This window comes from Chiloscyllium plagiosum, unplaced genomic scaffold (genome assembly GCF_037043375.1).
Source record: "Chiloscyllium plagiosum isolate Xiang-an unplaced genomic scaffold, Cpla_swu_hap1 HiC_scaffold_49, whole genome shotgun sequence".
Taxonomy (NCBI): Eukaryota; Metazoa; Chordata; class Chondrichthyes; order Orectolobiformes; family Hemiscylliidae; genus Chiloscyllium; species Chiloscyllium plagiosum.
Genome location: NW_028270187.1, coordinates 19253856 through 19395738, shown reverse-complemented (window position 1 = coordinate 19395738; position 141883 = coordinate 19253856). Strand labels below are relative to the sequence as shown.

The window sequence follows — 141883 nt, the reverse complement described above, 5'->3', positions numbered from 1 at the left end:
ATTAACGGAAGACTTCACTACCGATGAGGTGCTGTTTATCACCCAGAAAACCCGACGTAATCCTGGGGAGCCGTTAGAGCTATGGCTAATTCGGCTCCTCGAGGAAGGGGGGCAACAAGTGCAGGTAGACTATCAGGATGCTCCCAAGTTTGGTGGATTAGCAAAGGATGCTGCCATAGACCTGGGGTACCGCAACCAAGCCAAGGATATGGTAATAGATCGCAGTATGGGGACCCTATTTGGGATGTATGCCAGGGCAGTGGCCGAACAGTATCCCTTCCCGTCCGATTGGCCCCCCTTGGAAGGAACTTGGACAACGATTAAGGAAGGGGTTCAGAGGCTAACCCGTTTGTGTGTGCGGGATGCCCTGTTGCTGGGAGTGCTGGACGAGGTAGATAACACAAATGTTAGTAGACAGACTAGAGACCATCTAGTGAAGACTGCCCCCCCCCATTATAAACCACTGTTATTAACCATAATGTTGAGTGGACGGGGAGAAACCCTAGGAGATGCCCGTAGTATGATGAGGGAGATGGGTGGTTTGGGGGATTGGGGACCCACAACCCGTGCTTCTCAGGGGGGCACGGAGGGGCGTCGCCCTAAGGCTCGAGCAGGGGGAAAAGTAAACCCTAATCAAGGAAGTAACCAAAGCCCCTCACGGCGTGCTTTGTGGCAAGCTTTGATACGGGCGCAGGTCCCAGCATCGGAGATTGATGGCCTACCTACACCGGAATTAAAAGACTTATGCAGACGAAAGGGACTGAAGGTGTCCCGGGTAGAGACGGAGTCCCGACCCACTATGGAAGACCTAGTGGAATTACTAACACAAAAATGTCAGACACGGGGTCCGGTTGTTAATGAGCCTCGAAGGGGTAGAACTTCCACTTCCCAGCGGTGGGAATCCTCGGAGGACGAGGAGGAGGAGGAGGTACGGCCTCCCCTCCGAGAGTGTTATAAAGTGGATAGGCGTGGCCGGAAACCTAGTAAGAAAGGCAAGAACAAAGAAGGGCGAGGCAAACGTCTTTACCCAGTGCTGTCTGGGGAAGATGAATGGGAGGAACAATAGGAATCGGGCCAAGCCCCAAGGGTTTGCCCACGAACGAGCCAATGGTCAGCAGACGACATTCGACCTCATGTATCATTGACTATCTATTGGCGCAAATCCGTCCAAACCGTTATGGCTCTAGTGGACACAGGGGCGGAGGCCACCTTAATCTATGGGACGCCCCATAAGTTTAAAGGAACCCCAGTCACGCTGGTTGGGCTGGGAGGTAATCTGATTGAAGGAAGAACAGTACAATTGCCCCTAAAGATAGGTACAATGCCCATTAAAACTTATTCAATTATCATTACACCGGTTAGAGAATGGATCCTGGGAATGGACATTCTGGCCGGTTTAACACTTCACCTCCAACAGGGGAAGTTTGAATTTGGAATCACGAAAATGGCTTTGCGCTGTAGGACGGTGTTAGTGGGAAAGGTTAAGATGGACCCCTTCCCCATCCCGATCGCCGATCGCGTAATAAGCCTTAGACAGTATAGGATTCCCGGCGGACATAAAGAAATATCCGCCACAATTAAGGATTATTTGGAAGCGGGAGTGCTTAGGACATGCACCACGGCGTGGAATAACCCCTTATGGCCCGTACATAAAGCCGATGGGTCATGGCGGATGACGGTAGATTATCGGCAACTAAACCGTCACACTCCGGCCTTGACGGCAGCGGTCCCGGATGCCGTCACTATTATAGGACGAATCCAACATCATCCAGGGGTGTGGTACGGAGTAATTGATTTGGCCAATGCCTTCTTCACAATTCCTATTCCCGAAGATAGGCAGGAACAGTTCGCATTCACTTGGGAGGGTAGACAATTCACGTTCACACGACTGCCCCAAGGATATCTGCATAGCCCTACTATCTGCCACCGGATAGTTGCAGAACACTTGGCTGCCTTTAAAGTGCCTGACGAAGTGATGATCTCGCACTATATTGACGATATGATGATACAGGGGACAAGTCAGAAGCAGGTTCAGGAATTGCTGGACCAACTGGTTCAACATATGCGAGGATATGGGTGGGAGATCAACCCAGCCAAAATCCAGGGTCCCTCACAAACGGTAAAATTCTTAGGAATCGTGTGGAACAAGGGGGAAAGGGAAATCACTGCGAAAGCTAAAAATAAGATTCAGGTCTTTGCCGTCCCTCACACCCAGAAGGACGTGCAGCAATTTATTGGGTTATTCGGATTCTGGAGACAGCATATTCCCCATTTAGGACAAATTTTAAAACCTTTGTATCGAGTTACGAGGAAAAAGGCAGCGTTCGAATGGACGGAGGTCCATCAAACTGCATTTGAAATGGCCAAGCAAGCGATACAGCAAGCTGTATCCTTGGGAAAGATACAGTCAGGACCTGTAGAACTGCAAGTCTCAGCACAGGGGGATTATGCCAATTGGAGCTTATGGCAAAAACAGGAAAGGACCCGTAAGCCACTGGGATTTTGGTCCCGAAAATTACCCCCGGCAGGGGAACGGTATACCCCCTTTGAGAAACAGTTATTAGCATGCTACTGGGGCTTGGTGGAAACCGAAGCCCTGACCATTGGACATGAAGTGATCATGAGAACAGCTATCCCTATTCTTCCGTGGGTACTTAGTGACCCCACTACCCACCGAATAGGAACTGCCCAAGAGAGCAGCATCATTAAATGGAAATGGTATGTGTCGGAGAGAGTGCGGACTGGACAGAAAGGAGTGTCAGTCCTACATGAGCAAGTGGCGGAGGCCCCTGAGGAAGGGGAAAAGCGGTTTGAGGCGATTGAATACAAGGAATCACCCGTTAAGATGGGAAAACGGTATGATGAACTGACCCCGGATGAACAAGCCACGGCTTGGTTCGTAGATGGGTCAGCCCAATGGAAAGCGGGACAGCGTAGATGGAAAGCTGCCGCCTTTAACCCAAAACAAGGCACTACCCTAGAAGAATTAGGGGAGGGAAAAAGTAGTCAGTGGGCAGAATTAAAGGCAGTGCATATGGTAGTCATGCAAGCAGGGGTCATGGGAGTTTGTTTGTTCTCTGACTCGTGGTCAGTGGTTAACGGCATGACACAATGGATGCCAACTTGGCAGGCCAATCAGTGGATGATCCAGAATAGGGAAGTGTGGGGTAAACAGTTATGGGAGGATATATGGGAGAAAGCTCAATACCTGGTCATATACATCACCCACGTAGATGCCCATACCTCTCGAAATGATGTGGAAGCTCTACATAACCGATATGTGGATGGTATCGTCCGAACCATGATGGTGCAAAGGGGCACCTCAGTGGACCTAGCTAGATGGGCACACCTTAAGGCTGGGCACTGGGGAGTGCAAGGAACCTTGCACTGGGCTCGAGACCGAGGAATAGATCTTATGGTAGATGATGTTAAGACTGCAGTAAACCAGTGTGAGCAGTGTCAACATCAGCGGCAGGGAGTGCCCCAACACATGATGGGACATATCCATCGGGGGGATGGTCCGGGACAGAGCTGGCAAATGGACTTTGTGGGTCCCTTACCCTCCTCACAAGGATGTAACCACATATGTACAGCTGTGGACACTATGTCTGGGGTTTTGGTAGCCCATCCCTGTCGTCACAACAATCAACAGGCTACCTTGCGATGTTTAGATTTGATTGAACAATTCTATGGATTGCCCATACAGGTCCAGAGTGACAATGGCTCCCATTTCACAGGAAGGGCAGTAAAGCAGTGGTGTCACGATAACCACGTGGAATGGGTTTATCATGTACCCTATCACCCACAAGCTGCGGGACTTATAGAACGAATGAATGGGCTTCTGAAGTCCTCACTACGAAAAGCAGGAGGTTGCAATGACTTAACGGGTTGGAGGAAGCAACTAATTCGGGTGGTGAAACAAATTAATAACCGCCCATTAGGAAATGGGGTAACACCCTTGAATAGGATGATACGAGTATGTGATACCCCAAAGACTCAGCCTATTAAAATGTGGAAGTTCGCTGAGGAAGCTGATATTCCCGTAAGGGCCACGCCGGCTTCGGCTGGACTGGACCTACGAGCACTAACTGCCCAGACTTTGATCCAACAGAAACCTACGGTGATTAAGACCGGGTTAGGGTTGATTTGTCCCCCTGGAACCTATGGGCATATCCTCCCGCGGTCGGGACTGTCACTAAAGGGGATTGATGTGATGGCAGGCGTAATTGACGCAGACTACCAAGGGGAGTTGGGGGTGATCCTGGTCAACATCACCGCTGAACCTTACGTGATACAGAAGGGGGACAGAATAGCGCAATTGGTCATTAAGCCATGTAACCTTACAACGGTGGAAGAGATGGGAGCTCCGGTTACGGTTACTGAGCGTAGGACGGGGGGATTTGGGTCTACTGACACTAAGGGGGCCAAGGTATGGGTGCGCCAGACGACCGGCCCCCCCAGGCCGGCCGAAATCATAGCACAGGGGAAGGACAGTCTGGTCACCATTATGTACCCCGGAGACCCGACCTGGGCAAACGTCCCGGCGAACCAGTGCTACTTACGTGAGACCTAAATAATGTTGTAATTGCTATGCACCCGCAGGCTGGCCCTCCGCCTTGAACATGGGGTGGTCATGGGGATTGCGACTCCTATTGGCGATGTTCGCGATCGGATGGCCACTCCAGGGCATCGGTATCACGGCCTGGACGCTGGTACCGGTCGCCCGCCATGAGGTGCGGTGGGAGGCCAGTAGCCAGCGACGGACGCAGGACGACTTTACATGTGAACCCGGTCAGCAGTGCGTTGTTCTGACTCTCACCAGCGACTGTCAATTGTACACGTGTGCACAGTGCTACATGCGCCGGGATGGGGAAAAATATGACATATCGTTCATACCGCCTAATTGCACCCTGGTGGTGAATGCCCAAGTCAAGACGTGTTTGTGGGACCGACGCACCCAGACATGCGGGACAACGGGGACTCATTGGAGCGTCACAGCTCGGGGGGAAGATCTGTGGCTGCGCAATGCCACCGATATTCGGAATCGTCATCGATTCATGTGGTTAATAATGGTACTGCCCTCGACGAACGCCCCGTCTGAGGCGTTATTAAACCCCATGCGGGGCGGGCCAGCACCGAAGAGGGGTGCCACGGGGGGCGTGCGGTCGCATCGAACACAGTTGGCCCCTATTATGTCAACTTGTCAACAGATGGCCCGGGCGGTACTGCACACTGATGTTCATTGGCGGGTACAGTTGCCCCTCATACCCGAGTGTCATACCAAGAGGCGGCGACGAGCGTGGTACGACACCCTGCTGGGAGGCGCAGGAACTGTTATGGGTATCTCGAATGCCATTGACTCTGAGGTAACCCGTACTAAATTATCTAACACGGGACAGGCCACCTCACAAGGACTACATACTATTGGAAGGTGGATGCCATCCGTAATGATGACTCAAGGAGAGACAGCTGAAATAATGATACGATCTCTGCAATGGGAACTGGATGTCTGGGGCGCCACTCAGGAACTGTTTGAGAACATTACGGCTCAGTTAAATTGGACTGCCTGTCATATTCAAATGTTGCATGCTCAAATACAGAAAGAACGCTTTTTGCGTGTGGTAACATCCCCCAATGTACAGGCGTGGAGGGGACTATGGAATGTATCTGAGAAATTGTGGATGATAACCCATCCAGAGCGAACATGGTGTAACGCAACTATGTGTAACGGATACTGTGTTACCATGAATGTAACCCACACTGTTACGGTCTGTCGATATTATGTATTACCAGTGATTACATCTTCTGGATATTATTTTCTGAAGACAAGGGGACAGTGGTTTAGCCCAGATACCAATATTACCTATGATCTGTCCGCTTGTGAACAGACTGATCAGGGGAAAACTTGCCTACTGATGGACAGGTATCGGGACCCTTGCTTGACTAAGGGAACGGCCCTGTGCGAATGGACTGTTGAGACTCCAAGGGACATGATGTGGCAGATTGGGCCACACACGCTCTGTGTGGCTACCAATAATCCACATCCTATGCTTCCCTCAGCACCGTTCTCGGGATGCCTCTCAAATGTCTATCAGTGGCACTGGCAGAATCACACCTATTTGTTGACCACTTATAGCAGTGCTCGCCACTTTACCAAGGTGCAGTGGAAAGTGCTGAGGAATCCCTGGAACATTTCCCTGGATCGGTTTAAGCGGGCATTGGACCGATCCGAGGAGCTTAAGCAGATATTACGAAAGCATCAAACCAATGTCACCAAGGTTACGGTGTCTACCTTTATACATGGACAGGAGGTAGTACATGCTGCCCGTGTAGTGGACGTGGAGTCAGCTCATCATTGGTGGGACATATTGAGTGGTATGTCCTCCACTGCGGGGACATTCCTGTTCCCACCCTTGTCGATCCTGGTAGCGGTCCTGGTGATTTTAACATGCTGTAATGTCCTGACTTGCTTGTATATTTGGCGTGTACGTAGGCGCTTGTTAGAAAGAATACATATGGGCATAATGTAACACATGTATTGGGTCAAGCAGTGGAATGTGGTGTAAAATTATGTCCCAATACATGTGTGAATCATTATGCAACACATGTATTGGGCCAAGCAGTGGAATGTGGTGAAAGGGTTAAAATTGTGTCCCAATACATGTGTGAATCTAACCGAAAATGGAAGGTGTCGCTTAGTCCCGTGTGAATCTTGTTATACACCTTCCCGTGTGAATCTTCTTATCTGTATGTAACCAGAATGGAATGTGTTTTTTAGCCTTGCTCTGCTGTTCACATGAATGTTTATATCTGGAAAAGGGTATATCAGCTGGAGAAGTCTCCAGTTCGGTAGAGTCTGCTCCGGGGTTACGTTTAACCGCCGAGCGTGGGTTGTTGGCAACCGCTCTACGAGAACTGACGGCTCCCAGTTTTGGTAACATGTAGAGTGAGTATAAGCCAGACCCGTTGTAAGTACGAGACTGGTTGTGGGGACACTGCGGGGAATAAAACTATATTCTAGCAGACTCGCCTCTTGGCTGTTTGTTCTGTGTCAGACTACTTTCCTGCGAGCCTGGTCCTTGACCTTGAGAATTTTTTAAAACACCATCTCACTCTCTCACCCCACTCTCTTTCTCTTAGCCCACGTCTCTCTCTCACTCACCCCTTTTCCCACATCTCTTTCAACCCCTGTCTCTCACCCCCTCTCTCTTTCAACTCCCTCTCTCAACCTCTCTCTCTCAACATCTCTCTCTCACCCCCCTCTCTCTCCCACCCCCCTCTCTCTCCCACCCCCCTCCCTCTCACACCCCTCTCTCTCACACCCCTCTCTCTCACCCCCCTCTCTCTCCCACCCCCCTTCTCTCTCACCCCCCTCTCTCTCACCCCCTCTCTCTCTCCCTCGCTCTCTCACCCCCTCTCTCTCACCCACTCTCTCTCTCACACCCTCTCCTTCTCACTCCACTCTCTCTGCCAACCCCTCCCCACTTTCTCTCTCACAATCACCCCTTGTCTCTCACCCCCTCTCTCTCCCACCTCCCTCTCTCTCAACTCTCTCTCTCTCTCACCCCTCTCTCTCAACCCCCCCCTCTCTCTCTCCCCCCCTCTCTCAACCCTTCTCCCTAACCCCTCGCTCTCTCACCCCTCTCTCTCACATTCCCTCACTCTCTCTCACCATCCCCTCTCAAACCCCCTCACTCTCTCATCCCCTCACTCTCTCACGCCCTCACTCTCTCACCCCCTCCCTCTCACACCCCTCTCTCTCACACCCTCTCTCTCCCACCCCCCTCTCTCTCACCACCGCCTCTCTCAACCTCCCTCACTCTCTCACCCCCTCCCTCTCACACCCCTCTCTCTCACACCCTCTCTCTCCCACCCCCCTCTCTCTCACCACCGCCTCTCTCAACCTCCCTCACTCTCTCATCCCCTCACTCTCTCACACCCTCAAACTCTCACGCCCTTTCTCTTTCTCAAACCCTTTCTCTCGCCCCACTCTCTCTCTCATCCCCTCTCTCACCCCTCTCTCTCACTCCCTCTCACACCCTTTCTCTCTTACCACGCGCTCTCTCTAACCCCTCACCTTCTCACCCCTCTCGCTCTCACCCCCTCTCTCAATCACACCCTGCCCTTCTCACTCCACTCTCTCTCTTACCCCCCACACTTTCTCTCCCTCAATCACCCCCTCACTCTCTCTCTCTCACCCCTCCCTCTCTCACCCCCTCACCCCTTTCCCTTTCTCTCTTACCCCGCGCTCTCTCTCGAACCCCTCTCCCTCTCACCCCTCTTGCTCATCCCCTCTCTCTCTTCCTCTCTCTCTCTCACCCCTCTCTTTCTCTCTCACCCTCTCTCTCTCACCACTCTCTCTCACACACTCTCTTTCTCTGTCAACCTCTCTCTCTCACCCCTCTCTCACTCCCTCTCTCTCTAAACACCCCCCTCTCACCACCCGCTCTCTCAACACCCCTCAATCTCTCATCCCCTCACTCTCTCACACCCTCAGTCTCTCACCCCCCTCTCTCTCAACCCCTCTCTATCTCACATCCACCTCTCTCTCGGCCCCCTCTCTCTTCAAACCTTCTCTCACCCCCCATAATCTCTCATCCCCTTACTCTCTCACCTCATCAGTCTCTCACACATCCCTCTCTCTCACACCCTCTCTCTCACCCCCCTCTCTCACCACCCCTCAATCTCTCATTCCCTCAGTCTCTCACACCCTCAGTCTCTCACCCCCCTCTCTCTCAACCCCTCTCTATCTCTCACATCCACCTCTCTCTCACCCCCCTCTCTCTTCAAACCTTCTCTCACCCCCCATAATCTCTCATCCCCTTACTCTCTCACCTCATCATTCTCTCACACACCCCTCTCTCTCACCCCCCTCTCCCACCTTCCTCTCTCACCCCCCTCTCTCACCACCCCTCAAACATCTCCCTCTCTCCCCCCTCTCCCCTCTCTCTGTCACCCCTTTCTCTCCCACCCCAATCTCTTTCACATTCACCCTCTCTCTCACACACACTCTCAAACACTCTCCCTCTCTCCCACCATCTCTCTGCCTCTTTCTCTCCCCTCTCTCTCCTTCTTGCTTCCTCTCTCTCACCCCCTCTCTCTCACCCCCTCTCTCTCACCCCCCCCTCTCACACCCTCTCTCTCCCACCCCCTCTCTGTCACTCACTCCCTCAGCGCCCTCTCACCCAGCTCTCTCTCTCTCACCCCCTCTCTCTCTCCCACACCCCCTCTCTTCCTCCCTCTCACTCTTTCACCCTCTCTCTCTCACACCCCACCCCTCTCTCTCACCCCCCTCAGTCTCAGCCCCCACCCCTCTCACTCTCAACCCCCCTCTCTCTCTCACCCCCTCTCTCTGAACCCCTCTTTCTCACTCCCTGTGTCTCTCACCACCCCTCTCTCACCACCCCCACTCTCATCCCCTCTCTCTCACCCCTCTCTCTGTCACCCCTTCTCATTCCTCCTCCCTCTCTCAGCCCCTCACCCCTCTCCCTTTCTGTCTTACCCCGCACTCTCTCTAACCCCTTCCCCTCTCACCCCTCTCGGTCACCCCTCTATCTCTTACCCTCTCTCTCTCACCCCTCTCTTTCTTTCTCAACCCCTCTCTCTCTCACACACTCTCTCTCACCCCTCTCTCTCTGAGCTCGCTTTCTCTGTCAACCCCTCTCTCTCACTCCTCCTCTCGCTCAACGTCCCCCCCTCACCGCCCCCTCTCTCACCACCCCCTCTCTCAACACCACTCAGTCTCTCACCCCCTCTCTCTCAACCCCTCTCTCTCTCACATTCATCTCTCTCTCACTCCCCTCTCTCTCACCCCTCTCTCTCCGTCACCCCTCTCTCTCCCACCCCAATCTCATTCACATCCCCCTCTCTCACACACACTCTCACACACCCTTGCTCTCTCACCCGTTCCTCTCTCCCACCATCTCTCTGCCTCTTTCTCATCCCTTCTCTCTCCTTCTCGCTCCCTCTATCTCACCCCTCTCTCTCTCACCCCTCTCTCTCCCACCTCCCTCTCTCTCTCCCACCTCCCTCTCTCTCAACCCTCTGTCTTACACCCCCCACCCCCTCTCTCTTACACACCCCACCCCCTCTCCCTCTCAACCCCTCTCTCTCAACCCCTCACTCTCACCCCTTGCTCTCACCACTCTCCCACACTCCCTCTCTCTCACTCCCTCTCTCTCTCACCACACCCTCTCTCAAACCCCCTCACTCTCTCATCCCCTCACTCTCTCACCCCCTCTCTCTCACCCCTCTCTCTCACCCCCCTCTCTCTCTCACGTCTCTCTCTCACTTCCTCTCTCTTTCACCCCCTTGTCTCTCACCACCCTCTCTCTCAACCCCCTTCACTCTCTCATCCCCTCACTCTCTCACACCTCCAATCTCTCATGCCCTCTCTCTTTCTCAAACCCTCTCTCTCTCACCCCCCTCTCTCTCTCATTCCGTCTCTCACCCTTCTCTCTCACGCCCTCTCACACCCTTTCGCTCTTACCCCGCGCTCTCTCTAACCCCTCCCCCACTCTCTCACCCCTCTCTCTCACCCACTCTCTCAATCACACCCTCTCCTTCTCACTCCACTCTCTCTCTTACCCCCTCCCCACTTTCTCTCTCTCAATCATCCATTGTCTCTCACCCCCTCTCTCACCCCTCTCTCTAACTCCCTGTGTCTCTCAACCCCCTCGCTCAACCCCCCTCACTCTCTCATCCCCTCTCTCTCACCCCTCTCTCTCTCACCCCCTCTCACCTCTCCTCCTTCTCTCACCCCCACACCCCATCCCTCTCTCACACCCTTTCTCTCTTACCCCTCCCTCTCTCTCTCTAACCCCTCCCCCTCTCACCCCGCTCGCTCACCCCCTCTCTCACCCACTCTCTCTCACACCTCGCTCTCTCACCCCTCTCTCTCACACCCTCTCCTTCTCACTCCACTCTGTCTCTTACCCCCCACATTTTCTCTCTGAATCAACTTTTCTCTCTCAACCCCTTCTCACCCCCAGCCCCCTCTCTCTCCACCTCTCTCTGCCCCCTCTCTCTCCACCTCTCTCTGTCCCCCTCTCTCTCCCCCTCTGTTTCCCTCTGTCTCTCACACCCCCTCTCTCTCCATCCCATCTCACGCTCTCACCCCACTTTCTCGCTCTCACCGCACGTCTCTCTCTCTCTCCACCTCCTATTCCTTACATCCCTTCTCTCTCACACCCCTTCTCTCTCTCACACCCCTTCTCTCTCACACCTCTTCTCGCTCTCACACCCCTTCTCTCTCACTCCATCTCTCTCTCACCACCCCTTTCTCAACCCCCCTCACTCTCTCATCCCCTCACTCTCTCACACCCTCAATCTCTCACGCCCTCTCTCTTTCTAAACCCCTCTCTCTCACCCCTCTCTCTCTCTCATCCCCTCTCTCACCCCTCTCTCTTACTCCCTCTCACATCCTTTCTCTCCTACCCCACGTGCTCTCTCTAACCCCTCCCCCTCTCACCCCTCTCGCTCACCTCCTCTCTCTCACTGAACTCTCTCAATCACACTCTTTCCTTCTAACTCCACTCTCTCTCTTACCCCCTCACCACTTTCTCTCTCTCAACCACCCCTTGTCTCTCAACCTCTCTCTCTCGCACCCTCTCTTCACCCACTCTCTCTTTCTCACTCAAGCTCTCTCTTTCTCACTTATACGCTCTCTTTTTCACTCACTCTCTCTCTTTCTCATCCCCTCTCTCTCACCCCCTCTCTCTCACCCCCTGTCTCTCTCACCCTCTCTCTCTCTCCCCTCCTCTCTCTCCCCTCTCTCTCCCCTTCTCTCTACCCCCTCTCTTGCCTCCCACTCTTTACCCTTTCTCTCCCCCTGTCTCTCACAACTCCTCTCTCTCACTCCCATCTCACTCTCTCACCCCACTCTCTATCTCTTAGCCCACGTCGCTCTCTCTTTCCCACCCCCTCTGCCTCACACACCTTCTCTCTCACATCCCTTCTCTCTCACACCCCTTCTCTCTCACACCCCTGTTTCTCACCCCTCCTCTCTCACTTCCTCTCTCTCATCCCCTCTCTCTCATCACCTCTCTCTCTCAGAGCCCTCTCTCCCCCTCTCTCTCCACCCCTCTCTTTCCCCCTCTCTCTCTCCCCCTCCCCCTCTCTCTCCTCCTCTCTCGCTCATCCTCTCTCTCACCCCTCTCTCTCAACCACTCTCTCTCTCACACCCTCTTTCTCACTCCACTCTCTCTCTTACACCCTCCCCACTTTCTCTCTCTCAATCACCCTTTGTCTCTTACACCCTCTCTCTCACACCTCTCTCACTCCCTCTGTGTCTAACCGCCCTCTCTCACCACCCCCTCTCTCAACCTCCCTCACACTCTCATCCCCTCTCGCTTATCCCTCTCTCTGTCTCCCCTCTCACCCCTCCTCCCTCTCACCCCCTCACCCCCTCCCTCTCTCACCCACTTTCTCTCTTACTCTGCCCTCTCTCTCTAACCCCTCCCCCTCATGCCTCTCGCTCACCCCCCCTCTCTCACCCACTCTCTCTCACCCCTCGCTCTCTCACCACTCTCTCACCCACTCTCTTCTCACACCCTCTCCTTCTCACTCCACTCTCTCTCTTACCCCCCACTTTTTCACTCTCAATCAACCCTTCTCTCTAAACCCCTTCTCACCCCCACCCCCTCTCTCTCCACCTCTCTCTGCCCCCCCTCCCCTCCATCTCCCTCTGTCTCTCTCACCCCCACTCTCTCCATCCCATCTCACTCTGTCACCCCACTCTCTCGCTCTCACCCCACGTCTCTCTCTCCCTCTCCACCCATATTTCTCACACCCCTTCTCTCTCACACCCATTCTCTCTCTCTCACCTCTTCTCGCTCTCACACCCCTTCTCTCTCACACCCCTTCTCTCTCTCTCACCCCTCTCTCTCATACCGACTCTCTCTGAAACACACCCTCTATCTCACACCAACTCCTTCACCCACTCTTTCTCATCCTTCTCTCACTCCCCTCTCTCTCTCCTCCCCTCTCTCTCCCCTCTTCCCCCACCCTCTCTCTCCCCTGTCTCTCCACCCTCTCTACACGCTTTCTCTCCAGCCCCTCTCCCCCACTCTCTCTCTCCCCCCCTTTTTCTCCACCTATCTCTCCCCATTCTCACACCCTCTCTTACCATCCCCTCTCTCACCCCCCTCTCTCTCATCCCCCTCTCTCCCCCCTCTCTTTCTCTCTCCCGTAATCTGTCTCCCATCTCTCTCTGTCGCCCTCTCTCTGCTCCCTCTCTGTCACCGTCCCTCTGTCTCCCCTACCTCTGTACCCCTCTCTCTGTCCCCATCTCTCGCCCCACCCCCTGTCCGCATTTCTCTGCCCCTCTCTCTTTCGCACTCTCTCTGCCCCTTCTCTCTCTCCCGCTCTCTGACCCCCTCTCTCTGTCGCCTTCTCTCTGCCCACTCTCTGTCACCGTCTCTCTGTCCCCCTCCCTCTGCCCCCCTCCCTCTGTACCACTCTCTCTGTCCCCACCCTCACTGTCCCCTCTCATTGTCGTCCTCTCTATGCCCCCTCACTGTCACCGTCTCTCTGACCCCTCTCTCTGTCCCCGTTTCTCTGTCCCCCTGCTCTCAGTCCCCTTCTCTCTGCCCCCTCTCTGTCACCGTTTCTCTGTCCCACCTCCCTCTGTCCCCCTCCCACTGTCCCCCCTCCCTCTGTCCCCCTCTCCCGGTCCCCTCTCTCTGTCCCCCTCTCTCTGCCCCCCTCTCTCTGCCCCCTCTCCCTCTGTCCCCTCTCCCTCTGTCCCCTCTCTCTTTCATCCTCTCTCTGCTCCCCTCTCTCTGTCCCCCTCTCTCTTCCCCCCTCTCTCTGCCCCCTCTCCCTCTGTCCCCCTCTCTCTCTGACCCCCTCTCTCTTTCACCCTCTCTCTGCCCCACCGCTCTGTCCCCCCCCCTGTCCCCCTCTCTCTGTACCCCTCTCTCTGTCCCCCTCTCTCTGTTCCCCCTCTCTCTGTCCCCCTCTCTCTGTCCCTCCTCTCTCTGCCCCCGCCTCTGTCGCCCTCTCTCTGCCCCCACTCTGTCACCATCTGTCTGTCCCCTCTCCCTCTGTCACCTCTCGCTCTGTCCCCTCCCTCTGTCCCACCTCCCTCTGGCCCCCTCTCTCTCTGTCCTGCCCTGACTGTCCCCTCTCTTTGTCGCCCTCTCTCTGCCTCCTCTCTGTCCCCTCTCTCTCTCTCTGTCCCCCCTCTTTCTGCCCCTCTCTCTGTTGCCCCTCACTCTGTCCCACCTCTCTCTGGCCCCCTCTCTCTGTTCCCCCCTCAGTCGCCCCGTCCCTCCCTCTGTCCCCCCTCTCCCTGTCACCCTCTCTCTCTGTGCCCCCTCTCTCAGTCCCCCTCTCTCTGTTCCCCCCTCTGTCCCCCCCCACTGTGTCCCCCCTCTGTCCCCTCTCTCTGTCCCCCTCTCTCTGTCCCCCTCTCTCAGTCCCCCTCTCTCTGTTCCCCCCTCTGTTCCCCTCCTCTGTGTCCCCCCTCTGTCCCCTCTCTCTGTCCCCCTCTCTCTCTGTCCCCCTCTCTCTCTGTACCCCTCTCTCTGTACCCCTCTCTCTGTCCCCCCTCTCTCTGTCCCCCTCCCTCTGTCCCCCTCCCTCTGTTCTCCCTCTCTCTCTATTCCCCCTTCTCTGTCCCCCCTCTCTGTCCCCTTCTCCCTGGTCCCCCCCCCGTCCCCCACTCTGGTCCCCCCCCATCCCCCACTCTGTCCTCTCTCTCTCTGTCCCCTCTCTCTCTGTCCCCCTCTCTCTATCCCTCTCTCTCTGCCCCCCTCTCTCTGCCCCCTCACTCTGTTCCCCGCTCTCTGTCCCCCCATCTCTATCGCCCCCTCTCTGCCCCTCTCTCTCCCCCACTCTGTACCCTCCATCTGTCTCCCTCCCTCTGTCCCCCTCCCTCTGCCCCCTCCCTCTGTTCTCCCTCTCTCTGACCCCTCTCTCTGCCCCCCCCACTCTGGTCCCCCCCGTCCCCCCCCCGCCCCCGTCCCCTCTCTCTGTCCCCTCTCTCTCTGTCCCCCTCTCTCTCTATCCCTCTCTCTCTCTGTCCCCCTCTCTCTCTATCCCTCTCTCTCTCTGCCCCCCTCTCTCTGCCCCCTGGCTCAGTTCCCTCTCTCTCTGCTCCCACTTTCTCTGTCTCCCTCATTCTGTCCCCCTCTCTCTGCCCCCCCTCTGAAACCCTCTCTCTCTGTCCCTCCCTCTCACTGCCCCCCTCTCTCTGCCCCCTCGCTTTGTTCCCCGCTCTCTGTCCCCCCATCTCTATCCACCTCTCTCTGCCCCCTCTCTGTCACTGTCTCTCTGCCCCCTCTCTCAGTCCACCCTCTCTCTGTCCCAAACCTCTGTCCCACCCTCTCTGTAGCCCTCTCTCTGCCCCCTGTCAGACACCATCTCTCTGTTCCCCACCGTCCACCCCCTCTCCGTCACCATCTCTCCGTACTCATTCGGTCTTTCACCCTCCCTCTGTCCTCCTCTCTCTGTCCCCCTCTCTCTGTCCCCCTCTCTCTGCACCCGCCCAGTCACCATCTCTCTGTCCCGCCTCCTTCTGTCCCCCTCGCTCTGTACCCCTCTCTCTGTCCCCCTCCATCTGTCCCCCTCTCTCTGTACCTCCCTGTCTGTCCCCTCCTCGCTCTGTAGCCCCTCTCTCTGTCCCCCCTCTCTCTGTCTCCCACTCTCTCTGTCCACCTCTCTCTGACCCCTCTCTCTGTCCCCCTCTCTCTGTCCCCCTCTCTCTGTCGCCACATCTGTCACCGTCTCTCTGTCGCGCTATCTCTGCCCCCTCTCTCTGTTCCCATCTCTCTCTGCCCCCGCCTCTCTGTCCCCATCTCTCTGTCCCCCTCTCTGTCCCCCCCTCTCTGTCACCCCCCTCTCTCTGTCCGCCTCACTCTGTCCCCCTCTTTCTGTTCCCCCTCTCTGTCGCCCTCTTTCTGACCCCCACTCTCTCTGACCCCCCTCTCTGTCCCCCTCTCTCTGCCCCCTCTCTCTGTCCCCCTCTCTGTCCCCTCTCTCTGTCCCCCTCTCTCTGTCCACCCCTCTCTCTGTAGCCCCTCTCTCTGCCCCTCTCTCTGTCCCCCACTCTATCTGTTCCCCCCTCTCACTGACCCCCTCTCTCTCTGTCCCCCCCTCTCTGTCGCCATATCTGTCACCGTCTCTCTGTCCCTCTGTCTCTGTCCAACCCTCTCTGTCCCCATCTCTCTCTCTGTCCCCCCCCTTTCCCCCCATCCCCCTCTCTCTCTGTCCCCCCTCTCTGTCCCACTCTCTCTGCCCCCTCTCCATCACCGACTCTCTGTCCCCCTCTCTCTGTCCCTCTCTCTCTGTCCCCCTCTCTCTGTTCCCCTCTCTCTGTCCCCCTCTCTCTGTCCCTCTCTCTCTGTCCCCCTCTCTCTGTTCCCCTCTCTCTCTGTCCCCCTCTCTGTCTGTCCTTCTCTCTGTCCCTCCTCTCTCTGTCCCTCTCTCTCTGTCCCCCTCTCTCTGTCCCCCTCTCTCTCTGTCCCCCTCTCTCTGTCCCCCTCTCTCTGTCCCTCCTCTCTCTGTCCCCCTCTCTCTGTCCCCCCTCTCTCTGTCCCCCTCTCTCTTTCCCCCTCTTTCTCTGTCCCCCTCTCTTTCTGTCCCCCTCTCTCTGTCCCCCTCTCTCTCTGTCCCCCTCTCTCTCTGACCCCCCTCTCTCTGTCCCCCTGTCTCTGTCCCCTCTCTCTGTCCCCTATCTCTCTGTCCCTCCTCTCTCTGTCCCCCCTCTCTCTGTCCCCCTCTCTCTGTCCCCTATCTCTCTGTCCCTCCTCTCTCTGTCCCCTCTCCCTCTGTTACCTCTCGTTCTGTCCCCCTCTCTCTGCACCCCCACTCTGGTCCCCACCCCCCTGTCCTCTATCTCTCTGTCCCCTTTCTCTGTCCCCCTCTCTCTCTCCCTCTCTCTCTCTGACCCCCTCTCTCTGCCCCCTCGCTCTGTTCCCCGCTCTCTGTTACCCCATCTCTATCGCCCTCTCTCTGTCACCCCCCGTCACCGTCTCTCTGCCCCCTCTCAGTCACCGTCTCTCTGATCTCCCCCCCGTCCACCCCTCTCTGTCGCCGCTCTCTGCCCCCTCTCTGTCACAGTTTCTCTGTCCCCCCTCTCTCTGTCCTCCTCGTCCCCCCCTCTCTCTGTCCCCCCCTTCACTGTCCCCTCTCTTTGTTGGCCTCTCTCTGCCCCGTCTCTGTCACCGCCTCTCTGCCCCTTCTCTCTCTGCCCCCCCCTCTTTCTGCCCCTCTCTCTGTCCCCCTCTCTCTGTTCCCTCTCGGGTCCCCCCCTCTGCCCCCCTCTCTGTTTCCCTCTCTCTCTGTACGCCCTCTCTCTATGACCCCTCTCTCTCTGACCACCTCTCTCTCTGACCCCCCTCTCTCTCTGTACCCCCTCTCTCTGACCCCCTCTCTCTCTGTCCCCCCCTCTCTGTCCCCCCTCTCTGTCTTCCTCTCTCTGCTCCCTCTCTCTGTCACTGTCTCTCTATCCCCCCTTCTCTCTGTCCCACCTTTCTCTGTTCCCCCTCTCTTTGTCCCTCCCTCTCTCAGTCCCCCTCTCTCTCTGTCCCCCTCTCTCTGTTGCTTCTTTCTGCCCCCTCTCTGTCTGTCCCCCCTCTCTCTGACCCCCTCTATCTCCCCCCGTCTCTGTCCCCCTCTCTCTGTTGCCCTCTCTCGCTGTCGCCCCTCTCTCTGTCCCACTCTCTCTGTCCCACTCTCTCTGCCCCCCCGACCCCTCTCTCTGTCCCCTCTCCCTCTGTTCCCCTCTCTCTATCCCCCTCTCTCTGTCCCCTCTCTCTCTCCCCTGCTCTTTGACCCCCCCTCTGTCTCCCTCTCTCCATCTGTCCCCTCTCTCTGTCCCCCTCTCTCTATCCCCATCTCACTGTCCCCTCTCTCTCTCTCCCGCTCTCTGACCCCCTCTCTGTCATCCTCTCTTTCTGCCCCCTCTCTCTGCCCCCTCTCTCTCTGCCCCCCCTCTCTCTGCCCCCCTCTCTCTCACCCCCGTACCCCTCTCTGTGTGTCCTCTCTCTCTCCCCGCTCTCTGACCCCCTCTCTGTCCCCCTCTCTCTGCCCCCCTCTCTCTCTGTCCCCCCCTCTCTGTTCTCCCCCTCTGTCCCCCCCTCTCTCTGTCCCCCTCTCTCTGACCCCCTCTCTCTCTCTCTGTCCCCCACTCTCTCCATCTCACTACTCTCTGTCCCCCTCTGTCCCCTCTCTCTCCCACCCGCATCTCTCTATCCCTCCTCTTTGTCCCCCCCTCTCTCTGTCCCCCACTCACTCAGTCCCGCTCTCTCTGTCCCCCACTCTCTCTGTCCCCCTCTCTCTCTGTCCCCTCTATCTCTCCCTGTCTCTCTGCCCTCTCTCTGTCCCCCACTCTCTCCATCCCCCCACTCTCTGTACCCCTCTCTCTGTTCCCACTCTCTGACCCCCTCTATCTCCCCAACTCCCTGTCACCCTCTCTCTGCCCCTCTCTCTTTCCCCTCTCTCTCTGCCCCCCTCTCTCTGTCCTCCTCTCTCTGTTCCTCTCTCTCTGCCCCCTAACTCTGTCCCCATCTGTCTGCCCCCCACTGTCTGCCCCCCTCTGTCTGCCCCCATCGCTCTCTGCCCCTCTCTCTCTATCTCCCCCACTCTCTGTTCGCCCTCTCTCTCTGCCCCTCTCTCTCTACCCCCCTGTCTCTGGCCTCCTCTCTCTTTGTCCGCCACTCTCTGTCGCCTCTTTCTGCCCCCTCTCTCTGTGCCCCCCTCTCTCTGTCCCCCTCTCTCTCTGTCCCCCTCTCTCTGCCCCCTTTCTCTGGCCCCCTCTCTCTGTCGACTGTTTCTGCCCCCTCTCTCTCTGCCCCCCTCTCTCTGTCCCCCTCTCTCTGTCTCCTCTATCTCTCCCTCTCTCGCTCTGCCCCCTCTCTGTCCCCCTCTCTCTCTCTGTCCCCCACTCTCTCCATCCACCCACTCTCTGTCCCCCTCTCTCTGACACCCCCTCTCTGAACCCCCTGTCTCCCTCACTCTGTACCCCTCTCTCTGTTCTCACTCTCTGACCTACTCTATCTCCCCAACTCTCTGTCACCCTCTCTCTGCCCCTCTCTCTTTCCCCTCTCTCTCTGCCCCCCTCTCTCTGCCCCCCTCTCTCTGTCCCTCTCTCCCTGCCCCCCTCACTCTGTCCCCCTCTGTCTGCCCCTATCCCTGTCTGCCCCACTCTCTCTGTCCACCTCTCTCTGCCCCCTCTCTCTGTCCCCCTCTCTGTCCCCTCTCTCTGTCCCCCTCTCTCTGTCCACCCCTCTCTCTGTAGCCCCTCTCTCTGCCCCTCTCTCTGTCCCCCACTCTCTCTGTTCCCCCCTCTCTCTGACCCCCTCTCTCTCTGTCCCCCCCTCTCTGTCGCCATATCTGTCACCGTCTCTCTGTCCCCATCTCTCTCTGTCCCCCCCTCTCTGCCCCCCATCTCCCTCTCTCTCTGTCCCCCCTCTCTGTCCCACTCTCTCTGCCCCCTCTCCACCACCGACTCTCTGTCCCCCTCTCTCTGTCCCTCTCTCTCTGTCCCCCTCTCTCTGTTCCCCTCTCTCTCTGTCCCCCTCTCTCTCTGTTCTTCTCTCTGTCCCTCCTCTCTCTGTCCCTCTCTCTCTGTCCCCCTCTCTCTGTCCCCCTCTCTCTCTGTCCCCCTCTCTCTGTCCCCCTCTCTCTGTCCCTCCTCTCTCTGTCCCCTCTCTCTGTCCCCCCTCTCTCTGTCTCCCTCTCTCTTTCCCCCTCTTTCTCTGTCCCCCTCTCTTTCTGTCCCCCTCTCTCTGTCCCCCTCTCTCTCTGTCCCCCTCTCTCTCTGTCCCTCCCTCTCTCTGTCCCCCTGTCTCTGTCCCCTCTCTCTGTCCCCTATCTCTCTGTCCCTCCTCTCTCTGTCCCCCTCTCTCTGTCCCCCTCTCTCTCTGTCCCCCTCTCTCTCTGTGCCCCCCTCTCTCTGTCCCCCTGTCTCTGTCCCCTCTCTCTGTCCCCTATCTCTCTGTCCCTCCTCTCTCTGTCCCCCTCTCTCTGTCCCCTATCTCTCTGTCCCTCCTCTCTCTGTCCCCTCTCCCTCTGTTACCTCTCGTTCTGTCCCCCTCTCTCTGCACCCCCACTCTGGTCCCGCAGCCCCCGGTCCTCTATCTCTCTGTCCCCTCTTTCTGTCCCCCCCTCTCTCTCTCCCTCTCTCTCTCTCTGACCCCCTCTCTCTGCCCCCTCGCTCTGTTCCCCGCTCTCTGTTCCCCCATCTCTATCGCCCTCTCTCTGTCACCCCCCGTCACCGTCTTTCTGCCCCCTCTCAGTCACCGTCTCTCTGATACCCCCCCCCCCGTCCACCCCTCTCTGTCGCCCGCTCTCTGCCCCCTCTCTGTCACAGTTTCTCTGTCCCCCCTCTCTCTGTCCTCCTCGTCCCCCCCTCTCTCTGTCCCCCCCTTCACTGTCCCCTCTCTTTGTTGGCCTCTCTCTGCCCCGTCTCTGTCACCGCCTCTCTGCCCCTTCTCTCTCTGCCCCCCCTCTTTCTGCCCCCTCTTTCTGTCCCCCTCTCTCTGTTCCCTCTCGGGTCCACCCTCTGCCCCCCTCTCTGTTTCCCTCTCTCTCTGTACGCCCTCTCTCTATGACCCCTCTCTCTCTGACCACCTCTCTCTCTGACCCCCCTCTCTCTCTGTACCCCCTCTCTCTGACCCCCTCTCTCTCTGTCCCCCCCTCTCTGTCCCCCCTCTCTGTCTCCCCCTTCTCTGCTCCCTCTCTCTGTCACTGTCTCTCTATCCCCCTTCTCTCTGTCCCACCTTTCTCTGTTCCCCCTCTCTTTGTCCCTCCCTCTCTCAGTCCCCCTCTCTCTCTGTCCCCCTCTCTCTGTTGCTTCTTTCTGCCCCCTCTCTGTCTGTCCCCCCTCTCTCTGACCCCCTCTATCTCCCCCCGTCTCTGTCCCCCTCTCTCTGTTGCCCTCTCTCGCTGTCGCCCCTCTCTCTGTCCCACTCTCTCTGCCCCCCCGACCCCTCTCTCTGTCCCCTCTCCCTCTGTTCCCCTCTCTCTATCCCCCTCTCTCTGTCCCCTCTCTCTCTCCCCTGCTCTTTGACCCCCCCTCTGTCTCCCTCTCTCCATCTGTCCCCTCTCTCTGTCCCCCTCTCTCTATCCCCTTCTCACTGTCCCCTCTCTCTCGCCCGCTCTCTGACCCCCTCTCTGTCATCCTCTCTTTCTGCCCCCTCTCTCTGCCCCCTCTCTCTCTGCCCCCCCTCTCTCTGCCCCCCTCTCTCTCACCCCCGTACCCCTCTCTGTGTGTCCTCTCTCTCTCCCCGCTCTCTGACCCCCTCTCTGTCCCCCTCTCTCTGCCCCCCTCTCTCTCTGTCCCCCCCTCTCTGTTCTCCCCCTCTGTCCCCCCCTCTCTCTGTCCCCCTCTCTCTGACGCCCTCTCTCTCTCTCTGTCCCCCACTCTCTCCATCTCACTACTCTCTGTCCCCCTCTGTCCCCTCTCTCTCCCACCCGCATCTCTCTATCCCTCCTCTTTGTCCCTCTCTCTCTCTGTCCCCCACTCACTCAGTCCCGCTCTCTCTGTCTCCCCCTCTCTCTGTCCCCTCTATCTCTCCCTGTCTCTCTGCCCTCTCTCTGTCCCCCACTCTCTCTGTCCCCCTCTCTCTGTCCCCTCTATCTCTCCCTGTCTCTCTGCCCTCTCTCTGTCCCCCACTCTCTCCATCCCCCCACTCTCTGTACCCCTCTCTCTGTTCCCACTCTCTGACCCCCTCTATCTCCCCAACTCCCTGTCACCCTCTCTCTGCCCCTCTCTCTTTCCCCTCTCTCTCTGCCCCCCTCTCTCTGTCCTCCTCTCTCTGTTCCTCTCTCTCTGCCCCCTCACTCTGTCCCAATCTGTCTGCCCCCCACTGTCTGCCCCCATCGCTCTCTGCCCCTCTTTCTCTATCTCCCCCACTCTCTGTTCCCCCTCTCTCTCTGCCCCTCTCTCTCTACCCCCCTGTCTCTGGCCTCCTCTCTCTTTGGCCGCCTCTCTCTGTCCCCCTCTCTCTCTGTCGCCTCTTTCTGCCCCCTCTCTCTGTGCCCCCCTCTCTCTGTGCCCCTCTCTCTCTGTCCCCCTCTCTCTGCCCCCTTTCTCTGGCCCCCTCTCTCTGTCGACTGTTTCTGCCCCCTCTCTCTCTGCCCCCCTCTCTCTGTCCCCCTCTCTCTGTCTCCTCTATCTCTCCCTCTCTCGCTCTGCCCCCCACTCTCTCCATCCACTCACTCTCTGTCCCCCTCTCTCTGACACCCCCTCTCTGACCCCCCTGTCTCCCTCACTCTGTACCCCTCTCTCTGTTCTCACTCTCTGACCCACTCTATCTCCCCAACTCTCTGTCACCCTCTCTCTGCCCCTCTCTCTTTCCCCTCTCTCTCTGCCCCCCTCTCTCTGTCCCCCTCTCTCTGTCCCTCTCTCCCTGCCCCCTCACTCTGTCCCCCTCTGTCTGCCCTATCCCTCTCTGCCCCACTCTCTCTGTCCCCCTCTCTCTCTGTCTCCCTCTCTCTGTCCCCCTCTCTCTGTGAACCCCTCTCTCTGCCCCTCTCTCTCTGTGTCCCTCTCTCTGTCCCCCCCTCTCTCTGTCCCCCTCTCTCTGTGAACCCCTCTCTCTGCCCCCCTCTCTCTGTCCCCCTCTCTCTGTCCCCCCCTCTCTGTCCCCCCTCTCTCTGCCCCCTTCTCTCTCTGCCCCCTTCTCTCTCTGACCCCCTCTCTCTCTCACTGACCCCCGCTCTCTCTGACCCCCTCTATCTCCCCCACTCTCTGTCCCCCTCTCTCTGTCACCGTCTCTCTGTCTCCCTCTCTCTCTGTCCCCTCTCTCTCTGTCCCCCTCTATCTGTCCCCTCTCTCTCCCACCCTCTCTGACCCCGTCTCTCCCCCGCTCTCTGACCCCCTCTCTGTTGACCTCTCTCTGCCCCCGCTCTCTCTGCCCCCCGACCCCTCTCTCTGTCCCCCTCTCTCTGTTTCCCTCTCTCTGTTCCCCTCTCTCTGTTGCCCTCTCTCTGTCCCCCTCACTCCTGTCCCCCTCACTCTGTCCCCTCTCTCTCCCCCGCTCTTTGAGCCCCTCTCTGTCGCCCTCTCTGTCTGCCCCCTCTCTCTCTGCCCCCCTCTCTCTGTCCCCCTCTCTCTATCCCCCTCTCACTGCCCCCTCTCTCTCCCGCTCTCTGAACCCCTCTCTCTCACCCTTTTCTCTGCCCCCTCTCTCTGCCCCCACTCTCTCTGCCCCCACTCTCTCAGCCCCCTCTCTGTTCACCCACTCTCTGTCACCCTCTCTCTGACCCCCTCTCTCACCCCCACTCTGTACCCCTCTCTCTGTCTCCCTTTCTCTGCCCCCCCTCTCTGTCACCGTCTTTCTATCCCCCCTTCTCTCTGTTCCCCCTTTCTCTGTTCCCCCTCTCTCTGTCCCGCTCTCTCTGTCCCCTCTCTCTCTCTGACCCCCTCTATCTCCCTCGCTCTCTGTCGCCTCTCTCTGTCCCCTATCCCTCTCTGACCCCCCTCTCTCTGTTGCCCTCTCTCTGTCGCCCTCTCTCTGACCCTCTCTCTCACACCCGCCTCTCCCTGTACCACCTCACTGTCCCCCTCTCTCGCTGTCGTCCCTCTCTCTGTCCCACACTCTCTGTCCCACTCTCTCTGCCCCCCCGACCCCTCTCTCTGTCCCCTCTCTCTCTCCCCCGCTCTTTGACCCCCTCTCTGTCACCCTCTCTCTCTGTCCCCCTCACTCTGTCCACATCTCACTGCCCCCTCTCTCCCTGCCCCCCCCCTCTCTCTGCCCCCCTCTGTCTGAATCCCGTCCCCGTTTCTGTCCCCCTCTCTCTCTGTCCCCCTTTCTCTTTTCCCCTCTCTCTGTTCCCCTCTCTCTGTCCCCCTCACTCTGTCCCCCCTCACTCTGTCACCCTCTCTCTGTCCCCTTCTCTCTGACTCCCTCTCTCTGTCCCCTTCTCTCTGACTCCCTCTCTCTATCCCCTCACTCTGTCCCCTCTCTTTCTCCCCCGCTCTTTGACCCCCTCTCTGTCGCCCTCTCTCGCTGCCCCCTATCTCACTGCCCCCTCTCTCTGTCCCCCTCTCACAGTCCCCTCTCTCTCCCGCTCTCTGACCACCTCTCTGTCACCCCCTCTCTCTGCCCCCTATCTCTCTGCCCCCCTCTCTCTGCCCCTCTCTCTGTCCCCCTCTCTCTGTCCCCACTCTCTCCCCCGCTCTCTTAAGCCCTCTCTTTTGCCCTCTTTCTTCCCCCATCTGTCTGCCCCTTTCTCTGTCCCCCCTCTCTCTGTCCCCCTCTCTCTCTCTGTCCCCCTCTCTCTATCCCCTTCTCACTGTCCCCTCTCTCTCTCCCGCTCTCTGTCCCCCTCTCTCTGTCCTCCTCTCTCTGTACCCCCTCTCTCTGTCCCCCTCTCTCTGTTCCCCCTCTCTCTGTTCCCCCTCTCTATCCTCCTCTCTCTGTACCCCCTCTCTCTGTCCCCCCCTCTCTCTGTTCCCCCCTCTCTCTGTTCCCACTCTCTCTGTCCCCCCTCTCTATGCCCCCCCTCTCTCTGTTCCCCCTCTCTCTGCCCCACCTCTCTGTCCCCCCTCTCTCTGCCCCTCCTCTCTGTTCCCCCTCTCTCTGTCCCCCTCTCTCTGTGCCCTCTCTCTTCCCCGCTCTCTGACGCCCTCTCTGTCGCCCTCTCTCTGCCACCTCTCTCTCTGTACCCCCCTCTCTGTCCCCCTCTCTCTCTGTCCCACTCTCTCTCTCTATCCCCCACTCTCTCCATCCGCCCACTCTCTGTCCCCCTCTCTCTGACCTCCCTCTCTCCCCCACACTGTACCCCTCTCTCTCTCTCTCTCTCCCTCTGCCCCCTCTCTCTGTCACCGTCTCTCTATCCCCCCTTCTCTCTGTCCCACCTTTCTCTGTTCCCCCTCTCTTTGCCCCCCCTCTCTCTGTCCCCCCCTCTCTCTGACCCCTTCTCTCTCTGTCCTCCTCTCTCTCTATCCCCCTCTCTCTGTCTCCTCTTTCTGCCCCCTTCTCTCTCTGTTCCCCTCTCTCTCACTGACCCCCTCTCTCTCTGACCCCCTCTATCTCCCCCACTCTCTGTCCCCCTCTCTCTGTCGCCGTCTCTCTGTCCCCCTCTCTCTCTGTCCCCTCTCTCTCTGTCCCCCTCTATCTGTCCCCCTCTCTCCCACCCTCTCTGACCCCCTCTCTCCCCCGCTCTCTGACCCCCTCTCTGGTGCCCTCTCTCTGTCTCCGTTCTCTCTGCCCCCCGACCCCTCTCTCTGTCCCCCTCTCTGTTTCCCTCTCTCTGTTCTCCTCTCTCTGTCCCCCTCTCTATGCCCCCTCCCAGTCACTATCTCTCTGTCCCCCCCTCTCTGTCCCGCCCTCTCTGCCGTCCCCCGTCCCCCTCTCTCTGTCCTCCTCTCTCTGCCCCCCTCTCTCTGTTGCCATATCTGTCACCGTCTCTCTGTCCCCCACTCTCTGCCCCCCTTCTCTCTGACCCCCTCTATCTCCCTCACTCTCTGTGGCCCTCTCTCTGTCGCCAACTCTCTGCCCCCCTCTCCCTCCCCGCCTCTCTCTGTCCCCCTCTCTGTCTCCCTCTCTCTCTGTCCCCATCTCTCTCTGTCCCCCTCTCTCTCTGTCCCACCCACTCTGTCCCCCTCTCTCTGTCCCCCCTCTCTGTCCCCCACCCTCTCTGTCACCCCCTCTCTGTCCCCCTCTCTCTCTGTCCCTCTCTCTCTGTCCCCCACTCTGTCACTCTCTCTCTGTCCCCCTCTCTGTCCTCCATTTCTCTGTCCCCCTCTCTCTCCCACCTGCTTCTCTCTGTCCTCCTCTCTCTGCCCCCTTTCTCTGACATCCTCTCTTTCCCCCAGTCTGTAACCCTCTCTCTGTCCCCACTCCCTCTGACCCCCTCTCTCCTCCCCACTCTCTGCCCCCTCTCTCTGTCCCCCTCTCTCTATCCCCCTCACACTGCCCCCTCTCTCTCTCCCACTCTCTGAACCCCTCTCTCTCCCCCACTCTGTACCCCTCTCTCTGTCTCCCTCTCTCTGCCCCCCTCTCTGTCACCGTCTTTCTATCCCCCCTTCTCTCTGTTCCCCCTTTCTCTGTTCCCCCTCTCTCTGTTCCCCTCTCTCTGTCCCCCCTCTCCCTGTAACCCCTCTCTCTGTCCCCCCTCTCTCTGACCCCCTCACTCTCTCTGACCCCCTCTATCTCCCCCGCTCTATGTCCCCCTCCCTCTGTCTCCTCTATCTCTCCCTCTCTCGCTCTGCCCCCTCTCTGTCCCCCTCTCTCACTCTGTCCCCCACTCTCTCCATCCACCCACTCTCTGTCCCCCTCTCTCTGACACCCCCTCTCTGACCCCCCCTGTCTCCCTCACTCTTTACCCCTCTCTCTGTTCTCACTCTCTGACCCACTCTATCTCCTCAACTCTCTGTCACCCTCTCTGTGCCCCTCTCTCTTTCCCCTCTCTCTCTGCCCCCCTCTCTCTACCCCCCTCTCTCTGCCCCCCTCTCTCTGCCCCCCTCTCTCTGTCCCTCTCTCCCTGCCCCCCTCACTCTGTCCCCCTCTGTCTGCCCCTATCCCTCTCTGCCCCACTCTCTCTGTCCACCTCTCTCTGTCCCCCTCTCTCTCTGTCCCCCTCTCTCTGTAAACCCCTCTCTCTGCCCCCATCTCTCTGTCTCCCTCTCTCTGTCCCCCCCTCTCTCTGTCCCCGCTCTCTCTGTCCCCCTCTCTCTCACTGACCCCGTCTCTCTCTGACCCCCTCTATCTCCCCCACTCTCTGTCCCCCTCTCTCTGTCGCCGTCTCTCTGTCCCCCTCTCTCTCTGTCCCCTCTCTCTCTGTCCCCCTCTATCTGTCCCCTCTCTCTCCCACCCTCTCTGACCCCCTCTCTCCCCCGCTCTCTGACCCCCTCTCTGTCCCCCTCTCTCTGCCCCCGCTCTCTCTGCCCCCCCGACCCCTCTCTCTGTCCCCCCTCTCTGTTTCCCTCCCTCTGTTCCCCTCTCTCTGTCCCCCTCACTCATGTCCCCCTCAGTCTGTCCCCTCTCTCTCCCCCGCTCTTTGAGCCTCTCTCTGTCGCCCACTCTCTGCCCACTCTCTCTCTGCCCCCCTCTCTCTGTCCCCCTCTCTCTATCCCCCTCTCACTACCCCCTCTCTCTCTCCCGCTCTCTGACCCCTCTCTCTCACCCTTTCTCTCTGCCCCCTCTCTCTCTGCCCCCACTCTCGCTGCCACCCTCTCTGTCCCCCCCGCTCTCTGTCCTCCTCTCTCTGACCCCCGCTCTCTCCCCCACTCTGTACCCCTCTCTCTGTCTCTCTCTCTCTGCACCCCCTCTCTGTCACCGTCTTTCTTTCCCCCCTTCTCTCTGTTCCCCCTCTCTCTGTCCCCCCTCTCTCTGCCCCCCCTCTCTCTGCCCGCTCTCTCTGTCCCCCTCTCTCTGTCCCCCCACTCTCTCTGACCCCCTCTATCTCCCCCACTCTCTGTCCCCTGCTCCCTGTCGCACTCTCTCTGACCCCCACTCTCTCTGTCCCCCTTTCTCTCTCTGACCCCCTCTCTCTCTGACCCCCTCTATCTCCCTCGCTCTCTGTCCCCCCTCTCTCTGTCCCCCTCTCTCGCTGTCGCCCCTCTCTCTGTCCCACTCTCTCTGCCCCCCCGACCCCTCTCTCTGTCCCTTCTCTCTCTGTTCCCCTCTCTCTATCCCCTTCTCTGTCTCCCTCTCTCTGTAGCCTCTCTCTCTCCCCCGCTCTCTGACCACCACTCTGTCACCCCCTCTCTCTGCCCCCTATCTCTCTGCCCCCTCTCTCTCTGCCCCCCTCTCTCTCTGTCCCCCTCTCTCTATCCCCTTCTCACTGTCCCCCTCTCTCTCTGCCCCCTCTCTCTGTCCCCTCTCTCTGTTCCCCCCTCTCTCTGTTCCCCCCTCTCTCTGTTCCCCCCTCTCTATCCTCCTCTCTCTGTCCCCCCCTCTCTCTGTCCCCCCCTCTCTCTGTTCCCCCCTCTCTCTGTTCCCCCTCTCTCTGTCCCTCCTCTCTGCCCCCCCCTTCTATGTGTACTCTCTCTCTCCCCACTCTCTGACCCCCTCTCTGTCGCCCCTCTCTCTGTTGCCGTCTCTCTGTCCTCCTCTCTCTCTCTGCCCCCTCTCTCTCTGCCACCTCTCTCTCTGCCCCCCATCTCTCCGCCCCCTCTCTCTCTGTCGCCCTCTCTATGTCCCCGTCTCTCTGTGCCCTCTCTCTTCCCCGCTCTCTAACGCCCTCTCTGTCGCCCTCTCTCTGCCACCTCTCTCTCTGCCCCCCTCTCTGTCCCCCTCTCTCTCTCTCTATCCCCCACTCTCTCCATCCGCCCACTCTCTGTCCCCCTCTCTCTGACCCCCCTCTCTCCCCCACACTGTACCCCTCTCTCTCTCCCTCTGCCCCCTCTCTCTGTCACCGTCTCTCTATCCCCCTTCTCTCTGTCCCACCTTTCTCTGTTCCCCCTCTCTTTGCCCCCCTCTCTCTGTCCCCCCTCTCTCTGTCCCCCCTCTCTCTGACCCCTTCTCTCTCTGTCCTCCTCTCTCTCTATCCCCCTCTCTCTGTCTCCTCTTTCTGCCCCCTTCTCTCTCTGTCCCCCTCTCTCTCACTGACCCTCTCTCTCTCTGACCCCCTCTATCTCCCCCACTCTCTGTCCCCTGCTCTCTGTCACCCTCTCTCTGTCCCCTCTCTCTCTGACCCCCTCTATCACCCCCGCTTTCTGTACCCCCTCCCTCTCTCTGACTCCCTCTCTCTCTGACCCCCTCTATCTCCCCCGCTCCCTGTCCCCCCTCGCTCTGTTGCCCTCTCTCGCTGTCGCCCTCTCTCTGTCGCCCTCTCTCTAACCCCCTCTCTCACACCAGCCTCTCCCTGTACCACCTCACTGTCCCCCTCTCTCGCTGTCGCCCCTCTCTCTGTCCCACTCTCTCTGCCCCCCCGACCCCTCTCTCTGTCCCCTCCTCTCTCTGTCCCCCCCTCTCTGACCCCTTCTCTCTCTGTCCTCCTCTCTCTCTGTCCCCCTCTCTCTGTCTCCTCTTTCGGCCCCCTTCTCTCTCTGTCCCCCTCTCTCTCACTGACCCCCTCTCTCTCTGACCCCCTCTATCTCCCCCACTCTCTGTCCCCCTCTCTCTGTCGCCGGCTCTCTGAGCCCCTCTCTTTCTGTCCCCTCTCTCTCTGTCCCCTCTATCTGTCCCCTCTCTCTCCCACGCTCTCTGACCTCCTCTCTCCCCTGCTCTCTGACCCCCTCTCTGTTGCCCTCTCTCTGCCCCCCCCTCTCTCTGCCCCCTGACCCCCCTCTCTGTCCCCCAATCTCTGTTTCCCTCTCTCTGTTCTCCTCTCTCTATTCCCCTCTCTCTGTCCCTCTCACTCCTGTCCCCCTCACTCTGTCCCCTCACTCTCTCTGACCCCCTCTATCTCCCCCACTCTCTGTCCCCTGCTCTCTGTCGCCCTCTCTCTGACCCCCACTCTCTCTGTCTCCCTCTCTCTCTCTGTCCCCCCTCTCTCTGTTCCCCCTTTCTCTGTCTCCCCCTCTCTCTGTCCCCCCTCTCTCTGTCCCCCTCTCTCTGTCCCCCCTCTCTCTCTGACCCCCTCTATCTCCCCCACTCTCTGTCCCCTGCTCTCTGTCGCCCTCTCTCTGACCCCCACTCTCTCTGTCTCCCTCTCTCACTCTGACTCCCTCTCTCTCTGACCACCTCTATCTCACCCGCTCCCTGTCCCCCCTCTCTCTGTTGCCCTCTCTCTCTGTCGCCCTCTCTCTGACCCCCTCTCTCACACCCGCCTCTCCCTGTAACACCTCACTGTCCCCCTCTCTCGCTGTCGCCCCTCTCTCTGTCCCACTCTCTCTGTCCCACTCTCTCTATCCCCGACTCCTCTCTCTGTCCCTTCTCTCTCTCTGTTCCCCTCTCTCTATCCCCCTCTCTCTGTCACCCTCTCTCCCTGCCCCCTCTCTCTCTGTCCCCCTCTCCCTATCCCCATCTCACTGCCCCCTCTCTCTATCTCCCACTCTCTAACCCCTTCTCTGTCCCCCTCTCTCTGCCCCCTCTCTCTGCCCCCTCTCTCTCTGCCCCCTCTCTCTGCCCCCTCTCTCTGCCCCCTCTCTCTCTGCCCCCTCTCTCTGTCCCCTCTCTTTCTGCCCCCTCTCTCTGCCCCCTCTCTCTCTGCCCCCTCTCTCTCTGCCGCCCTCTGTCTGAACCCCGTCCCCGTCTCTGTCCGCCTCTCTCTCTGTCCCCCTCATTCTGTTCCCCTCTCTCTGTTTCCCTCTCTCTGTCCCCTCTCTCTGTTCCCCTCTCTCTGTTCCCCTCTCTCTGTCCCCCTCACTCTGTCCCCCCTCACTCTGTCGCCCTCTCTCTGTCCCCTTCTCTCTGTCTCCCTCTCTCTATCCCCCTCTCTCGGTCCCCTCTCTTTCTCCCCCGCTCTTTGACCCCCTTTCTGCCCCCTGTCTCTCTGCCGCCCTCTGTCTGAACCCTGTCCCCGTCTCTGTTCCCCTCTCTCTCTGTCCCCCTCTCTCTGTTCCCCTCTCTCTGTTCACCTCTCTCTGTCCCCCTCACTCTGTCCCCCCTCACTCTCTCGCCCTCTCTCTGTCGCCCTCTCTCTGCCCCCTCTCTCACTGCCCCCTCTCTCTGTCCCCCTCTCACAGTCCCCTCTCACTCCCGCTCTCTGACCACCTCTCTGTCATCTCCTCTCTCTGCCCCCTCTCTCTCTGCCCCCCTCTCTCTGCCCCTCTCTCTCTCCCCCGCTCTCTGACCCCCTCTCTGTTGCCCTCTTTCTGCCCCCTATCTCTGTCCCCCATCTCTCTGTCACCCTCTCTCTCTCTGTCCCCCTCTCTCTATCCCCTTCTCACTGTCCCCTCTCTCTCTCCCGCTCACTGTCCCCCTCTCTCTGTCCTCCTCTCTCTGTACCCCCTCTCTCTGTCCCCCCTCTCTCTGTTCCCCCTCTCTCTGTCCCCCCTCTCTCTGCCCCCCCTCTCTCTGTGTACTCTCTCTCTCCCCGCTGTCTGACCCCCTCTCTGTCGCCCGCTCCCTCTGTCGCCCCTCTCTCTGTTGCCGTCTCTCTGTCCCCCTCTCTCTGCCCCCTCTCTCTCTGCCCCCCTCTCTGCCCCCTCTCTTTCTGCTCCCTCTCTCTGCCCCCTCTCTCTCTGCCCCCCCCCTCTCTGCCCCCTCTCTTTCTGCTCCCTCTCTCTGCCCCCTCTCTCTCTGCCCCCCCTCTCTCTGCCCCCTCTCTTTCTGCTCCCTCTCTCTGCCCCCTCTCTCTCTGCCGCCCTCTGTCTGAACCCCGTCGCCGTCTCTGTCCGCCTCTCTCTCTGTCCCCCTCACTCTGTTACCCTCTCTCTGTTCCCCTCTCTCTGTCCCCTCTCTCTGTCCCCCTCTCTCTCTGTTCCCCTCTCTCTGTCCCCCTCACTCTGTCCCCCTCACTCTGTCGCCCTCTCTCTGCCCCCTCTCTCTCTGCCGCCCTCTGTCTGAACCCCGTCCCCGTCTGTCCGCCTCTCTCTCTGTCCCCCTCACTCTGTTCCCCTCTCTCTATCCCCCTCTCTCTGTCCCCTCTCTTTCTCCCCCGCTCTTTGACCCCCTTTCTGCCCCCTGTCTCTCTGCCGCCCTCTGTCTGAACCCTGTCCCCGTCTCTGTCCCCCTCTGTCTCTGTCCCCCTCTCTCTGTCCCCCTCACTCTGTCCCCTCTCACTCTGTCGCCCTCTCTCTGTCCCCCTCTCTCTGCCCCCTCTCTCACTGCCCCCTCTCTCTGTCCCCCTCTCACAGTCCCCTCTCACTCCCGCTCTCTGACCACCTCTCTGTCATCTCCTCTCTCTGCCCCCTCTCTCTCTGCCCCCCTCTCTCTGTCCCCCTCTCTCTATCCCCCTCTCACTGCCCCCTCTCTCTCTCCCGTTCTCTGACACCCTCTCTCTCACCTTTTCTCTCTGCCCCCTCTCTCTCTGCCCCCGCTCTCTCTGCCCCCCTCTCTCTGTCCCCCTCTCTCTATCCCCCTCTCACTGCCCCCTCTCTCTCTCTCCGCTCTCTGACACCCTCTCTCTCACCCTTTCTCTCTGCCCCCTCTCTCTCTGTCCCCCCTCTCTCTGTTCCCCCTTTCTCTGTCTCCCACTCTCTCTGTCCCCCCTCTCTCTGTCCCCCTCTCTCTGTCCCCCCTCTCTCTCTGACCCCCTCTATCTCCCCCACTCTCTGTCCCCTGCTCTCTGTCGCCCTCTCTCTGTCCCCTCTCTCTCTCTGACCCCCTCTATCTCCCCCGCTCTCTGTCACCCCCTCTCTCTCTGACTCCCTCTCTCTCTGACCCCCTCTATCTCCCCCGCTCCCTGTTGCCCTCTCTCTGACCCCACTCTCTCTGTCCCCCGCTCTCTCTCTGACCCCCTCTATCTCCCCCGCTCCCTGTCCCCCCTCTCTCTGTCGCCCTCTCTCTGACCCCCTCTCTCACACCCGCCTCTCCCTGTACCACCTCACTGTCCCCCTCTCTCGCTGTCGCCCCTCTCTCTGTCCCACTCTCTCTGCCCCCCCGACCCCTCTCTCTGTCCCCCTCTTTGTTTCCCTCTCTCTGTTCCCCTCTCTCTGTTCCCCTCTCACTGTCCCCCCTCTCTTTTCCCCTCACTCCTGTCCCCCTCACTCTGTCCCCTCTCTCTCCCCCGCTCTTTGACCCCCACTCTGTCGCCCTCTCTCTCTGCCCCCTCTCTCTCTGCCCCCCTCTCTCTGTCCCCCTCTCTCTATCCCCCTCTCACTGCCCCCTCTCTCTCTCTCCCGCTCTCTGACACCCTCTCTCTCACCGTTTCTCTCTGCCCCCTCTCTCTCTGCCCCCACTCTCTCTGCCCCCACTCTCTCTGCCACCCTCTCTGTCTCCCCCACTCTCTGACCCCCGCTCTCTCCCCCACTCTGTACTCCTCTCTCTGTCTCTCTCTCTCTGCCCTTTCTCTGTCCCCTCTCTCTCCCCTGCTCTGTAACCCCCTCTCTGTCGCCCTCTCTCTGCCCCCTCTCTCTGCCCCCTCTCTGTCCCCCTCTCTCTGTCGCCGGCTCTCTGAGCCCCTCTCTTTCTGTCCCCTCTCTCTCTGTCCCCTCTATCTGTCCCCTCTCTCTCCCACGCTCTCTGACCTCCTCTCTCCCCTGCTCTCTGACCCCCTCTCTGTTGCCCTCTCTCTGCCCCCCTCTCTCTGCCCCCCAACCCCCCTCTCTGTCCCCCTCTCTCTGTTTCCCTCTCTCTGTTCTCCTCTCTCTATCCCCCTCTCTCTGTCCCTCTCACTCCTGTCCCCCTCTCTCTATCCCCATCTCACTGCCCCCTCTCTCTATCTCCCGCTCTCCCTGTAACACCTCACTGTCCCCCTCTCTCGCTGTCGCCCCTCTCTCTGTCCCACTCTCTCTGCGCCCCCGACCCCTCTCTCTGTCCCTTCTCTCTCTCTGTTCCCCTCTCTCTATCCCCCTCTCTCTGTCCCCTCTCTCTCCCTCGCTCTTTGACCCCCCTCTCTCACCCTCTCTCCCTGCCCCCTCTCTCTCTGTCCCCCTCTCTCTATCCCCATCTCACTGCCCCCTCTCTCTATCTCCCGCTCTCTAACCCCTTCTCTGTCATCCTCTCTTTCTGCCCACTCTCTCTGACCCCTCTCTCTGCCCCCCTCTGAACCCCGTCCCCGTCTCTGTCCCCCTCTCTCTCTGTCCCCCTCTCTCTGTTCCCCTCTCTCTGTTCCCCTCTCTCTGTCCCCCTCACTCTGACCCCCTCACTCTGTCGCCCTCTCTCTGTCCCCTTCTCTCTGTCTCCCTCTCTCTATCCCCCTCTCTCTGTCCCCTCTCTTTCTCCCCCGCTCTTTGACCTCATCTCTGTCGCCCTCTCTCTCTGCCCCCTCTCTCACTGCCCCCTCTCTCTGTCCCCCTCTCACAGTCCCCTCTCTCTCCCGCTCTCTGACCACCTCTCTGTCACCTCCTCTCTCTGCCCCCTCTCTCTCTGCCCCCCTCTCTCTGTCCCCTCTCTCTCTCTCCCGCTCACTGTCCCCCTCTCTCTGTCCACCTCTCTCTGTACCCCCTCTCTCTGTCCCCCCTCTCTCTGTTCCCCCTCTCTCTGTCCCCCCTCTCTCTGCCCCCCCCTCTCTGTGTACTCTCTCTCTCTCCCCGCTGTCTGACCCCTTCTCTGTCGCCCGCTCCCTCTGTCGCCCCCCTCTCTGTTGCCGTCTCTCTGTCCCCCTCTCTCTGCCCCCTCTCTCTCTGCCCCCTCTCTCTCTGCCCCCTCTCTCTCTGCCCCCTCTCTCTGCCCCCATCTCTCTGCCCCCTCTCTCTCTGTCGCCCTTTCTCTGTCCCCTCTCTCTCCCCTGCTCTCTAACCCCCTCTCTGTTGCCCTCTCTCTGCCCCCTCTCTCTGCCCCCCTCTCTTTCCCCCTCTCTCTCTCTATCCCCAACTCTCTCCATCCGCCCACTCTCTGTCCCCCTCTCTCTGACCCCCCCTCTCTCCCCCACACTGTACCCCTCCCTCTCTCCCTCTGCCCCCTCTCTATGTCACCGTCTCTCTATCCCCCCTTCTCTCTGTCCCACCTTTCTCTGTTCACCCTCTCTTTGCCGCCCCTCTCTCTGTCCCCTCCTCTCTCTGTCCCCCCCTCTCTGACCCCTTCTCTCTCTGTCCTCCTCGCTCTTTGTCCCCCTCTCTCTGTCTCCTCTTTCGGCCCCCTTCTCTCTCTGTCTCCCTCTCTCTCACTGACCCCCTCTCTCTCTGACCCCCTCTATCTCCCCCACTCTCTGTCCCCCTCTCTCTGTCGCCGGCTCTCTGAGCCCCTCTCTTTCTGTCCCCTCTCTCTCTGTCCCCTCTATCTGTCCCCTCTCTCTCCCACGCTCTCTGACCTCCTCTCTCCCCTGCTCTCTGACCCCCTCTCTGTTGCCCTCTCTCTGCCCCCCCCCCTCTGCCCCCGACCCCCCTCTCTGTCCCCCTCTCTCTGTTTCCCTCTCTCTGTTCGCCTCTCTCTATCCCCCTCTCTCTGTCCCTCTCACTCCTGTCCCCCTCACTCTGTCCCCTCTCTCTCCCCCACTCTTTGACCCCCTCTAAGTCCCCCTCTCTCTATCCTCCTCTCTCTGCCCCCTCTCTCTCTCCCGCTTTCTGACCCCCTCTCTGTCACCCTTTCTCTCTGCCCCCTCTCTCTCTGCCCCCACTCTCTCTGCCCCCCTCTCTGCCCCCCCACTCTCTGTACCCCTCTCTCTGTCTCCCTCTCTCTGCCCCCCTCTCTGTCACCGTCTCTGTATCCCCCCTTCTCTCTGTTCCTCCTTTCTGTGTTCCCCCTCTCTCTGTCCCCCTCTCTCTGTCCCCCTCTCTCTCTGTCCCCCTCTCTCTATTGCCTCTTTCTGCCCCATCTCTCTCTCTGACCCCTCTCTCTCTGTCCCCCTCTCTCTCTGCCCCTCTCTCTCTTACCCCCTCTGTCTCTGACCACCTCTCTCTCTGCCCCTCTCTCTCGGTACCCTCTCTTTCTGTCCCCCTCTCTCTCTGTACCCTCTCTCTCTGTCCCCCTCTCTCTTTGTTCCCCTCTCTCTGTTCCACCCCTCTCTGTCGCCCTCTCTCTGACCCCCTCTCTCTGTCCCACTCTCTCTGTCCCACTCTCTCTCTGTCCCCCTCTCTCTCTCTGTCCCTCTCTCTCTACACCTCTCTCTCTGTCACCTCTCTCTCTGTCCCCTCTCTCTCTGTCCCCTCTCTCTCTGTCTCCCTCTCTCTGTGTCTCCCCCACTCTGTCCCCCTCTGTCTGTCGCCCTCTCTCTGACCCCCTCTCTCTCCCAACCGCCTCTCTCTCTCTCTCCCGCTCTCTGTCCCCCTCTCTCTGCCCCACTCTCTCTGCCCCACTCTCTCTGTTCCCCTCTCTCTGTTCCCCCTCTCTCTGTTCCCCCTCTCTCTGTCGCCCTCTCTCTGACCCCCACTCTCTCTGTCCCCCTCTCTCTCTCTGACCCCCGCTATCTCCCCCGCTCTCTGTGCCCCCTCTCTCTGTTGCCCTCTCTCCTTGTCGCCCTCTCTCTGTCGCCCTCTCTCTGACCCCCTCTCTCACACCCGCCTCTCCCTGTACCACCTCACTGTCCCCCTCTCTCGCTGTCGCCCCTCTCTCTGTCCCACTCTCTCTGTCCCACTCTCTCTACCCCTCTCTCTGTCCCCTCTCTCTCTCCCCCGCTCTTTGACCCCCTCTTTGTCATCCTCTCTCCCTGCCCCCTCTCTCTCTGTCCCCCCTCTCTCTCTCTCCCCTCTCACTCTGCCCCCTCTCTCTCTGCCCCCCTCTGTCTGAACCCCTCTCTCTGTCCCCCCTCTCTCTGTTCCCCTCTCTCTGTCGCCCTCTCTCTGTTCCTCTCTCTCTGTCGCCCTCTCTCTGTTCCCCTCTCTCTGTCCCCCTCTCTCTGTTCCCCTCTCTCTGTTCCACTCTCTCTGTCCCCCTCTCTCTGTTCCCCTCTCTCTGTCGCCCTCTCTCTGTCCCCCTCACTCTGTACCCCCTCACTCTGTCGCCCTCTCTCTGTCCCCTTCTCTCTGTCTCCCTCTCTCTATCCCCCTCTCTCTGTCCCCCTCTCTCTGTCCCCCCCCTCTCTCTGTCCCCGCTCTCTGACCCGCTCTCTGTCGCCCGCTCTCTCTGTCGCCCCTCTCTCTGTTGCCGTCTCTCTGTCCCCCTCTCTCTGCCCCCTCTCTCTCTGCCCCCTCTCTCTCTTCCCCCTCTCTCTCTGCCCCATCTCTCTGCCCCCTCTCTCTCTGTCGCCCTCTCTCTGTCCCCCCTCTCTCTGTCCCCTCTCTCTCCCCGATCTCTAACCCCCTCTCTGTCGCCCTCTCTCTGCCCCGTCTCTCTCTGCCCCACTCTCTGTCCCCCTCTCTCTCTGTCCCCCCCTCTCTCTGTTCCCCCTCTCTCTGTCCCCTCCTCTCTCTGGTCCCTCTCTCTGTGTACTCTCTCTCTCTCTCCCCGCTCTCTGACCCCCTCTCGGTCGCCCGCTTTCTCTGTCGCCCCTCTCTCTGTTGCCGTCTCTCTGTCCCCCTCTCTCTGCCCCCTCTCCATCTCTGCCCCCTCTCTCTCTGCCCCTCTCTCTCTGCCCCCATCTCTCTGCCCCCATTTCTCTGCCTCCTCTCTCTCTTTCGCCCTCTCTCTGTCCCCATCTCTCTGTCCCACTCTCTCTCCCCCGCTCTCTAACCCCCTCTGTGTCGCCCTCTCTCTGCCCCCTCTCTCTCTGCCCCCTCTCTGTCCCCCTCTCTCTCTGTCCCCCCCTCTCTCTCTATCCCCCACTCTCTCCATCCGCCCACTCTCTGTCCCTCTCTCTCTGACCCCGCCTCTCTCTCCCACACTGTACCCCTCTCTATCTCCCTCTGCCCCCTCTCTCTGTCACCGTCTCTCTATCCCCCTTCTCTCTGTCCCACCTTTCTCTGTTCCCCCTCTCTTTGCCCCCCCTCTCTCTGTCCCCTCCTCTCTCTGTCCCCCCTCTCTCTGACCCCGTTTCTCTCTGTCCTCCTCTCTCTCTGTCCCCCTCTCTCTCACTGACCCCCTCTCTCTCTGACCCCCTCTATCTCCCCATCTCTCTGTCCCCCTCTCTCTGTTGCCGTCACTCTGTCCCCCCTCTCTCTCTGTCCCCTCTCTCTCTGTCCCCCTCTATCTGTCCCCTCTCTCTCCCACGCTCTCTGATCCTCTCTCTCCCCCGCGCTCTGACCCCTCTCTGTTGCCCTCTCTCTGCCCCCTCTCTCTCTGTCCCCCTCTCTCTGTCCCCCCTTTCTCTCTGTCCCCCCTCTCTCTGCCCCCCTCTCTCTGTCCCCCCTCTCCCTCTGTCCCCCTCTCTCTGTCCCCCTCTCTCTGTTCACCTCTCTCTCTGTCCCCCTCTCTCTGTCCCTCTCTCTGTCCCCCTCTCTCTCTGTCCCCCTCTCTCTGTACCCCCTCTCAATGTCCCCCTCTCTCTGTCCCTCCTCTCTCTGTCCGCCTCTCTCTCTGTCGCCCTCTCTCTGTCCCTCCTCTCCCTGTACACTCTCTATGTCCCCCTCTCTCTGTCCCCCCTCTCTCTGTCTCCCCTCTCTCTGTCCCCCTCTCTCTCTGCACCCCCACTCTGGTCCCCCCCCTCCCTCCTCTGTCCCCTCTCTCTCTGTCCCCCTCTCTTTCTGTCCCCCTCTCTCTCTGTTCTCCCTCGCTCTGTCCCTCCTCTCTCTGCCCCCACTCTGTCACCATCTCTCTGTCCCCTCTCTCTCTGTCCCCTCTCTCTCTCTGACCCCCTCTCTCTGCCCCCTCGCTCTGTTCCCCGCTCTATGTTCCCCCATCTCTATCGCCCTCTCTCTGCCCCCCCCTGTCACCGTCTCTCTGCCCCCTCTCTGTCACAGTTTCTCTGTCCCCCCCCTCTCTCTGCCCAGCTCGTCCCCCCCCTCTCTCTGTCCCCCACTTCACTGTCCCCTCTCTTTGTTGGCCTCTCTCTGCCCCGTCTCTCTGCCCCTTCTCTCTCTGGCCCCCCTCTTTCTGCCCCCTCTCTCTGTCCCCCTCTCTCTGTTCCCGCTCTGGTCCCCCCCTCTGCCCCCCTCTCTGTTCCCCTCTCTCTCTGTACCCCCTCTCTCTCTGACCCCTCTCTCTGACCCCCTCTCTCTCTGACCCCCTCTCTCTCTCTGTACCCCCTCTCTCTGACCCCATCTCTCTCTGTCCCCCCCCCCTCTGTTCCCTCCCCCCCCCTCTGTCCCCCCCCCCTCTCTGTCCCCCCTCTCTGTCTCCCTCTCTCTGTCCCCTCTCTCTGTCACCGTCTCTCTATCCCCCCTTCTCTCTGTCCCACCTTTCTCTGTTCCCCTCTCTTTGTCCCTCCCTCTCTCTGTCCCCCTCTCTCTCTGTCCCCCTCTCTCTGTCCCCTCTCTCTCCCCGCTCTCTAACCCCCTCTCTGTCGCCCACTCTCTGCCCCCTCTCTCTGCCCCCCTCTCTGTCCCCCTCTCTCTCTGTCCCCCTCTCTCTCTCTATCCCCAACTCTCTCCATCCGCCCACTCTCTGTCCCCCTCTCTCTGACACCCCTCTCTCCCCCACACTGTACCCCTCTCTCTCTCCCTCTGCCCCCTCTCTCTGTCACCGTCTCTCTATCCCCCCTTCTCTCTGTCCCACCTTTCTCTGTTCACCTTCTCTTTGCCCCCCCTCTCTCTGTCCCCTCCTCTGTCTGTCCCCCCCCCCCCTCTCTGACCCCTTCTCTCTCTGTCCTCCTCTCTCTCTGTCCTCCTCTCTCTGTCTCCTCTTTCGGCCCCCTTCTCTCTCTGACCCCCACTCTCTCACTGACCCCCTCTCTCTCTGACCCCCTCTATCTCCCCCACTCTCTGTCCCCCCTCTCTCTGTCGCCGGCTCTCTGAGCCCCTCTCGATCTGTCCCCTCTCTCTCCCACGCTCTCTGACCTCCTCTCTCCCCCGCTCTCTGACCCCCTCTCTGTTGCCCTCTCTCTGCCCACTCTCTCTCTGTCCCCCTCTCTCTGTCCCCCCCCTTCTCTCTGTCCCCCCTCTCTCTGTCCCCCCCTTCTCTCTGTCCCCCCTCCCTCTGTCCCCCTCTCTCTGTCCCCCTCTCTCTGTTCACTTTTCTCTCTGTCCCCCTCTCTCTGTCACTCTCTCTGTACCCCTCTCTCTCTGTCCCCCTCTCTCTGCCCCCCTCTCTCTGTCCCCCCTCTCTCTGTCCCCCTCTCTCTGTCCCTCATCTCTCTGTCCCCCTCTCTCTGCCCCCCCCCCCCTCTCTGTCCCCCTCTCTCTGTCACTCTCTCTGTACCCCTCTCTCTCTGTACCCCCCTCTCTCTCTGACCCCTCTCTCTCTGTCCCCCCTCTCTCTCTGTCCCCCTCTCTCTGTCCCCTCTCTCTGTCCCCTCTCTCTCTGTACCCCCTCTCTCTGTCCCCCTCTCTCTGTCCCTCCTCTCTCTGTCCGCCTCTCTCTCTGTCCCCCTCTCTCTGTCCCCCCCTCTCTCTGTCCCCCTCTCTCTGTCCCCCTCTCTCTCTGTCCCCCTCTCTCTGTCCCCTCTCTCTGTCCCCCCTCTCTCTGTCCCCCCTCTCTCTGTCCCCTCTCCCTCTGTTCCCTCTCGCTCTGTCCCCCTCTCTCTGCACCCCCACTCTGTCCCCCTCTCTCTGCACCCCCACTCTGGTCCCCCCCCTCCCCCCTCTGTCCTCTCTCTCTCTGTCCCCTCTCTCTCTGTCCCCCTCTCTCTCTATCCCTCTCTCTCTCTGAACCCCTCTTTCTGCCCCCTCTCTCTGTCCCCCTCTCTCTGTTCCCTCTCTGGTCCCCCCCCCTCTGCCCCCCTCTCTGTTCCCCTCTCTCTCTGTACCCCCTCTCTCTCTGACCCCTCTCTCTCTGACCCCCTCTCTCTCTCTGATCCCCTCTCTCTCTCTGTACCCCCTCTCTCTGACCCCATCTCTCTCTGTTCCCCCCCCCCGTCCCCCACTCTCTGTCCCCCCTCTCTGTCTCCCTCTCTCTGTCCCCTCTCTCTCTGTCCCCCTCTCTCTCTATTCCTCTCTCTCTCTGAACCCCTCTTTCTGCCCCCTCTCTCTGTCCCCCTCTCTCTGTTCCCTCTCTGGTCCCCCCCCCCCTCTGCCCCCCTCTCTGTTCCCCTCTCTCTGTACCCCCTCTCTCTCTGACCCCTCTCTCTCTGACCCCCTCTCTCTCTCTGATCCCCTCTCTCTCTCTGTACCCCCTCTCTCTGACCCCATCTCTCTCTGTTCCCCCCCCCGTCCCCCCCTCTCTGTCCCCCCTCTCTGTCTCCCTCTCTCTGTCCCCTCTCTCTGTCACCGTCTCTCATCCCCCCTTCTCTCTGTCCCACCTTTCTCTGTTCCCCTCTCTTTGTCCCTCCCTCTCTCTGTCCCCCTTTCTCTCGCTTCCCCTCTCTCTGTTGCCTCTTTCTGCCCCATCTCTCTCTGACCCCCCTCTCTCTCTGACCCCCTCTATCTCCCCCGCTCTCTGTCCCCCTCTCTCTGTTGCCCTCTCTCGCTGTCGCCCCTCTCTCTGTCCCACTCTCTCTGTCCCACTCTCTCTGCCCCCCGACCCCTCTCTCTGTCCCCTCACTTTCTGTTCCCCTCTCTCTGTCCCCCTCTCTCTGTCCCCCTCTCTCTCCCCTGCTCTTTGACCCCCCTCTGTCTCCCCCTCTCTCTCTGTCCCCTCTCTCTGTCCCCCTCTCTCTATCCCCATCTCACTGTCCCCTCTCTCTCCCCCGCTCTCTGACCCCCTCCCTGTCATCCTCTCTTTCTGCCCCCTGTCTCTGCCCCCTCTCTCTCTGACCCCCTCGCTCTGACCCCCGTCCCCCTCTCTCTGTGTCCTCTCTCTCTCCCCTCTCTCTACCCCCCTCTCTGCCCCCCTCTCTCTGACCCCCGTCCCCCTCTCTCTGTGTCCTCTCTCTCTCCCCGCTCTCTGACCCCCTCACTGTCGCGCGCGCTCTCTGTCCCCCTCTCTCTGTCCCCCTCTCTCTCTGTCCCCTCTCTCTCTGTCCCCCCCTCTCTGTTCTCCCCCTCTGTCCCCCCTCTCTCTGCCCCGCTCTCTCTGACCCCCGTCCCCCTCTCTCTGTGTCCTCTCTCTCTCCCCGCTCTCTGACCCCCTCTCTGTCGCCCACTCTCTCTGTCCCCCTCTCTCTCTCTGTCCCCACTCTCTCGATCTCCCCACTCTCTGTCCCCCTCTGTCCCCTCTCTCTCCCACCTGCATCTCTCTATCCCTCCTCTTTGTCCCCCACTCTCTCAGTCCCGCTCTCTCTGTTCCCCCATCTCTGTCCCCCTCTCTCTCCCACCCGCCTCTCTCTGTCTCCCCCTCTCTCTGTCCTCCCTCTCTCTGTCCACCCCCTCTCTGTCCCCCTCTCTCTCTGTCCCCCTCTCTCTCTGTCCCCCTCTCTCTTTGTCCCCCTCTCTCTGTCCCGTCTATCTCTCCCTGTCTCTCTGCCCTCTCTCTGTCCCCCACTCTCTCCATCCCCCCAATCTCTGTACCCCTCTCTCTGTCCCCACTCTCTGACCCCCTCTATCTCTCCAACTCCCTGTCACCCTCTCTCTGCCCCTCTCTCTTTCCCCTCTCTCTCTGCCCCCATCTCTCTGTCCTCCTCTCTCTGTCCCCGCTCTCTCTGCCCCCCTCACTCTGTCCCCCTCTGTCTGCCCCCCTCTGTCTGCCCCCATCGCTCTCTGCCCCTCTCTCTCTATCTCCCCCACTCTCTGTTCCCCCTCTCTCTCTGCCCCTCTCTCTCTCTGCCCCCCTGTCTCTGGCCTCCTCTCTATTTGGCCCCCTCTCTCTCTGTCCCCCTCTCTCTCTGTCCCCCCTCTCTCTGTCCCGTCTATCTCTCCCTGTCTCTCTGCCCTCTCTCTGTCCCCCACTCTGTCCATCCCCCCACTCTCTGTACCCCTCTCCCTGTCCCCACTCTCGACCCCCTCTATCTCTCCAACTCCCTGTCACCCTCTCTCTGCCCCTCTCTCTTTCCCCTCTCTCTCTGCCCCCATCTCTCTGTCCTCCTCTCTCTGTCCCTCTCTCTCTGCCCCCCTCACTCTGTCCCCCTCTGTCTGCCCCCCTCTGCCTACCCCCATCGCTCTCTGCCCCTCTCTCTCTATCTCCCCCGCTCTCTGTTCCCCCTCTCTCTCTCTGCCCCTCTCTCTCTCTGCCCCCCTGTCTCTGGCCCCCTCTCTCTTTGGCCCCCTCTCTCTCTGGCCCCCTCTATCTCCCCCTCTCTCTGACCCCTCTCTCTGTCGCCGTCTCTCTGTCCCCCTCTGTCTCTGTCCCCTCTCTCTCTGTCCCCCTCTATCTGTCCCCCCTCTCTCCCACGCTCTCTGATCCCCTCTCTCCCCCCGCGCTCTGACCCCCCTCTCGGTTGCCCTCTCTCTGCCCCCGCTCTCTCTGCCCCCGACACCTCTCTCTCTCCCCCTCTCTCTGTTTCCCTCTCTCTGTTCTCCTCTCTCTGTCCCCCTCTCTATGCCCCCCTCCCAGTAACCATCTCTCTGTCCCCCCTCCCTCTGTCACCCTCCCTCTGTCCCCCTCTCTCTGCCCCCCTCTCTCTGCCCCCCCTCTCTGCCCCCTCTCTGTCCCCCTCTCTCTGTCCCCCTCTCTCTGTCCTCCTCTCTCTGTCCCCCTCTCTCTGTCCCCCTCTCTCTGTCCCCCTCTCTCTGTCCTCCTCTCTCTGTCCCCTCTCTCTGTCCCCCTCTCTCTGTCCTCCTCTCTCTGTCCCCCTCTCTCTGTCCCCTCTCTCTGTCCCCCCTCTCTGCCGTCCCCCGTCCCCCTCTCTCTGTCCTCCTCTCTCTGTCCCCCTCTCTCTGTTGCCATATCTGTCACCGTCTCTCTGTACCCCACTCTCTGCCCCCCTTCTCTCTGACCCCCTCTATCACCCTCACTCTCTGTGGCCCTGTCTCTGCCGCCAACTCTCTGCCCCCCTCTCCCTCCCTGCCTCTCTCTGTCCCCCCTCTCTCTGTCCCCCCTCTCTGTCCCGCCCTCTCTGCCGTCCCCCGTCCCCCTCTCTCTGTCCTCCTCTCTCTGTCCCCCTCTCTCTGTTGCCATATCTGTCACCGTCTCTCTGTTCCCCCACTCTCTGCCCCCCTTCTCTCTGACCCCCTCTATCACCCTCACTCTCTGTGGCCCTCTCTCTGCCGCCAACTCTCTGCCCCCCTCTCCCTCCCTGCCTCTCTCTGTCCCCCTCTCTGTTCCCCTCTCTCTCTGTCCCCATCTCTCTCTGTCCCCCTCTCTCTCTCTGTCCCACCCACTCTGTCCCCCTCTCTCTGTCCCTCCTCTCTGTCGCCCTCTCGCTCTGTCCCTCTCTCTCTCTGTCCCTCTCTCTCTGTCCCCCTCTCTGTCCCTCTCTCTCTGTCCCCCATTTCTCTGTCCCCCTCTCTCTCCCACCTGCATCTCTCTGTCCTCCATTTCTCTGTCCCCCTTTCTCTGACACCCTCTCTTTCCCCCACTCTGTAACCCTCTCTCTGTCCCCACTCCCTCTGACCCCCTCTATCTTCCCCACTCTCTGTGCCCCTCTCTCTGTCCCGCGCTCTCTGTCCCTCGCTCTCTGTCCCCCACTCTCTGACCCCCTCTCTCTGTCCCGCGCTCTCTGTCCCTCGCTCTCTGTGCCCCATTTCTCTGTCCCCCCTCTCTCTCCCACCTGCATCTCTCTGTCCTCCTCTCTCTGCCCCCCTTTCTCTGACACCCTCTCTTTCCCCCACTCTGTAACCCTCTCTCTGTCCCCACTCCCTCTGACCCCCTCTATCTTCCCCACTCTCTGTGCCCCACTCTCTGTCCCCCAGCTCTCTGTCTCCATCTCTCTCTGTCCCCTCTCTCTCTCTCTTTCTCCCCCTTTCTCTGTCCCCCTCTCTCTGTTCCCCTCTCTCTCTGTCCCCCTCGCTGTCTGTCCCCTCTCTCTGTCCCCCAGCTCTCTGTCTCCCCCGCTCTCTGTCCCCCCCTCTCTCTCTCTTTCCCACCCTCTCTCTGTCCCCCCTCTCTTTCCTCCACTCTCTCTGTCCCGCTCTCTCTCTGTTCCCCTCTCTCTCTGTCCCCCTCGCTCTCTGTCCCCCTCTCTCTGCCCCCTCTCTCTGCCCCGGTCTCTGTCCCCCTCTCTCTGTTGCCCTCTCTCTGCCCTCTCTCTGTCCCCCACTCTCTGTTCCCCCCCCTCTCTGTACCCCTCTCTCTCTCTGTCCCCAGTCTCTCTGCTCCCCCCTCTCTTCCCTCCTCTCTCTGTGCCCCTCTCTCTGTCCCCCCTTCTCTCAGTCCCCCCTCTCTCTGCCCCCCTCTCTCTGTCCCCCCTCTCTCTGTCCCTCTCTCTGTCCCTCTCTCTCTCTGTCCCCCCCTCTCTCTGTCCCCCTCTCTCTCTGTCCCCCTCTCTCTGTCCCCCTCTCTCTGTCCCCCTCTCTCTCTGTCCCCCTCTCTCTGTCCCCCCTCTCTCTGTCCCCCTCTCTCTGTCCCCCTCTCTCTGACCCCCTCTCTCTGTCCCCCCCTCTCTCTGTCCCCCTCCCTCTGTCCCCCTCTCTCTGTCCCCCCCTCTCTCTGTCCCCCTCTCTCTCTGCCCCCCTGTCTCTGGCCTCCTCTCTCTTTGGCCCCCTCTCTCTCTGTCCCCCTCTCTCTATCCCGTCTATCTCTCCCTGTCTCTCTGCCCTCTCTCTGTCCCCCACTCTCTCCATCCCCCCACTCTCTGTACCCCTCTCTCTGTCCCCACTCTCTGACCCCCTCTATCTCTCCAACTCCCTATCACCCTCTCTCTGCCCCTCTCTCTTTCCCCTCTCTCTCTGCCCCCATCTCTCTGTCCTCCTCTCTCTGTCCCTCTCTCTCTGCCCCCTCACTCTGTCCCCCTCTGTCTGCCCCCCTCTGTCTGCCCCCATCGCTCTCTGCCCCTCTCTTTCAATCTCCCCCACTCTCTGTTCCCCCTCTCTCTGCCCCTTTCTCTCTCTGCCCCCCTGTCTCTGGCCTCCTCTCTCTTTGGCCCCCTCTCTCTCTGGCCCCTCTATCTCCCCCTCTCTCTGACCCCTCTCTCTGTCGCCGTCTCTCTGTCCCCCTCTCTCTCTGTCCCCTCTCTCTCTGTCCCCCTCTATCTGTCCCCCCTCTCTCCGACGCTCTCTGATCCCCTCTCTCCCCCGCGCTCTGACCCCCTCTCTGTTGCCCTCTCTCTGCCCCCGCTCTCTCTGCCCCCGACAACTCTCTCTGTCCCCCTCTCTCTGTTTCCCTCTCTCTGTTCTCCTCTCTCTGTCCCCCTCTCTATGCCCCCTCCCAGTAACCATCTCTCTGTCCCCCCTCCCTCTGTCCCCCTCCCTCTGTCCCCCTCTCTCTGTCCCCCTCTCTCTGTCCCCCCCTCTCTGCCCCCCTCTCTGTCCCCCTCTCTCTGTCCCGCGCTCTCTGTCCCTCGCTCTCTGTCCCCCATTTCTCTGTCTCCCTCTCTCACCCACCTGCATCTCTCTGTCCTCCTCTCTCTGCCCCCTTTCTCTGACACCCTCTCTTTCCCCCACTCTGTAACCCTCTCTCTGTCCCCACTCCCTCTGACCCCCTCTATCTTCCCCACTCTCTGTGCCCCACTCTCTGTCCCCCAGCTCTCTGTCCCCCTCTCTCTGTTCCCCTCTCTCTCTGTCCCCCTCGCTGTCTGTCCCCTCTCTCTTTCCCCCACTGTCTGTCTCCCCCGCTATCTATCCCCTCTCTCTCTCTCGTTCCTACCCTCTCTCTTTCCCCCCTCTCTTTCCTCCACTCTCTCTGTCCCGCTCTCTCTCTGTCCCCCTCTCTCTCTGTCCCCCTCGCTCTCTGTCCCCCTCTCTCTGCCCCGGTCTCTGTCCCCCTCTCTCTGTTGCCCTCTCTCTGCCCTCTCTCTGTCCCCCACTCTCTGTCCCCCTCTCTCTGTACCCCTCTCTCTCTCTGTCCCCAGTCTCTCTGCCCTCCCCTCTCTTCCCTCCTCTCTCTGTGCCCCTCTCTCTGTCCCCCCTTCTCTCTGTCCCCCCTCTCTCTGCCCCCCTCTCTCTGTCCCCCACTCTCTGTCCCTCTCTCTGTCCCTCTCTCTCTCTGTCCCCCCCTCTCTCCCTCCCTGCCTCTCTCTGTCCCCCTCTCTCTGTCCCCCCTCTCTGTCCCGCCCTCTCTGCCGTCCCCCGTCCCCCTCTCTCTGTCCTCCTCTCTCTGTCCCCCTCTCTCTGTTGCCATATCTGTCACCGTCTCTCTGTTCCCCCACTCTCTGCCCCCCTTCTCTCTGACCCCCTCTATCACCCTCACTCTCTGTGGCCCTCTCTCTGCCGCCAACTCTCTGCCCCCCTCTCCCTCCCTGCCTCTCTCTGTCCCCCTCTCTGTTCCCCTCTCTCTCTGTCCCCATCTCTCTCTGTCCCCCTCTCTCTCTCTGTCCCACCCACTCTGTCCCCCTCTCTCTGTCCCTCCTCTCTGTCGCCCTCTCGCTCTGTCCCTCTCTCTCTCTGTCCCTCTCTCTCTGTCCCCCTCTCTGTCCCTCTCTCTCTGTCCCCCATTTCTCTGTCCCCCTCTCTCTCCCACCTGCATCTCTCTGTCCTCCATTTCTCTGTCCCCCTTTCTCTGACACCCTCTCTTTCCCCCACTCTGTAACCCTCTCTCTGTCCCCACTCCCTCTGACCCCCTCTATCTTCCCCACTCTCTGTGCCCCTCTCTCTGTCCCGCGCTCTCTGTCCCTCGCTCTCTGTCCCCCACTCTCTGACCCCCTCTCTCTGTCCCGCGCTCTCTGTCCCTCGCTCTCTGTGCCCCATTTCTCTGTCCCCCTCTCTCTCCCACCTGCATCTCTCTGTCCTCCTCTCTCTGCCCCCCTTTCTCTGACACCCTCTCTTTCCCCCACTCTGTAACCCTCTCTCTGTCCCCACTCCCTCTGACCCCCTCTATCTTCCCCACTCTCTGTGCCCCACTCTCTGTCCCCCAGCTCTCTGTCTCCATCTCTCTCTGTCCCCTCTCTCTCTCTCTTTCTCCCCCTTTCTCTGTCCCCCTCTCTCTGTTCCCCTCTCTCTCTGTCCCCCTCGCTGTCTGTCCCCTCTCTCTGTCCCCCAGCTCTCTGTCTCCCCCGCTCTCTGTCCCCCCTCTCTCTCTCTTTCCCACCCTCTCTCTGTCCCCCCTCTCTTTCCTCCACTCTCTCTGTCCCGCTCTCTCTCTGTTCCCCTCTCTCTCTGTCCCCCTCGCTCTCTGTCCCCCTCTCTCTGCCCCCTCTCTCTGCCCCGGTCTCTGTCCCCCTCTCTCTGTTGCCCTCTCTCTGCCCTCTCTCTGTCCCCCACTCTCTGTTCCCCCCCTCTCTGTACCCCTCTCTCTCTCTGTCCCCAGTCTCTCTGCTCCCCCCTCTCTTCCCTCCTCTCTCTGTGCCCCTCTCTCTGTCCCCCCTTCTCTCAGTCCCCCCTCTCTCTGCCCCCCTCTCTCTGTCCCCCTCTCTCTGTCCCTCTCTCTGTCCCTCTCTCTCTCTGTCCCCCCCTCTCTCTGTCCCCCTCTCTCTCTGTCCCCCTCTCTCTGTCCCCCTCTCTCTGTCCCCCTCTCTCTCTGTCCCCCTCTCTCTGTCCCCCCTCTCTCTGTCCCCCTCTCTCTGTCCCCCTCTCTCTGACCCCCTCTCTCTGTCCCCCCCTCTCTCTGTCCCCCTCCCTCTGTCCCCCTCTCTCTGTCCCCCCCTCTCTCTGTCCCCCTCTCTCTCTGCCCCCCTGTCTCTGGCCTCCTCTCTCTTTGGCCCCCTCTCTCTCTGTCCCCCTCTCTCTATCCCGTCTATCTCTCCCTGTCTCTCTGCCCTCTCTCTGTCCCCCACTCTCTCCATCCCCCCACTCTCTGTACCCCTCTCTCTGTCCCCACTCTCTGACCCCCTCTATCTCTCCAACTCCCTATCACCCTCTCTCTGCCCCTCTCTCTTTCCCCTCTCTCTCTGCCCCCATCTCTCTGTCCTCCTCTCTCTGTCCCTCTCTCTCTGCCCCCTCACTCTGTCCCCCTCTGTCTGCCCCCCTCTGTCTGCCCCCATCGCTCTCTGCCCCTCTCTTTCAATCTCCCCCACTCTCTGTTCCCCCTCTCTCTGCCCCTTTCTCTCTCTGCCCCCCTGTCTCTGGCCTCCTCTCTCTTTGGCCCCCTCTCTCTCTGGCCCCTCTATCTCCCCCTCTCTCTGACCCCTCTCTCTGTCGCCGTCTCTCTGTCCCCCTCTCTCTCTGTCCCCTCTCTCTCTGTCCCCCTCTATCTGTCCCCCCTCTCTCCGACGCTCTCTGATCCCCTCTCTCCCCCGCGCTCTGACCCCCTCTCTGTTGCCCTCTCTCTGCCCCCGCTCTCTCTGCCACCGACAACTCTCTCTGTCCCCCTCTCTCTGTTTCCCTCTCTCTGTTCTCCTCTCTCTGTCCCCCTCTCTATGCCCCCTCCCAGTAACCATCTCTCTGTCCCCCCTCCCTCTGTCCCCCTCCCTCTGTCCCCCTCTCTCTGTCCCCCTCTCTCTGTCCCCCCCTCTCTGCCCCCCTCTCTGTCCCCCTCTCTCTGTCCCGCGCTCTCTGTCCCTCGCTCTCTGTCCCCCATTTCTCTGTCTCCCTCTCTCACCCACCTGCATCTCTCTGTCCTCCTCTCTCTGCCCCCTTTCTCTGACACCCTCTCTTTCCCCCACTCTGTAACCCTCTCTCTGTCCCCACTCCCTCTGACCCCCTCTATCTTCCCCACTCTCTGTGCCCCACTCTCTGTCCCCCAGCTCTCTGTCCCCCTCTCTCTGTTCCCCTCTCTCTCTGTCCCCCTCGCTGTCTGTCCCCTCTCTCTTTCCCCCACTGTCTGTCTCCCCCGCTATCTATCCCCTCTCTCTCTCTCGTTCCTACCCTCTCTCTTTCCCCCCTCTCTTTCCTCCACTCTCTCTGTCCCGCTCTCTCTCTGTCCCCCTCTCTCTCTGTCCCCCTCGCTCTCTGTCCCCCTCTCTCTGCCCCGGTCTCTGTCCCCCTCTCTCTGTTGCCCTCTCTCTGCCCTCTCTCTGTCCCCCACTCTCTGTCCCCCTCTCTCTGTACCCCTCTCTCTCTCTGTCCCCAGTCTCTCTGCCCTCCCCTCTCTTCCCTCCTCTCTCTGTGCCCCTCTCTCTGTCCCCCCTTCTCTCTGTCCCCCCTCTCTCTGCCCCCCTCTCTCTGTCCCCCACTCTCTGTCCCTCTCTCTGTCCCTCTCTCTCTCTGTCCCCCCCTCTCTCGGTCCCCCTCTCTCTCTGTCCCCCTCTCTCTGTCCCCCTCTCTCTGTCCCCCTCTCTCTCTGTCCCCCCTCTCTCGGTCCCCCCTCTCTCTGTCCCCCTCTCTCTGTCCCCCTCTCTCTGTCCCCCTCTCTCTGCCCCCCCTCTCTCTGTCCCCCTTCCTCTGTCCCCCTCTCTCTGTCCCCCCCTCTCTCTGTCCCCCTCTCTCTGTCCCCCTCTCTCTGCCCCCCCTCTCTGTCCCCCTCTCTCTGCCCCCCCTCTCTGTCCCCCTCTCTCTGTCCCCCTCTCTCTGTCCCTCCTCTCTCTGTCCCTCCTCTCTCGGTCCGCCTCTCTGTCTTTCGCCCTCTCTCTCTGTCCCTCCTCTCCCTGTCCCCTCTCTCTGTCGTCCTCTCTCTGTCACCCCTCTCTCTGTCCCCCCCTCTCTCGGTTCCCCTCTCTCTCTGTCCCCCTCTCTCTCTGTCCCCCTCTCTCTCTGTTCTCCCTCTCTCTGTCCCTCCTCTCTCTGATCCCACTCTGTCACCATCTCTCTGTCCCCTCTCCCTCTGTTCCCTCTCGCTCTGACCTCTCTCTCTGCACCCCCACTCTGCCCCCCCCCCTCTATCCTCTCTCTCTCAGTCCCCTCTCTCTCAGTCCCCTCTCTCTCTGTCCCCTCTCTCTCTATCCCTCTCTCTCTCTGACCCCCTCTCTCTGCCCCCTCGCTCTGTTCCCCGCTCTCTGTTCCCCCATCTCTATCGCCCTCTCTCTGTCCCCCCCCCCTGTCACCGTCTCTCTGCCCCCTCTCTGTCACAGTTTCTCTGTCCCCCCTCTCTCTGTCCTGCTCGTCCCCCCCTCTCTCTGTCCCCCACTTCACTGTCCCCTCTCTTTGTTGGCCTCTCTCTGCCCCGTCTCTCTGCCCCTTCTCTCTCTGGCTCCCCTCTTTCTGCCCCCTCTCTCTGTCCCCCTCTCTCTGTTCCCTCTCTGGTCCCCCCCTCTGCCCCCCTCTCTGTTCCCCTCTCTCTCTGTACCCCCTCTCTCTCTGACCCCTCTCTCTCTGACCCCCTCTCGCTCTGACCCCCCTCTCTCTCTCTGTACCCCCTCTCTCTGACCCCATCACTCTTAGACCCCCCCTCTGTCCCCCCCTCTCTGAGCCCCCTCTCTGTCTCCCTCTCTCTGCCCCCTCTCTCTGTCACCGTCTCTCTATACCCCCTTCTCTCTGTCCCCCCTCTCTCTGCCCCCCCTCTCTCTGTCCCCCTCTCTCTCTCTGTCCCCCTTTCTCTGTCCCCCTCTCTCTGTTCCCCTCTCTCTCTGACCCCTCTCTCTGTCCCTCTCTCTGTCCCTCTCTCTCTGTCCCCCCCTCTCTGTCCCCCTCTCTCTCTATCCCCCTCTCTCTGTCCCCCCTCTCTCTGTCCCCCCTCTCTCTGCCCCCCTCTCTCTGTCCCCCACTCTCTGTCCCTCTCTCTGTCCCTCTCTCTCTCTGTCCCCCCCTCTCTCGGTCCCCCTCTCTCTCTGTCCCCCTCTCTCTGTCCCCCTCTCTCTGTCCCCCTCTCTCTCTGTCCCCCCTCTCTCGGTCCCCCCTCTCTCTGTCCCCCTCTCTCTGTCCCCCTCTCTCTGTCCCCCTCTCTCTGCCCCCCCTCTCTCTGTCCCCCTTCCTCTGTCCCCCTCTCTCTGTCCCCCCCTCTCTCTGTCCCCCTCTCTCTGTCCCCCTCTCTCTGCCCCCCCTCTCTGTCCCCCTCTCTCTGCCCCCCCTCTCTGTCCCCCTCTCTCTGTCCCCCTCTCTCTGTCCCTCCTCTCTCTGTCCCTCCTCTCTCGGTCCGCCTCTCTGTCTTTCGCCCTCTCTCTCTGTCCCTCCTCTCCCTGTCCCCTCTCTCTGTCGTCCTCTCTCTGTCACCCCTCTCTCTGTCCCCCCCTCTCTCGGTTCCCCTCTCTCTCTGTCCCCCTCTCTCTCTGTCCCCCTCTCTCTCTGTTCTCCCTCTCTCTGTCCCTCCTCTCTCTGATCCCACTCTGTCACCATCTCTCTGTCCCCTCTCCCTCTGTTCCCTCTCGCTCTGACCTCTCTCTCTGCACCCCCACTCTGCCCCCCCCTCTATCCTCTCTCTCTCAGTCCCCTCTCTCTCAGTCCCCTCTCTCTCTGTCCCCTCTCTCTCTATCCCTCTCTCTCTCTGACCCCCTCTCTCTGCCCCCTCGCTCTGTTCCCCGCTCTCTGTTCCCCCATCTCTATCGCCCTCTCTCTGTCCCCCCCCCCTGTCACCGTCTCTCTGCCCCCTCTCTGTCACAGTTTCTCTGTCCCCCCTCTCTCTGTCCTGCTCGTCCCCCCCTCTCTCTGTCCCCCACTTCACTGTCCCCTCTCTTTGTTGGCCTCTCTCTGCCCCGTCTCTCTGCCCCTTCTCTCTCTGGCTCCCCTCTTTCTGCCCCCTCTCTCTGTCCCCCTCTCTCTGTTCCCTCTCTGGTCCCCCCCTCTGCCCCCCTCTCTGTTCCCCTCTCTCTCTGTACCCCCTCTCTCTCTGACCCCTCTCTCTCTGACCCCCTCTCGCTCTGACCCCCCTCTCTCTCTCTGTACCCCCTCTCTCTGACCCCATCACTCTTAGACCCCCCCTCTGTCCCCCCCTCTCTGAGCCCCCTCTCTGTCTCCCTCTCTCTGCCCCCTCTCTCTGTCACCGTCTCTCTATACCCCCTTCTCTCTGTCCCCCCTCTCTCTGCCCCCCCTCTCTCTGTCCCCCTCTCTCTCTCTGTCCCCCTTTCTCTGTCCCCCTCTCTCTGTTCCCCTCTCTCTCTGACCCCTCTCTCTGTCCCTCTCTCTGTCCCTCTCTCTCTGTCCCCCCCTCTCTGTCCCCCTCTCTCTCTGTCCCCCTCTCTCTGTCCCCCCTCTCTCTGTCCCCCCTCTCTCTGTCCCCCTCTCTCTGTCCCTCCTCTCTCTGTCCCCCTCTCTCTGTCCCCCTCTCTCTGTCCCCCCCTCTCTCTGTACCCCCTCTCTCTGTCCCCCTCTCTCTGTCCCCCTCTCTCTCTGTCCCCCTCTCTCTGTCCCCTCTCTCTGTCCCCTCTCTCTCTGTACCCCGTCTCTCTGTCGCCCTCTCTCTGTCCCTCCTCTCCCTGTCCACTCTCTCTGTCCCCCTCTCTCTGTCCCCCCTCTCTCTGTCCCCCTCTCTCTCTGTCCCCCTCTCTCTCTGTCCCCCTCTCTCTGTCCCCTCTCTCTGTCTCCTCTCTCTCTGTACCCTCTCTCTCTGTCGCCCTCTCTCTGTCCCCCCTCTCTCTGTCCCCCTCTCTCTCTGCCCCCCTCTCTCTGTCCCCCTCTCTCTCTGTCCCCCTCTCTCTCTGTCCCCCTCTCTCTGTCCCCTCTCTCTGTCTCCTCTCTCTCTGTACCCTCTCTCTCTGTCCTCCTCTCTCTGTCCCCTCTCTCTGTCCCCTCTCTCTCTGTACCCCGTCTCTCTGTCGCCCTCTCTCTGTCCCTCCTCTCCCTGTCCACTCTCTCTGTTCCCCTCTCTCTGAACCCCCTCTCTCTGTCCCCCTCTATCTCTGTCCCCCTCTCTCTGTCCCCCTCTCTCTGTCCCCCTCTCTCTCTGTCCCCCTCTCTCTCTGTCCCCCTCTCTCTGTCCCCTCTCTCTGTCTCCTCTCTCTCTGTACCCCCTCTCTCTGTCCCCCTCTCTCTCTGTCCCCCCTCTCTCTGTCCCCTCTCTCTGTCCCCTCTCTCTCTGTACCCCGTCTCTCTGTCGCCCTCTCTCTGTCCCTCCTCTCCCTGTCCACTCTCTCTGTTCCCCTCTCTCTGAACCCCCTCTCTCTGTCCCCCTCTATCTCTGTCCCCCTCTCTCTGTCCCCCTCTCTCTGTCCCCCTCTCTCTCTGTCCCCCTCTCTCTCTGTCCCCCTCTCTCTGTCCCCTCTCTCTGTCTCCTCTCTCTCTGTACCCACTCTCTCTGTCCCCCTCTCTCTGTCCCCCCTCTCTCTGTCCCCCTCTCTCTCTGTCCCCCCTCTCTCTGTCCCACTCTCTCTCTGTCCCCCTCTCTCTGTCCCCCCCTCTCTTTGTCCCCCTCTCTCTCTGTCCCCCTCTCTCTCTGTCCCCCTCTCTTTCTGTCCCCCTCTCTTTCTGTTCTCCCTCTCTCTGTCCCTCCTCTCTCTGCCCCCACTCTGTCACCATCTCTCTGTCCCCTCTCCCTCTGTTCCCTCTCGCTCTGACCCCTCTCTCTGCACCCCCACTCTGGTCAGCCCCCCTCTGTCCTCTCTCTCTCTGTCCCCTCTCTCTCTGTCCCCCTCTCTCTCTATCCCTCTCTCTCTGAACCCCTCTCTCTGCCCACCTCTCTGTTCCCCTCTCTCTCTGTACCCCCTCTCTCTCTGACCCCTCTCTCTCTCTGACCCCCTCTCTCTCTGACCCCCCTCTCTCTCTCTGTACCCCCTCTCTCTGACCCCATCTCTCTCTGTCCCCCCTCTGTCCCCCCCTCTCTGAGACCTCTCTCTGTCTCCCTCTCTCTGCCCCCTCTCTCTGTCACCGTCTCTCTATCCCCCTTCTCTCTTCCCACCTTTCTCTGTTCCCCCTCTCTTTGTCCCTCCCTCTCTCTGCCCCGCTCTCTCTGTCCACCCCCCCTCTGTCCCCCCCTCTCTGTCCCCCCTCTCTGTCTTCCTCTCTCTGTCACAGTCTCTCTATCCCCCCTTCTCTCTGTCCCACTTTCTCTCTTCCCCCTCTCTTTGTCTCTCCCTCTCTCTGTCCCCCTCTCTCTCTGACCCCCTCTATCTCCCCCGCTCTCTGTCCCCCTCTCTCTGTTGCCCGCCCTCGCTGTCGCCCGTCTCTCTGTCCCACTCTCTCTGTCCCACTCTCTCTGCCCCCTGACCCCTCTCTCTGTCCCCTCTCTCTCTGTTCCCCTCTCTCTGTCCCCCTCTCTCTGTCCCCTCTCTCTCTCCCCTGCTCTTTGACCCCCCCTGTCTCCCTCTCTCTCTCTGTCCCCTCTCTCTGTCCCCCTCTCTCTATCCCCATCTCACTGTCCCCCTCTCTCTCTCCCGCTCTCTGACCCCCTCCCTGTCATCCTCTCTTTCTGCCCCCTGTCTCTGCCTCCTCTCTCTCTGACCCCCTCTCTCTGACCCCCGTCCCCCTCTCTCTGTTCCCTCTCTGGTCCCCCCCTCTGCCCCCCTCTCTGTTCCCCTCTCTCTCTGTACCCCCTCTCTCTCTGACCCCTCTCTCTCTGACCCCCTCTCGCTCTGACCCCCCTCTCTCTCTCTGTACCCCCTCTCGCTGACCCCATCTCTCTTAGTCCCCCCCCTCTGTCCCCCCCTCTCTGAGCCCCCTCTCTGTCTCCCTCTCTCTGCCCCGTCTCTCTGTCACCGTCTCTCTTTCCCCCCTTCTCTCTGTCACCCCTCGCTCTGCCCCCCCTCTCTCTGTCCCCCTCTCTCTCTCTGTCCCCCTTTCTCTGTCCCCCTCTCTCTGTTCCCCTCTCTCTCTGTCCCCCTCTCTCTGTCCCTCTCTCTGTCCCTCTCTCTCTGTCCCCCCCTCTCTGTCCCCCTCTCTCTCTGTCCCCCTCTCTCTGTCCCCCCTCTCTCTGTCCCCCCTCTCTCTGTCCCCCTCTCTCTGTCCCTCCTCTCTCTGTCCCCCTCTCTCTGTCCCCCTCTCTCTGTCCCCCCCTCTCTCTGTCCCCCTCTCTCTGTCCCCCTCTCTCTCTGTCCCCCTCTCTCTCTGTCCCCCTCTCTCTGTCCCCTCACTCTGTCCCCTCTCTCTCTGTACCCCCTCTCTCTGTCGCCCTCTCTCTGTCCCTCCTCTCTCTGTCCCCCTCTCTCTGTCCCCCTCTCTCTCTGTCCCCCTCTCTCTGTCCCCCTCTCTCTCTTTCACCCTCTCTCTGTCCCCCTCTCTCTCTGTCCCCCTCTCTTTCTGTCCCCCTCTCTCTCTGTTCTCCCTCTCTCTGTCCCTCCTCTCTCTGCCCCCACTCTGTCACCATCTCTCTGTCCCCTCTCCCTCTGTTCCCTCTCGCTCTGACCCCTCTCTCTGCACCCCCACTCTGGTCAGCCCCCCTCTGCCCTCTCTCTCTCTGTCCCCTCTCTCTCTGTCCCCCTCTCTCTCTATCCCTCTCTCTCTCTGACCCCCTCTCTCTGCCCACCTCTCTGTTCCCCTCTCTCTCTGTACCCCCTCTCTCTCTGACCCCTCTCTCTCTGACCCCCTCTCTCTCTGACCCCCCTCTCTCTCTCTGTACCCCCTCTCTCTGACCCCATCTCTCTCTGTCCCCCCTCTGTCCCCCCCTCTCTGAGCCCCCTCTCTGTCTCCCTCTCTCTGCCCCCTCTCTCTGTCACCGTCTCTCTATCCCCCCTTCTCTCTTCCCACCTTTCTCTGTTCCCCCTCTCTTTGTCCCTCCCTCTCTCTGTCCCCCCCTCTCTGTCCCCCCTCTCTGTCTTCCTCTCTCTGTCACCGTCTCTCTATCCCCCCTTCTCTCTGTCCCCCCTTTCTCTGTTCCCCCTCTCTTTGTCCCTCCCTCTCTCTGTCCCCCTCTCTCTCTGACCCCCTCTATCTCCCCCGCTCTCTGTCCCCCTCTCTCTGTTGCCCGCCCTCGCTGTCGCCCGTCTCTCTGTCCCACTCTCTCTGTCCCACTCTCTCTGCCCCCCGACCCCTCTCTCTGTCCCCTCTCTCTCTGTTCCCCTCTCTCTGTCCCCCTCTCTCTGTCCCCTCTCTCTCTCCCCTGCTCTTTGACCCCCCTCTGTCTCCCTCTCTCTTTCTGTCCCCTCTCTCTGTCCCCCTCTCTCTATCCCCATCTCACTGTCCCCCTCTCTCTCTCCCGCTCTCTGACCCCCTCCCTGTCATCCTCTCTTTCTGCCCCCTGTCTCTGCCTCCTCTCTCTCTGACCCCCTCTCTCTGACCCCCGTCCCCCTCTCTCTGTGTCCTCTCTCTCCCCTCTCTCTACCCCCCTCTCTCACTGCCCCCCTCTCTCTGACCCCCGTCCCCCTCTCTCTGTGTCCTCTCTCTCTCCCCGCTCTCTGACCCCCTCTCTGTCGCGCGCGCTCTCTGTCCCCCTCTCTCTGTCCCCCTCTCTCTGTGTCCTCTCTCTCTCCCCGCTCTCTGACCCCCTCTCTGTCGCCCGCTCTCTCTGACCCCTCTCTCTTTCTCTGTCCCCACTCTCTCCATCTCCCTACTCTCTGTCCCCCTCTGTCCCCTCTCTCTCCCACCCGCATCTCTCTATCCCTCCTCTTTGTCCCCCTCTCTCTCTGTCCCCCCTCTCTCTGTCCCACCCTCTCTCAGTCCCGCTCTCTCTGTCTCCCCCTCTCTCTGTCCACCCCCTCTCTGTCCCCCTCTCTCTCTGTCCCGTCTATCTCTCCCTGTCTCTCTGCCCTCTCTCCATCCCCCCACTCTCTGTACCCCTCTCTCTGTCCCCACTCTCTGACCCCCTCTATCTCCCCAACTCCCTGTCACCCTCTCTCTGCCCCTCTCTCTTCCCCGTCTCTCTCTGCCCCCCTCTCTCTGTCCTCCTCTCTCTGCCCCTCTCTCTTTCCCCTCTCTCTCTGCTCCCCTCTCTCTTTGCCCCCCTCACTCTGTCCCCCTCTGTCTGCCCCCCTCTGTCTGCCCCCATCGCTCTCTGCCCCTCTCTCTATCTCCCCCACTCTCTATTCCCCCTCTCTCTGCCCCTCTCTCTCTGCCCCCCTGTCTCTGGCCTCCTCTCTCTTTGGCCCCCTCTCTCTCTGACCCCCTCTCTCTGTACCCCCTCTCTCTGTCCCCCTCTCTCTGTCCCTCCTCTCTCTGTCCCCCTCTCTCTGTCCCCCTCTCTCTCTGTCCCCCTCTCTCTGTCCCCCTCTCTCTGTCCCCCTCTCTCTCTTTCACCCTCTCTCTGTCTGCCTCGCTCTGTTCTCCCTCTCTCTGTCCCCCTCTCTCTCTGTCCCCCTCTCTCTGTCCCTCCTCTCTCTGCCCCCTCTCTATCACCATCTCTCTGTCCCCTCTCCCTCTGTTCCCTCTCGCTCTGTCCCCCTCTCTCTGCCTCCCCCTGACTCTGGTCCCCCCCTCCCCCCTCTGTCCTCTCTCTCTCTGTCCCCGCTCTCTCTGTCCCCCTCTCTCTCTATCCGTCTCTCTGTCTGACCGCCTCTCTCTGCCCCCTCGCTCTGTTCCCCGCTCTCTGTTCCCCCATCTCTATCGCCCTCTCTCTGCCCCCTCTCAGTCACCGTCTCTCTGTCCCCCCTCTCTCTGTCCCCCCTCTCTCTGTCCCCGTCTCTGTCCCCCTCTCTCTGTCCCCGTCTCTCTGCCCCCTCTCTGTCACAGTCTCTCTGTCCCCCCTCTCTCTGTCCCCCCTCTCTCTGTCCCCGTCTCTGTCGCCCTCTCTCTGCCCCCTCTCTCTCTGCCCACCTCTCTGTCCCCCTCTCTCTCTCTATCCCCCACTCTCTCCATCCGCCCACTCTCTGTCCCCCTCTCTCTGACCCACCCTCTCTCCCCCACACTCTACCCCTCTCTCTCTCTCTCCCTCTGCCCCCTCTCTCTGTCACCGTCTCTCTAACCCCCCTTCTCTCTGTCCCACCTTTCGCTGTTCCCCCTCTCTTTGACCCCCTCTCTCTGTCCCCCCTCTCTCTGTCCCCCTTCTCTCTGACCCCTTCTCTCTCTGTCCTTCTCTCTCTTTGTCCCCCTCTCTCTATCTCCTCTTTCTGCCCCCTTCTCTCTCTGTCCCCCTCTCTCTCTGTCCCCTCTCTCTCTGTCCCCCTCTATCTGTCCCCTCTCTCTCCCACCCTCTCTGACCCCCTCTCTGTCGCCGTCTCTCTGTCCCCCTCTCTATTTTCCCCTCACTCCTGTCCCCCTCACTCTGTCCCCTCTCTCTCCCCCGCTCTTTGACCCCCTCTCTGTCGCCCTCTCTCTCTGCCCCCTCTCCCTCTGCCCCCCTCTCACTCTGCCCCCCTCTCTCTGTCCCCCTCTCTCTATCCCGCACTCACTGCCCCCTCTCTCTCTCTCCCGCTCTCTGTCACCATCTTTCTATCCCCCCTTCTCTCTGTTCCCCCTTTCTCTGTTCCCCCTCTCTCTGTCCCCTCCTCTCTCTGTCCCCCCTCTCTCTGTCCCCCTCTCTCTCTGACCCCCTCTCTCTCTGACCCCCTCTATCTCCCCCACTGTCCCCTGCTCTCTGTCACCCTCTCTCTGACCCCCACTCTCTCTGTCCCCTCTCTCTCTCTGACCCCCTCTCTCTCTGACCCCCTCTATCTCCCCCGCTCCCTGTCCCCCCCTCTCTGTTGCCCTCTCTCGCTGTCGCCCCTCTCTCTGTCCCACTCTCTCTGCCCCCCCGACCCCTCTCTCTGTCCCTTCTCTCTCTCTGTTCCCCTCTCTCTATCCCCCTCTCTCTGTCCCCCTCTCTCTATCCCCATCTCACTGCCCCCTCTCTCTATCTCCCGCTCTCGAACCCCTTCTCTGTCATCCTCTCTTTCTGCCCTCTCTCTCTGCCCCCTCTCTCTCTGCCCCCCTCTCTCTGTCCCCCTCTCTCTCACCCCCGTACCCCTCTCTGTCCCCCTCTCTCTGTCCCCCTCTCACTGCCCCCTCTCTCTCTCCCGCTCTCTGACCTCCTCTCTGTCACCCTTTCTCTCTGCCCCCTCTCTCTCTGCCCCCACTCTCTCTGCCCCCACTCTCTGTCCCCCCACTCTCTGAACCCCTCTCTCTGACCCCCTCTCTCTCCCCCACTCTGTACCCCTCTCTCTGTCTCCCTCTCTCTGCACCCCCTCTCTGTCACCGTCTTTCTATCCCCCCTTCTCTCTGTTCCCCCTTTTGCTGTTCCCCCTCTCTCTGTACCCTTCTCTCTGTCCCCCCTCTCTCTGTCCCCCCTCTCTCTGTCCCCCCTCTCTCTCTGACCCCCTCCATCTCCCCCACTCTCTGTCCCCTGCTCTCTGTCGCCCTCTCTCTGACCCCCACTCTCTCTGTCCCCCTCTCTCTCTGACCCCCCCTCTCTCTGTCCCCTCTCTCTCTCTCTCCCGCTCTCTGACCTCCTCTCTGTCACCCTTTCTCTCTGCCCCCTCTCTCTCTGCCCCCACTCTCTCTGCCCCCCCACTCTCTGTCCCCCTCTCTCTGACCCCCTCTCTCTCCCCCACTCTGTACCCCTCTCTCTGTCTCCCTCTCTCTGCCTCCCCTCTCTGTCACCGTCTTTCTATCCCCCCTTCTCTCTGTTCCCCCTTTCTCTGTTCCCCCTCTCTCCTTCCCCCCCTCCCTCTGTCCCCCCTCTCTGTCCCCTCTCTCTCTTTCCCCCCTCTCTCTCTGACCCCCTCTATCTCCCCCACTCTCTGTCCCCCGCTCTCTGTTGCCCTCTCTCTGACCCCCACTCTCTCTGTCCCCCTCTCTCTCTCTGAACCCCTCTATCTCCCCCGCTCTCTGTCCCCCCTCTCTCTGTTACCCTCTCTCGCTGTCGCCCTCTCTCTGTCGCCCTCTCTCTGACCCCCACTCTCTCACACCCGCCTCTCCCTGTACCACCTCACTGTCCCCCTCTCTCTCTCTCCCCTCTCTCTGTCCCCCTCTCTCTGTCCCCTCTCTCTCTCCCCCGCTCTCTGACCCCCTCTCTGTTGCCCTGTCTCTGCCCCCACTCTCTCTGCCCCCGACCCCTCTCTCTGTCCCCCCCTCTCTCTCTGTCCCACTCTCTCTGTCTCCCTCTCTCTGCCCCCCCGTCACCGTCTCTCTATCCCCCCTTCTCTCTGTTCCCCCTTTCTCTGTTCCCCCTCTCTCTCTGTCCCCGTCTCTCTGTCCCCCACTCTCTCTGTCCCCCCCCGCCCCCCTCTCTCTCTCTGCCCTCTCTCTCTGTCCTCCTCTCTCACTGTCCCCCTCTCTCTCTGCACCTCTCTCTCTGACCCCCTCTCTCTCTGCCCCCTCTCTCTGTACCCTCTCTTTCTGTCCCGCTCTCTCTCTGTAACCTCTCTCTGTCCCCCTCTCTCTCTGTACCCTCTCTCTCTGTCCCCCTCTCTCTTTGTCCCGCTCTCTCTGTTCCACCCCTCTCTGTCGCCCTCTCTCTGACCCCCCTCTCTCTGACCCCCTCTCTCTCTGTCCCCCTCTCTCTCTCTCTGTCCCTCTCTCTCTACACATCTCTCTCTCTGTCCCCTCTCTCTCTGTCCCCTCTCTCTCTGTCCCCTCTCTCTCTGTCTCCTTCTCTCTCTGTCTCCCCTCTCTCTGTCTCCCCGCTCTCTGTCTCCCTCTTTCTGCCCCCTCTCTCTCTGTCCCACTCACTCTCTGTCCCCCTCTCTCTATCCCCCTCTCACAGTCCCCTCTCTCTCCCGCTCTCTGACCACCTCTCTGTCACCCCCTCTCTCTGCCCCCTCTCTCTCTGCCCCCCTCTCACTGTCCCCCTCTCTCTGTCCCCTCTCTCTCCCCCGCTCTCTGACCCCCTCTCTGTTGCCCTTTTCTGCCCCCGATCTCTGCCCCCCTCTCTGTCCCCCTCTCTCTGCCCCCCTCTCTCTCTCTGTCCCCCTCTCTCTATCCCCTTCTCACTGTCCCCTCTCTCCCGCTCTCTGTCCCCCTCTCTCTGTCCCCCTCTCTCTGTCCTCCTCTCTCTGTACCCCCTCTCTCTCTGTCCCCCCTCTCTCTGTTCCCCCCTCTCTCTGTACCCCCTCTCTGTCCCCCCTCTATCTGCCCCCCTCTCTCTGTTCCCCCTCTCTCTGTCCCGCCTCTCTCTGCCCCCCATCTCTGTCCCCCCCTCTCTCTGTCCCCCTCTCTCTGTCCCCCCCTCTCTGTCCCCCTCTCTCTGTCCCCTCCCTCTCTGTCCCCCTCTCTCTCTTCCCGCTCTCTGACCCCCTCTCTGTCGCCTGCGCTCTCTGTCGCCCCTCTCTCTGTCGCCGTCTCTCTGTCCCCCATCTCTCTCTGCCCCCTCTCTCTCTGCCCTCTCTCTCTCTGCCCCCCATCTCTCTGCCCCCTCTCTCGCTGTCGCCCCTCTCTCTGTCCCACTCTCTCTGTCCCACTCTCTCTGCCCCCCCGACCCCTCTCTCTGTCCCTTCTCACTATCCCCTTCTCACTGTCCCCTCTCTCCCGCTCTCTGTCCCCCTCTCTCTGTCCTCCTCTCTCTGTACGCCCTCTCTCTCTGTCCCCCCTCTCTCTGTTCCCCCCGCTCTCTGTACCCCCTCTCTGTCCCCCCTCTCTCTCTGAACCCCTCTATCTCCCCCGCGCCCTGTCCCCCCTCTCTCTGTTACCCTCTCTCGCTGTCACCCTCTCTCTGTCGCCCTGTCTCTGACCCCCTCTCTCACACCCGCCTCTCCCTGTACCACCTCACTGTCCCCCTCTCTCGCTGTCGTCCCTCTCTCTGTCACCGTCTCTCTGTCCCCCCTCTCTCTGTCCCCCTCTCTCTCTGTCCCCCTCTCTCTCTGTCCCCCTCTCTCTCTGTCCCCCTCTCTCTATCCCCTTCTCACTGTCCCCTCTCTCCCGCTCTCTGTCCCCCTCTCTCTGTCCCCCTCTCTCTGTCCTCCTCTCTCTGTACCCCCTCTCTCTCTGTCCCCCTCTCTCTGTTCCCCCCTCTCTCTGTACCCCCTCTCTGTCCCCCCTCTATCTGCCCCCCTCTCTCTATTCCCCCTCTCTCTGTCCCGCCTCTCTCTGCCCCCCATCTCTGTCCCCCCCTCTCTCTGTCCCCCTCTCTCTGTCCCCCCCTCTCTCTGTCCCCTCCCTCTCTGTCCCCCTCTCTCTCTTCCCGCTCTCTGACCCCTCTCTGTCGCCTGCGCTCTCTGTCGCCCCTCTCTCTGTCGCCGTCTCTCTGCCCCCTCTCTCTCTCTGCCCCCCATCTCTCTGTCCCCCCTCTCTCGCTGTCGCCCCTCTCTCTGCCCCCCATCTCTGTCCCCCCCTCTCTCTGTCCCCCTCTCTCTGTCCCCCCCTCTCTGTCCCCCTCTCTCTGTCCCCTCCCTCTCTGTCCCCCTCTCTCTCTTCCCGCTCTCTGACCCCCTCTCTGTCGCCTGCGCTCTCTGTCGCCCCTCTCTCTGTCGCCGTCTCTCTGTCCCCCATCTCTCTCTGCCCCCTCTCTCTCTGCCCTCTCTCTCTCTGCCCCCCATCTCTCTGCCCCCTCTCTCGCTGTCGCCCCTCTCTCTGTCCCACTCTCTCTGTCCCACTCTCTCTGCCCCCCCGACCCCTCTCTCTGTCCCTTCTCACTATCCCCTTCTCACTGTCCCCTCTCTCCCGCTCTCTGTCCCCCTCTCTCTGTCCTCCTCTCTCTGTACGCCCTCTCTCTCTGTCCCCCCTCTCTCTGTTCCCCCCGCTCTCTGTACCCCCTCTCTGTCCCCCCTCTCTCTCTGAACCCCTCTATCTCCCCCGCGCCCTGTCCCCCCTCTCTCTGTTACCCTCTCTCGCTGTCACCCTCTCTCTGTCGCCCTGTCTCTGACCCCCTCTCTCACACCCGCCTCTCCCTGTACCACCTCACTGTCCCCCTCTCTCGCTGTCGTCCCTCTCTCTGTCACCGTCTCTCTGTCCCCCCTCTCTCTGTCCCCCTCTCTCTCTGTCCCCCTCTCTCTCTGTCCCCCTCTCTCTCTGTCCCCCTCTCTCTATCCCCTTCTCACTGTCCCCTCTCTCCCGCTCTCTGTCCCCCTCTCTCTGTCCCCCTCTCTCTGTCCTCCTCTCTCTGTACCCCCTCTCTCTCTGTCCCCCTCTCTCTGTTCCCCCCTCTCTCTGTACCCCCTCTCTGTCCCCCCTCTATCTGCCCCCCTCTCTCTATTCCCCCTCTCTCTGTCCCGCCTCTCTCTGCCCCCCATCTCTGTCCCCCCCTCTCTCTGTCCCCCTCTCTCTGTCCCCCCCTCTCTCTGTCCCCTCCCTCTCTGTCCCCCTCTCTCTCTTCCCGCTCTCTGACCCCTCTCTGTCGCCTGCGCTCTCTGTCGCCCCTCTCTCTGTCGCCGTCTCTCTGCCCCCTCTCTCTCTCTGCCCCCCATCTCTCTGTCCCCCCTCTCTCGCTGTCGCCCCTCTCTCTGTCCCACTCTCTCTGTCCCACTCACTCTGCCCCCCCGACCCCTCTCTCTGTCCCTTCTCTCTATCCCCTTCTCACTGTCCCCTCTCTCCCGCTCTCTGTCCCCCTCTCTCTGTCCCCCTCTCTCTGTCCTCCTCTCTCTGCACCCCCTCTTTCTCTGTCCCCCCTCTCTCTGTTCCCCCCTCTCTCTGTACCCCCTCTCTGTCCCCCCTCTATCTGCCCCCCCTCTCTCTGTTCCCCCTCTCTCTGTCCCGCCTCTCTCTGCCCCCCATCTCTGTCCCCCCCTCTCTCTGTCCCCTCTATCTCTCTCCCGCTCTTTGACCCCCTCTCTGTCACCCTCTCTCCCTGCCCCCTCTCTCACTGCCCCCTCTCTCTCTCTCCCGCTCTCTGACCCCCTCTCACTCACCCTTTCTCTCTGCACCCTCTCTCTCTGCCCCCACTCTCTCTGCCCCCCCACTCTCTGTCCCCCTCTCTCTGACTCCCTCTCTCTCCCCCACTCTGTACCCCTCTCTCTGTCTCCCTCTCTCTGCCCCCCCCTCTGTCACCGTCTTACTATCCCCCTTCTCTCTGTTCCCCCTTTCTCTGTTCCCCCTCTCTCTGTCCCCCCTCTCTCTGTCCCCCCTCTCTCTGTCCTCCCTCTCTCTCTGACTCCCTCTATCTCCCCCACTCTCTGTCCCCCGCTTTCTGTTGCCCTCTCTCTGACCCCCACTCTCTCTGTCCCCCTCTCTCTCTCTGACCCCCTCTATCTCCCCCGCTCCCTGTCCCCCTCTCTCTGTTACCCTCTCTCGCTGTCGCCCTCTCTCTGTCGCCCTCTCTCCGACCCCCTCTCTCACACCCACCTCTCCCTGTACCACCTCACTGTCCCCCTCTCTCGCTGTCGCCCCTCTCTCTGTCACCGTCTCTCTGTCCCCCTCTCTCTCTGTCCCCCTCTCTCTCTGTCCCCCTCGCTCTCTTCCCCCTCTCTCTGTCCCCCTCTCTCTGATCCTCTCTCTCTCCCCCGCTCTCTGACCCCCTCTATGTTGCCCTCTCTCTGCATCCTCTCTCTCTGTACCTCCCTCTCTCTGTCCTCCTCTCTCTCTGCCTCCCTCTCTCTGTCCCCTCTCTCTCTCCCGCCCGCTGTCTGACCCCCTCTCTGTTGCCATCTCTCTGCCCCCACTCTCTCTGCCACCCGACCCCTCTCTCTGTCCCCCCCTCTCTCTCTCTGTCCCCCTCTCTCTGTCTCCCTCTCTCTGCCCCCCCTCTCTGTCACCGTCTCTCTATCCCCATTTCTCTCTGTTCCTCCTTTCTCTGTTCCCCCTCTCTCTGTCCCCCTCTCTCTCTGTCCCCCCTCTGACCCCCTCTCTCTCTGCCCCTCTCTCTGTCCCCCACTCTCTCTGTCTCCCCCTCTGCCCCCCTCTCTCTCTCTCTGCCCCTCTCTCTCTGTCCCCCTCTCTCTCTGCCCCTCTCTCTCTGACCCCCTCTGTCTCTGACCCCCTCTCTCTCTGCCCCCCTCTCTCTCTGCCCCTCTCTTTCTGTCCCCCTCTCTCTCTGTACCCACTCTCTGTCCCCCTCTCCCTCTGTACCCTCTCTCTCTGTCCCCCTCTCTCTTTGTCCCGCTCTCTCTGTTCCACCCCTCTCTGTCCCCCTCTCTCTCTGTCCCTCTCTCTCTACACCTCTCTCTCTCTGTCCCCTCTCTCTCTGTCCCCCACTCTCTGTCCCCCTCTCTCTGTCCCCTCTATCTTTCCCTCTCTCTGTCCCCCTCTCTCTGTCCCCTCTATCTCCCCCTCTCTCTCTGTCCCCTCTCTCTGTCCCCTCTCTCTCTCAACCCCGCTGTCTGACCCCCACTCTGTCGCCCTCTCTCTCCCCCCACTCTCTGTCCCACTCTCTCTGTCCCCCACTCTCTCTGTCCCCCAGTCTCTCCATCCCCACACTCTCTGTCCCCCTCTCTCTGACCTCCTCTCTCCCCCCCACTCTGTACCCTCTCTGTCCCCCACTCTCTGCCCCCTCTCTCTGTCCCCTCTATCTTCCCCTCTCTCTGTCCCCCTCTCTCTGTCCCCCTCTCTCTGTCCCCCTCTCTCTGTCCCCTCTCTCTCTCTCCCCCCCGCTGTCTGACCCCCACTCTGTCGCCCTCTCTCTGTCCCCTCTCTCTGTACCCCTCTCTCTGTCCCCCTCTCTCTCTCCCACTCTGTACCCCTCTCTCTGTCCCCTTCTCTCTGTCACCATCTCTCTGTCACCATCTCTCTGTCCCCCCTTCTCTCTGTCCCCTGTCTCTCTCTCTCCCCCACTCTCTCTGTCCCCCTCTCTCTGTCCCGTCGATCTCTCCCCCGCTCTCTGCCCCCCTCTGTCGCCCTCTCCCTGCTCCCTCTCTCTCTGCCCCCTCTCTCTCTGTCCCTCTCTCTCTACACCTCTCTCTCTCTGTCCCCTCTCTCTCTGTCCCCCACTCTCTGTCCCCTCTATCTTTCCCTCTCTCTGTCCCCCTCTCTCTGTCCCCTCTATCTCCCCCCCTCTCTCTGTCCCCTCTCTCTCTCAACCCCGCTGTCTGACCCCCACTCTGTCGCCCTCTCTCTGCCCCCACTCTCTGTCCCACTCTCTCTGTCCCCCACTCTCTCTGTCCCCCAGTCTCTCCATCCCCACACTCTCTGTCCCCCTCTCTCTGACCTCCTCTCTCCCCCCCACTCTGTACCCTCTCTGTCCCCCACTCTCTGTCCCCCTCTCTCTGTCCCCTCTATCTTCCCCTCTCTCTGTCCCCCTCTCTCTGTCCCCCTCTCTCTGTCCCCCTCTCTCTGTCCCCTCTCTCTCTCTCCCCCCCGCTATCTGACCCCCACTCTGTCGCCCTCTCTCTGTCCCCTCTCTCTGTACCCCTCTCTCTGTCCCCCTCTCTCTCTCCCACTCTGTACCCCTCTCTCTGTCCCCTTCTCTCTGTCACCATCTCTCTGTCACCATCTCTCTGTCCCCCCTTCTCTCTGTCCCCTGTCTCTCTCTCTCCCCCACTCTCTCTGTCCCCCTCTCTCTGTCCCGTCGATCTCTCCCCCGCTCTCTGCCCCCCTCTGTCGCCCTCTCCCTGCTCCCTCTCTCTCTGCCCCCTCTCTCTCTGTCCCCCCTCTCTCTCTGTCCCCCACTCTCTCCATCCCCCACTCTCTGTCCCCCTCTCTCTGACCCCCTCTCTCCCCCCACTCTGTAGCCCACTCTCTGTGCCCCTCTCTCTGTCGCACTCTCTATCTCCCCCCTTTTCTGTCCCCCCTCTCTCTGTCCCCCTCTCTCTGTCCCCCCTCTCTCTGACCCTCTCTCATTATGTCCTCCCCTATTTCTCTCTCTCCCTCCCTCACCTTATCTCTCCCTTCCCTCTCTCTCTCCCTCTGTCTCTCCCTGCTCCTTCGCTCTCTCTCCATCTTCTCCCACTCTCGATCCCCCTCCCTCGGTGTCTCTCTCTCTCTCCCCACTTCCCTCCGTTTCTCTCTGACTCAATCTCTCTCCCTCCTGTCCTGCCCTTCCTCTCTCTCTGACACACTCTGTCTCCCTGGTCCTTCCCTCTCCCTCTGACCTAGAGACTGGGTGTTTGTGGTGAGGCTGCGTGTGGGGGGTGGGGGTGAGATGATTGAGAGATGTGGGAAGTGGGGAAATTGGTGTAGAGACGGAATTGCGGGAGGGAGACAGAGACGGCAGGAGAGAGAGAGGGTGAGGGTGAGGGGGAGAGAGAAGAATGGAGGCAGGTGGAGAAACTCATGTTGGGGTGTGAGAGAGAGAGGGGCAGAGTGAGGCAGAAAGAATAGTGGAGGCAGGTGGAGAAACCGGGGTTGGGGGGGGGTGTGTCTGAGAGGGGACCAGAGAGAGTGAAAGGGAGAGGTGGTGAGAGAGACTGAGTGCAGAAAGAGAGAGAGAGGGAGAGAATTGAGGAGGAAGAGTCGGGGAGAGGAAATGGGGAGGTCAGGTTGGAGTGGGGGGGGGGACAGAGGGAGTTAAACGCAGCTCCTGAGCTCAGGGCGCGGTGCCCTCCCCTTCCCTGAGGACCAGGACTTGGGGCTGAGTCTGTCTCTCTCCAGCTCAGCTTCTCCAACACAAAGACACACAACAACATCGGTCACTCTGCTGCTCGGCACGCTTTAATCAACATTTTTATTGTTTACAAACGGAAGTGATGGATACAGTCAGTGGGATGGTGCCTTTTCTCAATGGCCCCTGAGTTGTGAGAAACATTGAAATGTTTCCCTGTAACCCCCCTGTGGGATAAGGATGGACAAACCAGCGCTACCCTCAGTCTGTTACCATAGCGACAGGCTACTCCATCGCTGAAACACTGAACTGAAATGAGAAAATTCCGGATGGATTGATTAATGCGGGAATTTGATGGATGGATGGATCTGGGTGAAGGGATATTTCAGCACATTCTTCAGCTGCTGCCTGAACTTAGTCTGGGTCACGGCATAAATCGCGGTGTTTGTGCAGCAACTGAGGAGCTGCAGCATGAAGCCCAATTCCTTCACAAAGGGATGGAGATACACAGACCGATACCCAATATACCACATCCGACTCCATATAGAATACAGCATGAACGTTGACCATAACAGGATGAAATTAGCCGAGATAACGAACAGTAAAATGATGGATTTTTTTCGGTTTCTCATTTCAGTGTCAGACTGAGCGTCCCCATTGGTGTGAGTGCGGAGTCTCCTGCGGGCTCTGCTGGTCACTACAATGTGTCTGACGGTGAGAACATTGAGCAGCAGAATCAGGAGAAATGGGACACCCGGGGTTAGAATGCGGTGGAGGAACTCGATTGTGACCCAGACACTGGAGAATAGAACAGCGTCTGTTACATCACAAAACCAGGGGCGGTTCCACAGCCAATACCAAGCCTTGAGCATAAAATACCAGGAAATGTTCTTTAAACAGCTCAGCACAGTCACTGCTCCCAGAACCACAGCCGCCGTTTTCTCACTGCAATATTTACTTTTCAGCTTCTGGCAACAAATGGCCACAAACCGATCAAAGGTGAAAGTGACGGTGAACCAGACAGAGCAGTCAGTGGCTGCATAAAGCAGGACAGCGTGGATATTACACACGGGGACGAAGTACAGGAAACAAAACTGTTCCTGATAAACAATGGGAATGTGTCTCAGGATCAGGTCGAGGATAATGACCAGGAGATCCGCCGCTGCCATGGCCCCCAGGTAACGTCTGACACATGGAGACAATCCACAATCTTTATAAAGCAGGACGTAGATGGTCACTACGGTAACTGTGAGGAAGGAAAACAAACCCATTATCCATCAGCCTGGAGGCAAAGGGACCCGTTTGATCGGGGAACCAGTGAGATTTCCAAATGTGTCCCTGTATTCAGGGATTTATTAAAATAATTGGAGCTGGAATAACAAATGGGAAGGTCGGAATTACTGACAAAAATGTGACATAAACCACAAGAATCCCTCCCTCCCCAAACACACAGAGACACATCCATAAGGACAGATGGTTTCTAGAACATTCCCACACACTCGATCACTCGAGAGCAGACACAGGTCACTCCTTCCCAGTTCCTAATACGGAGGGTGGAAACGTTGCTGTCCTGAAGGATTCTCTCCCAATTTTTCTGAAGACAAACGGAGTTTGGGAATTTCTGTATTTTGGTCTAAATTGTGGTCGATCCTGTGACGTGGAGAAATGTAAACGCAGGGAAAACGTATTCACCCCTTTAACTGCCTGAGGGGTCTTCGGAACAGTGTCTCCTTCTCCCTGGAACGGGATCTCTTCCCTCGGGATCTTATCATTTGTTCAATTCACTGACGTCCGGCCGTTCACAAACAATGTCAGGGACAGAACGTTCGGGGGAATGTCAGTTATAGAATGTCGGGGACAGAACGTTCCGGGGAATGTCAGTTATAGAATGTCAGGGACAGAACGTTCCGGGGAATGTCAGTTATAGAATGTCAGGGACAGAACGTTCCGGGGAATGTCAGTTATAGAATGTCAGGGACAGAACGTTCCGGGGAATGTCAGTTATAGAATGTCGGGGACAGAACGTTCCGGGGAATGTCAGTTATAGAATGTCAGGGACAGAATGTTCCGGGGAATGTCAGTTATAGAATGTCGGAGACAGAACGTTCCGGAGAATGTCAGTTATAGAATGTCAGGGACAGAATGTTCCGGGGTGTTTCAGTTACAGAATGTCAGGGACAGAACGTTCCGGGGAATGTCAGTTATAGAATGTCAGGGACAAAACGTTCCGGGGAATGTCAGTTATAGAATGTCGGGGACAGAATGTTCCGGGTAATGGCAGTTATAGAATGTTGGAGACAGAACGTTCCGGGGAATGTCAGTTACAGAATGTTGGGGGCAGAACGTTCCAGGGAATTCCTTGACCTGTCCATCACCTTTCCCCCTACCCACCCCACCAACATGATATACTGTGCCTGGGCACACTGTAACATTAATGGGGTGAGAGACAGAGAGTCCAATCACAGGAATGGGAACTAAAGGCATCGCCAGATCAGCTTAAAGGGTTAGATATACCACATTCTCAATCCACCTCACAGAACCAGCCCAGACACCATCAACCCAGAGGAGATATATGTTCACCGTGGAATACTGTCCAGACCAGGCCATTGTCCTGCTCAGTACAACCCAGTAATCTGTCCAGAGTGGAGCACTGCACAGATCAGATCAGGGCATTGATCTATAATCCCAGACCACTTATCTGTCCAGCGGGGTGAGAAGTGCAGACCACAGCAGTGCATTGATCTATAAACCCAGATTAGATATCTGTCCAACACGGGGAGCTGTGCAGACCACAGCAGTGCATTGATCTATAACCCCGGACTAGATATCTGTCCAGCAGCGGGAGAAGTGCAGACCACAGCAGGGCATTATCTATAAACCTCAACCAGATAGTCTGACCAGCACAGTGACCTGTGCATTGGTCACCCGTGAATTAATTTGTAAACCAGGAGCAGTTACCCTCCCAACATGTAGGACTATGTACCCCACCCCAGTGCACTGATCTGTAAACTAGGAGCAGTTACCCTCCCAGCATGTAGGACTGTGTACACCAAAACAGTGCATTGATCTGTAAACCAGGGGCAGTTACCCTCCCAGCATGTAGGACTGTGTACACCGCCCCAGTGCATTGATCTGTAACATTGTGTTAGATCACTGCCCAGCGTGGGGAAACTTGCAGCCCGGGCTGGAAGGGACAGGATGTGCAGCTCACATCCACTTACAACTCCGTATCTCCATTGTGCCCTGACAAGTGGGTGCTGTGAGTGTGAACATCACTGCCACAGAGATACAGAGATGGAGGAGGAATCAGTTTAAACAAAAACAAATGGGAGGGGTATGGGAAATAGACAGAGAGGGGGAGACTGAGAGACAGTGTTATGGAAGGATGTGTTCCCAAGTTTCAGAATGCAGAAATGAAAACATTTTATCAGCATCCTGTAACATAAGTGTTTCCAGGAATTGTAGGTAAACATGATATTGGTGGGAGTTCAGATGATGCAGAGCTTTGTATCTGTGTGTAGGGTCAGCAGAGTCTTTGACTCATTGGGCTAAATCTAACAATAATTTGTCTCAGTGCCATTTCCATTGACTGTGACAGAGGGATCATCTACACTAGGCCGACCTAGTTTCCTGGTGCTATCTTATCGAAATCACCTCATTAACTACCCACCCTACCCCATGGTGTCCCTCTCATTCAATACCAGCCCGATTCTCCAACCCAATATGGCTGGAGGTACTCACCATCGCCCGGGTGTCCCTTGATATTCCATGATCCATGACACTGGCGCCATCTTTAAAAGGCCACTGAGCACACGGTTGAGCTTTCTCCGTTTGGAGCTGCCCTGCACAGTTTACCCCGAGCATGGCAGATAAGGGGTAATTACACCACGGTTTGTCGACAGGAGCACGGAGGTCCTGGTGAATGGGCTAGTACAGAGGGGGACCATTCTCTTCCCAGAGTGGGCCATACCACCAGACCCACCGAGCATGGTCTGACCTCCCCACCCAGCTCAGTGCAGTATTTGCGGTCTGAAGAAATGTCCAGCAATACAGGACAAGCATCAATAACCTTCCCCGCTCTGTCAGGATAAGGGTCACCGTATTGTCTCTGCTCCCTCACACTCACTGTATATCTGTTACAGTACCAACCCCCGAACAAGGCTCATGGTGCACCACTCTCACTGCCGCATGCAGCACCTTCTCTCTCTCTTTCTCTGTCTCTGTCTCTCTCTGTCTCTGTCTGTCTCTTTCTCTCTCTCTCTCTCTTAAACCACTTTACCCCCCCACCACATTAATAACACTGCATGGATGCAACACTGTGGACTGACTCCCTCCGGACACCTCACCATGACCATGTCCCCCACCTACACCAGCACTAACAGCAGGGCCACCCACTCCCTCCCTCCCTCTCTCCCTCCCTTTCTCCCTTTCCAGGAGAAACAGCCTGAAATAGGACAGGAAGGGCCTATCCGGGTGGTGAACTGCCCGATATCCGTTCCCTCACCCCCTCCCCCTGCCATGTGGGGAGGACCATGGTATGAGCTGGAGAGGAGAGGGACACCTCGTGTGGAGATTCTGAAACATCCACGTCCCACCGACCGAGTAAGGAGCAATGTTCAGTGAAGGGCAATTCTCACTTTAAACCCACTGGCACCTCCGTTTCTCCCCGGCACAACTTAGAAGCCATGCCCCTGATGCCATCTCCCTTTTGTGTCGAGCTGGTACAAATGGAATCCCCACGGTCTCGGTGGGCAGGAGGGTGAGCTCGCAACACATCGTCACCACCACCTCCCAGGAAGGGAGCACGGAGGCTCCCTCCTACACCTCCCCCTGTAAACAGCTCAGATACTGAAACTAATCTGTGATAGTTACTGCTCTCCCCACTTGTCCTGACATCTTCAACAATCTGTGCTCATATACACGCAGCACTCTCTGTTCCCGCACCCCCTTTATAATGGCACAGCCTGTTTGAAAATGTCTTTCATTGTATTTCCTACCAAAGTGTATCACCACAAACTGCTCTGCATTAATCCCCATCTGCCTTACACCTGAACACGACACCAACGTGTGATTGTCCTGTTAGAGTTCCACACTGTCCTCCATAGACTTCAGAGTTCTTCCAGGTTCGGTGCCATCTACAAACATTGAGATTGTTATAGCGTCACAGTCCCCATGAAACAACTGAAATTCTGCCCCACATACACGAGTCTGAGCAAGTGAAATACTGATATATTCCTATGGACAATGTCGAATAATGACATGCTGTCAATGGAGCAACAAAAGTCCTGACACACACCAGACGGATCAAATGAATTATTGACAAACCACAGAGCAAGAGAAATCCGGATAGGTTCCACTTATCTATATTCATCAGGGTATAATGTGATGAAGTTGAAAGCGTGTACTGTACCTTTAAGCGAGGGTGAATGCCGTTCTGAACTGAAAGCTTACAAGCACCTGAGATACGAGAGGATAGCACACCCAGAAACAATATATTGCTATAGAGCTGGAGTCGGGAAATAAGCAGTTAATAGAAAGGTGGGGGGGGGGGGGGGGTCCCAGAGTTGTGAATAGTTAATGTAAAATGTTCACTTTCAGAGTTAAAAAATAAATTGATGTTTTTATTTAAACAGTGGGATTTGGTAGATCTGTCACCCATATTTTAACAGTTTACGAGGCGAATTGAGCATTTCTTTATGTGTAGTTTAAGTTACCAGATGAGCTTCACGTCGTGCCCTAACCATCCCCCTGTGTGTATCTGTGTGTCTCTGTGTGGGGCAGGTCTGGTAGTCTCTGTGGTGCTTAAAGTGATGCAATGCCACCCTCTGCTGGCCTCCATACGCCACTGCACAGGCATTGGCAGAGGGTGAAAACCAACAGGGATTCATTCAGAGAGGGGGAGGGAGAGGGCAGCTGCTCACAGCACCATCCAAACTGATGTCTTATCCATGGATTGATCTAAATGTCCTTTAAACGTTGTAACTGTCCCTGCTTTTACCACTTCCTCTGGAAGTTCATTCCATACACAAACCAGATTCTATCTCAAATAATTACCTCTCATGACTTATGTAAATCTTTTTCCTCGCACCTTAAAATATCCCTCAGTTTTGAATCCCCACCTTGAGGGAAAAGACATCAGCCCTTCAGCTTATCTGTACCCCTCATGATTTTTAAACTTCTGTAAAGTTACCCCTTAATCTCATACTCTCCAGTGAAAAACATCCCAGCCTACCAGCCTCTCCTTATAGCTCACTCCCTTCATTCCCAGAAACATCCAAGTTAATCTGTTCTCAACACTCTCCAGCTTAATTATATCATGTCAGTAATATCAAAGTGAATAGTCAAGGTGTTTTCGAAGGGTACTGGGAGACCAAAACTAGAGGACATAGGTTTAAAGTGAGAGGGGAAACATTTAAAAGTGACCTAAGGGGCAGCTTTTTCACCCAGAGGGTGGTGTGCCTATGGAATGAGCGGGCAGAATGACCAGGCTGGACACAGTATTCCAGAAGCAGTCTCACCAATGTCCTGTACAACCACAACATGACGTCCCAATTCCGGTACTCAAAGGTCTGACCAATGAAGACAATTGTGTTAAACACCTTCTTAACCACACTATCTGTATGAGATCCAAATTTTAAAGAATTATACCTGACGGCCTAGGTTTCTGTCCTACAACACTGCCAAAGGCCCTGCCTTTAATTGTATAGGTCCTACTCTTGTTTGATTTACCAAATCCAATACCTCGCATTAATCCAAACTCAACTCCATCTGCCCCCCCGCCCCAGTCCAGTGTGTGATATTATTGCCACCTCACCCACCCCTTCAGTTTTAAAATGCTCATCCCCCTCTCCAGGAGGCCTGCACACTCCGGCCTTGATTTTCACAAAGACCCCGAGCTTGGGTTGCCTTGTATGGATAGGGGGAGGTGGAACAGATTGAAGAAACAGTCAGTGAGGAGGAGAGGCTGGACAGTGATAACTGGCCTGGTATCATTTCTTTGTTTTAGGAAGAAGGCAGTCGCACGTTAGAGTTGGGGGACCAGAAATTAAGCTCTTCCTTTGTCTCTGGTGTTCAGTAATAAATACCTATTTGAGACCCTTCATTGGGCAGAGTGTGTCTGCAAGATTTCTTTCCCTAATATTGCAGACTACAGATAATAGCGATTAAAGATGGTCATAGTTAATATCTATGGCACAGCACATGCACTCAATGTCCGACAGTTGAGACAAATATCTTGCATTTGATTAATAATACAAATTGTTTTTTGTAATTCAGTAATGGTAACCTGATTGTAATAAATCCACACCGAGCTGAAAGTGGGCTCTAAAATATGACTCAAAATCTGGGTATGGTAGTGTGCTGGGTAGTGTCCCTGCCTCTGAGCCAGATCTCTGGATTTGATTCCAATTCCTGAACTTGTGGGGTAGTGCTCCAAACTCTGGACTAGAAGGTCTGGATTCAAGTCCTGCCTGTTGCAGAGGTATGTCACATCATGTCAGAACAGGCTGATGAACAAACACACAGGAGAATAATGTTACAGCTTTATGGGTATTGCCGAGTGGTGCTAGTGTCCCTACCTCCGGGCACAAAGGTCTAGGTGCAAATCCCACAGAAGTGTCTCATAATACATCTGAACAAACTGATTAAAATGGATTTAGAATTGTGACTTGATGGAGAAGGAAGAGGTGTCAGTATTGCATTTCAGAATTTAGGCCCAGGATGACTGAAAGTACAGCCATTCGTGTTGATTGGAGTCATATTTTGCAGAAGTAAAGGTTTATAAAATCAAAATGGCCATGGATAGGGTGAGTAGTCAGGGGTCTTCCCCAGGTTAGGGGCGTCCAATACTAGAGGGCATTGTTTGAAAGTGAGAGGGGAAAGGTTTTGATGAGGCCTAAAGGGCACCTTTTCACACAGAGGTTGGGTGTGCGTATGGAATGAGCTGCCAAAGGAACTGGTGGAGGCTGGTACAAATATAGCATGTAAAAGGAGCTATTCCAGCAATTTCTGTATTTGTTTAAACAATGCGTTCATTTTAACACAGGTATTCTGAATAAATTAAACATTTATTTTTAATGACGCAGAGACATGTAAACATATTTCAAATTGACCGAGACCATTTTCTGCTAAAGGTATGGCTCTGTGTATGTATGACAGCAGCAATGGTGCACCTACATGGAACAGGGAATGTGATGGGGACATAGTTTGGACAATGTACAAGGAGACCTCACATGCTACAGTTTGGGAGAGGATGACATTTCTGTGTGATTCAGCTCAGAGAGGGAGAAAATGTAATCTGCCTGAGAAGGAACGGCCTCTTGCGCTCCCACTCCTTCATTGTTCCTCATCACAGCAATGTGTGCGAGCTAAAAGAACCTCTAAAGTCATCGTTACCATTCTTATTTTAATGGAATCCCTGCAGTGTGGAAACAGGCCTTTCGGGCCAACAAGTCCATATCCACCTTCCCAATCCAATTCCCTATATTTACCTCTGACGAATGTACGTAACCGAGATATCCCTGAACACTACAGATAATTTAGCATGACCAATCTACCGAACCTACACAGTTTGTGGTAAGAAATTGGATCACCCATTAGAAGTTCACACAGACAAGGGGCGAATGTGCAAACTCCACATCGACAGTCACCCAAGGCTAGAATCGACCCCAAGTCCCTGGTGCTGTGAGGCAGCAGTGCTAACCAACGTACTACCCTTTGGGTGATCCCTGACCAGAATTCACTGGAATCTCCTCACTGCCTAAAGCAAAGGGAATTCAGCCAAATCCAACTCTCCCAGGATGTTGGTGAGGCCACTTTAAGAATACTGCGTACAACTCGGTTGCCTGCAGAAACGATTTACACAGATGACCCAGGACTGGAGGTTTGAGCTTTGGGGAGAGGTTGATTAGGTTGAGGTGTTTCCCCCTGGAGTGTCAGAGGCTGAGGGGTGACATTATAGAGGTGTATAAAATCATCAGGGGTATGGATATTCAGAATAGCCACGTTCTGATCCTAGGATAGGGGGGTCCAGAACAAGAGAGCATAGGTTGAAGGGGAGAGGGCGAATGATTTAGAAAGGACCTGAAAATAAATGTTTCACACAGAGAGTGTTGTGTGTACAGAAATTGCTGTCAGAGGAAGTGGTCAAGGTGGTACAACTTCAGGAGGAATATTGGCCAAATGCTGGCAAATGGGACTAAATCAGATTTGATACCTGACCGGAGTGAACAGATGGACTAACGGGTCTGTTTCCGTTCTGCAGGGCTCTCTGATTCTATAAGAAGAATGACGAAAAATTCTTAAAGGACCTTTCAAGTGGGAAATCTCTTCACTGGAAGTTTTTATTGTGCCTCAATGTTCACATGGACTGAAAACTGCGTTAGTTAAATATTTGACAGGGAAGTGAGTCACGGATAATGGGATACAGTCAGGAAAGTGGAGCTGAGACCACAACCTGATCAGCCACAATCTTAGTGCCTGGTGGAGAAGGCTCAAAGTATCTAATGCCCCACTCCTGCTCCTCAGTCCCATGTTCCTGTGTTCCATTCAGCCCCTCATACCTGCTAGACAGGAGCATTTGGAGGCTACTTACATCTATAACCTGATGCACAGAAACAGAGGAGACCATTCGGCCCTTCAAGATTATCCCACACGCTTTGAGGTGATTTGGGAAATGTGATTGGAAAACCCAGGCTGGGAATGAAAGAGGCCCCTCATCTCGCTTTACAAAATTTCCCCTCTCTGCAACTTGTGCTTCATTTGTTGGTCATGTTGTAGACCCAAATTCACTGAGAATACAGACAACTTACCTCACACACAGATGACTCACAAAATCCTCTGGTCTCCCTGGCTGCAATATTCAGTAATTGCACATTCATGAAAATAACACCCACTAACTTTTCAATAACAGAATGTGAGTACATCAGAAACAGGGGGAGGTCGTTCACTCCCCAAGCCTGCCTTGCCCTTCCCTAAGATCGTGGCTGATCTGCTCTTGGTCTCAAATCCTCTTTCATTCCCAATTCTTCATAGCCCTCAATTCTCTGGCAGGTCAATATCCATCAACCTCGTCTTGAAACACTTTCAGTCAACTAGCTCCCCGAACAGTCTTGAGAACAGAAATCCTGACATTCAACCCCACCTGTTTGAAGAAAACACTTGCTGCTCCTATGTCATAGCCTCTTGATATGAACAAAACAGGCTGGCTCAAGGGATCAGGTAAAAATGACTGGCCCTGATATCAAGGCAGTGGTTAACTTCTGCTGGCATCAAGGAACTTAACAAAACTGGACTAAATGGGAATCAGAGTAAACTCTCCAGTGTTTGGTGTCAAACATGGCACAAAGGAAGATGTTCATCATCTCACTCATGTGGTCAGCTCTGTGGGAGATTCTCAGGGTAGCTTCCTCTTCACAAACATCTTCAGCTTCTTCATCAATGTCTCCTCGTTACCACCCTCCCCACCATAAGATCAGAATGTGGGGATGGTCACTGAAGATTCCACCATGTTCAGAGCGTTTTGTCCCTCGTCAGCTCCTGAACTGGTCTCTGTCCATGTGCAGCAAGATCCAGACACCACTCAGGTTTGTTCTGTTAAAGTGTCTGTAACATTCATGTACCAGCACAGTCTGGCACTGCACATTGCCTCAGTAAAACAAGAGTTCATTCAGTAGCTCACGCTGGTTTCACAGGAATATGAGGAAGTCATTCAGACCATTGACAGTATTGGAGAAGAGCAGGGACAGCCCATTCAGTGCCTCCAGCCTATTACTCAGGAAGAGAAGGAGTCTAGTGTGATGGACCACACCAGAGACCCTCTAAAATATTTGAGGGCGGTAACCTAAACTCTAATATTTTCATATTTTAAAGGAAATGTAAACTGTCTGTCCCAGATGCAATGTGACTGGTCAAACTACTCGGTGTGAAGCAAAACACCATTTATTTAAACACGGAAGATAAAATGAAACCAAGGAAAGGGAAATTTAGAATAACTTAATTCTATTGGCAAAGTTAAAAGAATAATAGATCGTGGAGCTATTACTAATGAACTGTTCCAGTACAGGAAAATCGCATAACCACAGCCCTTGGCAAAAAGGAATATTCAGACACAGAATGTCACAAATATTTCTCCAATCGTCGTGGCGCCGCCGCTCATGATACACACTTAATGTGGTTTTCTCGTGGTGAGGAAGGAAGTCATATGCCTTGTGTAAAGTCTCAAGAAGGCAACATTCATCTCCGAGAAGACAGTCAGGTGTTTCTATGTAGGGTGGAAGCTGGTGGGAATGGCTACCTGTTTCAGAAGGAAGGTAATGTGGCTGCTGTTGGGGATTGTGAGCAACATGGCGTTCAGTACGGGTTCACACACCGACTGCACAGTAATGTGGGGAGAGTTAATTAAGACATATAAACTGTTAGGAAAGTCACGTTAGACTGATGAATGGACTCTCTAAGTTCAAATAATGATGATATTATTCATGTTGATCTTGTCTTGTAACCTGAACGCCTTATTCTGTCCAAGCCTATTTCCACCCTGTGATCTGCCAGTCTATCCTTACTATGACCTGCCTCCACTAAATAAAGTGTTTCCCTGTACTGAGATACACGTGACAATAAATCAAACCAATCAATCCTGGGTAAAGTATGGAATTTCTCACCCTATCAATGTCTCTTTTGGAAATAATTGATCGCTGCCACTCCTCGCGTTTCAGCATCACCATTTCTTCGTCTCTCACAGCTCTACTGATTAAACACTCAGCTTCTTCACTCTATCCTCATGTTACCATCACTCGTATCTGTGGTAAGGAGATAATTCCTTACAAAGGAGATCAAATCTGTACAGAGTGCCTCAAACGGTCTCTCAGCAAGGCTTTAGAACAGCAGGAAGATGGATTTACTTATGTACTCGAATCATCTTACAATGAAGGACAGCATACCATTGTCTGCATCCATTACTTACATAAGGTTTGATTCGGAGCAGTCAGCATAGACCTGTGAGTGGGAGATCATGCTTCCCAAATTTGTTAGAGTTCTTTGATGAAGTGACCAAGAAAGGTGACGAAGGCAGAGCAGCAGCCATATTCTCTATGGATTTCAGTAAGACCTTTGATATGTTTCCACATGGTAGGCTGCTCAGGAAGATTACATCACATGGAATGTTGGGGGAACTGGCCAATTGGATACACAGTTGGCTTAGGTAGGAAGCAGAGGGTTTAGTGGAAGGATGCTTATCAGACTGGAGGCTGGGTCCATTGCTGTTTGTTATCTATGATTTGGTTGAGAATGTACAAGATATGATTAGTAAGTTTGCAGATGACATTAAAGTGAGTGGGAGCATTTTCAGTTAGGAAGTTTATCAGAAATTGCAGCAGGACCGTAATGAGGTGGGGAAGTGGGCTGAAAAATTGCAAATGGAATTGAATATAGAAGTGTGAGGTCTTGCATTATGGAAACTCAAATCAAGGCAGGAGTTTCACGGTGAATGGGAGGGCCTAAAGGGGTGTAGTGGGCAGAGAGACCTTGGTATTCAGGTGCACTGTTCTCTCAGAGTGGAGTCGCACGTAGAGAGGGCAGTGAAGAAGGCTGTTGGCACACTGGCTTTCATCAGGCACGATATTGAGTATAGAAGTTGGGAATTTATGTTGCAGTTACACAGGACTTTGGTAAGGCCGCACTTGGAGTATTGTGTTCAGTTTTGTCACCTTTGTTATCGGGAGGATGTTATTAAACTAGAAAGAGTGCAGAAGAAATTCACAAAGACGTTGCCAGGATCCGATGGTCTGAGTTATAGGGAGATGTTGGACAAGCTAGGACATTTTCCTTAGCGTGTAGGAGAATGAGGGTGTCCTAATAGAGCTGTATAAGATCACGAGGGATATGAATAGGGTCAATGTTCTCAGTCTTCTTCCAAGGTGTAGAGAATCGAGGACTGGATGGGATCAGTTTAAGGTTAAAGGGGAAGGACTAAAAGGGAACCTGAGGGGTCATTTCTTTACCCAGAGATGGTACGTGGTTGAGCTGCCAGCAGATGAGGCTGAGGGGGTACATTAACAATATTTCAAAAGCATTTGGATAAATATGTGGATAGGAAAGGACTGGAAGGAAATGGGCCAAATGCAGGGAAATGGGGTGAGCATGGGTGGACATTTACAAAGTAGAGTTGAACCACTCTGTTAATTAAAGCCAAACACCCAGAAAAGCTCGTAATCTGTTAAAATATGAGCAACACAGATCTCCTACATTCCACTATTTAAACCAAAAATAACAAGTTAGTTTCTTATCTTTAACAGTGAATACTAAACAACAACTATTCACAAATACACGCCCCTCTTTTCTTAGCTACTTACTATCTGACTCCAACTCTGTAAAAATATGCTGTTCCAACAACCCACATATTAAACATTACAATCTCAAGACCACACAGAATCCATCTTCCCCGCTGTGTTCACTCTTCCAGCTGCTGATCTCCCTGGGCCATTTTTTTAATATTGCAAGTAGCTTTTAAATGGACATGTATATTTGATAGAAAGTGTTTGAGATGACCAGTTAGCACTCCTGCTCTACAGCAGTTACACTGCTACTGGGTGGCAGTGACTCTCCCTCTAGTGTTCAAAATGCTGGGTTTATATACTCCCCATGATACAATAATTCTCATAATTTGATTGCTTTCCAGGTGTCCAAACAATAATATTCAAATTCCGTTGGCGTCTGGTATCCTGAGCGTTATTTAAATTCTTTGTTTTTATTTGAATTGTTGTCAAAACAGCAACCAAAACTCAAGTATCCATTTCCCAGCTAATGGTGACATGTGGAACAGAGTGACCTTTAGCTGGCATCTGTGGCTGTACTTTCTATTCAGCAAAACCCGTCCTGTCTTAAAGTGACCGGACATGCTTTCGGCTTCATAAGACCTCCCCGCTACAGAAAAAAAAATATGAACCAGTAGAATGAAAAAATGGTTTCATTTCTTTTCATCCAATTCTTAATCCCATTATTATGAATTCCAAAAGTATTAATCTCGGCCATACCATACATATTAATTCTGCGCACATATATAACACTGCAATAAGTCAAATCTTATCTCAACTTTTTCCTTTAAATCTGGCATAACACATCTGCTATCTCATTTTAGGACCCACTGCATGTACGTTTTGTAAGGTTAAAGTCGGTAACATAAGACTCCAATGAAATAGTCTCATATTCTGTTCTTTAAGTATTCAAAAAATGCGAGAGGTTTGTCGTTGTCCACAACCATCTCTGACAATTTGTTTGTCATATAAACATCAAAATATTGAGGTAAAAACAATGACTGCAGATGCTGGAAACCAGATTCTGGATTAGTGGTGCTGGAAGAGCACAGCAATTCAGGCAGCATCCAAGGACAGGCAAAATCCTCGGACTGCCTGAATTGCTGTGCTCTTCCAGCACCACTAATCCAAACATCAAAATATTGTCAGTCCCGTGCGAAACTTAATCATTCTTTTACAATAATGGAGATTTTTTATTTTTTTTCTGGTGGATATTGAGTTTTATCGACAAGTAGCTAATTGGCCATTCAATTCCATCATCATCTTGCTGTATCAATACATCTCCGACACCTATACCCCTAGCATCAAATACAATTTTCAAATTTTTCAAAATATTTGGTGGAGCGAAAACTGGTGCGATGATTAATCCGGCTTTAAAATTCTCAAATGCCTCCTGGCATTGTTCTGTCCACCACAATTCTTTGTTCTTCTTTAATAAATCGATCAGTGGTGCCAATATGCTGCTGAAGTTTGCAACAAACTCCCCATAGAATCCACTCAGTTCCAAAAATCGAAGCACCTCTTTCTTCGAGGATGGCCGTGGAAATTCCTCAAAGCCCTTCGTCTTTGTGTTCCGTGGGGTCAACCTCCCATGTCCAATGTAATGTCCCAAGAACATCACCTCTGCCTTCGCGAATTCTGTTTTCTTTAAGTTTATTACCAAGTTTGCTTCTTGCAATCATTCAACAGGGTCTGCCAACTGTAACATGTGAGCTTTCAATCACTTGCTAAAGATCACTACATCATACAGATAAACTGCACAAATTATTCAGCTGGCCACAACTCTGTTCCGGAGTCTTCAATGTATCTGGAGCATTATTCATTTACATGACATTCTCTAGCATTTTTTTCTCATACCCAGTACCTTGACCAGATAGTTTAACTGACTCAACATTGTTTTAATTTGAAAGGGGCCACTAAACCTGGCTTTGAAGGGATTTCCTACCACTGCTGGCAATACTAATACGTCATCCCCACGGGAAATCGTCAAAGTTTCAGCGTTTTTATCTGCCACCTGCTTCATTCCATGCTGTGCCCTCTTCAGGTGTTGTTTAGCTAACTCACCTATTCCATCTAATTTCTCCCTCACCTCAGATACATCATCCAAGTGTGAGATCTCCGACTTCGGTCCTGTCAATTTAAATTTAATTAATTTCAAAGGACCTCTCACTTCATGTACGAATATTAACTCAAAGGATGTAAAGTGAGCAGATTTATTTGGGGCATCTCTAATGGCAAACAATATAATGAGACGCCTTTATTCCAATCATTTGGGTAATTCTGACAGTACATTGTTAACATTGTCTTCAGCTTCTGATGCCAACTTTCCAAGGCCCCCTTGGATTCGGGATGCGATGCACTTGATTTAAACTGCTGCGTGCCGAAGCTGCGTACCTACCAACTCCTCTACCTCCCTGTTTGCCTTAACACCCCATAATGGAATTATCCATGGAAATCTGGTAGACACATCCATTATGATCAGCAAATATTGGTTTCCACTTTTACTTTAGAAAGGGGAGGTCCACAATTAATCATAAGCCGCGTGAAAGGTTCTTCGAATGCAGGAATTGGCAAGAAATGTGCTGGTTTTATTACTGCCTGTTACTTACCTACCTCTTTCAGTCTCTCTCTTTTTCTGCTAACTCCAATTGCCCCACTTGCAATTTAAGTTTTTTTCCAACTCGACTGCAGTTTCGTTTTTCTCTGATAGATCAAAGTGCTTGACCAACTCCATGATGGTGATAGCTTTCCTTTTGTCCCTGGTGAAACCCAATTCTAATGTACATGTTAATTCTAAAAGTATGCCCTTCCTTTGTGTTTCTAAACTTTGTCAACAAACTTGTGATTCATCTTCAAACCTCAGAACCTCTTTAGTAATGTTAAAAGCCATTTCTTTTAATTTAACCAACCACAAGGAAACAAAATTAAATGAATTTTCTCACCTGTTTTATTTGAAGATCTAGGTCACTAACCGCCAAGTGATGGAATCTGCTGGGACATTTCGTACCCCAAATCTGTTCAAATCCCATACGACAAGCCCTCAAACCGTTATAATGTCGATGTCTAACCCCTCTGTTAATTAAAACCACACAGCCAGAAAAGCTCAGCTCGTCACGTAATCTGTTAAAAGATGAATGACAGAGAAGTCCCAAATTCCACTATTAAGAGAAAAATAACCATTTATAAGTATGTAAGTGAGATCGCTGAGCTTGTGGATGTCAGATGTTTCGTCACCATGACTAGGTAACATCATCCTGGAGAGTCTCTGGTGACGCACTGGTGGTATGTCCCGTCTTTCTATTGATAGGTCTTGGTTTCTGAAGGTACATGATGTTATTTCCACTTTTTTTCAAGGGAAGGTAGTTAGGATCTAAATTGATATGTTTATTGATGTACTTCTGGCTAGAATGTCATGCCTCTCAGAAGTTTCGTGCGTGGCTTTGTCCTAGGAAGTGTGTGTTGTCACAGTCAACGTGGTGTCTTTCTTTGTGACAGTGAGTCATGTCTTTTGGTGGCCAGTTGGTGTTCATATGTCCTGCTAGCACGACAACAGGACAGTTTGAAATGGAGGAAAAATGATTTTATATACACTGTTTAATCAGTGTGTATTCAGATAAATAAAATTTTTCATATGTGTATAACACATTCTGAATGAACAACGGCGATACAGTTAACGAAAAATTATGCACATGATGTATAAAATTTATAAAGCATTAAAACATTATTTGATCCTCATCTGAAGTGATACCTTCCCTTCCTCTCAACCTTCCCCCTTTTCTGATATTCCCAACTCTAGTCTCATTCTTATCAGGATGTGTGTTATAAATTCTTGCTTCTCGTGTCCCAACTTATATTAGTTAATCCCCTTTCTACCGGGAATTCAATATATTGGCCTGCTGGGTTCTTTCCAAAGTTAGTGTCTGTCATATTATTGGAAAGAAAAGTTCTGGCATCAGACCCAGCATTTGAACATATTTTATGTGCACTGTACAAAGGACCACAGCACACAGAATTGCCAAACATTGAGGGATATACATCTATTTCTTTCGATAATGTAGTTTTCTCATTTTCCACATCTCCATATCTATATCCTCTCTCTCGTTCTCCCTTTGCATCTAGGTAAGAAATCCATCAATTATTCTTCGTGGCCCATCTCTCAAAACTCCTCCTTTCAGTTTATATCTAACGTTCTCTTCAAGATGTAATGTGGTTATAATTAAGCAATGTAACTACAAAGACATGTGGGAGGAGCTGACCAGAGTTAATTGGAAGGGGAGCTGAGCAGGAAAGACCATGGATCAGCAATGGCAGGAGTTTCTGGGGATACGTCGGAAGATAATACCAGAAATGCAACCCCAAGAAGATGAAATATACTCATGGGAGGACAAGGCAGTATGAGTGATAAGGCCTCAGACCAAAAGAGAAAACGTACAATGTGGTGAAGATGATTGGGAATCCAGAGAATTCATTGGCTCTGAAACGACATAAGGCTTGCATCACTGACACGACAGGGTCCAAGGAAGTTCCTGTGGAGTGAAGAGTGAGGCTTTTGCTCAGACGTCTTTGACAAGGAGGTTGAGTGAAGTGATTACGCCACAGTTGAAGAGGGTGAAGACATGACTGCCCAGCTGGTTCAGTGCGCTACGTGTTTGATGTGGGAGGTCAACGACTCTGGTCTGTCTCGCTCGTTTAAGTGTGGAAAGTGTGTGCACGTTCATGTACTGACCGAGCACGTTGCAGCGCTGATGAAAGAACTCGAGGACCTTAGGCTCAGCTGAGAGAACGATATCTTTCTGGGCAAGACATTCAGTGAGGTTATTACACCGACCATACCAGAAGAGAGCAGAAGAGAGCAGACGATGAGGAAGGCAGAGAGGAGACAGGTGCAAGAGACTCCGGGGGAAGTACCTGTCAGGAACAAGTTGAATCTTTTGGAAACAGTAGAGACAGATGACACTGCCAGTCCGCCAGGCGGCCAGGTCTGTCAATCAAAAGTTGGCGTGGAGACAGAGCGGTAGAGTCGGACATCGCACAGAGCCGTGATAATAGGGGACTTCACAGTGAGAGGAACTGACGGGGTTTTGTGGCAGCAGGCGGGACTTAAGGATAGTGTGCTGCCTTCCTGGTGCCAGGGTTAAGGACATCACAGACAGAGTGCAGGAAATCCTCAAGGACGAAGGTGAAGAGCCAAACGTGGTGGTACATGTTGGCACAAATGATGTTGGGAAGAAGAGGAGGAACATACCACAGCGGGACTTCGGAGAAGTAGGAAGAAGGCTGAAAAGCAGAATGTCCAGGGTGGTTATCTCCGGTTTGTTTCCAGTTCCTCAGTCTGATAATGCCAGAAACAGTGAGATAATGGACTTGAACGTGTGGCTGGGGAACTGGTGCAGGAAGCAAGGATTTAAATTCTTGGATCACGGGGTATGCTTTGTGGTAAGCATAAATTATACAAGAGAGACGGTTTGCACCTTAATAAGTTGGAGACCAGCATTTTGGCAGGCAGGTTTGCCACTGCAACGCAGCTGCGTTTAAACTAAGTAGGGGGTGGGGAGGGTGGAGGGGACAAACTGGATGTTTAAGAAGGAAATTGAAGGGAAAGTTAGAACAAGGGAAGTCCAGAAAGACAGCTGTATCAATGATACAGAATGATACAGCTTGAGGCTCTTTTGAAAATTGGCAGATACCGTATTCTGGTGATAACTGAGACGTGGCTTCAAGTGGACAGTGCTTACGAAATGAATATTCAAGGCTACACGAGCTATCGTAAGGACAGACTGACTGGCAGAGGGGGTGGGGTGGCCCTGTTGGTAAGAGGTGATTATCAGTCCCTTGTGCGGGGGAAACCTAGAGTCAGGGGATGTAGAGTTAGTGTGGATAGAGCTGAGAAATTCTAAGCGTAAAAAGACCCTCTTGGGAGTTATCTACAGGCCCCCAAACAATAGTCTGGATCTCGGATGTAAGTGAAATCAGGAGCTGAAATTGGCCTGTCGCAAAGATATTACTACAGTTGATACTGGGGATTTCAACATGCAGGTAGACTGGGAGAATCAGGATCGTATTGGACCTCAAGAAAGAGACTTTGTGGAGTGCCTCAGAGATGGATTCTTAGAACAGCTGGAGCTGGAGCCGACCAGGGAGAAGGCAATTCTGGATCTGGTATTGTGCAACGAACCAGAATTCATCAGGGAGCTCGAAGTGAAGGATCCATTGGGAAGTAGTGATCATAATCCAATAAGTTTCAATCTGCAATTTGAGAGGGAGAGGGTACAATCGGAAGTGACAATATTTCTGTTGAATAAAGGGAATAATGGAGCAATGAGGGAGGAGCTGGCCAAAGTTCAATGGTGCAATACCTTAGTAGGTATGACAGTGGAAGAACAATGGCAGATACTTCAGTGTATAATGCAGAAGATGCAGGATCAGTTCATTACAAAAAGGAAGAAAGATCCTAGGAGGAGTCATGGGTGGCCGTGGCTGACGAGGGAAGTTAAGAAACATATAAAGTTAAAAGAGGAAAAGTATAACACAGCCAAGATAAGTGTGAAAACGGAGGACTGGGAAGCTTTTAAAGAACAACAGAGGATTAATAAGAAGGAAATATGCAGAGAAAAAAATGAGGTACGAAGTTAACTGGCCAAAAATATAAAGGAGGATAGTGAAAGTCTTTTTAGGTATGTGAAAGGCAAAAAACAAAATGTTTAAGTCTAAAATTGGGCCATTGAAGACAGAAACAGGGGAATATATTACGGGGAACAAAGAAATGGCAGAAGAATTGAATTGTTACTTCGGATCTGTGTTCACTGGGCAAGACACAAACAATCTCCCTGAGGTAACAGTGGCTGAAGGACCTGAACTTAAGGGAATTTATATTTGCCAGGAATTGGTGTTGGAGAGACTGTTAGGTCTGAAGGTTGATAAGTCCCCGGGGCCTGATGGTCTACAACGCGGGTACTGAAGGAGGTGGCTTGAGAAATCGTGGATGCGTTGGTAATTGTTTTCCAGAGTTCGATAGATTCGGGATCAGTTCCTGCAGATTGAAGGGTGGCTAATGTTGTAACACTTTTTAAGAAAGGTGGGAGAGAGAAAGCAGAAAATTATAAACCAGTTAGTCTGACATCAGTGGTGGGAAAGATGCTGGAGTCTATTATAAAGGATGAAATTATGACACATCTGGATAGTAGTAACAGGATAGGTCAGAGTCAGCATGGATGTATGAAGGGGAAATCATGCCTGACTAATCTTCTGGACTTTTTTGAGCATGTAACTCTGAAGATGGACGTGGGAGATCCAGTAGATGTAGTGTAACTGGACTTTCAGAAAGCTTATGATGAAGTCCCACATAGGAGATTAGTGAGCAGAATTAGGGCGCATGGTATTGGGGGCAAAGTACTAACTTGGACTGAAAGTTGATTGGCTGACAGGAAACAAAGAGTAGTGAATAAACAGCTCTATTTTGGAATGGCAGGCAGTGACCTGTGGGTATCGCAGGGGTCAGTGCTGGGACCGCAGCTTTTTACAATATATATTAATGATATAGAAGATGGTATTAGTAATAACATTAGCAAATTTGCTGATGATACTAAGCTGGGTGGCAGGGTGAAATGTGAGGAGGATGTTGGGAGATTACGGTGTAACCTGAACAGATTAGGTGAGTGGTCAGATGCATGGCAGATGCAGTTTAATTTGGATAAATGTATGGTTATCCACTTTGGTGGCAAGAACAGGAAGGCAGATTACTACCAAAATGGAATCAATTTAGGTAAAGGGGCAGTACAAAGAGACCTGGGTGTTCTTGTACACCAATCAATGAAGGTAAGCATGCAGGTACAGCAGGTAGTGAAGAAGGCTAATATCATGCTGGCCTTCATAACAAGACGGATTGAGTATAAAAGCAAAGAGGTTCTAATGCAGCTGTACAGGGCCCTGGTGAGACCACACCTGGATTTGTGTGTGCAGGTCTGGTCTCCAAATTTGAGGAAATACATTCTGGCTATTGAGGGAGTGCAGCATAGCTTCACAAGGTCACTTCCTGGAATGCGGGACTACCTTACGCTGAAAGACTGGAGCGACTGGGCTTTTATACTCTTGAGTTTAGAAGACTGAGAGGGGATCTGATAGAGACATGTAAGATTATTAAAGGATTGGACACTCTGGAGGCAGGACACAGCTTAAAAATATGGGGTAGACCATTTAGGACAGAGATGAGGAGAAACTTCTTCACCCAGAGAGTGGTGGCTGTGTGAAATGCTCTGCCCCTGGGGGCAGTCTCCAGATTCATTTAAGGAGTTGGATAGAGCTCTTAGCGATAGTGGAATCAAGGGTTATGGAAATAAGGCAGGAACAGGATACTGATTAAGGAAGATCAGCCATGATCATATTGAATGGTGGTGCAGGCTCGAAGGGCAGAATGGCCTACTCCAGCACCTACTGTCTATTGTCTCCAGAGCTCTTAATCATGGTCAGGGAGAGAAACGGAAGAAACAAATTCACTTTAAACACAGAAGACGGCATTTCTCAAGGAAAAAGATTCAAGTGAATTAAACATTTGAATTAAACATTTAAATTAAGATCAGTTAAATGCTTTTGTGGAATGTGTCAGATTGGAAGCAAGACCCGGGGTGACAGACCCTCAGCATAATGAGAGTTTTAAAATGGAAGTATTTCCACATCAGAAACCAGGTTAGGTCACTGAGTGCAGGGCTGATGGGTGATTGGGTCTCAGTGAGAATTGGGGAACAGACAGCAGAATTGCATTGCAGATATTGCAGCTCGAAACTGCGTATTTATGTAGTGCTGTAAACCACAGCAGCAGGAGAAGCAGACCTGCATTCAACCTCAACCTGTAACTTTTTGCCAGGGTAACACCTCAGTCTGTTATTACCATCAACACCATCTATGGCTCGGGGACGAGTGTGAGTGAACATGTCAGAGTCAGGATCACATGAACCTTAACCTGATGCTAACTTATTAAAGCTACCGGACTTGACCAACAGATCTGAACGAAGCCCAGCAGTTCTGCCACAGTCAGTCATAAATGGTGATGGACAATTAAACAAATGACTGGAGGAGAGGATTCCACAAACATCCCCATCCTAAATAATAGAACAGACCTTCACATCAGTGTAAAAGAGAAGGATGTTTCATCTGCACCATCTTCTGCCAGAAGTGTTGAGTCGATGATACACCTCACCCTCATCATGATACCCACAAAATCACAGATGCCAGTCTTCAACTAATTTGATTCGCTGCACGTGACATGAAGAAACAGCTGAACACAGGATATACGACAAAGGCAATGGGCCCTGACCCCATTCCTGCAATAGGACTGAAGACTTGTGCTGCACAACAAGCCGCGTCCCTGGGGAAGCTGTTTCATTCCAGCTCCAAACCTGACATCTCCCTGGCAATGTGGAAAATTATTCAGCTGTGTCCTGTCCACTAAGACGGGAAATATTACAAACTGACCAATTACTAACCCCTCAGTACCATCATAACAGCCAAATTGGTGGGAGTTCTTTTTGACAGAGTGTCAAGCAGCACAGAAGTAACCTGTTCAGTGTGGTTTCCGATAGATCCCCATGTGGAGATGGTGCTGTATAAATGTCACTGGATTATTAATCCAGACCAGGCTAATACTCTGGCAGGGGGTGGAAGTTAAAAACAATTAATAAAATATCGAGATCTAAAATCTGGTGTCAGTAACAGTGACCTTGAAGCCAATCTGGATTGTAAACAGAATTTCCTTCTCCAATGTACTTTTAGGAAGTGAATCACCCGTGATTTTCTGGGCTGGCCTAAAACTGACTCCAAAGACCCTGACATGTGATAAACATTTCAATGGTCTCTGAAACGGCCAATAAAGGCACTCATTTGTATCAAACTACTCCGAGGTCTGAAAGGATGAAACCGGACAGAATATCCGGCCTCAGCATCAGTGTCGGAAAAGGGAATGGGTACACACTCCTTTCGACCCTGCAGATTCCCCCTTCCTAACATCTGAGAGCTTGTGACAACATTTACCGAGCTTTCCCACAGACTGCACAGAAACATCGGGAAAGGAGTAGGTCATACAACACTTTGAGCCTCCCCCCCATTCTAGTTCATGAAAAAAATCTCCGCAATGCGCTTACCCCACACGATATACATATCCGTTAATGTGGGTAACCTTGGGAAGCTATAAAATAGGCGGTGCAATAGTTCGTTTGGTCCATCGAGTTTGCTACCTAACTCAATGAAATGATGGTTGGCCCTTCATTTCCACACTGTACTCCTGCTCTCCCACCATCCCTTTACTGTCTCTAAATCCTTATTTATAATCAGTGTCTTGGTTTCCAGGTGCGAGCGAATTCCCCAGGTTCCCCAGTCAGTGAGTACAGGCATTTACCTCAATGCAGAGTGACCTGCCTGTACCAGCCAGGGGAATTATCATCCCTGCTTCCAATCTGTCTCACCCTGTCAGACTTTTGTATATTTCACTGATTTCTCCACTCTTTTTCCCAATCCCCATGGAATACTGGCTCAGTCACCACAAACTCTGCTCCCACAACAAGCTCGCCATCCCAGATATCAGTCTGGTCATCCTTCACTGCTCTCTGTCAATGTCAGGTTTGTCCTTTATTAGGTATGGAGATGAGAACTGTCCACAATACTGCACAATGTTTGAGATGATGTCTCACCAAGTCCCTGTACAGCTACAGTAAGACACCATTTCTCCTGGACTCACATCCCCCTGAAATGAAGGTCAGCACACCATTTATCTTCTTTCCTGCTTTCTTTCCTGCAATATTGCTTTCAGTGACTGGTGTACAAGGAGATCCAGATCCTTTTCAATGTTATAGCTCCCCACTTGCTGGTTGTATATACACTGGGCAGCGTGCCAATGCCATGCCCTGTACTGACTTCTGGTTACAGGACTCACTGCGCTGCAGGGGCCTCAGAGGTTTATGCAGAAGGAAACAACAAAAAGGAGCATACGTCCCTTTGTAAATCAACATGTTTCAACCAATCCTTTTCAAATGGTCGGCTGCCAATTTATCGTTTCCACCAAAGGGCACACCGTCACCTCTATCCACATTGTTCTCCATCTGTCACGTATTTACCCTTTCACTCCACTTGTCTTCGTCTTCTCAGTGCTTTTCTACATCCTCCTCACCCACTCACAATCCCACATCCGTTAGTGCTGTCAGCAGGCTGGGATATATTGTATCTGATTCCAGCAACCCAATGTTTAATGGGTATTGTGAACAGCTGGGCCCCAAGCACCGATCCCTGCGAGACCTCAGCAACCTTCCTCTGTTAATTTCTATTTATTTATTTCGTGAATCTGGGTGTCACTGGCTGGGCCAGCATTTATTGCCTGTCCCTAGTTGTCCTTGAGAAGGTGGTGGTGAGCTGCTTTGTTGAACGCTGCAGTCCACCTGCTGCTGTTGACCTCCAATGCCATTAGGGACGGAATTCCGGGAATCTGACCCAGCGGCTATGAAGGAGCGGTGATGTATTTCCAAGTCAGGATGGTGAATGGCTTGGAGGGAACCTAAAGATGATAGTACTTCCATACATCTGCAGCCCTTGTCCTTCTAGATGGACGTGATCGTGTGTTGGGAAGATGGTCTCTGAGGATCTTTGATGAATCATTTCACTGCAGCATATAGATAGTAAAACACTGCTGCTGCTGCTGAGCGTTGATGGTGGAGCATTGTGGATATAGGGACAATCAAACTGGTTGCTTTGTCCTGGATGGTATAAAGCTTCTTGAGTGTTGTTGGGGCTGCACTCATCCAGGCAAATTGGGAGTCTTCTATCACACTTCTGACTTATGCATTGTAGATGATGGACAGACTTTTGGAAATCAGGATGTGAGTTACTCACCACAGTATTCCTAGCTCCTGACTTGCTCTTGTAGTTATTGTGTTTATGTGGTGAGACCAGTGAGTTTCTGAGCAATGATTACCCACGAGGACTTGATACTGGGGGATTCACTGATAGTAACACCATTGAATGCCAAGGGGCAGGTTAGATTGTATTTTATTGGTGATAGTCATGGTCTAGCATTTGTGGGGCCTGTATATTACTTGCCATTTTTCAGCCTGGATACTGTCCAGATCTTGTCGCATTTGAACATGGACTGCTTCAGTATCTGAGGAGCCACAAATGTTGCAGAACATTGTACAATCATTGGCGAACATCCCCACTTCTGACCTTAAAATGGAAGGAAGGTCATTGATGAAGCAGTCCTGAAGAAGTTTTCGGCCACTGCTCGAGGGACTCCTGCAGACTTGGAGCTGAGTTGACTGACCTTTATCAACCATGACCACCTTCCTACGTGTCAGATACGATTCTAACCAGCGGGGAGTTTGCCTCTGATACCCATTGATTTCAGTTTTGTTAAGGCCCCTTGATACTACACTTGGTAGAAGGCAGCCTTGACTTAAAGGGCTGTCACTATCACCCCACCTCTGTAATTAAGCTCTTTTGTCCATGTTTGAACCACGGTAATGAGGTCAGGAGCTGAGTGGCCCTGGTGGAGCCCAAACTGGGCGTCATTGAGCAGGTTATTGCTGAGCAGGTGCTGCTTAAAAGCACTGAGACCTTCCACCACTTTCCTGATGATCGAGAATAGACTGATGGGGTGGTAATTGGCCGGATTGGATTTGTTTTGCTTTTTATATACAGGCGATACTTGGGGTAATTTTCTACATATTCGGGGAAAGCCGTTGTTGTAACTGTATTGAAACAGTTTGGCTCGGGGAGTGGCAAGTTCTGGAGCACATGTATTCAGTACTATTGCCAGAATATTGTCAGATTATGGACCCTATGGAGTATCCAGTATCTCCAATCATTTCTGGATATCGCGTGGACTGAATCAAATTGGCTGATGACTGGTAACTGAATCGCTGTGGACAACTGGAGGATCATCCACTCAGCATTTCTGACTGAAGATTGTTGCGAATGCATCAGCCTTATCTTATACACTGTGATAGTACCACCCAAATGATGGAGGTTATTCTCAATGTGCAGGTGTGACTTTATCTCCACAATGACTATGCGGTGGTCACTCTTACCGATACTGTCATGGACAGATACTTCTGTAACTGGCAGATTAGTCAGGCTGTGTTCAAGATGTATTTTCCTCTTGTTGGTTCCTTCACCACCTGCCGCCAGTTATATCCTTTAGGACCCAGCCAGCTCGATCAGTAATGCTGTAGCTGAGAAACTGTTGGTGGTGAACATTGGAATCCCCCACCCAGAGTACATCCTGCGTACGTGCTACCCTCAGTGCTTCCTCCAAGTATTGGTCAGCATGGAGGAGTACTGAGTCATCAGTTGAGAGAGGCTGGTACATGGTAATCAGCAGGAGGTTTCCTTTCCCATGTGCAAACTAATGCCATGAGACTTTATGGGATACGGAGTCACTGTTGAGGACTCCAAGAGCAATTCCCTTCCAACTGTATCCCACTGTGCCGCCACGTCTGCTGTGTCCGTCCTGCTGATGAGACAGGAGATATCTGGGGAAGGTAATGGGGAGTCTGGGACATAGTCATACGCACCGAATCATACCTTTCAGAAAAAGTCAGGCTATTACTTGTTGAGTCTGTTTATTTCGATTCACTGTTTCCTGCCAGCTGTCCCATTCTAGAAACATGTCCATATATTAGCCCCAATCCACTCAGATTTGATTTTGCAAATTGGGCTTGGAGCTTTACCAACATTTTTCTAAAAATCAAAATGTTTTACATCCATTGATTCTCTTTCATTTGTCTCCCAGTTTGTTTCTCAAACATAATTCCCATTTCATAAATCTATGTTGGTGTTGTCTATGACCATTACTTTCAACAACAATAATTTCTGCTAAACCATTTACTGACTATGTTTATTGTTCCATGTACTCTACCATTTTCCCACACCAGACTCGGTTTTCCTTGTATTGTTAGAAAGTTCTGTGAAGTCAGAACTGAAGTAGTGGCTTCATAGTTCTGCCATTTCCCTGTTCCCCATTCTCCATTCTCTGGTTTCAAACTGTAAGGAAACTGCACTTGTTTTCTCATATTTCTCACATTGACATAATTTAACAAGCTAATACAGTTCATTCTGATAACCCTTATGAATATAACTCTGCAGAAATCCATCAATTCCTGCCTTAAACTGCTCAATAATTGACCTTCCACACCATATACTCACAGGGGCATAGACTCTGTGCCAACAGAAATGCAGCACGATCTATACTAGTCCCACTTTCCTACACCAGGCCCATAGCCTGGAATGTTATGACACTTCCAATTGCTCGTCCAAGTACTTTTTAACGATTGTGAGGTGATAATTCCCCTCTCAGGAAGTAATCCCCGAACCCCAGACCTCGAGGTGAAAAAATGTTTAAATCATCTCTGAATCTCAAACTCTTCATGGGGAGAATGTGCAAACTCCACACAGTCAGTCGCCTGAGGCGGGAATTGAACCCGGGTCTCTGGCGCTGTGAGGCAGCAGTGCTAACCACTGTGCCACCGTGCTGCCCCCACTGTAAAAGTGTGCTCCTTTGTACTTGACCCTCTGACTAAAAGGAACAGTTGCTGCCTATCCACCCTGTCCGTGTCGCTTATAAACTTATCCGTCTGAATCACTGACTCCTCAGCTTTCGCTGCTCCAGAGTAAACAACCCGAGCTTATCCAGCCTCTCTCCATAGCTGATATGATCCATTCCAGGGAACATCCTGGTGAATCACCTCTGCACCCTCTCCAGTACAATCACATCCTTCCTGGAATGTGGTTCCCGGAGCTACATACAGTACTCCATTTTTGCCGAACCAAAGCCCTGTATTGCTCTTATAATCTACACCCTGATTAGGAAACGCTACACCCAAGGTCCAATTCTTAACTAGCCCATTAACGTGTCCAGGAGAAAGTGAGAAATGCAGATGCTGGAGATCAGAGTTTCAAAAATGTGTTGCTGGAAAAGCGCAGCAGGTCAGGCAGCATCAAAGGAGCAGCAGAATCAACGTTTCGGGCATAAGCCTTCTTCAGGAATCTGCCCGAAACATCGATTTTCCTGTTTCTTTGATGCTGCCTGACCTGCTGCGCTTTTCCAGCAACACATTTTTAAGCATTAACCTGTCCAGTCACATTGAGGGATGTGTGGAGAAGCACAATCTGAGCTTCCCAGTGTGCTGCCATTCATTGAGTCCTCCCCTGCCTGGTTCCATTTCCCAAAGTGCATCACCTCATATTTATCAGGGTTACATTCCATCTGCCATTGATGTGCCCATCTGACCATTTCATCTGCATCTTCCTGTAAACTTAAGGCCTTCTCACTCACTGCTAACCACTCAGCCAATCTTTATGTCAAACATACACTTACTTATCACACCTCCCCCACTCTCCACCTAGCCCCCTCCACATTCAGATCTATATTTTGTTATGAATAACACAAAGAATAAGGGACACAACACTGATCTCTGTGGTACACCAGGGGACACTGGTTTCCAGTCACACAAACAGCCTTCTCCCACCACCCTCTGTTGCCTGCTACTAAGACAATTTTCGTTGTAACTTGCCAAGTTATCCATCATATTGTGAGATTTTACTTTATTTTTCAGTTTCCCAGGTGGACATTTGTCAAAGGCCTTCCTACAAAACTAAATAATCTACCTCCTCAAACTAATTCAATCAAATCAAATGGATGTGACTTCCTTCTGATAAAGTCATGATGATTATCCCTGATCAAACCTTGCGACTCTGATTAGAGTTCGATTTTGCCCTTACCTATTTTATCCAGTAGTTTCCTTAACAGTGATCTAATACTCGCTCGTCTATAGTTCCCTGGTCTATCTCTCCCACCCTTACTGTGAAGTGGAATTGTATTAGCAGTTCTCTAGTTCTCTGGTACCTCCCCTATGGTCAGATTCTAATTAAAATATTCAGTCAGTGTCTTTCCTCCTTTGACCCCAACAACCGCCTGTAATACAACTCATTCAGACATGGAGATTGGTCCAAATTTGTACAGAACAAAACCTCAAATCCCTGCTCGTATTTTACATCAATCTGTTCAAGAGCTTCCTAGTCCATCTTCTTGAATTCTGTACTTGCATCCTCCTTCTCCCAAGTAAAATAGATGAGAAGGTCTCATGTAACAATCTATCAATGTTCTCCAGCTTGACACACAGATTGCCCCTTTGGTTTCTAATGGACACTAGCTGTTTGCTGATTATTCTGTCCTATTTGTCCGTGTAGAATATCATGGTATTCTCCCAGATCTCGCCTACTTGTACTTCTCCATGTCCCTCTGTTATTCAGTCCTTTCGATGTTTCTCAGAGTCACTACAATCAACTCTCATGTTTTGAAACTCGAGATTACAGGCTGAGGTTCCCAGTCAGACAATCTTGCCATTTTACGGATTAATCTGGATAATACCTTTTAAAGTTCCTCTGTAGTCAATATATTCTTTCTTAGATTGGGACTCCGAATGATACACAATATTCTATGTTTAGTCTCACCAACGCTCGATGCAACTGGTGCACGACATCCTCTATCTTCCAATTACATTCACATGACTGTAAACTGAATTTTTACTTTCCCAGTGGCATATATTCTTCCCAATATCTCTCGGTTTAATGTTTCTTATGAACTTACAGTGTGAGTTCTTTAGAAAAAGCTCATGAATATCCAACTGTACGTTATCCAATGGTTCATCATTGCCTATGTCCACAAGAATCATCTTCAAATCATTCCAAAAATATGTTTGCCACTTCTGGGTTTCCTTTCATCGGTACATTCTCACACTCCCCAGTTATGTTATTACCTTCTAAATATCTAGTAGCATGTTCTTTGTTATCGAGTCCAACAGATACTTGACTGCGGGTGACAAGATAACTGGTCTGTCGTTCACCACTCTCCAAATTCAACATTTCTTAAACTGTTGGATAATATTTATAACCTTTGCCTGATCCAGATTGGCTAAATGCCTTTCGGGAATGTGTCAGAAAATAAAGTGTAAATCCTCGATGCAATCAATATGTCTATTGCTGCTTCCTCTGAAATTCTTGTATCAAGTACATCTAGTCTGTCAGATTTATAAATATTCGATCCAGCTTTCTTTACAAAGATAAGAATGATCTTAGACTTTACTTACACAAGTCCCAGGGTCACTTGGTATTTCTGGAAGATTTTCTGGACATTCTTCCATGAAGATAGACGCAAAGAAACTGTTTCTTTTCTCTGCGATTTCTCTGTTCTCTGCAGTAAATTATCCTGAACGCACACCAACTGTTCCACATTTGACCTTGTTTTTTTATTTTTTTTCAAGTAGTATAGACGCTTTTTAGCAGTCTTTATGTTTTTCTTTCGTTTGCACGCTTTTTCTCATTTTGATTTTTTTCTCAGATTCTTGGTCATCCTTTGCTGGGTCCTACATTTCTCTGAATCCACTGGCTCACTGCAACACTTGGCATTTTTCTAAGCTGCCTCCTTTTATCTAATAGGTAGATGAAGGTGAGGTTGAAAGTGATAGTCGGAGAGGAGGATGGACCAGATTGATCGGGAGGAAGGTGGACACATAGGAACATTCAAAAGAGCGGTGCTAACTTGGAAGTATGGAGTAGGATAAGGTGGGATTAGAGGAAATGGAGAAATCCACTATGACCCCCTGTGTTTGGAAGGTCCCAAGACAGAAGATGAGGCTTTCTTCCTCCAGGCTTCTGGTGGCTTGGGTTTGGCGATAGAGCAGGCCCAGTGCCCTTATGTCGTTGGCAGAGTGGGAAGGGGATTTAAAGTGCTCAGCCAAAAGGCGATGGAGTTGTTCAGTCTGGCTGTCCCAGAGATGTTCGCTGAAATGATCCACAAGTTGACCTCCTGCCTCGCCAATGTAGAGAAGACCACATTGGGTTTAATGGTTGCAGCAGATGAGGCGTTATGTCTCCCTTAATCACCTATCACTTTCAACCTCACCTTCATCGACCTATCGCAATCCCAGCTACCTCCCGCGTCGCACCCCCTTTGGACAATGATCTTCCAACAATGCTCTGTATTCCCCCAGAGAGCTGAGACATCTCTGAGCTGGGTGGGAACATTAAAGCAGGCTGGTAAAGTATTGCTGCTGCTGTACAAGGTCTTAGTGAGATCACATCTGGAGTAGTGTGTACAGATTTAATCTCTTCAATGAAGAAAGGATGTTATAAATTGGACGCAGCTCAGAGATGGTTCCCTCAACTGATTCCTGCAATGAAGGTGCTAACTTATAATGAAAGGATGATCAGGTTGACCCAGTAGCCATTGGAGTATACAAAAATTGAAGATGATCTTATTTGAACATAGATGATAGAAGGATTCAACATGTGAAGTGAATTACACAGATAGTGGAGGAATCCATTCCGTTCTCCAGCCTGTTACACAATAACAACAGGAGGATATTCAGGTCTTCAAACCTGTTGCACCAAAACAGGACGAGGCTATTCAGCCCCTGGAGCCTGATATACACTGACAGAAGGAGGCCAATCAGCCACTCGAGCCTATGCTGCACCAGTATCCTGTTAAACAGCAACAGGATCAGTCCATTCAGCCTCCTCATGTCTGTAACATAGGAACTGGAAGAGGTCACACATTGACTGGAGATTGTTACACTGGGATAACAGGAGGCCATTCAGACCCACCGAGCCTATTGCAAGGGAATTGGATAAGGATAAAAACTATCTGAGACTTCTTTCATGAGAAAGGAAGAGGTAATTTAGACACGTGATTGTTGTATGGGAAGGAGAGAAGACCAATCAATCCCTCGGTCCCATCTTCAGGATACATGAGGAGACCGTTCAGTATATCCACCTGTGATGGCGAAGTATGAGAAGACCCATCAGCCCTTTAAAATGTTACACAACAACAGGAAGATTCCATAATCTCCCAATCCTCTAAAGCATCAACAGGATGCGGTTATTCTGGCCTTGGAGACGACAACATGGGAACACCACAAAGACGTCAGCCCATCGATATTGTACATCAGCAGCATGATGACTCCATTCAGTCACACATGAGTCTTACACAGCAATTGGAGCAGATCTCTTAAAGCCTTGTGCCCATTAAACAGGAATTCAAAGAAAAAGTAAAGGTTTTCGAAAGGGAAGAAATTGTAATAATGGCATACATTCGGGACTAAAGTGTAACAATAAACTGTTGTAATTTAAGGCAAATTATTAGAATCCATTGTTCAGGACATTTGGAAACTTAAACCACAATTCGTCAGAGTCAACATGGTTTTATGAAGGCTAAATCGTGTTTCAATTATTTGGTTGAGTTATTTGAAGATGTCACAAACAAGGTGGATCGTGGGAATCCTGGAGATAGAACATATCTCGTCTTCCTGAAGGCATCGGATAAATCGCTTCTCCAAAGAGTAAGTGGTAAGATGAGACAACATGGGTCTAGGAGTAATGTATTAGCTTGGATGGAGGATTGGTTATCCAACAAAATGGAGTCAGATGGAATAAGTGTGTCATTTTATTTTGGCAAATGCAATTTGTGGGGTGCCATTGATTTCAGTTCTCATGCCTCAACCATTTGCGATCGATGTTATTACTGTACTCGGTTGATGGGATAGAAGATACAATGCCACATTTTCACATGACACTAACATTGGTGGGAAATTACTTCAGAATGATGATGCAAGAGATTTTAAAACTATATGGATAGGTTGGGTGAACGGGCCAACATTTGGCAAGGAAAATTAAAGTGAATAAATATGGGGCTATTCAAGTTGGCCAGTGTGATAGAAAGACAAATTATTATCTGAATGGAGAGAAAGTTCAAAGTGCTTAGGTGCAGAGGGATCTGGGTGTCTGCTTGCATATCATAGAAAACCTGCCTGCGGGTACTGTCGTAATGAGAACTGCAAGCATAATTTCAGTGGTTATTTATAAAAGGATAGAGTAGAAAGGTAGGGAGTGTTGGTGTAGCTATGCAAGGCATTAGTGAGGCTGCAACTGGAGTACAGTTTGGGTGTCCTGCAGAATGAGCTATTTCCATTGGAGGCAATTCAGAGGAACTTCAGTAGATTGATTCCATGTTTGAAGTGTTTGTCTTATGAAGAGAAATTGAACAGATATACAGGTACTGAGTTTGGTGATGTCGCTGTGGTAAGCAAGAGATTAAATTACCAAGAGAGGGTGGAAAGTCTGCAAGTAGATTCAGAGGGGTAAAGATAATAGATAATAGTTTGGCAGGTGGAATTTAACATGATATAACCTGTCATTTCATTTACAGGAATAATGGAAAGCAATATGTTACTAAAATGGAGAGAGATTACAGGACTTAATGATACTGTGTCCTGGGGGGTCCACTCAGATCCGTTCAGACATGGGAGGTTTTGCTCCATCCCTGATCCTCAGCTCCCAGACACTCCAAGTGACCCCATTGCTCTCCGAACACATGGAATACTTTGATGTGGTTGATGATGGTGATGGTGTTTTGAAACGTGCATCAAGGAGACGGCCTTTATCCAAGATATATTCATTTCTTTCTACGTGGAGACCCGATGACGATGGGAATGGCTGACTGCTTCTGAATGAACAGGCCATGACTGCTGCCAGGACAGTGGGTATTCACCAATATGATGCACTGTGATTGGCCCACTGTAACATTAATAGAGAGAGAACTCCTTCAGTTCCTCTACCTCTCCCCATTGACATGGATACCCTGCAGATGCCATGTACACCATCGGCAAACCCACTATACTGAATACACCCGGCAGCTCCCTGCTGAGGGAGAAACAATCTATATACCTCATCCACCATATATATGCTCCTTCACCGAATGGTGACATTGATGTTGAGATACTGGGAGATGATGGATATGTCACCTCGTCCTGCCTGGAAAGTTCTGGATTATAGAAGCTGAATGAAACAGTGACCCTCACAGTCACTGGCAGCATCCTCCTCCCCCTGGTGTGAAGCTGCAGGTCGTGTTGAAGGAGGTGACACCATTCTATGACCAGCTCCTTGTTCAGTCTGGGCCCCTCACACTCTGCTCCTTGGTTAAGTGGAGCTTGGGAAGCTGTTCCTGGAAAACCCGGGGTGGATATAACAGATCCCTTTCCCCCCACACACACTGACGCCGTGGTTTCAGAGCTTCCCCTCTCTGCAGCCTCTGCTCCATTTATTGTTCATGTTACAGACCCAGATGCTGTAACTACAGTCCCCAGGCTCCATCCAGAGTTGGGTCACCAAATCCTCAGGTCTCCCTGAATGTCGGAAGCAGCTCACAGCACAACCTCCAGCAAACCATCCCCAGCTGCTGGACTAACTTTTCAATTACAGGAGCCAGTCAGAAACCACTTGGTACAAGTGTTGTGGACCAGTCCATATCCCCGCAAAATATTGAAAGAAGTCCGTTTAGATCCAAACCTTTCCTTATTTTGAATATAGATGGGAAGTGTGCCTTACAGATATGTTGCAATTGGTCAAACCACTCGACATTAAGCAAAATATAATCTATTCAAATGCTTTAGTTAAAATACAATCAAAGAAAAGAAAATTTCGGGATAGCTTATATGTTGGAACACTTACACAAACAATAGATACCGTACCTTCCTGGTATACACTGCTTGGCCCAAAGATATATTCAAATACAGATCCTTACAGCAGTTTTCCAATCCAGGGGGAAACAGCATCAACAGAGATCTCAGAGAGAAAAGCAGCTGGGGATCATGTATTGAAACTTCCAACCCTTCTAGAATCCCCAACAGCTTCTGAATGCTGCAGCTAAAAACAAAATGAGGAAACCTGGTCTGGAAGTGCTGGCCACTGCCCTTCCATTCTTACCACCGCTTTAATGAAACCTAAAAGCTTTCTCAATTATTTGCTTTAACTGTTTTCAGACAGCAGTTCTGCACCTCTGCATTTAAAACCTCTATTCAAAAAAAATCCGAAAGAAAATAACCTTTTTACAGCGATAGTATCCTCACGACTCCACCTTTAATGAAATAATCGATCAAGTGTGGATTCATTTTAGACCCCCTAGACTTCCTTATATATATATAAAGCATTGACTCTGACCATACAAATGTTCACAACTAGATTAGATTTCAATCATTTTACTCCTGCAACACAATGCCTTTGTCTTTCTTCATCCAAGTCTCCACAACGTGTCAAAATTTAGGTTTCCTCGCCCTGTCACCTGTATAATTTGAAATTGAATGGCAGCAATAATAAGCTCAATCGAAACAGACTGGTGTTTCCTTCCCTAAACTTCTCCAAAATTTTAAGGGTTCACGATCAGTGATAAAGATTTGGCTTATGTATGTTATTCGCGATTTAAATGCTGAAACGTTGTAACGCCAACAAAAAGCTCAAGACCTCCTTCCCATTGTGGAATAAATCTGTTGATGATTCCACTGGACAGTCCAACCACACGTTACATAATGGAGCACTTCTCATCTCTCCAACAGTCCTTCTGAATGACATAGCTCCTCATGTCTCAGCATAAAAGAGTTACATGCTTCTGTACCTCTTAATGCTGTAACCTCTTTCCCTGCTACTCCTGGCCTATGCCAGTAAAGCTTACTTTCACAGGTATATATTTTTAAGATCTCGCACATTCTTCTCCATGCCTCACAGAAACCAAACTTTGATTTCTGAACCAAATCATCATCATCAGCCATTTCAGCTTCTAATCTTGCCGTTGTAACTGCTCTTCCACACGAGTTCTCACGATTGCAGGAAGTGAATTATTGAACTTCTCCAACATAAGAATCTCTCTAACAGTGTCATAGCTTTGCTCGGTGTTTAATACCCTTACCCACTATTCAAAATTACTTTGTTTTATCCTTTCAAACTCAATGTGAGTTTAACCAGGGACCGTTTTCTAGATTCCTGAAACGCTGACTGTCGGCTTCTAGCACAAGCTCATTTGCACTTCAGATGGCTTTCTTCACCACCCCATACTGGCCAGATACCTCCTCCGATAGGGATGCAAATACCTACCAGCTTTGTTTGGATCAACTAAATCCACATGGCTACTGGCCACTGCATTAGTTCAGCCGCTTTCTCAAATGAAATTCAAAAGGCTCCCCATCCTTCTCATCAAATTTAGATAATGCCTGGGTGTATTTAAACAGAACCTCATTAGGCCATTGGCTATTACAGGGTTGCTCAACCTCACAATCCTCCTCATCCAGCCTACCGTCTACCTGGATCTCCGCTTTCTATGTCAACTTTCCTCTCTAATTGCTAACTGTTTAAGTTGGAACTCTTTGCTTTTCTTCTCTCCTTTCCTCTCTTTCTTCTTCATTTCCTTTTCTTTTATTTCTACTTTTCATCATAATTCAAACTCTTTCAATTCCTTCTCATGTTCAAAGTGCCTCATTTGAAATTGAATTCTAGCCATTTCGAAAGCGTCTGATGGCGGTTCCGTCCAATGTAATTCCGGAACTATAGCTGTAATTATCTCTCATTTTCGCACAGACAAAAGCAAACCCAACTCCAGCTTGTCTGTCAATTCCTACAGCTTTGCCTTCATTACCTTTTGTAAAACCCCCAAGTTTACTTCTTCCACACCCAGAGAACTCTTAGTGACTGAAAGAATCTAAATACACAAAACACTGTTTAAACCCGCCGAATTCAACATCCGGAACAAAAGACACTAACAACTACCATATGCGACCTTTGTACCGAATAATCTCCCGGTGCATAATCTCCAGTGTCTGCATGAGCTTATTCTGGATTCTCTGGCTTCCTCACACAATCCAAAGATGTGCATGTCAGGTGAATAGGCCATGCTAAATTATTCATAGTTTTCAGGGATGTATGTGGGTTAGGATCCTTTTCGGGGTAAATATTAGGGTAGAGGAATGGGTCTGGGTAGGTTACTCCTCGGAGGGTCGGTGTGGACTTGTTGGGTCTATTAGCCTGTTTGCAGACTGTAGGGATTGTAATTCTAAACCCAATTTGGTGTTATCAATTTAGAACCAGACAAGAGTCCCCAGTTTGCTATAGACCAACTCGACTGCCTCAAACCAGTTTAAGAGGGTAACTTGGATGCCACCCTTTTCTTATTTTAATGGTAGATGTGAATTAGGTTTTCCAGATGTGATGCTACTAGTCAAACCCACCCACCATTAAGCAAAACACCATATATTTAAACACTCTAATGAAAATACATTCAAAATGATGAGGAATTTAGAATAATTTTACTATTGGAAACCTTAACCGAGTAATGGATATAATACCTTCTATAGATGACCTGTTCCAATATACTAACATTCCATAGACACACCCCTTGGTAAAAAGGAACATTCAGACATACATACTTCATACAGTTCTCCAATTCAGGAGGAAACAGCATCAAGTCAGGTTTCAGAGAGAGTAGCAGCTTGGGATAAGTTACGAGGCCGTTGTTACTGCTATTTATTATAAACCCTAAAAGCGTCGTAAGTTATTTACTTGAGCCGTTTTCAGTAGGCAGTTTGGCCTTTAAGATCTCTTATTTTAAAAAGGAGAAAATAATCTTTTTTTTAAGAAACGTGACAGCATTGTCACACAATTTAGATGCCTGGTCCTTTACTTATGGGACTTCCTCGTGTTACTGATCGCAAGGTCACAGGAGAGGGACAAATTAAGGTACAGACCAAGTTGCAAGGATGTGTCTCATAACTTCTAAAACACCCCTGTCCATGGACCATCACATGGGATATACTGCGAAGTGAACAACAGCCTGAAACACACCATTTCACTCTTTCTGAACTACACAATGCCAGCACTTGATACACTAGGGAACCAAAAGCTAAACCCAGGGAAAAATACAGAGGGAGAGAAAGATTCACATTAAAGACAGAAACAGACAGTTAATTAACGGAAAATATGTTGTGGAAATATGGGGAATCAGACAGGGCAGTGGGACGAACTGGAGAAGTGAGATCTTCGAGAGTAAAATGACAAGAATGAGAACATCGAATAAAGGCATTGTCACATCAGCTGGAATGGTTTGTTACATCAAATTCTCAATCTGCTTCATAGAACACCACAAACAACATAAACTGGGACAAGATGACAGCCCAGCATGGAGAGCTGTGCAGACCATGCTAGTGTGTTGCTCAGTAAACTGCACTATCTGCCCAGCATAGAGAGTATTGCAAACTTTACTATCGTATTCTAACCATACTCGCATCAGGTTACTGCCTACAATGGGAAGGTTTGCTGCGATTGTGTGTGTGTGCTCATCAGAAACTGAGAGAGAGAGTGCGTGTGTGTGCGTGCGCGATAGGCGTGGTTGAATATGAAACTCATTGTTTGAGAAGGAACGCACATGGAGGAAACTATTTTAAATACGAACAACTGGCAGGCTTTTTGTTAATCAACAGAAAGGGAGCGAGGGAAGTTTCATGGACAGATGAGGTAATGTGTTTGAGAATGTTAAAATAAAGTCATTGCCAGTCACAATAGCAATATACATCGGCGTGCACATGAATGACAGATGGATGGGAGTTTGGCGTGAGTTCGAAGCAGATTTGCTTTGGCAGGTTTGAAGCTGGGAGCGGCAGCAGCAGATTATTGGCTTCATTAAGACTGTATTTCATAGCTCAAGATTCAAACAGCAGATGGAATAAACCAGTGCAATATAGTCAGGAGTGAAAAGGCCAGGGAATGATGTGAAGAATGAGCTAATTGTCAAAGGGACCACACACAGTTGTGACTTGTCTGCTTCAGCTGCAGATATTGGCCAGGGATGGGATGGAAACAGTGGAAGGAAGTGGAGTTTGTAACCAGAACAGTAGAGAGTGACCTCCATGCTGTTAATATTTAAATAACAAAGGCCATGATACAATAAATTGTAGTTCTACGCTGGAGCTGAGTAGGTCAACATAGAGACCCATGAGTAACACTGCCAGAGCAGAGAGGGAGCCAGTAATTGAACACGTTCATTGATGAAGTTAGTAGTGGTCTGTAGAGTGAATATCTGGATTGAGAGTTTCAGGAGGAACAATAATAGCGACAAGAAGTGTAGACTATATGAAAGACCAGTAATACAGTCATAACTAGTTTATAGAGAAACAAAAACTTGACAGTGACACTTACCAGGAACGCCAAACATACCGAGGAAAGGATAATAAAAATATTGAACAATGAGAAGAGCGTAATAGATCCGCAATGATAATGACCACCAATAAAATGCAGAAAGATACCAAACATAATTGGATAAACTCCTGTCTATTGTTGGAACATGCCAGTCCAATGATTCATCAATTGATTCATTCATCTGATCCATTTTTGGAACATTCCAGTCTAATGTTTTCAGATTCGGATCTCTCCTCCCCCTCTCTCTGGATCTGCTGATCCCTATCAGTGCTGTCGGTGATGCTCCCGCTCATGTTATGGGATAACACATTGAACGGCGCCCATTTATCATTAAAACCCTCCACTTGGATAATTAGAATCAATGGAGATTGGCATTAATCACAGTCACTGAACAAACACTGGGAAACCGAGCAACGGCTACGACAACAGATGAATGGGCACCGCACAACAATCAACAGACAGGAGTGTTCCATCCCAGTTGGGGAACACTTAAGTGGTCCAGGACATTCAACCTCCAACCTCCGTGTGACCATCCTCCAAGGCGGACTTCAGGACAGGCAGCAGCGAAAAGTGGCCGAGCAGAGGCTGACAGCTAATTTCGGTACCCATAGGGAGGGCTTCAACCGGGATCTTGGGGTCATGTCACATTACAGGTGACCACCATTGCACTATACACACACAGACACCACTACACGCACACATACACAGGCACTCCTATACACACACATACACACGGGCACACATGTACACAGACACGCACACAGACACTCCCACACACCCTGACAGACACCCACACTCACACAGGCATCCGCTCAGAAACTGAGACCACACTACACTCATGCACACACATATACACTCTCTCTTACAGACACTCACAGCCCCCACCCAGACACGCACACAGACTGCCACACTCACGTATGCACCCCCTCACAGACTTAAGAGACTCGACATCACTACACACACATATACACTCCCTCTCACACTCACGACCCTCAACCCAGAAAAACACACATACACAAACACACAAACAGACGAACCTTCATGCACACATATGTTTTGTGGGGTGTATTTGTACTTGCAGAATTACATTGTACAATGTTCAAAAATTGCATGAATTCATGTAAAACTCTGAGCTCAAAAACTGCAGGAATTCATGTAAAACTCTATTCTCACTTTTCAGATTAGAATCAATCTAAACATCATGGCATAGACAAGAGAACACAGGGGGCTAACACTTTGAACATATTGTCTAGGTAACAGTCAATGTTACAGTTAACCTGAAAATGCAACTTTTTTTAAAAAAAGGGTTTTGTGATTTACACAAGAAATAAATGAAACGATCATGGTATTCGAACAGATGAAAGACTGAACAGACAATCAAGGTATTTTTCAATGTATAATTTCAGTTACATCACACTGTAAATTTTTGCTATAAATTCTGTGCCTTAGATTTGTGTCCTCCACTATCACCTTATGAAGGAGCGGCGCTCCGAAAGCTCGTGTGCTTCCAATTAAACCTGTTGGACTATAACCTGGTGTTGTGTGATTTTTAACTTTGTTCACCCCCAGTCCAACACTGGCATCTCCAAATCATGACTGAACAAACAGCTCAGTTAACCAGTTCCACACATCACTTTTCATATCAGTATAAAAGGGAACATTTACTGGGTTTGGATGGAATGGGTGAGGATTGCTGAGGGATAGACCATCAATCTTTATAATCTTTTTGTAACTTGTATATGAGAGTATTAACAGAACACTGCAGGGGTCTATATATATTCCACTCTGTTTATGAAAGGAGGCAGTTATAAAACAACAGATCGGCTGCATAAAAAAAGTCGAGTGGGCAAGTTTCTAGATACCTCAACACAAAGTATGATATTATTGACCAGTGTGAGGCTACTCCTGGTTTTCAGGGCCCTGCTACCAAATCCTTTCATAACCTTGAGATGGAGCATTGAGATTGCTGCTCAGCAACAGGCCGAAGCAATTCTGTCCCTATGGGCCTCTTACAGAGGGATAAGAGAAGGCCATTTAGCCCATATTAGCCTGTTGCTACTTGAAAAGGTGGAAATCTAGAATATTGGTACATTTTGCCAACAGATTCATTCAAAACAAAGAGATGTGTCACTGCAGCTGTATGAGGTGTTACTGAGAGGGCACCTGGAGTACATTGTGTTGGTTGTGTTACTGTAACTGGGAAGGGATGGACCTCCATCAGATACACTTTAACGGTTGCTCGTAATCCTAGGGTTGCTGTGTCATTTAATGTCTCGGATCTGTTACATAAGGACAGGAGGAGGCCATTCTGCCTTTCCAGTCTATTACAGAGGGCCACGAGGTGCCCATTCACCCTCTCGAGCCTGTTACAGAGGGGCAGGAAGTGTTTATTTAACTTTCAAGTCTGTTACACATGTACATTAGTTTTAAATTAGTTTTGGAATAGGAAAGACCTGATGTAAACATTGAAGTTCTAACCTTGAATAAGCCCAATTTTGAAAGTGTTAGGCGAGCCCTGTGAAAGGCTGATTGGGATACCCTATTCGCAGGTAAAGGGATGGTTGGAAAATGCAAGGCCATGAAAACTTGGTTTCAGAGAGTCCAGAGCCAACGTGTTCCTATTAGTGAGAGGGGCAAGTCTGGTGGGTGCAGGGAGTGCTGGATGGCTAGATATATTGATCCTCTGGTCAAGGTAAGGAAGGAGGCATATGTAAGGTAAACAGAGTTGTTATCAAGTGAGTCCCGAGAGGTGTATAAGGGCAATAAGTGTATAGTCAACGGGGAAATCGGGCCAGAAAAATGTGGACATGAGATGGCTTTGGAAATAGGGTTAACAAGGCATTGAAGAAACTCTACAAATCCTTTAATGGCAAAAGATTAACTAGGGAGAGAATAGGGCTCCTTAAAGATCAGTAAGGCTACTTTATGTGTAGAACCACAGGAGATTGAAGGGATGCAAAACAAGTTTTTCTCCTCAGTATTTAATGTGGAGGAGATTACAAGAGCGAGAGAATGAAGAAATATATAGTGATATCTTGAAAAGTGTCTATATTACAAGGAGGTGTTGGACATTTTAAAACAAATAAAGGTGAACAAATCCCTGGGACCTGATCAGTTGTATCCCAGATGTTTGTGGGAAGCTAGGAAAGAGATTGCTCTGCATTTCACTTATATATTTGTATCATTGATTTTAACAGATGAGGTGTCAAAAGACTGGAGGGCTGCTAACATAGGGTCATTATTTAAGAAAGTAAGGAAAAAACAGGTAACTATAGATTGGTGAGCCTGACGTCATTGGTGACTCAATTGTTGGAGGGGATTTTGAGGGAAAGGATGTACATGCATTTGGAACGACAAGGACTGAAGAGGGCTTTGTACATTGGAGATCACATCCTACTGACTCGGTGGTATTTTTTGAGGAAGTGATGAAGATGGGTCTAACCGGATGAGTCAAGATTTGAAGAGTCCAATCACAAGAAGTAAAACACAAAATAAAGGCATTGCCAGATGTTTAGTACTCTCACATTCGCAATCCAACTCACATAACCAGTCCATCCATTACATATTCAGGATGGAGCACTGTGTAGATCCAGCTCGTGTACAGCTGTATGCAAGCCAGCAATGTCCAGAGTGAAACACTGTGCAGCCCACACCAATGCTGGATCTATAATCCTGGGCTAAATGTCAAGCATGTAGAGCTGTGCAGTCCGCACTGGTTCATTCATATATAAACCCAGGCTGTTGCATTGTTCGGTAACACTGTGTTAGATCACTGCCCAGTGTGGAGAAACATGCAACCAATGCTGGAAGTGACAGGATGTGCAGTTCCCATCCATTTACTGCTCTATACCTCCACTGTTCCTTGACAAGGGATGCTGCGAATGTGAAAGTCACTGCGAGGAAGAGATGTAAATGGAAACAATTTAAATACCAATAGTTCTGATTAAGGCACGTATCACTCTAGTATTTAAAGATGAAATAACTGAGGTAATATCCAATGAGGTTTTGTGAATGGTGCAAAGAAGTAAGGGAGGGGGGGTGGTAATGTTATAGTGGTTGCACTATAAGTCTTCAAATAATCAATGGGAATTAGAGAAACAAATATTCAGGGAGACTGGCGAGACTTGCAGGAGCAATAGGGTTGTCATAATAGGTGATTTTAATTATCCTAACCTAGATTGGAATTTCCAGAGTATTAAGAACTTAGATGGAACGTAATTTGTTAAACGTGTTCAGGAAAGCTTCCACAAGCAGCATGTAGAGGATCCAACTCGGGAAGGGACAAACTCGACCTACTGTTGGAAATAGGGCAGGATAGGTGATGGAGGTAAAGTGGGGGAGCCTTTTGGGAAAAGTGACTAGAGCTGTATTAATTTTATAATAGTTATGGTAGGGACAAAAGTGGTCCACAGATTCAAGTTCTAAATTGGGGCATGGCGTATTTTGTTGGACTTAGTCAGGGGATTGCAGGGGTTGATGGAGTAGTTTATTTCCAGGTAAAAGAATCCCGGGCAAGTGGGAGAGCTTCAAAAGTGAGATAGCTCGAGTTCAAGGTCTATATGTTCCTGTAAGGGTGAAGGGAAAGTGAAGCTGGAAGAGAGAACCTTGGATGACAAGAGATATTGAGGCTCTGACCAACAAAAAATTAGACATCACTCAGGTACAGGCAGCTGGGATCTAGGCAACCCCTGGAGTAACACAGGGGATAGAGGAGTTCACTGAAGAAGGAAATCAGCAAGGTTAAAGTGGGGTATGAGATAGCCTTGGCTGAGCAGATCCAAATTCAGTATAGTAAAGAAAAAGAACAACTAGAGATAGAAAATAGGACGTCTTAAAATCCAAAATAGGCACGCATGTGTAAAACCTCAAGAGATGGTTGAGGTCCTCAATTTTCCTTCTGTATTTACCATGAAGAAAGACACGAAGACCTATGGCCTTTGGGAGGTTAGTTGCGATATCTTGGCACAGTCCATATGACAGTAGAGGTGCTGTTGGACACATTAGAATGCACAAAGTCAGATAAATCTCTTGGTCCTGGCCAGATATATCTAAGAGCACTGCACGAGGCGAGATAAGACAGTTCAGGGGCCAAGGACCCGGAAGACTGGGCAGTAGCAAATGTTGTGCACTTATTCAGGAGGGCTGCAAAGAAGAGCCTGGGAAATATAGACCAGTAAGCTTCACATCTGTTTCCGGAAACCACTTGAGAAGGATTGGAGACATAAGATATGCATGCATTTGGAAAGACTGAGTTTGACTTGGAACAGTCAGCATAGCTTTGTGTGTGGAGATCATGCCTTACAAATTTTGATAGAGTGTTTTGAGGAAGTGACCAGGAGGTTTGACGAGGGCAGGGTGGTGGACATAATTTATATGGATTTCAGTAAGGCGTTTGATAAGATTCCACATGGTGGGCCGCTCTAGAAGGTTAGATCCCATGGACTCCAAGGTAAACTGGCAAATTGGCGACATAATTGGCTTGACGTTATGAAGCAAATGGCTATGCTTGTTGGACTGGAGGCCTGTGACTAGTGGAGTGCCTCAGGGATCGGTGTTGTGCCCATTGCTGTTTGCCATCTATATCAATGATTTGGACCAGGGTGAACAACGCAAAGTTAGTAAGTTTGCAGGTGACACTAAAATTGGAGGCATCGTTTACAGTGAGGAGCGTTATCAGAAATTGCAGCAGTACCTTGATCAGCTGGGAAAGTGGGCTGAGAAATAGCAAATGGAATTTAATATAGATAAGTGCGACATCTTGCATTTTGGAAAGTCAAATTTAGGTAGGAGTTTAATGATGAATGAGAGGGTCTTAAGGACTGTAGTGGAACAAAAGGACGTTGGAGATCAGGTGCACGGTTGTCTGAAATTTGAGTCACAAATACACAGGACAGTGAAGAAGGCTGTTGGCACACTGGCCTGGACTCCCTGGGGTCGGGGAGTCCAGAACGAGAGAGCATAGGTTTAGGGTGAGAGAGGAAATATATAAAAGAGACCTACGGGGTAACTATTCCACACAGAAGGTGGTACGTGCATGGAATGAGCTGTCAGGTGAAGTGGGGGAGGCTGATACAAGTGCAACATTTAAGAGGCATTTGGATGGGTAAATGAATAGGTAGGGTTTGGAAGGTTATGGGCCAGGTGCTGGCAGGTAGGACTAGATTGGTTTGGGACATGTGGTCGACAAGGATGGATTGGACTGAAGGGTCTGTTTCCATGCTTTACATCTCCATGACTCTGTGACTTATACTAATCTCTGTTTTTTGGTGCACCATACTGGTGAGAAAGTCCAAAGGGATATTTTCCATGAGGAGCTTACAAAGACCCAAAAGACCCGAGGAGTTTTCAGACATCCAAGGCAACATTTTTCCTAGCACAGAAAGTAAGGATTTTTTCCCCATGTGCATCTGTGTAAGATACTCTGTGCAGGCCCAGGAAAAGAGAAACCGGGTCCATCTCCAATTCTATCTCCAAAACCCACTCTACTACACCTAACACAGTGCTCCAATATATACTAAGCTTGCAGCAGGACCACATGCAATGAGCAAGAGTGCCTGTAGTCACTCGGCATTTCGTACATTCTGAAGATAATCCCACTTTGAATTTTGAGAGAAACTCTGGTGTCAGACAGACCCTATGAAGATTTTTCAACTGCATGGAATGGGACCTATTACAGATCAAAATCCTTCGAGCATTTTCACAAATATCCTCCCATGTCTCCGAAGAGATCTAAACCCCCAACTCTCTCGCACAGACGTCACGAAGCTGCACAGTCTTGTCTGAGGGGACACTATCCAACTCATGATAAAGGATGCTGACAGAGAGGGTATTCGTAGCAAAAAGAACCCACTTCTCTGTATCGGATCTATAAGTGTCTGTTAAAAGTCTTTTTTAATGAAATCTCTAATATGGAAAAAAAAACCAGAAGAAGTCTCTGCTCGGTAGTCCATACTTACGAGTTATTTGATCAAATGATATCATTGTTTCTCCCTCAAGTAAGACATGGTGGCTCAGTGGTTTGTACTGCTAACTCACAGCACCAGGGTCACGGGTTTGGTTGCAGCCTTGGGTGACTGGTTGTGTGGAGTTAGTATATTCTCAACTGTGTCTGCGTTGGTTTCCTTCCCCAGTCACAAAGATGTGCAGGTTAGATGAATTGGCCATTGCTAAATTGCTCATAGTGTTCAAGAATCTGTAAGTTGGGGCATTAGTCAGGGTAAATATAGGATGGTAGGGGAATGGGTCTGGGTGGGTTACTCTTCAGAGGGTCAAAGTGGACTTGCTGGGCCAAAGGACCTGTTTCCACACTGTAGGGATTCTACTAATTCTAAATCACCCAAGCAAGGTACCCCCCTCGCTGCCAACAGTTTAAATCTGGAATCCATCATCCCCGGTTGACAACACGGTATACCAATTATAGGGGTAAGAAATATGGTTATGGCTGTGTTGCCGTCGATCTGACGCATTGTCCTTCAAGTTTTGACCGTATTGATCATCATTAGAGTATGACAATACTGCATAAATGTTGTCATTTTATGTAAGAATAACAGACTAAGACGGGTTCACTTTGTCTGAGAGGGCTCAATGCCATATTGATGCCGAGACATCAGCAGCCCAGGCACTCACATACGATGAAAAAAAATTGAACTGATTGTTTTTAATCGGGGAAATCAACTCCCCACGATCTGTGGGGCAGTTGCAATTTTGTTAGCTTGATAAAGAATTGCTTATGGTGCCAAATAAAAGAGCTAAACCAGCCATTATTTTTCTTAGAAACATCTTAGATTATATTCCTTACAGTGTGGAAACAGGTCCTTCAGCCCAACAAGTCCACACCGACACACCACCGACTCCCCTATATTTACCCCTACACCTAACACTACAGGCAATTTAGCATGGCCCATTCACCGAACCTGCACATTTTTGGACTGTGGGAGGAAAGCGGAGCACCCGGAGAATGTGCAAACTCCACGCAGTCAGTCGCCTGAGGTGGGAAGTGAACCCGGGTCACTGGCGATGTGAGGCAGCAGTGCTAACCACTGTGCCGCCCACATGACTCTGCTCTATGGGAAACATCAAAGAAAGCATTCACACAGGGTGTAGGAAATGAGGAAGGACATTCATTTTAATAACAGCTATCCGAATTGTGTAATTTTGTCAAACAAATGGATATAGTTCACGTTAAATAAATGATCAAAGACAAATGCAATGAATATACTGAAATAGGGAAATTACCCCCGTGGCCATTTAAAAGGAAACCAGGATTTGCCCTCAGTATCAGGTATTTCCCTAAGATCTCCCATAGGCATGGCCTCCAACTTTATAAAATTAATCTTATCGTCCAGAAAGGCAACAAGCGAATTAATGCATTGCATCACATGATCTACCGAAATTGCGAAATTTAACAAAAGAAAAGACCCTCATCTGCATACAATATAATCTTACATGACTTCTATCCCACTTCTGGAGCAGATATGTTGGTATCCCTACAGATGGCCTCCCGCCAGTGGCTCAATCACCAACGTAAACAACAATGGTGAAAGGTGTCAACCTGGTCGGCTGCCTGGAACAATATTAATATTACTGGTTGGAACACCATTAGTGAGAACCGCAACTAGAGGATTGCGGTAAAGGACCCTCAACCACTTGATAAAAACTTTGCACAGACCAAACCGTTCTAATGTACAGAAGAGATCCGGCCACTCAACCCAATCAAATACCTTCTCTCCTCTAAAGAGATCAGTAATCCCTGGACAGATTGTTGTTGACACTCTTGGATCATACTGAGTAACTTCTTTACATTGTAGGAAGATCTGCGTCCCTTTATAAAGCCTGTTTGGTCCTCTTTGGCAACGGAAGGCAGCAAAGTTTCCAGCTTTCATGCACGGGTCTCAGACAGGATTTTGAAACCAACATTTAAATGAGAGATTGGCGTGTAAGAAGCACAATCCTTCAGGGTCTTCCTTTCTGCAGCATCGGAGAGATGAGCCTCTCTTAAGGATGGAGGGAGGGGTTCGTGACTGTATGAGTGACGGAACGTGCTAAACATCAGCCCTGACAATAGGTGTATAAATTACGTATAATATTCACGAGCAAATCCATCAGGAACGTGAGCCTTTACATTCTAAAGCTGCTTCACAACCTCCTGCGCTGACAATGGTGCATTAAGGCACAACACCTATTCAGGGGTTACTCCTGGAAGACCCAGGTTCTTGAAAAATGACTCCATCTTAATCCATCTATCCTCACAATGTTCAGTCTGAAATAATTCGGTGAAAATTTGGGACAGGAGACATTAATCTGTTTGGAATTGAAGGTAAGGATGCCAGTACCTTCCCTAATTGAGGTAATGGCTTAAGAGGGGCGATGAGGAAGTTTGCCGAGAAATATCAAGTGGAGTTTAATACAGATAGGTGTCAGTTCTTGCATTTTAGAAAGTCAAATCAAGGTAGGAGTTTCATGGTGAATGGTGGGGTCTTAAGGAGTGTATTGAGACAAAGTGACCTTGGAATTCTGGTTCAAGGTTCTCTGAAAGTGGAGTCGCAGGGAGATAGGGCAGTGAAAAATGGCATTTGGCACGCTGGCCTTCATCAGTCAGAGTAATGAGTATCGAAATTCGGGAGTTATGTTGCAGTTATACAGGATGCTGGTGAGGCAATACTGGTAGTGTTATGTTCAGTGTTGTTCACTTTGCGATAGGAAGGATGTTATTAAACTGGAAATAGTGCAGAACAAATATAGAAGGATGTTGCCCGGACTCAATGGTCTGAGATACAGTGAGGGGTTGGGCAACATAGGAGTTTTTACTTTAGAGTGTATGAGACTAAGGGGGATCTGATAGCAGTGTATAAGATCATGGGAAGCATGGATAGAGTGAATGCACTCAGTCTTTTTTTCCACAGGATTGAGCAACCCACCGACGAGAGGGCATCAATTTAACATCCGAGGGGAAAGAGTTATAGGGGAACTGAGGGGCAACTTCTTTTACACACAGAGTGGTATACACGGAATGAGATGCCAGCAGAAGTGGTTAAATTCACAAAATTTAAAATGCATTTGGACAAATACACGGATAGGAAAGAAAAAGAAGGACATGGGGCAAGGGCAGGGGAATTGGGTTAATGTGCATGGACATTTTGTTTGGAATGGAACAGTTTGGGCTGAAGGGCCTTTCTCCGGGCTGTCGGACTCTGACTCTCACAATCATTGCTTCTCCCATTGAATGTTATATTATACTTCCCCAATTCAGTGGAGGGTACTTGACCCCCTAGCCTCCGGGCTTCCATGATGTTTGACCAGAATGTTCAATCATTCGATATTGTATTCAGACGCCGTGTAAAAATGCAACATATTGATTTCACTATTCCTCAAAAGCTGCTTCAGCGCAAGGTTATTAGTTAGTCCTCCTGACAACACAACACCAAATCTGAAATAACCTGCTCTCCAGTTTGGTTCACAACGTACTGTTCAACCTACCCAATACACACTTACGGAAGTTTTTTTCTTCACAGTATTAGTAGTCACTGCAGTTTCAGTGCAATTTGAGACCATCTATTATTACTGCAGCTCCACGATTATATGTTACTCATTCACAGGATGAGGGCGTCGCTGGATTACCAGCATTTATTGCCCATGCCAGAGGGCAGTTAAGAGTCAGCAGCGTTGTCTTGAGTCTGGAGTCACATGCAGGTCACACCAGGTAAGGACAGCAGTATCCTTCACTCAAGGACATCGGTGAACCAGATGAGTTTTTCCAACAATTGACAATGGATTCCTGGTCATCATAAACGCTTGATTCCAGATACATATTGAATTCAAATTCCACCATCTGCCATGGCAGGATTTGAATTCATGTCCCCAGAATATTACCTGGGTCTCTGGATTAAGAGCCCAGCGATAATATCACTGTGTCATTGATCCCCCTTGCATATACTTGCATACCTAATTTTCATAGCATATGTTGTAAAGCATTTACGTGACAGATTTAGTTTTGATATATAACACACTAATGTTTGCTTCATCTTGCTATTTGTAAGATCCACCCAAACTGATTCTGTGGGAAGTGAGGGAAAGGGTCTGTGGCGTTATTAGCGATTGACTTGGACAAGACTTTCCGGGAGACTCACCTCAACGCTGAGACGATCTGAAGAATTGGTCAGCAATACAGGACAAGCATCAATATTCTTTCCCCCCACTTTGCCAGGATAAGTGTCACCATATTCTTCTGCTCCCTCGCACTCGCTGTATATCTGTTTTAACACATACCTCCGAACAAGGCTCACACTCTATCTTCAAATAAGGCTCAAGCACGACCACACTCACTGTTGACTTCAGCACCTTTCTTCCCCCACTTTTTCTGTCACTGACGCAATAGCGCCGCACACTAATACCACTGCATGGATACAAGACTGTGGTCAGACTCCCTCCGGACATCTCACCCTTCCCCTCTTCCCCTATACCAGCATTGACAGTAGGGACACCCACTCCCACCCTCACTTCGTCCCTTCTCTTCTCCCATTCCAGGAGAAACATCCTGGAATATGACATAAAGGGCCAAGCCGGGTTTTAGAGTGCCCGATATCCGTTCCCCCACCCTCTACCTCGACATGTCGGGAGGATCCTGGAAAGAGCCAGAGAGGACCAGGACACCTTGTGTGGAGATTCTGAAACATCGACGTCCCACCAACCAAGGAAGCAGCAATGTTCAGTCAAGAGCAATTCTCAATTTAAACTCGCTGGCATTTCCAATCTCATCTCTCTCACTTTTCAGGCTTAGTTAAAAGCATTAATAAAAGACTAAAAATAAAAATAAAAATAATGTTTATTCTCTTCAGTAAAAATGTTAAAAAGAAAAAATAAACGATATAAGTTTATTACGAAAAATCTAAAACATGACGTTCATTCAAAATTATGGGCAATCCCTCGTAAATACTCGACATCATTTCTCTCACTAAATCTTCTTACGAGTGTTTGTATTCTAGCATCTGTTTCTTTAATTTCAACGGAATATCGTGCCCTGCTATCAGATGCTCATAGTAAATGTCCCTTCCCCTCTGAACTTTGCGTAAACTGTCAATATATTTCCAAATAACTGGATGTTCCACATCAAGTTCGCACTGTCATCTCCTGTGGGCAGCTTCTGCATTATTGTTTGTTTTGTCCTCATTGTTTAAAGTTCTTTCATATAAATTCCACATTCCAACTGGAAAAAGCGGTGGACGCCGACCATTTCCTCTGTGTGAGCTTCTACCTGCAAAGTTATCCTCGAACCAGTCCAGCAGCGGCTGCAGTTCATCTGGAAGCGCATCAGACAAATGTTCAATAGCTTCAGGAATGTTTTCAATGTGAATAAATGCAAGGCCAATTATCATTTTAGCTCTGAAATAAAACTCTGAGTCAATGTTATACTTACTCAAGTGTCTTTTTAACATTTTTACTGAAGGGAATAAACATTATTTTATTTTTATTGCTTTGATTAATACTTTTATCGAAACCTGAAAAGGAATAAATATGAGCTGCGCTGAAACGGGTCTGCACCTAAATGGGTCTTCGGCAAAATGGGCTGCACCAAACAGGCCGCACCAAACAGAATGAAGTACTCAGTAAATTACACAGCGCAGGAGGACGCCATATAACCATCCCAGGCTGTTATGCAGAAGCAGGGACGCCCTGGGTAGCTGTCAGGAAATACAGAGTAGAGATCAATACTCATGTTGTGTTTAGAAAGCTGTAACGAGTGGAATTCTTCAGGGATATGTATGAGGTCATCAACAAATTGCAATCTATTCTAATGAACCGGATGAAGGAGATGGAGCTCAGTTTGCTCATGCACCAGGATAGTCATTCAATAAGATGTCAAATGGAGACAGAGCGTCTGCAATGGGATACAGACGGGGGGAGGTCAGAGCGTCTGCAAGGGGATACAGACGGTGGAGGGAGAGCTTCTGCAATGGGATACAGACAGGGGGAGGTCAGAGCGTCTGCAATGGGACACAGACAGGGGGAGGGCAGGGCGTCTGCAATGTACTATAGACAGGTGAAGGACTGATCACCTGCAATGGGATACAGACGGGGGGAGGGCAGAGCGTCTGCAATGGGATACAGACAGGGGAGGTCAGAGCGTCTGCAATGGGATACAGACAGGAGGAGGGAAAAGCGTCTGCAATGGGATACAGACAGGGGAAGGGCAGAGCATCTGCAATGGGATACAGACAGGAGGAGGGAAAAGCGTCTGCAATGGGATACAGACAGCGGAGGGCAGAGCGAGGGCAGAGTATCTGCAATGGGATACAGACAGGGGGAGTGAAGAACGTCTGCGATGGGAGACAGACTGGGGAGGGATGCACCTCGGCAATGGGATAGACAGGGAAAGGGCAGAGCGTCTGCAACGGGATACAGACAGGGGGAGGGAAGAGCGTCTGCAATGGGATACAGACAGGGGAGGGAAGAGGGTCTGCAATGAGATACAGACAGGGGAGGCAGAGCGTCTGCAATGAGATACAGACAGGGGAGGGAAGAGCGTCTGCAATGAGATACAGACAGGGGAGGGAAGAGCGTCTGCAATGAGATACAGACGGGGAGGGAGAGCTTCTGCAATGAGATACAGACAGGGGGAGGGAAGAGCGTCTGCAATGAGATACAGACAGGGGGAGGGAAGAGGGTCTGCAATGAGATACAGACAGGGGAGGGAAGAGCGTCTGCAATGAGATACAGACAGGGGAGGGAAGAGCGTCTGCAATGAGATACAGACAGGGGAGGCAGAGCGTCTGCAATGAGATACAGACAGGGGAGGGAAGAGCGTCTGCAATGAGATACAGACAGGGGAGGGAAGAGCGTCTGCAATGAGATACAGACGGGGAGGGAGAGCTTCTGCAATGAGATACAGACAGGGGAGGGAAGAGCGTCTGCTATGGGATACAGACAGGGGAGGGAAGAGCGTCTGCAATGGGATACAGACAGGGGAGGCAGAGCGTCTGCAATGAGATACAGACAGGGGAGGGAAGAGCGTCTGCAATGAGATACAGACAGGGGGAGGGAAGAGCGTCTGCAATGAGATACAGACAGGGGGAGGGAAGAGCGTCCGCAATGAGATACAGACAGGGGAGGGCAGAGCGTCTGCAATGAGATACAGACAGGGGAGGGAAGAGCGTCTGCTATGGGATACAGACAGGGGAGGGAAGAGCGTCTGCTATGGGATACAGACAGGGGAGGGCAGAGCGTCTGCAATGAGATACAGACAGGGGAGGCAGAGCGTCTGCTATGGGATACAGACAGCGGGAGTGAAGAGGGTCTGCTATTGGATCCAGACGGGGAGACAGAGCATCAGCAATGGGATACAGACGGGGGAGGGCAGTGCTTCTGTAATGGGACACAATGGGAGTGCAGAACGTCTGCAATGGGACACAGACTGGGGGAGGACACAGCAACAAGCAATGGCATACAGACAGAGGATGGCTGTGAGCAAAGTTTCAGTAAAAATAAACAGTACAATATACATGTGATGGAAACTTTCTGTTTTGTGGAATAGACGAAACAGCAGAAATTTATTTAAATGCAAGGAGAATGCAGAACTCAGTGTTACAGAGGGATTTGTGTGTCTTAGTACATGAATCATATCAAATTAATCTGAAGATGTAGCAAGTGATTTAGAAGGTAAATGTCATGATCCTGTTTCGTGCAAGGGGTGTTGGGTATGATCTTAGCGATGTTTTCTGCATCAGTACAGGGCATTGCTGAGATTACATCTGTTGTATTATGTGTAGTTATAACTGCCTAAACTGAAAAAAAAAACAAAATTGCTTTCAAAACGTTTCAAATATGTTTCTCTTTACTCATTCTTGGGATGAAGGCATTACGTTGTGAAGAATTAACAGTTCGGCCTGAGAATGAGGGATGTTTTATTGACCATATAAGACCTTGAGAAGAGTGTAGTTGGTGAATACCGGATGGGTATTTCTTCTTGTGTGGGAGAATAAAACTGGGAAAATACTTTAAGAATAAGTCAGGTTCAAAGGAAAGGTCATTGGACCGAAAAATTGAACTCTGAATTCAGTTCCGACATGCTGACAGACAAGCTGAGCTTTTCCAGCAATTACTGTATATGTTTAAGAATATTCATTTTAACACAGATATTGTGAAGTCATGAAACGCTTACTTTTACATTATGCAAGCACATATTAACACATCTTCAAAACAATTATGACCATTTATTGTTAATGAATTGATTCTGCAATAACACACTGACCTGGAGTCGAGAATGTGATGGAGTCATATAGTTCGGACAATGTTCAAGAAGAGCTCACAGAGTCCAGTGTGGGACTGATTTAACTTACGGATGGAAAATGTAGCCTATCTGTGGAGAAACATTCTATTGCTCCCTTTCTATTTCCCTGTCGCTCATCACAGCAATGTGTGGGAGTGAACAAAAGCCCAGTCGTCTTTCCCACTAATGGAGGATTCCTGATGAGGATTCATTGGAATCTCCCCATTGCCTGAAGCAAAACAATTCAGCCAAATTCAACTGTTTCATGAAGAAATCCCATTGTCAGAAGGCTGTGCAAGCAGAATAACTACAGAAGTAATTCTCCAACTCGATAGTGAGGGGAACAGACAGGAGATTCTGTGGCTGCAAATGGGAATCCGGAATGGTGTGTAGCCTCCCACATGCCAAGGTCCAGGATGTCTCAGAGCGGCTGTAGAACGTTCTCACCGTGGGTGGGGGGGCGGGGGGTGAGTGGGCGGGAAGCAGTCAGAAGTCATTGTGCACATTGGTACAAAGCACAGAGTGACGCAGTAGATATAGTGATGACATCCTGCAGAGTGATTGTAGAAGGCTAGGTAAATGGATAAAAGACAGTGGTAATATCCAGTTTACTTCCAGTTCTCCATGGTGGTGAGGGTAAGAATAGGAGGATATGGCAGATGAAGGGGTGGCTAAAGAATTGGTGCAGGGCGCAGAGATTTTTGGATTACTGGGATCTTTTGTGGGGCAAGGTGACGTGTTCAGGAAGGACGGGTTGTACCTGAACTGGAAGGGGACCAATATGCTGGCAGGCAGGTTTGCAACTGCTGCAAGGAAGGCTTTCAACAAGATTGGCTGGGGTTGGGGAGTGGTGGGATCCTCAACAGCAGGGAGGCAAGTGCGAGGCTGGACGGAGATACAGTAATCAGGAACAGTAAAATGAAGAGACAGGTCAGGCTAGTCAACGACAGGGAGCAAGGAATGCCTGTTGGATTAAATTGCAACTATTTCAATGCAAGATGGCTGACAGGTAAGGCCGATGAACTCCGGGCATGGATTGGTGCGTGGGACTGGGATATTATAGCCATTACAGAAACATGGCTAAGGGAGAGAAACACCGGCAGCTTAATGCAGGACGGTACAGGTGCTTTATGTGTGAGAGAGATGGTGGAAAGAGGGGACGGGGAGTTTCATTTTTGATTAAGGCGAGTATCACAGCAGTAAACAGACATAAAATATCTGATGGATCATCATGTGAGGAATTGTCTGGGGAGCTAATAAATAAGAAGAGAATGGTGATAAGATTTGGATTGTACTATAGGCCCCCAAATAGTAAACGAGGAATTAGGGGAACAAAAATATGTAGACAGACTGGGGAGACTTGCAAGGCCAATAGGATTGCATTAGTAGGAGATTTTAATTTTCCTAACATAGACTGGGAATGACAGAGAATTAAGGACTGAGATGGGGTGTATTTATTAAGTGTGTTCAGAATAGTTTCCTCAAGCAGTATGTAGAGATTGCAACTCGGGAAGGGACGAAACTTGACCTATTCTAAGATCTAGGGCAGGGCAGGCGACTGAGGTGACAGCGGGGGAGCACTCTGGGACCAGTGACCACAGTTCTATTAATTTTTAAACAGTTATGGAGAAGGAAAAAACTGCTCCACATGTTCAAGTTCAAACTTGGGGCAAGGCGAATTTTGATGGAATTAGACAGGAGCTCGTAGGGCTTGGTTGGAGGCGTTTGTTTGGAGGCGAAGGGACCTCCTGCAAGTGGGAGGCCTTTAAAAGTGAAATGTCGACAGTTCAAGGCCTATATGTTACTGTGAGGGTAAAAGGCAAGGTTGGTAGGAAGAGGGAACCTCGGATGTCAGGAGTTATTGAGGCTTTGACCAGCAAAAAGGAGGCGTGGCTCAGGTCCAGGCAGCTGAGATCGAGGGAATACCAGGAGGTGTCCAGGAGATACAGTAGTTTACTGAAGAAGGAAATCAGGAGGGCGAAAAGGGGGCACAAGATCGCTTTGGCCGAGAATATTAGGGTGAATCAAAGAGGTTCATTAAGTATGTTAAAGTAAAAAGAATAACTAAATGAGAATATGACCCCTCAAAGTCCAAAATGGACATGCATGTCTAGAACCGTAGATTTGTGCGATTCTCAATGAATATTTCTCCTCTGTCTTTACCGTGGAGAAATACATGAAGACTTGGGAGGTTAACAAAGGTTGTAGTGTTATCTTGGGGTGAGTCAATATCACGGGAGAGGACGTGTTGGATGCATTAAAATGTATGAAGGTGGAAAGATCTCCTGCTCCTAAACAGATGCATCCAAGAATACTGCAAGAGGCTACAGAACAACCTACGGGGACCCTGGTTGATATTTTTGTATCATCGTTAGCTACAGTTTAGGTTCCAGAATATTGGAGATTAGCAAATGTTGTGCCATTATTCAAGAAGGGAAGCAAAGAAAAATCTGGGATCGATAGACCAGGAAGTCTAACATTTGTAGTACGTGGGTTACTTGAGAAGACTCTGGGGGCTGAGATGTACATGCATTTGGAAAGATAAATTTGTTTAGAAATAGTTTTTTTGACAGATTCCCTTCAGTATGGAAACAGGCCGTCTGGCACAACAAGACCACACCGACCCTCCAAACAGTAACCCACCCAGTCCCATTCCCCTACCCTATATTTAACCCTGACGAATGCACATAACACTATGGGTAACTTAGCATGGCCAATTCACCTGACCTATACATCTTTGGATTGTGGAATGAAAATGGAGCATCCAGAGGAAACACACACAAACACAGGGAGAATGTGCAAACTCCACTCAGAGAGTCACCCGAAGCTGGAACCAAACCCGGATCCATGGCATTATGAGGCAGCAGTACTAGCCACTGAACCAGCATGCCACCCTTGCTTTTTTTCAATACAGTTCAATGACACAGGTACGAAATCTATTCTGTCCTTCACCCATGATGTACGTTCCAATATCACATACCATGGATAATTTATTCTCCACTGAAAGTGTCATCTTATTATTATTTATTAGTTTGATATTATTAATTTTAATAATTATTATTAATAGTTGTTTTTAGACTGGAAAGATTGCATGGCTTTGTGAGTGGGAGATCATGCCTCTTAAATTTGTTTGAGTTCATTGCTGAAGTGACCAGGAATGTTGATGAGGGTAGGGCGGTAGACTGTGTGGTTTTCAGTCAGGCCTTTGACAAGGTTGCCATTGATAGGCTGGTCTGGAAGGTTAGAATCTCATGGAATCCAGAGGGAGCTGGCAAATTGGACACACAATTGGCTTGATGGTAGTAAGCAGAGGGTAATAATGGAAGAATGCTCTCGGACTGGAGGCCTGTGACACATGAAGTGCCTCGGGGGTCGCTGCTGGGCCCGTTGCTGTTTGTTATCAGTATCAATGATATTCTTGCGAATGTACAAGGCATGGTTAGGAAACTTGAAGATGGCACTAAAATAGGTGGTATCGTGGACAGTGAGGAAGTATATCAGAAATTGCAGCAGGACCTTGATCAAACTGGAGAAGTGAGCCGAGGAATATTTAGGCAACGTTAGATCAAGGTAGGAGTTTGATGGTGATTGGTAGGACCTTAACGAGTGTCGTTGAGCAGAGGGACCATGGAGTTTAGGTCCACCGTTCTCTGAAAGTGGGATCATAGTTGACATGGCAATGAAGAAGGCTTTTGCCACACGAGCATGCATAGGTCAGGACATGGAGGAGAGCAGTTGGGAAGTTATGTTGCAGTTATACAGGATGTTGGTGAGGCTGCACTTGTAGTGCTGTGTTCGGTTTTAGTCACATTGCGATCTGAACGATGTTTTTAATTTGGAATGTGTGCAGACGAAATTTACAAAACTATTGCCAGGTCTCAACAGTATGAATTATAGGGAGAGGTTGGACAAGCGAGGACTTTTTTCTTGAGAGCACAGGAGAGGGGTCTTATAGTAGTTTACATGGATAGGGGGAATGGACCCAGCCTTTTTTTCCTAGAGTTGGGGAATCGAGGAGGGGAGGGCATCAGTTTAAGGTCAGAAGGGAAAGAATAAAAGGGAAACTGATGGAAACTGTTTTTCACAGAGAGTGGTACATAAAGGGAATGAGCTGCCAACGGAAGTGGTTGAAGCATTTATATTAACGATATTTAAATGGCATTTGGGCAAGTACATGGACAGGAAAGGTCGAGAATGCTATGGGCCAAGTGCTAGGAAATGAGTTTAGTGTGGTTTGATATTTGGGTCAGCATGGACGAGTTTGGGCCAAAGGGCCTCTCTGCCTCTTTCCATGCTGTAAGACTTGTTGACTCTACAAATAGGATAGCATTTGGGTCAAACTCTCATTGTTCCTTAGGTCATAAGTTCGAATCATATTTGGACAATGTTATTTCAAGTTAACTTTGCAGATATTTTGCTTTTCAGTTTGTTATCGACAATACGTATGTGTGTGCGTGTGTGTGTGTGTGTGTGTGTGTGTGTATGTGCGTGTGTGTGTGTCTGTGTGTGTGTCTGTCTGTTGTGTGTGTGTGTGTGTGTGTGTTTCTCAGTATTTTTCAAAGGGAAATATCACTGTACATATTTGCAATATCCTCTCGTCATTCCTCTTTCCATCATAGTTTGTTTTGGTCATAGACATGTTGTTTTAATAGATTAAAGAAATCTGCCTGACTTGTTCCTAACACTGAACCTGACACACTCTGAGAACTATATCATTGGCCATATCACCAACATAGTTATAATTATTTTTTGTGGGCAATGGAGGAGTGGGGCTAGAAAAGGGAGAAGTGAGCCAAAACAACACAGGGAAATATCGACTCATTCAGCCAACGTCAGAGACGAGGAGTTCCTTGGAGGGGATTCTGAGGGATAGAATTTGCATTTATTTAGAAAGACAAGGAATGATTAGGGATAGTCAATATGGATTTGTGTGGTGGAAATCATGTCTGATTAATGTGATTGAGTATTATGAAGAGGTGACAAAGAAGGTTGAAGAATATACTTTCGTGCACATTGTTTACACAGACTTCAGCAAGGCATTTAATACGGTTTCCCATCGTAGACAGATTACTAAAATTAGGTTATATGTAATCTAGTAAAAGCTAGCCAATTGGATACAAAATTGGATTGAAGGTAATATACTGTTTTCCAGACTGAAGACCTGTGACCAGCGATGTTCTGAAAGAATCAATGCTGAGCTCACTGCTTTTCATCATAGATATAAACAACTTTGATATGATTATCGGAGGCATGGTTAGTAAGTTTATAGATAACATCACCAAATTGGTTCAGTGGACAGTGAAGAAGATTATCTCAGAATATAATGTGATCCTTGACCATCAATGAGCCAAGGACTGGCAGATGGAGTTTAGTTTAGATATTGTGAGGTTTTACATTTTGGTAATTTAAAGCGGGGTAGAGCCCTGGGGAATGTTGCTTAACAAAGAGAACTGCGGGTGAAGACTCACAGTTCCTTGTAAGTGGAGTTTAGGTCGGTAGAGAAGTGAGGAACGTGGTTGACATGCTTGCCTTAATCAGTCAGAACATTGAGAATAGGAGTTGGAGTAACGTGTTGCACTTGTACAGGATGTAGATGAGGCCACTTTAAGAAAACTGCGTACATACCAGTTGACTCTATTAAAGGATGGATGTTGTTAAATTTAAAAGTGTGCAGAAAAGATTTACAAGGATTTTCTGGAACCTGAGGGTTTGAGCTACAGGGAGATGAAGAACAGGTTTAGACTTTTCCCCCTGGACTGTCAGAGGTTGAATGGTGACATGACAGAGGTTTTAAAAAGTCCTGAGGGGGATGGATAGTCTGAATGGGCAAAATCTTTTTTCCAGATTAGGTGCTTTCAGAACTAGACGGCATAGGGTGATGGTGACAGGGCAAAGACTAAGAAGGGACCTGAGGGGAAACCTTTTCATACAGAGGCTGATGGGTGTACTGTCAGAGGAAGTGGTGAAAGCGGGTACAATTACACGTTTAAAATGTAACTGGATAGGTACATAAATAGGAATAGATCATGTGATTTGGGCCAAATGCTGGCAAGTGGGACGAGATCTGATTAAGATGCCAGATTGGCGTGGAGAAATTGGACAAAAGGATTTGTTTCCACGCTGTATGATTCTCTTATTCTCACAGTGGGATGAGGAAGAATTCTAAAAGGGCCATTCGAGAGGGAATTCTCTTTCCCGGAAGTTTATGGTGCCTCTCTGATTACAAGTATTCACAGTTGAGTTAGTTAAAGATTTGACAGAAAAGTGAGTCACGGATAATGGGACACAGACAGGACGATCAGGCTGAGACCACAACCTGAACAGCCACAATTTTAATGCCTGGTGGAGAAGGCTCAAATTCTCTAATGACACACTCCTGCTCCTCAGTCCCATGTTTCTGTGTCCAATCCAACCCCTCTAACCTGCTGGACAGGAGCAGTTAGAGTCCACTTATTGTTATGGCATGGTGCACAGAAATAGAGGAAACAATCGGCCCCCCAAGACTGTCCCACTCGGTTTGGGAGATATGGAAAATGTAATTGGAAGACCCAGGCTGGATATGGAAGAGGTTGCTCATTTCTCTTTACAGGGCTTTCCCTCTCTGTATCTTGTGCTTCATTTGTTGATGATGTTGTAGAGCCAGATTCACTGTGAATACAGCCCCCAAATCTCACCCAGTGATGGCTCATAAAATCCACAGGTCTCCCTGATTGCAACATCCCATAAAAAACCTTCCAGGAAAATAACACCTACTAACTTTCCAATAACAGAATGGGAGAACATCAGGAACAGGGGCAGGTCATTCCCATCCCAAGCCTGCCTTGCCCTTCACAAAGATCAAGGCTGATCTGCCCAAGTCTCAAATCTTCCTCAATGTCCAAGTCTTCTTGAACACTTCCATAGAACACAGAACCAGGAACAGTACTGATTTGGAGATGCTGGTGTTGGACTGGGGTGTACAAAGTTAGAAATCACATAGCACCAGGTTATAGTCCAACAGGTTTTATTGGAAGCACACTAGGTTTTGGAGCATCGCTCCTTCATCAGGTGATAGTAGATGGCTCGATCGTAACACAGAATTTATAGCAAAAATTTACAGTGTGATGTAATTGAAATTATACATGGAAAAATTGATTGTCTGTTAAGCCTTTCATTTGTTATAATATCATGATAGTTTCTCTTCTTTCATGTGTAAATCAGAAACATTTTTTTTAAATTGTATTCTCAGGTGAGCTGTGAACAATGGTGATAGCTAGACAAAATGTCGAAGGTGTTGGCCCCCTGTGTTCTCTGACTATGCCATGATGTTTAGATTGATTCTAATCTAAAAAGTGAGATAACGGAGTTTTACATGAATTCATGCAGTTTTTGAGCTCAGAGTTCTACATGAATGCATGCAGTTCGGACCTTCATCACTCGACGTTGTGCCATTTATCCTACTCTAAGATTAGACTAACCTACATGCATCTATTCACTTTGTTCCATGCGCCTAACCAAGAGTCTCTTAAGTTTCCCTCACTACCACTGATGATAGTGCATTCGACACACCCACTACTCTCTGTGTAAAGAATCTACCTCTGATATTTCCCTAAAACTTCCTCCAATTACCTTAAAATTATACCACCAAGTGATAGACATTTCTGCCATGGGAAAATGTCTCTGGCTTATTCACTCTCTCTGCCTCTCATCATCTTGTACACCTCTATCAAGTCACCTCTCATCTATTTTTCCTCCAATGAGAAAAGCCCTAGCTCCCTCACGGTTTCTTCGTAAGACCTGCCCTCCAGTCCAGGCAGCATCCTGGTAAATCTCTTCTTTACACTCTCGAAAGCTTCATTATCCTTCCTATAATGAGGAGACCAGAACTGAACACAATATTCCCTGTGCGGTCTGAGCAGGCCTCTATCGAGCTGCAGCATAACCTCGCGGCTCTTAAACTCAATCCCCCTGCAACTGAAAGCCAACACACCATACACCTTCTGAACAACCCGATCAACTTGGGTGGCAACTTTCAGGGATCTGTGGACATGGACACCAGGATCCCTCTGTTTCCCCACACTGCCAAGAATCCTGCCTTTCACCATGTATTCTGCATTCACATTCGAGCTTGCAAGGTGAATTACTTCAGTTTGAACTCCATGTGCCACTTCTCAGCCCACCTCTGCATCCTGTCGATGTCCCATTGCAACCTACAATAGCCCTCCATATGCTGTATCACTCCAACCACCTTTGTGTAATCGGCAAACTGACTAGCCCACTCTTCAACACCCATATCCAAGTCATTTTTGAAAATAACAGAGAGCAGAGGTCACTGAACTGATCCCAGCGGGACACCACTGGTCCCTTTCAGTGATCTAGCTCCCCTAACTCTCTGTGTAAGAGAATTCCTGACATTCACTACCCTCTGTTTGAAGAAAACCTTCTCTGCTTCTGCACCATGACCTATTGATATGAACAAAAGAGGTAACGCAGGGGCTCAGGTAAGAGAGACTGACCCTGAACTCAAGGATGGATTTGACTGAGAATGACATCAAGGAGCCTGAACAAAATCACACATTAATGAGAATTAATTATGACCTCTACACTGTTTGGAGTCATTCACGGCACAGGGGAAGATGATTATCATTGGTGGGCATCAATCATCTTAGCCGTGGGGCACCTCTGCAGGAGATCCTCAGCGTAGCTTCCTCAGCCCCGGGCATCTCCAGTTTGTCATCATAGAATCCCTACAGTGTGGAAGGAGGATATTCAGCCCATTGAGACCAAACTGAGCAGATTAGATTCACTACAATGTGGAAACAGGCACTTCGGCCCAACCAGTCCACACCGACCCTCCGAAGAGTAACCCACCCAAACACATTTCCGTCGGACTAATGCACCTAACGTAATGGACAATTTAGTATGGCCAATTCACCTGGTGTGCACATCTTCGGACTGTGGGAGGAAACCGGAGCACCTGGAGGAAACTCATGCAGAGAAGTGGGGCATGTGCAAACTCCACACAGACAGTTGCCCAAGGCTCGAATCGAAACTGGGATCCTGGTGCTGTGAGGCAGCAGTGTTAGCTACTGAGCCACCGTGCCAGCAGAAGAGGCGGCATTCACTGAATTCTACAAAATTTTCAGGATAAGTTGTCCCTCTTCAGCTCTTGAAACAGGCTGTGACCATGTGCAACAAGACTTGGTCAAAATTCAAGATCGTGCTGTTAAAGTCTGGTTAACGTTTATGTAACAGCACAGTACATTTCCACAGTGAAAGGAGGAGTTCATTCAGCAGCTCCATCTGGTTTCACAAGAATGTGGTGAAGCCATTCATCCCATCAAAACTACTGGGCAAAAAGAGGGATACCCTATTCAGTCCCTCCTGCCTGTAGCACAGGAAATCAGGGAGTCTGCTCTCTCCCACATGTAACGTACATGGGAACAGAAAGAACCATTTCACACCCGGAGTCACTTACAAAGGAACAGGAATAGGTTATTCAGCTTGTCAAGCCACTAACACAGGAACAGGAAGGTGTCAGAGATGTTCCAACATCACAAACAAATGGAGCAGGGGCTGCACAGACAGACTGCTCCAAATTGTTCCATATGACTTAATTACTCATGGTACATATGTGTTACTTTAACATGGTTTTCTGGCAGTCGGAATGAAGACAACATTTTTTAGCCATTCTCAAAGTTACTTTCCATCTCCAAGAAGGCAGACCCACGGCCCCCTTGGAGGTCAGAAGCCATTGGGAAATAACTAACTGTTTCAGAATGATGGTATTTTGGCTGCTGGCAGGATCGTGTACAAAGTGACATTCAATGCAGTGTCACACACTAACTGTGCATTTAAGTGTTCAGAGTTCATTCAGAGCCTGTACCTCGTTGTCAAACGACGTGAGGGTTCTGCAGATGCATGTAAACTGTCGTGAATCAAACATCCAACGAAAGGGATGACATTTCCACCCCATTCAGCTGTTTGGGACATAATGAGTTTCTGTCCAGACCCATCAAGCTTCCACTTCTTATTCTCTCACAGCGCTACAGATTAAACACATAGTTACTGCACTCTCTCCTCATGGTAACATCATGCCAGTGTTTAGTCTGGTCAAACAACATTGCACTCTCTCAGTGACAGAGCGATCATTGTTTATAAAGCAGACCAAATCTTTACACAATGTACCAACTACTCTCTCAACAAAACACGATCAGTGGGAAAGATATTCTAACATTTGTACTTCAATGATTTTTCATGAAGACCCACACATCATTTACTTCCTGTCCTGTATGAATTCTGTCAGTGACTTATGACCAAGGACATACAGGTCCTTTTCAACAAAAGCACTCGCCAGGTGGAAGATGAGGTGCTCTTCCTCCAGCAGGAACCCTCCAACCACAAGGGATGAATTCAGATTTCTCCAGCTTCCTCATTTCCCCTCCCCCCACCTTGTCTCAATCCCAACCCTCTCAATCAGCACCACCTTCCTGACCTGCAATTTTCTTGCTGACCTTTCCGTCCTCACACCCTCTCCGGCCTATCACCGTCACCTTAACCTCTTTCCACCTATCGCATTTCCAACGCCCCTCCCCCAAGTCCCTCCTCCCTGCCTTTTATCTTAGCCTGGTTGGCACACTTTCCTCATTCCTGAAGAAGGGCTCATGCCCAAAACGTCGATTCTCCTGATCTTTGGATGCTGTCTTACCTGCTGTGCTTTTCCAGCAATACATTTTTCAGCTCCTCAGTTTCTCTTCCTGGCTGAGAAAGCTCTTATATATCCACACAGTCACACAGTAACAGTTCCTCTCTCCAAAGAAGCAGTTGACAATGGAACATTACGTTTCTCTATATATCAGCGACTATCAGTATTGCTGATGGAGTTGATCACCACACTCAGAGACGAGAGATAGAGGGAACATAACTCACGGTAAGCAGGGACATCCCATAATAAATATGATATTCAGGAATATGTGAAAAAGGGAAATGGTAGAATAACTTCCCATTCTGTTTTCCTTCCAGTCCATCATCAGCAATCCTTTTGTTTGCTTTTCCTTTCTCTCTCTCTCTCCATCTCTCTCTCTTTCACTCTCACTTTCTCTCTCTTGCTGGACATCATCCACTCAACACAAACCTCCCGCTCACCCTACCATCCATCCCTGATATAATAATATTATTTCGCAGTTGCATTCAGTTTTGATAGGTTCACTGAACTCGAAACGTTATTTGTTTTTTTTTTCCGACACACTGCCATAACTGCTGAGATTTTCCAACATTCTTTCAGACTGTGGAGAATTTTATTTCAGATCGCCAGCATCCACATTTTCTTGTTGTTGTTGTTTCGCGGGATGCCAGCATCATTGGCAAGGACAGTATTTGTTGTCCAACCTAACAGTCCTTGACAATGGGTCCATTTGTCAAGGCAATATGGAGGCAACCACATTGTTGTGGATCTGAGGTGACACTTAGTTCAGACAGGGCAAAGTGTTAGGTTTCTTTATCAAAGGTTATCAACAAAATAAGAAAGAAATCCTGATGTTTTATGATTGCCATGAGTGAAATTAGGCTTCATTCCTATTTTTGATATTGGAATTTAAATTTAGTCATCGGCTGTGATAGGATTTCAGACAATGCGTTTAGAGTCATAACCTGTGCCTCTGAATTACACAGTCAGTGACATTATTACTCTGTTTAAGAGTCCCTGTTGTGAAGTAACTGTAGAGACAAGAACAAGTTTGTGGTCAAACTCTTTGTAACTGGAATAGTGGTCAGAAGAGAACTGGAGCCATAAAATCTGTCGTTAACGAAGGGGTAGATGATGGCGAAGTCAGCAACAGAACTCAGGCAAATCTGGAGATTGGGGATATTAAGAAGCAGGTTTGATGACAGAGAGAATATGGAGATATAAAACAGTTCACGCTAAATGGAGACTCAAGGTTCCGAACAGTCTTTTACCTTCTCAGATGTTTATGACTAAGTAGTTTGGAAATCCATGAGAAGAAAGTGGCGTTTGTGACTGAAAGTTTCTGTATTTGTAAAATATAATCGACCAGCATAGCAATAACATTCAGCATCATTTATAGAATTGACAGAGATAGACTTACCAGGAACACCAATAATAGCGTGGATGGGATAGAACCCAGCTTGAATAGTCATCAGTACGGCTTCTATCCGCAACTCTAACCATGTCCAATCCTGAGAAAGCCAATAAAGACCATAGGATAAACTCCTGTTCATTGTTGTAACATTCCAGTCTAATGTTCTCAGAATCTGATCCATTGTTGGAACATTCCAGTCTAATGTTCTCAGAATCTGATCCATTGTTGGAACATTCCAGTCTAATGGTCTCAGATTCGTATCCATTGTTGGAACATTCCAGTCTAATGGTCTCAAATTAAAATCCATTGTTGGACCATTCTAATGTTCTCAGATTCTGATCCATTGTTGGAACATCCAGTCTAATGGTCTCAGATTCGTATCCATTGTTGGAACATTCCAATCTAATGTTCTCAAATTAAAATCCATTGTTGGACCATTCTAATGTTCTCAGATTCTGATCTCTCTCTCGTTCTCTGTAGCTGCTGATCCCAATCCTGTTGAGGTTGGCTCTGCCCCGAATACTTTGGCATAACAAGGTGAAAGAAGTCCCTAATTATGGAAGAGGGAAATCCTCCAGTGACCCAGTTAGGTCCAGGAAGACTGATATTAATCACAGTCACTGAACAAACAGCTCCAGTTAACCCATTTCACGGCAACTCTGATATATCACAATAATACTTGGTGTGGCTGGGATTTTTATATCGCTGATTATTGGGCTCATGGCACATCTCCAGTTGTAAACATAGAGATGAGGGAGAGACATAATTCTTTCTCTTCACAAGCTTGATGATTCTGCTATGTTTTGGCAGTATAGGAATTTCTGGGCTCCCGAGGCCGTCTGTGTCTGATCACCAGGCCTGCTGCATCTTTTCGTTTTAATTATTAATGTTTAACTTTGACTTTTGTCTGTACAGCATTTAACGGCTTATATGGATTTAGGCATTTTTGAGAGACACCTACAGAGCCATAGACGGTGTAGTTGCAGTCCATTCCTTGTGTTCTTGCAGCTGCAGCCTGGTCCTATGGAGTGATGGTCAAACTCTCACAGAACCAGGATTCTTAGTTTTACATTTTGCCAGTTATTGCTGGAGTCTCAGCAGGATTGGAAGGCAGTAAATCTCTTCCGGGTGCTACACACTGTCTCTGTGATTTCTCTCGGAACTGTCTTTTGATGTTCTTTCCTCTTGGATTGAAGAACTGCATGTCAGCCAATCTGTTTCCTGCATTTCTTTTTTGACATTTGTGTGCTTATTGGATGATACGATATTGGAGCAGTTACTCTACAGCTGTTAAATAAACAATAATTCTGCTAAGTTTTCCAACAAAATTATGTTATTGCAAGTTCCTCTTTCTTTTGTTGCCTTTTAGCGATAAATTGTGTTTTGCTTAATGTCGAATATTTTGACTAAGTAAACTCTATCTCAAACACAGCATCTCACATTTACCAGCGGAATGGGCCGAGCTGGAAGACTGATAATCATGTCAGGAATTATATCAGATACTCAATCCACCTCTCAGATCCAGCCCGGACACGTATAAGCCCAGATGAGATACCTGCTCAGCATGAAGTACTGCGTAGACCAGGCTAGTGTACTGCTCAGCAATCTGTCCAGGATCGAACACTGTTTAGAGCTCACCAGTTCACGACGTATTGGTCCAACAGTGCATTGATCCATAAACTTGGACTAGATGATCTGTTCAGCACAGGGCGCTGTGCAGAACACACAAAGGCATTGTTTTATACAAACGGATTGGATATCTGTTCAGCATGGGGAGCTGTGCAGCGAATAGCAGTGAATTTATCCATTAACCTGGAGCAGTTACCTTCCCAGCATACACAGCTGTGTAGACCAATCACTGCATTGCTCAGTAACACTGTGTTAGATCACTGCCCAGCATGGGGAAAGTTGCAGCTCATGCTGAAAGTGAAAGGATGTGCAGCTCCCTCCATTTACAGCTCCATATCTCCATTGTGGCATGACACAGGAGTGCTGTGGGTGTGAAACTCACTGCCAGAAGAGATGGCGGGGGAATCAGTTTAAATACCAACAAATGGGAAGAGCTTGCTTAAAAGAGAGGGGGAGATTGAGAGAGAATTTCAAAGAAGGATCTGATGGTAGGTTTAAAATTGTGAAATGAAAACATTTCAATAGCATCTTGCAATATAGCCCACTGTTTCCGTGAATGATGGGTGAGCAGGACATTGGTGTAAGTTAAGATGCTGGAGAGTTTTGGATAAACATTTGTTCTGCAGATTAGTACCTGGGAGTAGGATCAGCAGAATCTTCGACTCATTGGGCTGAATCGAACAATAATTTGTCTCAGTGCCATTTTCCTTGAGTGTGACAGAGGGGTTGTCTGCACGAGGCTGAGCTAGTTTCCTGGTGCTATCTTATCGAACTCACCTCATTAACTATCCACCCCACCCCCATGGTGTCCCTCTCATTCAATACCAGCATGATTATCCCACGCATCATGGCTGGAGGTACACACTATCTCCCCGATGTCCCTGGATATTCAGTGATCACTGGTACTGCTGACATCATTTAAAGGCCAATGGGCACACGGTTGAGCTTTCCCAGTTTGGAGCTGACCTGCAGGGTTTCCCGAGCATGGCAGATAAGGGGAAATTACACCACAGGGGCTTGTCGACAGGGGCACGGAGGTCCCGATGAATAGTCTAGTACAGAAAGGGACTATTTACTTCCCAGACAGAGCCGCACCACGAGACCCACCGAGCATGGTCTGAGCACATCACCCAGCTCAGTGCAGTATCTGCGGTCCAAGAAAAGCCTAGCAATACTGGAATAGCACTTTCCCGCTCTGTCATGATAAGAGTCACCGTATTCTCTCTACTCTCTCACACTCACTGTATATCTGTTAGCGCCTTCCCCAGAATAAGGCTCCAGCACTCTCACCACTACAATGCAGCACCTTCTCTCTCTCTCTCTCTCTCTGTCTCTCTCTCTCTCTCTCTCTCTCTCTCTCTCTCTCTCTCACCTGTGCAATATCCCCACATGGTTATAAAATGTTGTAATGAGTACAGTTTCTAGAATTCTCTGGGTGATGTCGTTTGTACGATGTTCCAGATAATTTTCAAAATGATTCAACTTTAGCAAAATGTTCATCCCCCAGTATGTAACACATCAGAGGAAGGAGCAGAGTTTTACTTTTTCGAAATCACTCAGGATGAAAGTGCATCATGAGGCCATCAATCCTCTCAAATATGCTCCACTATTCAGACAAAGGGAGAACCTAAACACTTGAAGACTCACTCTCTTCTTGAAGACAGGCGCCACTTTGGAGTTCTGCCAGTTTTACTGGAACACTCCCGTAATCCCGAGAGTTATTGATTATTTCACACAGTGCCACCAGTCACTCTGTAACCACTTCTATTAAAACCAGCTATGAATTGCTGATCAGCTGTTTACCCTTGGTCTTTTCTGTTTGAGAAAAGCCCTGGTCGTTTTGTTAGAGACAGTGCAAAAACTTTCATCTGACTACAATTTTGTTTATAATATTGAAACTCTTTGTGCCTTCCCCTGAGAAAAAAGATGTAAAATACTGTTTTAAATTCTCTGCCTGTTCCCTGAAACCAGTTCCCCAGTCACATCCTCCAGGTGTCCCACAATTTCTTTCCTGCCTTTCTTCCAAGGGTCACACATACATCATGAACGTTTTTTATTCGATATGGGAAAACTCCCGTGGTTAGTTTCTTTTTCGTATTTCTTGCCAGTTTTGGAATATTTTTCTTTGTATTTTGTTTTATACAATCTGCTTCTGGTTCCAAGAGTAAACTTCCCAAATGTGGCCGACGCTAGAACTCACCAATTTGAATTCTTTAGTTTGTGATTGATTAGTATCCTTCACAGCCTTTGTGCATCATGGGTGGTTCATCTTCACATCTTCATATCATCTTCTTTTTGACCAGAGTCAATAATAGCTGGGTGTTATTAAGCAGTACCTGCTTGAATGTTTCCCCACCCCCACACATCTGCTGGCCTTCACCTGTGTCTATTTTCACACTCCGTATTTGACCAGATATATTACATAAATCTGCATGTGAAATACCTGACTCTTTTCAGTCTTTCAGGGCGAACCTGTGTATGTGGCTGAACACATGGAGAGTGACTCCATTCTCTCAGATTTTCTGGCTCTGTGATTTCTGTTCGATGATGCCACATTCCAGTGGGAAGCTTCCTATATTACATCATTTTCTCTCAAACGAGAATCCCCCTCACTCTGATGTACTGAGCCTTCAGCTGTAACTGTCCCGTCTCCCTCACTTCTGCACTCACTCCATCCCCTCCTTCCCAGAACAATGATAGATCTCCCCATGCCCTCACTTCCTACTGCACTAGAATCCACATTCACAGAATCATCCTCCCTCTCCAGCAGGACAGCGCCATCAAATACATCTTCCCCTTCCGTCCAGTGTCAGCATTTTACAAAGACTATTCCTTCTGTGGCACGCTCCATCACCCCGAACACTTTCCCACACCGCCATGGTACCTTCCCATGTAAATGCAGAAGCAGCAACATTTTCCCATTCACCTCTTCCCTCCTCACTGTCCTAGGACCTAAACACACTTTCCAGGTGAAGCAGCATTTCAGTTGTACTCTTTCAATCCAGTTTCCTGTCATTGCTGTTCAAAATGCAGTCTCCTTTACATTAGTGAGCCAAACAGAAACTGCTTTGAGGAACATCTCCACTCTGTCTGTAGGAATGACCCTTTCCTTCCGATTGCTCCCCATTTCAATAACCTACATTTCTGTCAGGATAATGAGAATTCTTTGAGGAGGTAACGACGCGTTGAAACAGAGAAAATTACCTATCTGAACTTCCAGAAAGCCTCTGATATGGTATCGCACAGGAGGCTGCAGAGTAAGATAAGGACCTATGGTGTCAGAGGCCAAGTGCTGGCATGGATAAAAGGTTGGCTCTCTGGCAGGAGGCATAGTGAATAAAATTGTCCCTCTCAGGATAGCAGCCGGTGACTAGCAGTGTTCCACAAGAGTCAGTGTTGTGACCACAACATTTCACTTTCTAGGTTAATGATCTGAGTGGTGGGACAGAAAGCATTCTGGCTACGTTTGCAGATGATGCAAAGATAGTTGGAGGGGCATGTAGTATTGAGGAGGCAGGGAGCCTGCAGAAAGATTTCGACAGTTTAGGAGAGTGGGAAAAGCAGTAGCAGATGGAACACAATGTGGGAGAGTGTGAGGTCATGCACTTTGGTGTGAAGAATACAGGCATGGACTATTTACTAAATGGGGAAAAAATCAGAAATCTGAGTAACAAAGGGACTTGGGATTCCAAGCGCCGGATTCACCTTAGATAAACCTATAGGTTGAGTCAGTAGTTAAGAAGGCAGGTACAATGTTGTAATTCATCTCGAGAGGAGTAGGATATAATGATGGGGATTCTGAGGCTTTCTAAGGCTCTGGTCAGACCACATTTCCAGTATTTTGTGCCTCATACCTCAGGAAGGATGTGTTAGCCTTGAAGTGTGTCAAGAGAAGATTCAGCAGAAATGAAAAGCTTAACACATGAGGAACGTTGGAGGACCCTGGGTTTATACTCGGTGAAGATTAGAAGAATGAGGGGAGGATCCAATTGAAACTTACAGAATACTGAATGACCTGGATACAGACAAAACTGGCAGGACGTTTGCACTAGCAGGAGGATACAGGCTTAGAGCAAAGGGAAAACCCATTAGAACGGAGATAAGATGAAACGTGTTTAGCCAGAGAGTGGTGAAATTGTGGAATTCCTTATCACAGAAGGCTGTGGAAACCAAATCATTTGGCACCAACGATATAGCCAGGAAAGGGACTGAGGATGTGAAAACTGACTACAGAGAGTTAGTTTAGAAGCTGAAGAGCAGGACGAGTAGAGAAGTGATCTCAGGTTTGCTACCAGTGCCACGAGCTCGTTAGATGAGGAACAGTCAGCGAATGTAGCTTTACACGTGGCTGCGAGGCTGGTGCAGGAGGGAGGGCTTCAGATACCTCGACCATCGAGATACCTTCTGGGTAAGGTGAGACCTGTACATGAAGGACGGGTTGCACCTGAACTGGAGGGGCACAAATGGCCTGTTTGTGAGGTTTGCTCGTGGGATTCTGGCGGGTTTAAACTAGTTTGGCGGGGGGGGGGGGGGGTTAGGAATAAGACCACATGTCTGAGAGTGGGTGAGGTGCAGCCAGGACAATGACGGGATATATTGAATCTATCAGGAAGGTTTCTCACGCGATGAAACAAAGGGATCGGTTAAAGTGCGTCTGCTTTAATGCAAGGACTGTCCGAAATAAGAGTGACGAACTTCAAGCATGGATCAATACTTGGGGCAACGATGTCGTGGCCATAATGGAGACGTAGGTTTCACAGGGGCAGGGATGGCTGCTTGATTTCCCAGGGGTTAGAACGTTTAAAAGCGTTTCGGCGCAGCACGGTGGCACAATGGCTCGCACTGCTGCCTCACAGCGCCAGAGAACCGGGTTCAATTCCCACGTCAGGGAACTGCCAGTGTGGATTTTGCAAACTTTCCCTGTGGATTTCCTCCGGTGCTCCGGTTTCCTCCCATAATCCAAACATGTGCAGATTAGGTGAATTGGCCATGCTAAATTGTCCGAAGTGTTGGATGAAGGCGGAAATGTAGGGGAATGGTTTTGGGTGGGTTGCTCTATGGAGTGTTGGTGTGGACTTGTTGGGCCTGTTTCCACACTGTAAGTAATCTAATCTAATCTAAAAAAGAACAGGGTGGCTGGAAAATGAGGAGGGGATGGAGAATTGTTAATCAGAGAGTGCGTCAGAGCTACATAAATGAAGGTTGTTGAGGAAGGTTTGTCTACTGAGTCAATATGGGGTGGAAGTTAGGAACAGCATGGGAACAGTCACCACATTTGTGGGTTTTCTGCAGACCACCTAATAACAGTAGAGAGACTGAAGATCCCATTGGCGGGCAGATTCTGGAAAAATGCAAAAGTAGCACGGTTATAGTTATGGGTGATTTCAACATTTCCAATATCGACTGGAACCTCCTAAGAGCAGATGGTGTGGATGTAGCCGTTTTTGTCAGGTGTGTTCGAGACGGTTTCCTTACTCAGTATGTGGACGGACCATTGAGAGGAGAGGCTATTTTGCATTTGGTGCTCGGCAACGAGCCAGGTCAGGTGTCAGAACTAACGGTGGGAAAGCACTTTGGCGAAAGTGATCACAACTGCGTCAAATGTAGCATCGTCTGCGAGAGTGAATATTTCCGAGGGAAGATATTTAACTGTGGAAAAGGAAATTATGATGCTATCAGACAGGAGTTGGGAAGTACAGACTGGGAGCAATTGATCCACAGAAAGGGCACTGCAGACATGTGGAGACTGTTTAACGAGCAGTTGTTGGGAGTGATGCACAAATTTGTTCCTCTGAGACAGGTAAGAAGGGGTAAGATTAAGGAACCTTGGATGACGAGAACAGAGGAACGTCTCGTAAAAAGGAAGCAGGCAGCTTACGTAAGATGAAGGAAGCAAGGATCTAGCACAGCTTTAGAGGATTACAGACTTACTAGAAAGGAGCTCAGAAAAGGACTGAGGCGAGCCATGATGGGGCACGAAAAAGGCTTGACAGGAAGGATTAGGGAGAATCCAAAGGCATTTTTCTCATACGTGAGGAATAAGAGAATAATCAGGGAGAAGGTAGGGCCGACCAGGATTAGCTTAGTGAACTTATGCGTGGAATCTAAGCAGATAGGAGAAGTCCTAAATGAGTTTTTTGTTTCGATTTTCACCAAGGAAAGTGAACTTGTTGTAAATGAAACTTAGAGGAGCTGGGCCAGATCAGTCTTGACCAGGTCAAGATTGATGAAGTTGATGTGCTCGCAATTTTGGAAAACATTAAGATGGATAAGTCCCCAAGGCCAGACCACATTTATCCTAGACTGCTCCAGGAAGCAAGAAAGGAGGTTGCTAAGCCGCTGGTGAGGATATTTGCCTTCTCACTCTTCACTGGAGTCGTACCAGAGGATTGGAAGGAGGCACAAGTTGTTCCTTATTTCAAGAAG

General features: G+C 51.8%; 1 protein-coding gene across 1 annotated transcript; it reads right to left on the bottom strand.

Moving 5' to 3' along the window:
• Positions 1-67474: 67474 nt before the first annotated feature.
• LOC148135637 (putative G protein-coupled receptor 139) lies at positions 67475-134051 on the bottom strand. Its single transcript, XM_087984614.1, has 2 exons — positions 133835-134051; positions 67475-68382 (listed from the first exon to the last, which is right to left on the bottom strand). Exons 1-2 carry the CDS (start codon positions 134049-134051, stop codon positions 67475-67477), a joined length of 1125 nt encoding a protein of 374 aa, XP_087840740.1.
• Between the last annotated feature and the right edge of the window lie 7832 nt (positions 134052-141883).

Bases quoted from the DNA above. Each gene is read 5' to 3' on its own strand.
- LOC148135637 (XM_087984614.1), bottom strand. From the start codon at position 134,051: ATGGATCAGATTCTGAGAACATTAGACTGGAATGTTCCAACAATGGAT. The intron at 68,383-133,834 runs GTAAGTCTATCT...CCTTCCTCACAG, and splicing joins CGCTATTATTGGTGTTCCTG to TTACCGTAGTGACCATCTAC.